The following is a 144,179-nucleotide window of genomic DNA, read 5'->3' as shown; positions in this document are numbered from 1 at the left end:
TTGAGATTATTTATAGAGAATTAGTTTTTATGGTGGGCGTTTTATTTTTTTTTCTCTTGAAAATTCCATCGGTTCCTTGTTATTCATTTCAGATGTTCCATATGAATGAAGCATAAGGTGTCCTTCGCAGGAAAAATCCAGCAGGAGCTCAGTAAACTCACTGTAAGTAAATTCAGAATTTAGAAAATTACAGAAATTTATCAATACTATTTTGTCTTTTCCTCACCAGTCACCCAAGGCATTGGAATGAATGGCGTAGGTTGCAGTGAATCCTCTGCAGCACAGAATGTATGTGTAGTATGTACGGTGTAATGAATTTATCTGCAACCAGATCAAACTCTTGAGAGCAGTCTGCAGATTTAAAAGATTTCCTTGTTGCATCTGCCAGGACGTTCTGCATGGGAAGCAGATTGCTACTGAGCTTTTATTGCATTTGCAGAATAGATTTTTGCAGCAGCTGATAAACATTATTATGTTTCACCAGATTATTGCACCACACTGTCTTCTACTCTTATTAACAACTCTATTATGTTCAGCATGATTATAATAACAGTTTAATTCTCTGAAGTTTTCTATGCTTTTATGTTTCTCGTTAGCGATTCTAAGGAAAATAACATTCTCCTTGTTTAATAAGACATCCTTTTTTTCATACTTTCTTGGACAGCAAAAGATGCTTTAAATCAACATTTAAAATAAGAAAGCCCGTATTTAAAAAAAAAATAAACTACTTTAGGATGATGACTTAAAATTCAGACACAAAAGGACACAACCACATACTAACAGCCCAGTGTGCCATTAAAACATCAGGGCATGGGCTTAGAGGGCAATACTGATAGATTATGTCCTTGTCCACCTTCCAAGCTGTTGCTCAGATCACACTGCATCTCGGACACTCTTCTCCCCAGAAAGACTGCAGGTAACTGGTCAGATGGTACACAACATGCTTTATGTTTCCAGTGTCGTGTTGTCCTACGTCCATTTTGTGCACCCAGAGGCTTCCACATGTAACACACCCAGGCTATTAGGATATACGGGCAATCTTTTTTGGATGCAGATCATCTGGATGCAAGTTCTGATACAGTGGTAGTTTCCTTCAATCTCTCCCTTCCCATGGGAAAAAGAAAGGAGGGAATTTAAAGGTAATTTTCATTTCCATTCTTCTTTTTTAATGAAAGACAATTTTCACTTTCCACCAAAATTCCCCCCAAAATTGCAGATGGAACTCTTTCTAGAGAAAATATAATTAGAGAGCAATTTCTTTCATGAGAGTTGATTCAATAAATGACATTCATCCATATGAAGGTATGGAATCTTTCAGCATAATTAGAATGGGATCGTTTTACAGCTGAGCACTCAATGCCTCTGCTCTCCTGCAGTATTGCCTTTCAGCACACTGTTCATCAGCTGCCTAGAAGATATGGAGGAAATGTTTGAGACAGTGCAGGTATCAGTACTTCCCTTTCTTGGTCTGTTCCATTGGAAAGTTAATGCTTTAGATAAGCAAAACTGACTTGTAAATCTAGTGAGCCAACCTTTGCCTCAGTAATGGAGAATTCCCACTTAACGCTCCCTTCACATTTGAATTGTTGAATAATTTCTCCCTTCGCCTTCTAAATAATAATGTATGTTGTTTCTTGCAGAAAATTACTTTTATAGTCTATTCCATGCACTGACTGCATTACAGGGGTATGTGTTTGATCTCTGTATATCACGTGTGAAGAACTTCTCTGATTTCTTTTATATTGGTCAGTACCAAACAAGTGCAAATTATTTTTGTGTAAATTCATTTGTTATCAGCCATGGCAGACTTTGCAATAAACGTTTGGAGGTGGAAGAAATCCTTTCTAGAAAGGAAAATTTATTGCAAATTTGCCCCAGAGGAAGTGGGTCTGCATGCTTAGCATTAAAGAAATGATTACAGTGATTATGGATCTCTTTGTTACAGAATTCACAGAAAAAAGAAATACTTAATGCCTCACCGTGAATTTATTCCTGTGTTTACCCATATGAAAAATAACAAAGCATATTTATCAAATTCAAACTTTATGGAAACAGAGGAAGCAGGGAACTGTATTAAAGTAGCACTTTTCTTACACGAGAAACTGAACACCCTTTTGGGTCTCGGTGGTGTTTTAGAGTGATATCCCTCCCTACTTCATGGCTTACTTTTTCTTCCTAAGCTGTACATGAAACACTACATGATTTCTGTGGCAGCAGTTCCAGTTCATGTTGTCCTTGTAAAACAATTAGGGAATTTCTTGTCACAATATTCATCAAGAACACAATTCTTGGCATCAAGGTGGGCTTATGGTCTGTACATTTATGAAAGTCTTTTTTCCTTCCTCTCCTTCCACTCAATGACAGTGCTCCATCCACAACAGGCAGAACCTCTTAGTTCAGTCCATCTCATTTTTCATTATGTTTTCATTGTTTTCTGTCCATCAAACTGGACAGAAATGGCTGCCAAGGGATTTTAACCTGTTCTGGTGAAGCTTACACTTTTCAAATAGAAGCTGCTAATGCTGTATGAGCAGGAGTTCAAGGAATCTACTTGCCCCATAAAAAGACTGTTATGTTTGCTTTTCTATTTTAAAAATGGGAATTCAGGCTATTTGGTGTCAAAAAGTCTGCTGCACTGAAAGATTCCCAGACTTCACTAAGGCTACAAACAGCTAATGTGGCTCTAGCTGCTAAGTTTAACAGCTAACATATGAGGGCACTACAGTTAAGGATATCAGACTTTCCAAACCTTTCTCCTGATGTCACTTCAGACAAATACTTTAAGATCTTGGTTCCTTGTCTGTGAAATGAAAATATTCGTTTCTTGTTTCCTGGAATGGGAGATGCTGTATGAGCCAGTAAGCTTATACTCTATTAAAACACTACCAGCACTAAATAACAGTTGTGCTGCAAGAAGAAAAGTTTGTCTGTGTCACAGGCAGCTGGGAAGCTGCTCACCTTGTCTTTGTTCATTGTTTTAGAAGTTTCAGAAGTTTTAGAAATAGATTCTGGTCTGCTCTCTGCCCCATGAAACATAAAGGTTAGGGCTGGCACAAACAAAAGGCTGAAGATACAATGCGCTGTGAGACTGCAGGAGCCCCACACGGTTGGACATTTATCAGAGTTCACCATGGAAAGGCTTTTTTTGTATGCAGTAAGTTTAAGTGAGTAGGAAAAACGAATTACTTTGACTTCAGGAGGCCAGAAAGTCTGCAGGCAAGCACTGTGCAGACCTTCAGGCCGGCCTGCAAAGGCTCCTCCGTTCTTGCCCTCAACACTCCTATCATTGCACTGCAATTGCTGCCAGTTGGCTTGGTAACCATGGGCATATTTGAACAGCTGAATTCTTCCCTCAGTTACACTTGGCACCACTACCAACTACAGGGGAGCTACAGGGTGTAATTAAGGGCAGAACCAGCATCCACTACAAACCAGGTCAAGGCCACCAGATGAATTTTTATCCTTATGTTTTAATCCATACCGTTAGCAGGAGGAACCCACAGCATTACCTGTACCACCTTGCTTGAGAAAGCCAGGCTCCCGCACAGGATTATGCTGAGCACCAAGCTCTGTCAGCACGCCTCCGGGTGGCAGCAGGGCATGTCTTGCAGCCGAAGCGCAGCCCTGCTGTCACTCCCACCGCCGCCCGCCCATCGCCCGAGCTAAGCCAGCTCTGCAGCTGCAGTTGAAGCAGTGCTTTGTTTTTACCACATATTTTCATTTCATAAAACAGAGCTAAGTACTCTGAAACTAAAGGAGTACTTTTTCATGCTGCTATAACTTGTGAAATAATGAGACGTTTTGGTCTGTTAACTCCTCTTAAGTCTCACCGCAACGTTATGATTTCTCTTCATTTGCGGTTGTGAAATATTTACTTTTCTATTTAGCAGGTTACATGAAGCTGTATATTTTGTCTTGGGAGATACATACATACATATCTATTTATGTACATATAAATATAAAATCTTGGTGGAAGCTGTTAGTGAAGCTATTTTTGTGCTTTCCATCTGATTCTGGATCCTCCTCAAAACAATTACCACAAATATTAACAGACTAATGTGAATTTATTTGCTGATGCCACCTTTCCTCAAAAACAGTAAGTTTTTATTTTCACTGTGCAGGTGATATGCCCACAATGCAGTCTTCGTTTGTATGTTGAATATATTCCTCAAACAAGTATTCAGTAAATTTAAACCATCCCTTGTTAGAGGTTATTGATACAAGGTAGTTTTCCTGGAACTGCCAGAAGGATTTAGAATCTCAACGTCCTAAGAAGCCAGGATGAGCAGACACTGGAGCACTAAAGGAAACAGGATTGCCTACTTATTATGTAAACAACAGGACACCAGGTCTATCTTTGCACGCTTTGTTCCCAGCACATGCAAGCTTGTATCACCAAAAATCAGTCTACCCAAGTAAATTTGGAGAGTAACGGTCCAATTCAAAACCAGATATCTTCTGCTCCTACATCTGAGCCATCTGCTTTACGGTGCTGCCTGCACAAAGTGATGATGAAGTAACTAACAATTTCATTTGGTGTTTATAAGAGATTATGAAAATAAATTGGTATCTATTCATAATTCTCTCCCCTCAGCCCTCCAGTGAGAATTCAAATATGATTCCCTTGTTGTCTGAGAATGCCCTTCTGTCGTTTTTTTCTCCTTTAATGATAGTCCCTCTTAACTAGCACCCTTCTCTCTTCATTCCCTCTCAGCTAAATACCTGATGTCTCCTCTGCTGTCAGTATCTTGGGGACCTCCCTGTTTTCCCCGAATCCAGTAGCTACTGAGACTTTTAGGGATAGGTTGGCTTCAAGGGACAAAGGCACATACAAAGGCATTCACTGCTCTTGAAGTCTCTACCACTGAATGATTCCCACAAGCTAAAGGAGCTTCCAGTAATCACTTTAACCATTCCTGTGGCAAAAATGTAAGTCTGAGCAGACTGTCAGCAATTTTTAAGATGTATGGCTCTTGAGCCTGGCTGAGATTTCCAGAGCTGTATCACAGGAGCCAAATACAAAGACAATATAATCCCTCTACATTTGTTAGTCATTTCCTTTTTCTTATCACAAGATTTGCATTCACTGTGTTGGCCAAGAGATTCTAGAAGAGAAAACTCATATTTAGTTGAGCTTCCTGCAGAATTAGATGTGTTGTACAGTCCCTAACAATATTTCTGAAGTTGGAAAATTTGGTTTTCAGTTGTGCAGTGTTTCCTATTATAGGAGCAGAGAAAGGACCAACAAATGAACATTAATTATAAATGCTTTAAAGGTTTCTTTGTATTCAGGAACAGGATGAAGGGGTGGTTTGTGGTACTTCACACTTGTGGGCATGTGCTATCTTTTTTCCATGCATCCAGCTATATGCAATCTGCATCTGGGAGTCTATGTAAAGTGTAAGATTAACAAATATGCATCGTAGTTACTCAAACTGGCCATAACTGCATTTTTTTCCCCCATTTCAAAACTTTAAGAGAACAAATTGCTAGCCATTGCTTTCATTCCTATATGGTATTGAAGAATTTGGTGAGGGAGATAGGAGGAAAAGGGAGCGAAGGGAATTTCTCATTTTTCTATTAGACAAATCCTGGTAAAAGATGAATTAATTTAAAAAACAACAGATGCATATGGCTTCCAAATATTTCAAGTCTTTCAGATTTTGTGAGGAAAAATGATGTGTGTTGTTGCTGTCTTTGATACCAGCACAGTCCTACTTCTCACAGTATAGTCCCAGGATTTCTGAGGCTTGGGTTACACAGGAGCCACAAAAGGCTGATTGATGGAGAGATGGATTGACATTGGCCTTGGAGCTCAAGATACAGTTTTCCCTAGAAATCTCAGGCTGCTGCTTCTAAAGCAAACACTAAAAGCTACACTAAAGAATTTCAAAACAAGCCCTGAGGCGGTATTACAATAATCACATATATCTCAATCTCAGAGGCACTTTTGTGTCTGGTCAGGGATGAAAGCCTTCACAGTAATACGCAGCTAGTGAGGACAGGAGACATCCCAAAAAAGCCCTGGGCTAAGTGAAGTGAAACACTGCACGCTCATTCTCCCTTTCAAAAAGCTCAGCCAAGGCCCTTCCTTGTCCAAAGCTGATTTTCCTGGATGCAAACGCTTATGAAACTCCTGTCGTGTGCATGTTTTGTCACTGCACTCCAGAGGGCAGTATGGCAATGCCTATGAGATCTGCCTGTCAACTCATGCAAGAATCCTCCAGATGTACATATTAAATATCTGCTAAATTATTTACAAAGTTTTTTTTGCAGAAGACACAGCATATATGGAATCAACATCTGAGGAAATACTAATCAACATGCCCGCGTAGACACCCATATTAAAGCAGTTTATAAGGAGATGAGATTTAAATTGAATATATCAATCTTTGTATACATTTTTATTAGTTTTATAAAATTATTTCACAGACCCAAGCTAAATTCAAACAACAGAAAACAAAAGCAACTTCCATTACTTAAAATAAAAATAATAAATTTCTCACGACTCTCCTGCTAAACTGCAGTTTTGGGTGAGAAAAGTGTTTACATACTAACTGCAAGTGCAACATATCCTGAATTAACTGCTTTTTCCAACATCAGTTCTATAGAAACGAGCTGCTTGGTACTCATTATTATAATTTTTAATGCAAAAGTGGTAGAGAGAAGGAAAAAAAATCAAACTTCTAAATCCTTCAGAAAACATTAGCTGCTTCTCTGTAACTTCCTCTTTGTGCAACCTAAGAACTTGTATACGTAACTTGTATTTGAGACAGATCTGCATGAAACTGTACACAACCAAAAACTTCTGGAACTAAAACACGCACCCATAAGTTCGAGTCAGCTTTCCCTATAGTTGTAAGCTCTTTCCTGGTTGTAAGGGCAGTGCAAAACTGAAGGGCAGAAAACCTAGTGGACAGATTAGGTTATCCAGGCTTCACAATAAGGAAAACATTTGCCACCATGTAATAAAAAAAATGTCTGCAAAATGAAAAATTGAATCTTTGGTTTGAGAAGCTAATTCTGCTGAACAAATGGAGAAAGGAAAGATTACATTTATTTACAAGTTTGAAATTAGAGAAATTAGCTAAAATGACAAGAATTTGCAACTCTGCAGCAGATATCGAAGTCTGAGCTCCCCTCTGCCTCTGGCACACACACAGAAGAAGTAATGGCAGCTCTCTGGGCACAGGGCTTTATGTGACTCCATACCCACACCAGCAGTCGTGGTATTTCACTGCCCTGAGAAATACTGGGCTGGACTTTGACAGAGGCTTCACGATTGCCTACTGCTGACATGAGCTTTGGCTTAAGGTGTTTCCCAAAGGCCTGAGGTCAGAGGGTTGATGATTATATTTGGTTAGATTACACCGTAGGAGTAAAATTTACTCCCATTATCAATATCTTAGTATGCTAAGCTGGCAAGTAGCCAAACCCAAATTAAAAGTGTGCGTATGTATATATGTGTGTATGCCTGAATGCCAAGCAACAGAGAATCAATAGCCACCCTCACAGTAAGAGCAGAACACTGTTCCTCAAGTTCATTATATAAAATTACAATGGGATCATATTCCAATTGTTTTAATACAATGACTACAATATGGAGCATTGTTTAGTCAGGGGAGGCCATAAAATTCAGAAATTAAGCCCCAACCTGTATGTAGCTGAAAGTTTCATATAAATAATGCCAGCAAGACAAATGGGAATCCCTATATACTGCAACAATAAAAAAGCTTATGGAGTGTTGCTTTGCTTATTATGGGTTTTATCAGGGTTTTGTTGAGTGAAGCAGCAATTAAACTAAATACGCTGTCCCAGAAAACATTTATGACTCTTCTGTCTACACAGAGCAAACTATACTGAAAGAGACTATGACTTACACTCAAAGCATGCTTGAGCTTTCTTTTCAGTGGTTGAAAAGAACCTTGTATGGGTCTCTTCACAAGGGATCTGATGAAATCGAAAATCCATGGGGTCAGATATTTTCAATCCTCATTCCTATAGCACTTGCTTAACCCAAAAGCCACCATTGCCAAATGAACCTTAGGTTATATATGATGAAATATCAAGGCCTGTACAGACCTAAACAATACTGGGACTGTGCTAATACTGTGTCCCTAAAGATGCTGAAAGCCCACCCTCCCAACTCAGAAGGATTTATATAAGAAGGGATCAGTATGGGAAAATCAGTAATTAGAATCTGTAAATAGTTAAGTTTCGAGAGAGGTTGGCTAAAAATAGTGTATTTCAAAGGAAAATGCATTTTCTCTGGTCTGAAAAGACATAGATGCTGCTACAGTATGATTTTGACAGTTCATTAACTTTATCTGACAGCACTGCCCAGAGAAACGGGGATTTTTGGCTGAGTTCTGCTTCACTGTTTATCTGTTTCTTGCAAGTCAGGCAAACCTGCTTTCATTTCCGTTTGTCCACTCGCTTTTTATGAAAATAGATTTTAATAGTTCAGCTAGGAATTTTAATATATGAAACTCAAACTGTGTACAACATTTGCAGTCCAGGTTCAAACGTGCCCCCGTTTAGTCAGCAACACCACTGTTTAGTTCTGTGACAACCAAGTGTAATTTTCCCATTGACATATATAATTATGGCAGTGGAGTCATAGAGAAAAATGGATAGAGACAAATTGTGAGAAAATAAAAAACAAACTACAGTAAATGTTTATTTAACTGAACTCTTCAGTGAAACTAAATTATTTGTATTACACTATAAAAGTAACAATACGGATTGTCACAAAAGTGATAAGGAAAAGTGCTCTTGTACCTGAAGTACACTCTTCAGCCTTGAAATTTCTATTCAGATCTTCTCCCATAGACACTTTGCTATACAAGGGAGAAATTGCTTTCTCTATGCTGTATTTCTCAATGTGTAGAACTCACCCTCTGTTGCACTAAAACAGCGAGATGTTTGGGAAAGAAGCTATGTAATTATGCTTTTTGTACAACCTTGTAGCAGTACTGGCTGATCTCAGCCAGGGCTGCTAAGTGCTGTTTTTAAAACAAACATTCTTGCATATAGCTTTATTTCACTGCCAACAATTTATGTCAGCCCCTAAGCTGCTCTAATATTTAATTAAAATACATCAATATTATGCTTTGAATGCCCATATCTTGTTGCTTCCAACCACTCACTAATTATGCTCATTCACACAGCATTTAATTGTCTGGTTGTTATCTGGAGATATTCCATAGTATTTTTCAGAGCTGTGGGTACGCTGGCTTTTTCCAAAACACCTGTGCTGCGTGTAGGAAGTCTTTATGAAGGAAAATCAGACTCTGTCACCTTCTTTGTCACCTCACGCCCCCCATGATTTCCACATGGCAAGACTATCATTGGCCTGTAATTATCTTCAGGTCACTAGCGCTTGCACAGATCTGGCTGCGTGAGGGACTGAAACTGGTACAATGAGAAGACTGAAGCAGATACCTGAATGCATGCATACTTAGCCACAGTACGATTGTAATTCTTGCTCTACAAATAGTATTATCCAAGGCCCTGACTCTGCAAGCCTTAAGAGCTTCAGTGACTCAAAACCAGATACTGACAATCTTAAAATGCATGACATCTGCCTAAAATCCCAATCCTGAAGTCATAAACCTGCAGGAGAATTCATTTTGGGGGAAAAAAAAAATGTTTCTAGTGCTGTCATTGCACAAAAAAAAAAAGACTGGAAAACATGACACAGATGTTTCCTCAAGGCTCGGTAAACAGAAAGCAAATTAAAAAATACCCTTTTTTAAAAAAGAAAACTTTCTCTGGTAAAGACCACATCTTTTAAGTTCTACAGGCCAGCCTGATGATGTTTTAATACCTCTGGCTGACAGAACGATCACTGCGACTATTCACAGAGCACAAAGATAAAAATGTGCAAAAGATCTTTGTCAGATCTGGGCCCGCAGCCAGCCCCACTCCCCAGGAGCATGTCATATGGCACTACTTCTAAATTTGGCTCAGACCTGTTTTGGTGAGTGCAAAACTTGCCTGGATCCAATGCTGGTTCTGCTTCTGCCATTTAAAGCTTTTCCATCACATGTATAAAGCTCTAAATAAAACTTACAAGGAAGCTTTTATCTGGATGTAGGTGTGTTTGTAAGAAAGTAAGAGGGGTGAAAGAAAACCACACCGGGGATGGAATCAGAGGCTGATTTCTGAGCCATAAATTATCGCTGATTACAGCATTTAGTAAATTCACTAGATACCTCTTCCTCAGTTTCCCTGCCTGCAGCCAATGTCCACCTGCCTCTCCTTGCCCAGTGCATTTATCCCTGTGAAGCCCCAGGAAACCACCTTAAAAACAACGCCAGAAAAAACCTAAACACGGTGATTTCCTTCATCTCCATCACTGTCCCACGTGATGTTGGCAAGCAAGTCTGCAAAGCAACAGTTCAGCAAAGGAAAACTTGGGTGACGACTGCATGTCTCCCACCACAGCCCCTTTCTCCCCACTTGCAGTGCCGTATGCCAAATCACTGCCTTGCTGTGTGAAGCCCCTGTACAAAACGAGGACACGCTGTGCGTGCAGCTTCCTCTGTAACTCCATCTGAACTACAGAAATGTCAGAAAGACGGGTAGAGTCTGCTCTTCTCCCATTAAAAGCATAAATGGAGCACAAAGCCTGCTGCAGCCGCAGCCCGCTCAGCCAGGCTGCTCGAGGTGCGGCTGCCCGAGCTGCTCTGAGAAGCGAAGGAGTCCATTACAACGGTCCCACCTCGCCTCAGCACAACAGCAGCAGGCGCGTCTGAGCCTGGCGCGCGCAGGGCTGCTCGCGTCTTGTCAGCCCAGCGAAGGCGCCTGTCCCGTTACCTGAGGGAAAGCTGCTGTCACCTGACGGAAAGCTCTTGTCCTGCCACCCGAGGGACAGCTTCTTTTTCCTCAGCTGAGGGAAGGCCTCCGTGCTGTCCAGCCCCGCGCCACAGCTGCATTCGCACTCGGGCACCCCGCTGGCCCTGAAGAACCTTCTGGAAGTTTCCCGCCCGTCCAGCTCTGCTCAGCACCGCAAGGCTGCTTTCCTGGAGCCGAGCCGAGCCGAGCCCTACAGGCGAGGCGGGGAAACAGCCGGCCCTCGTCCCGGCTTCTTCCCGACCTTAAAGCAGAGGATGTGCGGGCTCTCAGGCAGAGGGAATGGAGCGGGAAGGGCACAAGCGGTAAGGTTCTGCAGGGACATGGCGGAGTGGTGCCCCGCGATCTCCTCAGAGGGGGACAGGGGATGGAATCCCAGAAATGAAGCCGTGTTCTGAAGGCGTAAACCTGCAATGCAGGCCTGCAATTGTCATCCTGGTTATGAGGGGGTCTGGGCTTCACCTCAGATGCTTGGGACAGGATCTGGCTTCAAGTTGTAAAATGTCTGGTTTAGACTCAGTGTATGAAGTGACTTTCTGAGCTTACAGCATACATCCCATCCACTTAGGGCATTAAGTAACATTAAGGAATGAAGCTAAGTCTGTATTTAATCTCCGTCTGACGAATTTGACTTTACTGTGTCTTAGAACATCAAAAACCAGCATCCCTTGGTGAGGTATGTGGTAATTAAAGTGCTAGATGATGAGTAAAATGACAGACATCCAAACTTTGATCATCTGAGGTGATGCTCCACTTAAAACAAGCAAGCAGTGACTTTTAGAGCACTGTGGTAGCACACAGGTGAATTTGCAGAAGGCTTCTGGGCAACAGCAGTCTCATGAAAATTCACAACGACCTATGAAATGAAACACTCAAAGGGAAACTAAGAGCTAATTTGGGCTGTTTCAGAAGCTGCTTTTTGCAGCCCAGTATGATACAAAGCCAGCTCCTTTTCCTGACTTTTTCTGTTTGGCTCCTTGTATATGAAATGCTGAGCTGTTTATTGTTCATTCCTAATTTTGAATCTGTTTGAAACTACTCAATAAAACCTAAAATGACCTAGCTTTGCTTTGGCCACCAGGAGTTTCATATGGTTCTAGTAGTCGCTCATGTTGAAAAATGAACAAAAAAAAGTCATGCTGCATTTATTACCAATCTTTGCTTTCCTTTTTCATTCCTTTTCTCTCTTTCCTCATCCTCCAGTGTGGCTGTGGCATTGAATACAACTGAGACAGAGTGGGTTCCAAGTTCTGGTGCTTATTCTTGGCTCATTAATTTTTGGCAAAGAAGAGACATTTAAAAGGTCTGACATTCCTAGGCTAGGTGGTGATTGATCAAAAGTCAGCACAGTCAGTGTTTCTATTTTTTTCAGACTCATAGTAATGTTATCCCCTAAAAGCCCACAAAAACAAAGCAATTAGGCTGGCTTGATCGGAGGAACGGTGCTGGCTGAACCATCCTCAGCACTGAAGGTAGCAGATTTCCATGAGAATAACTTTTCTCTACTTATTTCTTAGGTCTGCCAAAGTCTGTTTTATAAAAAGGCAAGGTAATGCTGTTGTGCTTGAAGTGTGTTATCTGGATTATGCCAACTGTGCTCTTCAGGAATGTGACACTGTGAAATGAGATTTCCACACACCCACAGGAATGAGCAGACACTGTATTTATTAGCCTAGTAAAAATACAATCTTAAATCAATAACACCCAGACTCTCTCCGTTTCTTCCTGTTTGTATTGTGTGTCTGAGTTAGTCTTGTTCTAAGCCAGTGTTACCAGGTGTACTCACCAGAGTCTACTCACTGGAGCTGTAAATAGCAGCCAAAAATAGCTAGCCCTGTTTGGATGCTCCAGCAGAGGTAATAACCGAGAGCCAGTGAGAGCGTGTGTAAAGGATATGCACAGATATTGGCTACTGGAGCTTTGAGCGTGTCTGCTGAAGATGAAGATGCAACATCACGATGTGGAGGACTATTAGCTGTCTGAAAGGATGGTTAGGACGACACTGAGTGCTAACTTCAGGAATTTAAGTTCAGTTCATGCCTTGAGATCTGGCTGTTGGGTACGTTTGCTTAGCCAGTACCTTTCTTGTGACTTGGTTTTCCTGTCTCTGGAGCAGAACTGTTTTGTTAATGAAACTGAAAGCTTAGAAATTTTGAAAATGGATGACTTCATTTTGCTTAGGAATATAGCTGGATGACAAAGGCACAAAAGCCAGAAATGAAGAATTTCTGTGAGACTCTTCCTAGAAAATAGATTGCAGAAAAAGATTGCTTCCTTTGAATGTCAGTGTTTGATTCATTCTTGTCTGAAACCCAGTAAAACTGAATTGTTGGTACTTTAGGAGAGCCAGATAGATGCAAAGAGTCTGCTGAAGAGCCTGAAAGAAGTGAATGGCTGTCTGTGTTATTTGAACTTTAGGAAGGAATGAAGAAAATGTTATCTAACTACAGTGCTGAGTCATTTTAGCCTTAGAAGCTGCTTAGGTCAGCTGAAGGATTGGGAAAGAAAATACTGAGTCAAGTATTTTATTGTGTCAGCAGAGGGTCCCTGCTGCAGTGTGGGCTGAAACTTGGAAGTGGAGATCTAAAAGGAAACATTATCAACAGCAGCTGCTTGAAAAGTAGTGTAATTCCTTTGTTTCTGAGGATTGTCTAAAGTCCTAGGAAATCCTGCCTTATCTAAAACTTCTGATATTTCCATAAGGAATCCTTGTATTTTTGTTAATCACATTCTATCATAATTGCATTAGTGCTTGCTTAAGAAAAGCTTGGTTGTACAATCTTTCCACATATTGGATTCACCTTGAGCAAAATTCTCAGATGCATCCACATGAATTAGAAGCCTGGTCTTCTAGGGCACCAGTCACTCCTGAAAGTGACATTTGTTATGTATGAGAGTTACAGTGTTACCTGTGCCCTATTGCCAAAAGATATGATGGAATTTTTTCTTTAAACTCTTTCATCTGAAGGTCTCAATCTCCTTGTGAACATTTGAATGAAAATTTCATTCTATTTGCAAAATATTTATTGACCCTCTCCCCGTATGATGATGTCTGTATAATTTACCCTTGATAATTGGACCAGTTTGAGAGTTTTCTGGCAATGTGGTCTGTTGCTGTCAAACACTTCAGCTGGGGCTCTCAGCGTTTCTTCATAGGAATTTTACTGTAATTCCTATGAGCTCCAGTGATCAACGCCTTCACTCTGGGCTTTGACCACTTTCGTGTGTGCCTCAAAACCTTGTTTTGTTCTGCATTCTGAAAAGGTCTCAAAATATTAGTAATAATGTCTCCAACTTTTTCCTTACTTTTTGCTCTCCTCCTGAATTAGAATTCTATTCCAGTCCATTGTTTTTTTCCTGCTATACATGTTGCAGCATCTCTAGCTGTGAGATCTGTTCTGGTAGCAGTTGTAAATAGCTCAACTGTGGGAGGGGTTTCTTTACAGAAATTGTGAAGCTGTTTGTCTTCTATTAATTCTTTACAGTAAGTAAGAGAAACAAAGCTTTTACAGCTAAATAGGTTCTCTTAAGAGTGCACAAAGAGCTGCTTTAATCTGTTGTACTATAATGCATCCAATTAACATGTTTAGTCCCGAGCATCTGGAGAGATAGGTGAAGTGGAACAGTGCCTGCTTTTCAAATCAAACGTGCAGATGGATGGTACTCCTCGTGTGGATCTAATAATGTTGGTCCACTAGATGTCCTGACTAATTAGATTTTCTGATGTTTCTTCTTCACTAGTGCTACTTCACATGACTCTAGAGTTCCATTTTCTCCTGTGATCACTGAGTTGTTTTAGTATATTAACTCTTTATGCTGAAGTATATTCTGTTGAAATAGGTGCAAAATCTGACTGAAATGCAGACAGAAATTGAAGGAGGAGGTGATGACATGATTAAGATCCTCTTGCCTTCTGTGTGTGTTGGCAAAAAGGAACCTACAAGGCCATAGCATTCGTAGATCTTTCAGGAGATAAAGTACAAGGACACTTCCACCAGATTCCTTTCTCCTCACTTTTTCTTCAGCTTAATATCCACCCAAAAGGGTGAGAATGCCACCTCACTGGTAGGCTTGTTTGTAGAAGGTTGTGCTTAAAGCCATGTATTCATAATTATCTTCTTGCTCTCCAGCACAGCCACGTGGATGAGATCATAGTGAGAAGCGGTTGCAGACTGCTCCGTGATATCTCTGCTTGCAACCTTAAGGATTTCTAGTATCTGAACACAATTTTGACAGAAAGACTTTGAAAGAATTTTTTTCTTTAAAATGTAATGGTATTGTAGGATTCATATCCTGTGTTTTCATTCTTTAAATGATTATTTCATCCCTGTAATGAGTATGCTTCGAATATCAGGGTTCAGCTCCTGTGCATTCTGCAGAGGGGCGCAGATAGAAATTTCAGATTATCAATTGTAATTCAAAGCATCATTGCCTCCTTCTTAAAGCTGTGTTATCTGAAGTATTAGAATAACATTTGGATTTGGGAAAATGGATCAAAGCACTAAAACTTTTCTTCCACCACAGTCTAACCTAGTGTCAGGAAGCGGTGCTATGTTGGCAGCAGCATATACCATCCCTGAGGAGGCTGAATGTAAGCATTAAAAATGTGTGGGCCTGTATTAAAAGATGAATTTTACTGAACTCTAAAAAAAGTCAGTAATGGAGCTGCCTCTTTCAGCAGTTTTTTATAATAAAATGATGAGCAGTTTTTTATTTATTAATAGATGTTGGTGAGTTGATTATTTTCTAATGGATATTGAAATCCTTACCTGAATTAATAGATATAATATCATTTTAAAGGAACATATACCTTTTGAATACCATGATATTCATGTTACTGATTGATTAAAAATCCTTTTACAGTGCAGGCATGCCCTCACGAGCTTCTTAGCAATATGAGGTAGTTTTCTGGGGGTTCAAAATGCCACTGGAGGACAGATGACATGCAATAGGATATCATTACAGTCTAATGTGTTACTTCATGGTCTCAAGTTGCTTTTCTTTGAGTAGCTGGATACTATCAGCTGTCTGTTTCTCATCTATTGTTTCTTTTCCTCAGCAGCTGAGTAAGTGGGAGATGACAGAGCCAACGCACTGCCTGCGTTAGGGGAGCAACAAAACCCCGATAGCGATATAAATTATTGGAACAGTGCTCATCTGGGGAACTGCAGACAGACAAAGCAGCTCTGAGGAAATGCATCCCTGTCAACAAACGTTTGTTTCAGCTGAGGCTTGAATAACAGCAGAAGTGAAAAGCAGAGTAATCTGGTGAGGGGAAAATGGACTGCAGCAACTGTAAGTATTTTTGAATAATTTGTTACAAAGTTCATGGACCTGATGAGCAGATTACTATATGCATTTCTGGACGTAATTTTTTGTCTTTGAAGAATGAAAATTGTTTTTCCTTTAATGTGATGCATGGGCACATTATTTCTTTTCTGTTCTCTTAATATGTGGAATGGATATTTTATATGAAGATAAGAATTTCAAATATCTGTAGGGCAGAAAACTCTTTTATTTTGCCTTCCAAATATGTACTGACATTTTGATATAAGTGTATATTAATACTTTGGCTGTGTGGTCACTGTCTTTCAATGGAACGTTCTTATAAGCAGCTAATTGTAGTATTTAAGACAGACAATTTCATTTCAATTTATGAAATGAGTTACATTTCTACTGTTTTCTTCAAGAGTCAATCTCTGGGACTATGCTGATATTAGTTACATACCTGCATTCATGCATGAGCAAACTCGGTGCTAAAGCTGGCAGCCTGTAATGAGTATACATACATTTTTATGACAGTCTGAAACAAATTTGTTTATGAACAGTTTTTCTTTAGTTTGATTTTCAACAAAAAGGTGTTGGTGTGTGGTTCTGGTAGCTAAGAAGTAAATTTTGCCATTAATGTACACTTCATGGGACCAGTTTTGAAGGGGACAAATTAACTCCAGGCTGTGGAAGATTAAGAAGCTCTGAATTGTGCAACCAACCTCAGACTGCCATGACAAATAAGTTAAGAAAGGTTCATTTGGATTTTCTGAAATTAGCCTGCCATGATTTCTCACTATGTTTTCCAAACAATACACTTTAGCAATGAATTGGAAGCTCCCAGCCTGCTATAGCAACGGTTTTTAGAACTGTTTTCAGAATCTCTGTGGGGAACTGCAGCACTGCACCAGCCTGGAATGTTGCATGTTTCATTAACTTACTAAGAAACCTTTCTAAAGTGAAAAACGGTGGTGTAAGTTAGCATGGTTGTATCTCCTCTGAGAGACTTTGATTTGACTGTATCTTGTCAGAGGCTTTAGGTAAATTCTGTACATAAATGGTCTCATGGAGGCTGCGATTTCTAACAGAAAAAGCTTGCTCTGCTGGTGTGTTTCAATTTGATTGACATGGAAGTAGCATGATGTTCTGAAATGAATTCTACTGCTTCTGAGGCCTAAGGTACTCTACAGGTATATTTGCGCTGCCCTGGAGTAGGAACTTTCCTCGAGTGAGACAATTACACAAAACCATGGGCTGCACAGAGTAGATGTGGCATGTGACTCCTACAGCTGACTGCATGTTGGATGGGCTTAGTTAGCACTTTGTTTTCTCTGGCATTTTTTAAAATCTCACATTATTTTGACTTTACAAACTTACGATCGGCCTAAAATGGATGGCTAACATGAGTTGACTAAGTAATGTTATTTGAATAACAGAAGAACCAAGGGTCACTAGCCAGGATTATGACCCATGTTTCAGTTGCTGCTCATTCCAGCAACTTCTGTCAGGGAAGATTTACTGTGCTTCAACTTATCGGCTGTAAAGAGCGCAGTGCAGACTGCTTTGTTTTCTGGCTCAGTATTCAATTGCAGAACCCAGCTATACAAAACCATACTTTTCTGGATTCAGCTCACTAGAGGCTGCTGGTCACTGATTTCCCCAGCATCTTCACCCCCTCACCCATCACCTCGTCACTGCCATCTTACTGATAAGATCACAAAATACATGAACTGTGTATTTTGTATATTGTGGTACAGTGACAGCTAAGAACAAACTAAATATGTGTATATATGCATTGCTTCATTGCCTCAGATATTTCACACTTTTCATGTAAAGCTTCCAAAAACTTTAGTGGGATACTCCCAATTAGAGGAAGGACGCAGTCCTGCAACTGCATGCTGCTCAAATGTTTTCTAGTACAGATGTGAAAGTAGTTGGCTGTATTCCAGTGTCCTTCATTAAAGGTAAAGAGGTAAAATAAAAGCACAGAATTGATTGTTGAGATTCAGAGCACTGGTTCATGCCCTTCATATGTAAAGAAGTATGCCCTATAAAATTCAGATTGAAATTTTCTGAAAGGATGCATGAAATTTCTCCTGCTCTTAGCCATTTTCAGCGACTATAAAATAAAACCTGTGGTTATTAAATATAAAATGTATATTTTGCTGTGGTATTCCTCTTCCATATATAGTTATCAAGATAGCTACAGATTATTTAAAGACAACTTTTTGGTGCAATTAATGTGTCAGTAAAGCAAACCAAGTGTTTCTCTTTATAAAATGTCTTTCAAGCACCCCTGAGGACGCATTAAAGAAGTCATATTTAGTAAGCTAATTAGCATGATCAGAGTGTGCATTCCTTCCTTATGATTAACGCTGGCACTGAGAGGAAAATTCTAGGTAGAACTCGTATGGTGACACTAAATACATAGATTCTTATATTCTGTACTGGAATGCATGACACACTGGCTACAGTTTAAGTAACTGTTTAAAGCAGCAAGGACATAATTCACCTAAAAGTCTGACATTTTCTCAACAGAAATACACAAGGCATTAAACAGCTTGGACAAACAGTCTGGAAAGTTACATTATGGCTCATCTTGTTGCACTTTGTTCTATTTATGTAATGGCAAATTTTACTGAGTTCTGCTCTGAAATGCTGGGCCTTCAGCTTTCTAATGAAAACATAACGATTTATGGTATCTGTTTACCATAAAGATAATCCATGCATAGATTAGAATCACTTTCATCACTTTCTTTATGCTAGATATTTAAGAAAGAAAGAATCTTACAAAAATACTAATAATGCCTATTTTTGAGTATCAGTAAGAACTTTGCTCTGTAGCACTGTGCTCAAGGAATAAGATCAGTACTGATGCTCAAGAATGCTATTTCATATAAACTGGTGTTACTGTACAGTCTCCATTTAGCTGACTGAGCTATGCTTCATTTATGGGAGAAACAACAGTTTTTGGTGATATAATTGTGACTGTAGTAGGATGGAATACCAGATGCTTTCTTCCTTGGAGTCTGATCCTGAAACAGGTGAATGCATGGAGTTGTGCATACACAGCTGAAACGATGAGCTTCAGCAGAATTGTGTAACTTAAATTCTGATCTACATGTGCACTTAAGGTGGTCTACTGTCAGCTTTCCTTGTTTACTTATAGAAAGGTCTTGTTTCAGCCTTTCTGTGATATGTCATTGTAGCTTCAAGAAAAGCTCTAATTTCAATTTTATTGCTGTTTTATATCAGTCTATCAATTTCTCTCCATTTAGGGGTCTTCTCACACATTTGATTGTCAGAAGTCCATCCAATTGCTTGATAAGTTATTTCTATTGAAGGCATACTAATACAGATCTGTAGATGAAGCTCTTGGTTATTTTTAGCCAACAGTTTTGTTTTAAAATGAGTGGGATTTGAAACCTAACTAGCTTTGAAAGCACCAATCTTGGGAAATAATTATTGTTCTAAACTTTGTTGGCCTTGGGAATATGTTCTGTCATGAGCCTCATGACTGGATGCTCACACCTGGGAGATGAGTATGTGTAAGTTAACAGGCTGCAGTACGTTATTGTGGAAGTGCTGAAAAGTACCAGATCTTCAGAGCTGGGGAGTTCACACTGCTTTGCTTCAGGACAGAAGTTACAGTATGGATCTTAGGATTTCAGTCACATGTAGATAAGTAAGGAATGCTGATCTAGGGCCATGCTTCCAAAGTTATGTGAAACAAACTCTGAACTGAAACAAGTTCACATTATCTCTCAGTTTTGAAACAAGGTGGGAATGTGCCATGCAATGTAATTTGAAAATATTAACTTTCAAAAATTAGATGCCACAAGAAGATACTGCTCAAGGAACAGATTAATGATGTTTCATTATTAAAATATTTCTGATTAATAAGTGTTTATAAAGAACAAATTGCACCGCTTTCAGTAATAAATTCTAATTGATATATTTGGGACTCTGGCACTGTAAAAAAAAAAAAGGTCATGAAAATACAGATTTCAGTCCAGCCTCCTGATTACTGCATTTTTTGGTTTTCCAATACAATCATCCTACAGAAGAGAGAAAGGGAGAACTAAGTCATATGTTCCATCTTTACTACTACATTCCTTAGAGGGTTCCATATGTTTACCTTTAGCTGACTTTAGATTCTGTGTTTTTGTGGTTGCTGGCAAGAACTGTTGAATTCTTTCATGCCTATTGCTTTAATAAGGAATGTAAAGCCACATAAAGAATAACATTAGAACACAACAGTATGAAGCACAAATAATCTGCAATGAGATGCATATCTTGAGTGCAGATTAGGAATGCTTTGCACCCGACTCTTTATTCGGACTGCTAGATTTAAAAGTTCCAAAAGGGGGCAATCTTACCCTCTGCCTGAAAACATGTAAATATAGTTAAATTGAATTAAATTCAGGAAATCCAGTATAGCACTTTTAAGGTTCTCATTTACCTTATAAAGCTGAAGAGTAGTGTGTAAACGATAACAACAATTCTTAAGCTTTTTTATTTTTTGAATTAAATTTCAAAAGCATCAGTAGACTTTAAACTTTATTAACTGCAAGAACTGCAACAGTGTGAATGCGTGAGGTCATCCTCAAAGTTGAATGGTCAAAATTATCTGATGCATTTATGTGATACATTTAAATTTAACTGTAGAGATCAATCCTGCTGTTGAGTGAGAGAACCACAAAAAAAAAAAAAAGCACTTCAATTGTTCATGGACATAAAACAAATGTGAGATTGAGATGTAGGCAAAAAATAGAATCTCTAAAAACAGAAGCTCATCTCTTTCTCCAGCTGATTGCGCCTTATGAATTTAAGATAAGAAATGTGTTCTTTCTTGGAGAGATGACAATTAGCTTAGGAAAGCTAAATTGGTGCAAGTGGAATTCTACAATTTTTTATCATTCTAATGTTTAAGTGAGAGAAATAATTTTTTGAAAAAAACTTCCAGGAATTGTATTTGCCATTCATTTTTAGTAACTTTTTTATTGTATATTTATTTTTCAGTAAGACGTGTACAAATTTCCTTTCTATATGCTTTCTAAATAACATGCTGTAGACTCATCCTTTATAATTTGATGGCAACAATAATTCAACTATAAGAAAAGAAAATGTTTCAGGTATATGATATATATGCATATGCGAGCTGCCAAAAACATTACTTCTATAGGTATCTGAAAGCCAGGACCATGCAATGTGAAAATGTCTTAGGAGGAAAAACCATGAACACAAAGTGAGGGTTAGTTGCAGAAAGGCATCTGCAAGAGTTTGGGAAAAGTGCTGTGATAGTGGGAAGAAGTGGAAAGGAGCACACGTGAAATGGAGAGAGCAGACATGTCCTGGTCACTGGGGAAAAGTGGATAGTTTGCAGGCAAGGTGCCATCCACATTCCTTCCATTTCCAGTGTGTGCCCCTGATGTAATGCAATCAAGTCCATTGTGTAGCCAAGTCTGTATCCCTGCCTATCCCTACAGTGCCATGTCGTTTGAGGGAAAAGATGGGCTGTTTGATTAGACCAACAGGTACATTTTGAGCAGAAGAAATAAGACAAATTTTTAGTTACAAAACACATTTCTTACATCTGAAACTGAAATGGTGATATCAAGATGGAAAAGGATTGGCAGTGTTTATTCTGAATGAAACTTAACATTGCTGATTACATAAACAGCCCATGAGAGAAGGACTGGCAGTTGTGCGGTACAGGAAGGTAGAGGCACTGAGAAAACTGTTGGTGGTTCCTGTGGGGTTGGTCAAGAGAGACAGGTAACTGCAGCTTGTGTGAAGTTAACTTGCAGTTAACCCATGAGTTAAGGGGAAAGTTGTGAAGTGTTATAAAATCAGAGCTTCTGTGAAGTCCTTTATTTTTGGGTATTAGTGTTTTAATTTCCAGAATGAAATGCTAAAGATACTTTGAAGGTTATTTTGAAGATGAATACTAAGTCTGAGATAAGTCTGGGAGAGAGAGACATAATGCAAAGAACATTCCAGCTTCCTTTGATTGAATCAAACTGGCGTTGAAAAAGAAGTGGGCAAGGAACTAATGAGAAGCATTCTTGCTCTTGACTGCATCCCCCAGCGTGTTAGAATCATGCCCTTTCAGTTTTCTCCAGATAACACCTTTCTAAATATCCCGCCCTGCTTTAAGACTGAATGCCTGCTACACAGTGATAATTCTGGCATCTTGCAGATAACCCCCTGCCTCAGAAACCAATACCTCAACTGAAATAGTCCCAGCATGCTGGAATGAAATGCCTGGAACCTTACATGTGCTTATTCTGATAGGGCCAATGAGAGCTGTGCTGCTTGGAAAGAAACAGGGAGATGCAACTGAGAGGTCTGTTCTGATCTTGGCTCAGATTTAGTGAGAGAACACTTCTAATGTTTAAAAGATTTTAAAGTTTTCGGAGACTTTTGAATGCTGATAATTATGAATTAAAACATAATTGGTCATCAATTTCTCTTTTTCTTGCTGTTCATCCCAGTCATTGTGGGGCAGCATATTTTCCCATGATAAGGACAAGCCCTACAATCTGTCATTACTACATGGAATCTAGTTAAAGCTGATAGATTACTTGTAGTAAGAAGAGCTGCAGCTTGTGATGTTTGCAAGCTTGAGCTCCAGTCCATCCAGTATGAATAAGGAGGCACAGATTGCCCAATTGTATATGCTGAAGTTTGCTCTGACCCCTGATTCACAGCCAAGAATATGGCTGGTATAGTAACAGTTCAGTAAAGCATTATGGTTAAGGATGTATTCATAAAATGCAAATGAAACTAAAATAAATTATATTACCACTTTAATTTTATTGTGATAAGCAGTATACCTACGAAATTAATATGATTTTTTTTTCCCCTTGCTTTACATTCATATGATGCAGACTATTTTAAACCCAGCTGTACTTTTTCCCCTCTAGAGAAGATGACCATCCCCATTGCCTCACTATCTATTTACATTCTGGAAAGAGTCATTTGGGATTTTGTCTTTCTGAAATAAACATTTGCTTATGGATTTTTTTTATTGTCACTCCATGGCATTTTTAAAGTAAATAGGAGTACAAGGTTTATATTATTTTAAATGTATATTGTATTTGTCTTCCCAACACTGTGGTTTCTAGTACTGTGAATAACGTAGTATGGAGCCAGCCTATTAAACAGCCTGTTTTTGTAAGGAAACTGTTAGTCCACCTACAATATTCTATTGCTTACTGTGTTCTTCCAATATGCTTAGCATTCCACAACCTAAATGATCATTTGTTGAACAAATTCATGCTTTTATTAGTCAAAATACAGAGAAAACAGAGCCCCCCTGTTTCAAGATATTTGCTAATGCACGGTTAATTATCACATATAGCTTACTATAATTCATTTTACAGGGAGACCTCCTGCAGGTAACATACTAGCAGTTTATGAAGCAAAATAACCTCACTATAGATTAGAACTGTTTCACTACTGGTCAGACAGTTGCTGCTTCTAGGCCTTCTCACTTCACATTGCTAATTTGAACAAGGCTTTATTTTTATATTTGTCAGCAGCAAGACTGTAGCATGGTTGTTAAACCTCTCCCAGGCCTAATTAGAGTAGCAATGCTAGCATTCATAATGAATCTCGTGTCCTGGGTTGGAGGAGGTAGCCGTGGTGCTACAGTAGCTTCCTGGCAGACAGTTGCTGGCAGGTTTAAGGTAGCTTGTGGCTTGCAATATTAAGTGACTGTTGAAATTCATTGACTCCACTGCGGCTTATGTGTCTAGATGACAACAAGTTTACACGGTTCTTTTATAGTTACAGCAAATGGGTCCATTTAAATATTTATTAGGTGATTATGGTGATGTGAAATGGAAAAAAATTGCAAAGTACAGTATTGCATGTATAACTGTCTTAACCGTATTTTTAACAAAATATGCCTGTGGTATCATTTGAAATTACAGCATCTTTTTTTTTTCCTCATAAATATTTATAGTGTATCAGTAGCTAGGAATGCTAATTTATTTGCATTTTGTTTCTTATTTAATTTGACAGGCATTTGGGTAGCCATTAAAGGCACTCACTCTGATTTGAATGAAGGATATTTCACTCAGCAGCTGAGTGACATTTTGATGGGTGTGGATGAAGTTCAGGTTTAGGAGTTCTTGCCTTTGCGAGACACAGAGAGGAGGAGTATGCCCTGTGTGTTCTCAATGATGGGAGCACCCAAAGAAAGTTTCCTTCTCTAAAGCTTTCACATTTGAATGATCCCTCATAGTTTTTGGATGAAGTGCAGTCAACTTGTGTCATTTTATTCTTTACCTGGCTACATGAAATTGAAGAGAACACAAAAGCCAGGTGTAGATTTTTGTAAAAATGAACCAGGAGTTGTCAGAAATTATTAATATGAGTAGGATGCCAAAAAAGAGCTATCTCATAGACACAGATAAAAAGATTGTGTCTATGGAAGAAAATGAAATCCAATTCATTGACAGCTTTTAACTACTGTTAACTTTCTCATAGCAACAGAAAGGATTGGAGCAAGTCAGTCTCATCCAAGGGATTAGGAGAGCCTGACAATGACATCCAGAGGTGTCAGAGCAAATACGTACATTAATGGAAAATAGGCATAGTGAGGAGAAACCTTGCATAATGCAGCAAATCTTCTCTGAATATAAGTTTGAGTTTATATAAAAGTTAAAGATAGTAAAAGGAATAGTTAAATAATAGAACCATTTCACTCGCAGTGTTATCACTGACCTTTGTTGTTATTTATGCATGTTAGGCTGCTACAAGTGGCTGAAGTAATTCAAGTGTATTTTTGGACATTGCTCAACATCTGCAGGTATCCACAGGTCTGATCTGTGCCTTTGCAATTCAGTGTAAATACTTTTTTTGTAGTCTTTCATCAGTTTCAGCAGGCTTGTAATACATTTCTTTTTCTTGTATTAAAAACAAGTGAAAACTAATGTAGTTTAACTGGGCCTTCCCTATTTGGTGTTCCTTTTGTTCTGCATTTTATGCATCTCCTTCAGTTTTGCCATAGTGTCTCCCATAGCCACCTCTGCTCTCTAAGAAATTGCAAACTATTCTGCATTAAGTATTATATCAGAACACAGTCACAATTTCCATTTATTTTTCATTTGAGCTGTCACTATAGGTGGAAAAGTTACTTATCCCTTCACAGAGTTGCAAGAGTAAGTGAGATTATGGCAGACTGTATACTTATTTCAGAACACCTTCCAGCACCACAATACACAGCTCAGCACTGCTGTGGGTGTTGGTTTGTGCCATGTGAATGTTAACAGAGAGGTTAGACACTGTGTGAAGTTGAAGGCTGTCATTCTAGCTCATTCCTCTGGTGATTTCATGAAGTCTTTGTTAAATTTTTCCCATGTACACCTAACATGAATGCACTTGTAGCTAATATAGCCAAACTGCAAATCCAATTCAGAACCCTACAGAAGGTTGTTATCAAACATGATTTCCTTTAATTCATTGTTTTTTTCTTGGCTATCTATGTGCGGCTTTCTGTCGAGTCCAGGTTTTCTGGGTGATTTTTGTACGAGGAAATCAGACACCAGCCACAGGATCCTGAAGCACCCATCACTGCTTCAGACCCCCAGTCTATATGATAAGCGGTTCGTAATTTCTTACTGCAGGCTTCAGAAGTCCTATTGGTAAGTTTAACTTACCAACTACCAAGACAGTAAGTTAAACTTGCTACACAGGGTGAATATACATAAGTGTCAGGACACTGAAAAAGGCTGGGTTCTTGTGCATGCACAGTAACCCTCAGTCTTTAGGGTTGTCGATCTGATTCATAAGCACTAAATTCATTTAAAAGAAAACGAAGGGGAAAAAAAGAACATTCTTTAGTTTTTTGAGTCAGAAAGTTCTGTACTACTGTTTGCTCAGATTTTCCAGCGAGATCACTTCCTGAATGGGACTTAATATGAATAAATGTTCTGAGAAGCAGGTTCAAAAGCTAAGCATGCAGAGACTGTATAGTCTTGCAAAATCCAATCAGTGGCAAAGCTGACTTTGGTTCTAGTTTTCTAGTAAGCTCAGAAAATTTCACACTTGTGACTCAGAACAAGTTTTTTGATGTCTTACTTGATGTTTTTGACTAAATCTTTAATTCTCACATTTTTGTTCGGCTTTAAAAGGACCTTGTTGTATTTATCCACCTTGTGATTTCAGTAAAATAATTTGATTTGAAGAGAAAAGGTCAGAATTTCATTCTGAAAGAATCTGTCAGATTACATGGCTTTATCTGTTTGCAAAACATCTAAAGCAGTATGATTATCATCAGTTATTTTAATAGAAGAATTACCTTCTCATTAAAGACTAGATCTGTCCAAACAGTACAGAAGGGGTTCCCCATAAATACCTCAATGCAAACCTAACTGGGTAGAGAAAGGTCCGATAAAATATAAAGCTATGGACAACTGGTTGTTTATCCTGGGGCAAAACATTGCATCGCTTGTCTGGCCTTCCCCAGGTTGAAGAATCTTGGTCAATATCTGGCTGTGTTTAGGGGACTGCATAAAGGCATACGGGGATGGTGTGACTGATCAGCATTTGCTGATCTAAACAAATGGCTTTTACCATATCGGGACAAGCAATTGCAGACAGTCAGTAGCACAATAAACTATATTCTATCTCTATGCTTGTCACTGGAAAGTAGAAATACATATTTTTTTCAACTGAATAAAAAAATAGGAGGTCCAAGTGTCAAGACCTCAGTACTGTAACAAGTTGGATAGTTTCCAGTGGAACATTTTTCTCTCAGCTAATGCCAGTTCACCAAAACCTAACACGTTGCATGAAAATGTCTATTCCAATGAAATTTTTGATGGAAATGTGCTTGGTTTGCTGCCAGCTCACCCGTTTTCCCAGCTCTCGGCTCCCCGGCATCTCACCTGGAGTGGTGCCAGAAAGTCAAGTTTCTTCACGTTCCTGGCCTGCTGGCAGTCTGCCACAAAGGATGGGAGTCTGGGCTCCCGAAAGTGGACAAGAAACCTTATACATGCACATACAACCGTACACATACTCTCACAGGTCATTTAAATCCATGTCAGTTCATTCAAAGTAAAGATTTTTTTTCTTTTACATAGAGGTTCTTTTAAATGTGACTGTCCTATGGAAAATTTTTCATGTTGGAATTTTCACTCCAAGTTGTAAATGAAAAAATTGAGGAATATGAAAAATTTTCTTTACAAGGGAAATACTGGTTCCTGAGAATCTGTTATGCTATTGTCACTGAAGCTATCAGCAGCTTCATCTGCATCTCTTTTTCGCTGCATTACAAGATGCATATTTGTAACAGGTAAGGTGTCCACGTACTCGACAAAACAAGATGATACTTTTAGTGTTCTGTGAATATTTTTTTTAAACGTCCTCTTCAGCCACATTAAATGAGGAATCAATCTTCTCTTGGTCGCTAAGTTTAGTTTGTGCACTGTCTAGTTGAGGAATGAGTTTCCCAGTTGTTTGCTGAAGAATAAACAGAAAACAAGCATATATTCTGAAATTCCAGCTGAGTGGCTGCTGAAGCAGGAGCACTGCAGTGTACTTTTCCATGGCCTCATTTCATGCACTGCAAACTGTTCAGTTGCTTGTTATACATAAGTACATAAATAAACTTCAGTCACACTGTGTTAGCTAATTTTTGACTGGGGGGATGTGTTCATGTTTGAGACAAAACACAGTTGATTCAAATAGCCATTAATGAATTCCTTTTCTGATTGTTCTTAATGCCTTGGATTAGCATAACAAAGTCAGACTCTTTACAGGATCAGTACTTGAAGCAGCTAATTTTTCAATTGAGCTTTTGAGAATCTGGGATTTGTAGTAATGGATAAAGTTCTTACTACTTCATTAAAGAAAGGTCCCTGAGTGGAATTCTGCTTCTGCCTAAAGTGGCATTGTGGTTATCAAGTCTGAGATGCACTACCAGTCCATCAAAAACTGCTGCTTCTGTAATAAAAGAAAATGTTAATTATTCTTAAAAGCAAGAAAACATCTTTCCTGTATAACATACTAAAATTGCTATTAAAAAGGTAAAATCTATTTCTTTGCCAAAGGAAGGGGGTGTTGTGTAACAGAGCTGGACCGATACTGTCCTTCATAGCATTTCATTGTGATTTTTCTCCCAGTGCCATTTTATTCTGACAGTGGGAATGATCAGCAAAGTACTCAAGTATTAATAGTACTATTATGTACATAAATATTTGTAAATGGCTTAGATAAAATGTACTTTAGAATCACTAAGGATTAATTAGGAATATGGAAGATTTTTCTTATGCTTTGAGTTAACTTCAAATGTCCAAAATGTGCATATTTTTGCCCTTGTCATTTTAATAATGCTCGTAAAGGCTCTATGAGTTGCAACCAGCAGAAGAAAGTGGGCATGGCAGAAGCTTCAGGTCAGTCCTAAAAACTGTCATCTCCCAAACTGCAGCTGCACAGAATCCTGACACCCTTTGCTTGCATGAGCCTTGGCGTCAGCCTAGCGATAAGGAGGTGGGGAAACAGGAAATGTGTGTAAATATAGGACTGAGCAATTCAAATTAATACTCTGAAATTTTAAGATTAATAAAATTATAAACTTTTTCACTTGGTTTCACTTTAACTGTTAGAAATGATGTAACAGAAACCTGTGTACTCTTAGGTATTTTCCGATGTCCCTAAACTGAACTCTTAGTTGCCCTCTCTAACCTCCTAATCTTTTTGCAAAAGAGAGCAGAAAGGCCCCTCTACAAAGAAATCTTGACTGCTTTATTTGACTCGTTGGGGTGAAAGGAAAAAGGGAGGGGGAAGCGACACATATCATGCTGTAAATACAATTCAACATGTGCAATGAAGTGACAGCTGAATTCTTCTGGCCTTTATGTCAAAGAATCACTGCTGGAGTGCAATGTGTAAGCAAAGTCGTCTCATACTGTTATCTGACTAGTGTTCTGTAAGAGCAACAGTCTGGATGAGGGGAAAAAATCAGCTATGCCCTTCTGAAAATAGAAGAACACTGACACTGATATTCCTCAACTACCTTTCATAAAGTCAAGCTCAACTCTACAGTAAATCTGAGCTAGTTCTGACCTCTCTCACTGTCACAAGCACTCACAACTGCTCTCTGGTGGAAAAAGAAAAATTTGATTTCCATCCAGAAGTGCATTATTTATGATTTTGAACTTTAGTCTACTCATTCAGACACGATCTTACATTTTTTTCTGCTTGTTCTCTGAACACATTATGGGCTTAGTCTATGTTTGAAATTCTGGATCTGGATTCAGTTCTTTGACCATTTCTACACTGTAATATTAAGGTAGAATCAAGTAATTGTAGAGAAAAAAAGACAATCATGGAATTTTGGGATATTGTTTTTCATGTCACCTCAAACTGAGAGGGAGATATTGCTTTTTGCAGTGCATGTTTTACCATACATCTTCCTACAGAAGCTGATTTTCTTACTACGTACAGGAAGTTTGAAGTTAGATTCAAGGTGTTGCTGTTCCTGATGCAGTAACCTTCATAACCGTTTCTATTAGCTCTTAATGTTATATGACAACAAACTCACAGATAAATCACCCTTATCCAGAAGCACACATCCCAGTATATTTCTTAAAACCAGGGGTGGACACAGACATGAAGTAGGGGTTCCTAGCTCCACATGCTATATTGGACTGATACAAATGAGTCTGTACAGAATATAGCTTCTCAAATACTTGGGGTTGAGGAACAAAGCTGTTGCAGTGCTGGTGCTGGGGAAAGTGAGGCAGCAGAGAACAGTTGCCAAGAACAGCATTAGGGATTTTGGCTTGGGTTTTTATAGGAACCTATGGAAGTAATGGCTTAGCAGAGATGCTATAGCCTAGTCTGTACTGGTCGAGAGCTTATATTTGTTGCTATTGAACTCTCTCCGTTTGCAGTAATAAACTGGATCTGTTTTCTTGATATATCTTGCTGTTATCAGCTACTTTAATCCCTAGAGCTGCTTACAGTAACTAAATTAAACTGTGTGCAGTGGTGTATCATCCCATCAGATGGCACAGATGAGTTCTACAGCCTCCCTGGAGTCACCCAAATCAACTATTATTAGCTGTTTTTAATGTAAGAGTTCCTAAGTATCTTCTTTTTTTTCTTTGGTCTTAAGATACTCTGGAGGCTTTTTTTCTTCCTGAAATTGTTGCGCTGTTTTCGGTACTTAAGAGAAAGATTCCAAACGAAGCAGCCATTCTTAACCTATGCAGACAAAGGGAGTGGTTCCCTTAGCAACAGGAACCATGTGGAGGTTCTCAGAGAGCTCTCTTTTCCCCCTACTCGTGTTTTCTTTTAACTCAACATTTTGCACAGCATCTTGCATGGAGACTCCGACAGCTGGGCTGGAGGCAAAACAGTTCTTCCGGCTCTAGCTAACCAGTGCTCGAAAGGCAATTGTTCTACACTCATCAGACAGAAAAAATGATAATCATGGGTAAGTGAACTGGCACACAATCAGAGTTCATGCTGTGGAGGGGGAAAGTTTACTGGCTGGCTACCAGAAGTGTCCAGCACTTACCAGTAGGCACGTATATTTGAAACTGTGTTGCTAATGTGATGCTTAACTTGGTTACTGTTGAGATCGTATGTCTGCATTTAGCAAATCAGGGCTTTAAAACATTAGCACAACTGAGTTCTAGTCCTTGGTATGCTACCGACTTTCTTTGTAGCCCTGGACATGTCACCTAACCTATTTGTTTTCCTCCCCCATTGACTAAATGGAGAGTGTATACCATGAGCATGTTGAAAGGGCTGTAAATTACTGCAGAATTATACCCTATTGCTTGGCAAAATTATATCTGCTTCTGAAGTTAATGATAATATAAAGAATTTGGAATGAAAAATCAATCTTTCATTGAAGATGTAACTCAACTTTTCTGTACATGGATCAAGTTTCTTCATGGTACAATATTGCAGACTTGAAATATGTGCATATGCAGTTGAGTATGATGAGGAATAAATAGCAGAAATAGAGCAGTTGATTTCCCTCCAAATAGCTATAGCATTGGTAAAGTTGCAGCTGTGTTTCTGTGAAATTCAGCCTATTGTAACGTAATGGATTTTAATCTTTGTGTGTACTGAAGTAAACACTTGTTCGGCTGTACCTGAGGTGTTACATATTTCAATATATCTTGCCAACCTCAGCTGAAAACCTTAATGCGTAAGCTCTGTAAGTTTGTATCATTTTATCTACAAAGGAACATCCAAATTTATCCAATTTTAAGTCTGTTAATTTGTGGGGAAGTTGCATAAGGGATGAATTTATCTCTCCTTTCCTCCTAATTTAAGGTAAGGAGTTCCTTTAATCACAATTTTTTATCATATTTGCATAAAAATTCATGCACTAGAGTTCGTATCTGACAAATAGTACTGCATGCTGATCATTTGGATGCAGACTTCCTTTTTTTCCACAGCTACAGATGGGTTTCCTGATGTCGCAGTGGATGCAGTCAGCAGTACGGGCAACTTAGTTGCTCTTCTCTCAAATGTGATTACTGCAGAAAGAAACAATCACTGCAACTGTGTGTGCAGAGTAGCTGCAGAAGTGCCATACATCAGATATCCACAGTCCTGCCAATAACGTACTGCTAATCCTCTTCCTATTCCTTGGCAATGCTAATTATCAGTGTATCACTTTCTGTGTGCTCTTATGGCACCCAGTACAACGGAGCTTTTCCTACACGATCACAGGTTCAAACAGCCATAATGCTCCCTTTTGCATGGTCATTTACAATTTGTCTCTTAACTCCAATTTAAAGTAGGAAAGATTGCTGTATTTGCAGCCTTAATAATAGTGTTAGATTTTGTGATTGATGATGAAGGCAGTTATGTATTATAATTGAAACAAATTGTTCCTCTTTTCTCTCTGTGGTTTTATTTCCCCACTTTTATGCTCCACTTCAAGTAGTAGTTCTGCAGGAGTCATCTGTACCAGGTAAAGTACAAAATTAAAATATTTAGCATTTGGGAAACAGTGTCTGAATTCCAAATTGCAATTCATTATACATATTGCAAAACAGATGAAGAACCTCCTTTGTATCATTCTTCTTCTATTTTCTTTTTTAAGAAAAAAAATTAATTAATTGTGGATTAATGTTCTCAATTGTTTCTTGCCTCTCCTTTGGATGTCCAGTTCTATAATATTCCCTCCTTGGTCATTTACCCAATCTTTTTGAGCAGATGATTTTCATTCCAGTAAACAAAAATGTCAGTCCTTTTGCCAGGCCCACTATTAGTGATTTTGTATGAATAACCCACTGAGAGGCACTTTATGTTACTTAGAAGAAATGTTTGTACTGCTATTAGCAGTAGTTATACTGTGCCTTTCATCCAAGCATTTGAAGTGCACTGCAAACGTACATGAAGGCTCCCCAGAAAGCTGGAGACAAGGAAGTAATACTAAGGGATAACTTCGCCCAGAAACTAAGTAAATAACAAGAACTCTAATAATCTGCAGAAGTGCTGTATATCTTACAGCAGGAAGTAAGGATTTGATGTAGAAGTGGGTTACATTGCTACCAACACCTATGTCAATGTCTTGATGCTTCACACTTAGGATACATATATAAAGTAAGCTGAAACTGAAGAAAAAGTGGATGTTAGTTTAAAAGATTAAATGAATGAATGATGATTGGCCCATAGGAAGAGTTAAGAGAAGCTTATTTATGCAGCTGGCAGCCAAGAAGTTGGATAAGTTTCATGCTGTTAGTAAGATGGATAATCACACACAGATTCAGTTTCAGGATTTTACCAGTTTTATATGCTGTATGATTTTTCAACACCAAGTAAAAGGCAAGGCTTACAATATAAGTACTTCCCTTTTTCAGTCTGATTTATTCATTAAAAGAGCAACAGGCATAACTTCCTTGAAGGTACCTCTGGCTGAGAAGTAAATCATACATTAGTTCATGCGTGCATCAAGGCTTTTTGTATTCTAGTACCAAAACAAGTTGGTGTGATAGTCTGGTGTGATACAGCCCCTAGCAATTAATTAACATTCCTCCGATCCATTGCTGGGATACGTTGCTATTGCATGAAGGTAGACAGGGGGCATCCTGTTCTGTAAAAACTTATCAGCATCTTTTCTAGGGAAAGCTAGAAAAAGGTAGGAATTGTATTGTGTAAGTACTGATTCTGGGAACACCTACTTGGCAAACATTGCAGCACAGCTAGAGAGGTGCCTGTGAATCAAATGCAGATTAGTCTACGGAAGTAATGTACCAGCATATACTGATAGAGGTACCAAATCTTTCATTGCACTGCCATCCTGTTCAGTCATGTTGTATCACTGAGCCAAATACAATTATTGTGGTAGCATATGCTAACATGCTGCTATTGGCTTAGGTTATGGCTGTTGTGAGAACACTTAACCCACGGGTTTAGATTGGGTTGGTGAAGACCCACAAGAGCACTCTAGTTTTTAAGATGTGGTAAATTCAGCACCTTCGTGCCCTCAGATTTGTAACAAAGCCCTCCGTGTCTCAGGACTTTTCTCAAATTCACAAATACCGTGGGTATGAGAAGCCTTCAACAAATGTTTCTCCTCTCTACTTCGGTGTTATCAAAAGTGGCTTCACAGATGGCCCTATGGAGAACAAGTATTAATTCGTAATGCCCTCATTTCTGATCAATTGCTTCTATTAGTTTTCTAGTCCTTGGCTTGTGTAGTTGTTTTTTTCCCTTTCTATGAAAAGTTGATTTCACTTCTTTGTTTTTGTTTGTAGGTATTGCCTCTTCATACTTAACCTTCCCTTATTCTCGCACACAGTACATATATCTTTTTTTTCTTTTCCCTTCTCTCTCTAGTGTTCGAGCACCATTATGAAAAAGTACATAAAAGGGTGTTTATAGAGTCTGCTATATGGAAGCTGTTCTGAATTTTAATAGATGTGTTCATGGGCTCATCCTTGAGTCTCTAGTCTATTACTTGAGATGGTTGCAGAAAAAAATAAGTGGCATGGTCTTCAAAATAAATGTTTTATAGTTTCACTGTCCATTCTTTATCTGTAAAAAAAATTCTTTGATCTAAAATGATAAAGCCAAGATCTGAAAAAAGGCTTGGCTGATTCTGTATCTTTCTTTTGTGTCATCTTCAAGCCCATGTATCATCAGGTTTGATTCACACTGATCTCGTTCTGCAGTAGTAAACCCTGAATGTTTGGAGTGCATTTTGAAGAAATGTCTACAAGTTCTGTATGAGCTTAAAGGTGACATCTGAACTTGCTTTCCCCAGAAAATTATCAGAAATGCATATAAAATGGCTCTGAGTCAGAAATTAGATTCCTGCCAAAATGCAGGCGGTGAGCAGAGAAAGATCGAAAATTGTGGAGGGATTCTAAAACACCTTTATCTAAACCTTTTAAAGCTAATGTCTCCTTTTCCTTTTGTATCCTGGCAATATCGAAATTAATGATCTTTGGATTTAAATTTCACATGGTGTCAAGCAGAGAAAATGTACCTGAATCCAAGTTTCTTCTAAATACAAAGTTGCTACAGCTTTTGTTCAGAGCTAATCCTTCCCTGAATCATATGGCAACGCTCAGCATGCCTGCTCTCCTGAAGATGTTCCTTTGAGGTCAGCAATTGTCTCAAGCAAATATTTGCCACTTCATAAATCTCTACTTGTATAGGCTGGATTCTATAGCCTCTTCTTTGGGCAGTGCAAGATTATACTACAGCTATCAGCATCACCATGGAAGTAGCAAATTCTTTTGGAAGAGGAACCAGATATTCAGACTGAAACACAATGTTTTTTGTAGCCAAACTAAGTTTTAGATCAGATTGTCACATGAAATGGATGGGGATTTCAAGTCCTACACTTGGCCTAAAACAACATGTTGTGGAAGCTGACATATGTAGAGCACTTTTGAAAAGCAGAGGAAAAAGTTTGAAATGCTTCACTGAATGCATGATTATAGTGCTTAAAGAAGTTTCTGTAATAATATTTAAAATTGTAACTGTATTTCAAAAATTATTATAATGAAGCATATCAAATTTGTCCAGAAGTTGGTGTTGAGCTAGAATTGCCATTTAGCCATTTGTACCTCTTGGAAAGTATATATAACAGGAGGCATTTTATATATGGAAAATTTGATGTATGGTCATTGAAAAAAGGATGTGGAAAAGTGCTGGCCATTTTTATTGGATTCGGTCTTGTATGACAATACTTTTTGGCTCACAAGGGAAGGTAATCATTCAATTTTTATTTAATAAGTAGCCAGAAAGTTATTCTTTAAAAATAATCAACACAGCATTTTACTTTGTTTGTGCTGGAATTTAAACCAGATGATTGGTTGTCAGGAGCTTTTTCAAACCAAGCGGGCTAACATATTATAAAATCAAATATCCCATGTCTAATTAGGTAATGTCGATTAAATTAAATATGACCACAATTTTGTAATTCCTTTTGTATAATCCTGTTGCTCTTCACTGAGGTACTGGGTACAAAGAAGCTCTGTAAGCAGCATCTCTGCTGGGCAGCTGAATGTCTCTCTGCAGTGCCTTTAAAGGATTCTTGAGTTTTTAATACAGTGTTGTAAGGCTTAGACCAATGCTACCTGAACTTGACTGCTGTGGTCAATTCAGGATTGAAAACAAATGTTATAAGAGCTACATATTCACTGCTTTCAGGGATGTTCTCATGAAAGGTATGGTTTGTATCCCGTTATTTCTGTCTGTTTTGAGTATTGGTCACATTGGTCACATTTTGACAATGGTCACATTTTGAACAAAGTGTGCAGTTTTCATGTTTACGTGAGGAAGTGTGGAGCCTCACCTTGGACCTGCTTAAGTCCATTGAACTACTCCAGTTTTCAGTGGTTAAAGAAGTGTTCTTTGCAGCAGTACATTAAAAAATACCTTGGTTTCATTTAGATAATATAGAAGAGGCTGAGAGTTGCAACCTTTCACAGCTTACACTGAGCTGTAAATTTTTATATGATGTCAAACTGCAGGCATTGATGTTTTAGGTATTTCAAAAACTCTGTAAGATGATAGGGAAATGGTTTTGGAGAGCATACCAGATTCTGAGTAATGTAAGAGAAAAACAGGATGGAGGGAAAAATAGTTGTAGGAGCTGGAATTTCATTAATTTTGACACTGGTATTCCACAGTTTGGTGATAACTGTTCCAGACAGCTGCCATCATTATTATCATCTCCATTTAACAGCAGCAGTTCTTTTCTCTATTTAAGGGAACAAAACAGAATAGCAAAGAGTTTCTTTAAATGATTTCTGCTGTTGTGTTCATATGACTGTTTACACACAAGGTATGCAAAAGTAGAGCTGTGAAAATGCCCTCTGCAATGAGCACTGCCAATCCTGAAAACAAGTCTGGTAACTGTCTTAAAATTAAAGTTAAGATGGTGTTTAGGAATTTCAAGAAACAAAGAAAGAACTGAGTTAGAGAGAGAGAGAGCATCTACGGGATAATAGCAATGGCACAAGTAGAAATATTTTAGCCTGTTACCTCCTAGTCTACCTGGCTACTTGGCCACAGAAAACAGTCTACTTCTGCACTCAGAGATGGCTAAATGGGAGATAAATGTACTGGGTTCTCTCCTCCGTTTGTGTCTTGCAGCTAAATATTATTCACTGATATTGATTTGCAGTTTATTCCAGTTTGTAAGGACTGGCATTATGGGGACTGGATTAACACAGGGAATTACTGCAAAGTAATCAATATGCTGTAAATTCATTTCCCAGGGTAATTTGCACTTATTTCCTACATAGGCAAATGCAACTTTTATTAAAAGGAAACGCAAATAAACAAACGGACAGAAGCAGAGGAAACCCATTTGCAATCCTGCAATCCCATTTGCAATCCAGACTGCAAAATGAAAAAACCAAGTTTCCATCTGTCTATATATAAAGGATACTCAATCCATAAAAGGGGATGCTGAGGATCTCCTACAAGTTCAGATGAGGACAGCGATGCATCCTTAGAGAAGTCATGACCAAACTTGTGCGGGTAGGAATACAAAAATAGACTGTCACCAGCTTTGTGTTCTTTTGTTTTCAAGGTCTGAAAGAATCATTGGTGGCAGACAGACCACCCAGTTAGCATCTGACGGATCTGTCAGGAGGTTTAAAAAATGAGATTCTGTTTTTACCTATTTTTTCCTAGTCTAGAACATGGCTTTTATGTGGCACATCTGGTCAGACATTTCAGGAAGAAGCGATAAAATTAAAGTATTTGCTAACCACCATGAAAATTAAATGATTACTGTGTAGGAGGAGGGTGGGAAGACTTTTTATGTCATTCCATCTTAGTGTAATGAAATATTGTCCCTCAGCAAGGTGAAGTTGATACTTTCAGTGATTCGTAAAGGCTACAAGAAACACATGATCTCACCAACATGCCCTGGTCACAGACATACCAGGGGTTCCCAGTGCTGCTTGGGTTTATATGAATTCACTACTTCCAGTGAATGGAAGCAAAAGTCGTCTTATTCACCTGCATCTGCTTTTGCACCAGGCAACCTTGTTTCAAGCAAAAGATTATTCTAGCAGAGAGCAAAGGAAGGCTTTTCATTACAAAACTGGAAACATGGAGACAAATGTGAAGAAGGAAATAACAAAAGAAAGCCAGTTACCAGCATCCTTTCTAGACAGCATTCAAAGCTACACTAGACTGTATGCAGTGAATGCTTTATTTGCACTTTCCTTCTTAAATGCACTTTTTAAAAAACTTTTATTCACACTGTCATACTACTAATATTATAAATTGGGCCCCTTTCTATTCCTTGTACCATGTTTTAGCTAAATATGTCTATGCCCTAACTGGTTTTCATCTTGTATAGAACATTTTGGAGCCTATGGCAGTAAGGATCAGTTGTACTTTTGCAGCTCTTGACGTTTCTATCTAGCCTGTTCTTTAATATCTTCATACTGCAGTGCAACGTTCACACAAGTGCCTGGCTGACGTGCCTTTACAAATGTACAACCTGAACCTTTCTGAATGCTACTTAAAACTCTAGATCTTATTTGAATCACTATGAATAAGATCAGATTGCTGTCTTTCTGTCATGCCCTTAAGTATTTTTTCATCCTTCCCAATCTTTATGTATAGCTTAGATTTTCTAATGCTGGCCTAGATTGTTCTTGTCTGTGCAACTTCTCCTGTTATTCCAGAGTTTGACTGAAGTGCAGAGCCTGAATGGGGCTCAGTATTTCAAGAGAGTCTTCCAAGTGAGGGAAAGACAAGGTGTCCATAGTAACTTCTACACAGCATATCAACCTGAGCCTCCCTGCAGTCATCCCCAGCTCCAGCTCCTCGGAATTCACTATGCAGCACTTCATGTTGAAGAAGAGAAGCTAACTTGGAGTTAACTGCATTCACCAGTAGGGTAATGCCCCTTATTTAAGTCATGCAACAAGCTGCTGAATAAAAATAAATCTGATTTCATTCTTAGTTTATTCCAGACAATTTCTTCTGTATAAATTTCTTTTGTATAAATGAATATTGTGGCTCTTTTCTCAAAAATTATGTGGCTTGATGGGATGGAAGATGGTATCTTTTTAGTTTACATGGAAATTGCCAAGAAAAAGACAAAAAAAGAAATTAATATTCTTAATTTAGCTGTCACAGCAGGAGGGTGATTTCTCAAGTGCATAAACCTCTGCCACATCATTTTATTTTTGCTTTTCACAACTGAGTAGAGAAAATAATGTCAGAGAAATGAGAAAAGCTTAAAGTCGTGGGTTAGACTAAGAATGAAAACTTAACTGTCATCTGGAAATGACCTGTCTGAATAGGAGAGTGTTCCTACCAGCCTTTTGTCTTCCAGGGCAAGAAACAATTCCATCTATTTATTTTCCTACTTTTCTTCCCATGGAAAGTTGGGCTTTAAATCCAGCAATTACCACAAGAAAACTTAAAATGATATCTCTGCTGTTGTATTCAAAGCTCTTCTGTGTTTTTGGGTAACAGTTGCCCAAGATATTTCAGCCCGTGCTTAAATATAAGCAGAACAATGAAGAGTGCTGAAATGACAGCAGGAATTTCCACGTGGAAATACGCAAACTTTTAAGTTCCTTACTTAACTGCATCTAAAATCTTCAGATATTATCACGAAATCTGCATTTTATAAAATATATGGAAGGATGAAAAAATTGTAACTGGTTTGTTTTCAGATATGCCTATGAATTTATGGTTCCATCCTTTGGATTGTAATTGACTCTCAGGATGTATTCGCACCACTTAGCTTAGGTGGCAAAATGAGGGGCTCAGGCTCACCTTAGTGCAGGTGGGTGACCCCCACATTTAGCTCATCTCACTCTTTGGTGATGCTTGCTGGGCTCTCTGACAATAAACCAAGCATTTCCTACCAATTTGGGTACCAAAGATGAAGGCAGAGTGTCATCTTTTCCTCAGCACGTGTTCTAATGGTGCTGACAGCATGGCATTTCCATTACAGGGTTATCTGCCTCTCTGGTAAGTATTTGTTGCATTTTAAACTTTTTATGATATTTTCTTTCACTTTTCACAGTTTGCAAAAGGTGGAAATCTGTTGCTCTGAAACTTCTAGCTTGTTTCTCAGGTTGTCAAAGCTCAGAAGTTCAGAGAGATATTTGGCTGAGAATCCAAACTTTGAAACTTTCACCCAGTTGCCAAATTAGTTGAGTTTTACCATGTATCATACTGATGCTGATGTTTACAGCAGAAAGTACCCCTTTTTCCTAGCTAGAATTTCTATGAAAGCTTTGAAATAAGATTCTTTAGCTTTAATCTTGTGGTATCTCTGAACTTCTGACAATTTTAAATAGCAAAATCATTGGTTCTCTGTGAATAAATACTACAGGCGTCTTGATACAGCACTTTAGACTTAGAAATTTCCATCTTCCCAGTTACCATTAATGAGGAATTCTTCACTCCCACTAGATATATGCTTTTTTTACATTTTGTTCACATCAGTGGATGCTGCTTGTGAAACTGTACTGATATAGAGGAGACATGTACCGAAGAGCAAGGATAATTTTATGGTAACTGGGCTTGCAAATAGAGTAGTGGAGAATTTGCATGGTTACACATGCTGTAGAAGATTAAATATAAAGGCACTGTTACCTGCAGGAATGAAATCCATCTTGTCAGCTAGTTGGAAGACTCGTGAGAAGGAATTTCCTGTTGTGGCCAATTTCTTCTCTCCTTCCTCTGCCCCCATTACGTCTTTGCTGTGCTTGCTTCTTCAGCTCTACCCGAGCATATTTTCACTACGGCACATTTAGTTATCAATCAACGGGAATCTCAGCCGCTGTTGTGCTTGGTGCACAAACTGTTCTTTCTTTGCACTAACAAGGAATGCCTGAAATAGCCAGACACACAGTACTGATTGATGCAGCTACAGTTTACACACCTAGCTTCAGACAGTCTGAAACTGCCAGAATTAATAGCTTATTATTAGCAAAATACTTCTGCTAGACTTATAATTTAGAACCATTTAAATGTCTGAGGCATAATCACTGAAGTTAAAGTTCTAGCTTGTTGCTTGATGGTATGAATTAGATACGTCTTCCTGTCTCAGGTGCACTTTCTCTTAATTTTTTTGCTATTTTAAGGTTTTCCTGTGTGTGATGTGTCCCTAACACATAAGATTGTTGCACAACTATCTATGGATTACGTTATGACCATAAGTTTTTGCTTACACTCTTGAATCGGTTGTCTAGCCCAACCTGGTGAGTATCCACTGCTCAAATAAAACACCAAGATTCTGTCCCTGGAAAGGGAATCTGCTTTTGAAGGGGTACTGGCAAAAGAGGCAACTGCTTTTTGTCCTGGATTTATTCTATGGCATACGCCAGAGTTAAGGGCTTTGAAGTGAATATGTTCTAAAGGAAGAGAAGGTATAAAGTGAGATGTGAGAGGAGTAAAATTCTGCGCAAGTGGGGGCTATGGAACAAACTGCACCAACTTGCCACATGCATTCTTACTGCCTTTCAATGTGACTCCCAGCTTAATGGTTAGCCTCTCTATTTGTTTATGACGGTTTAATTTTGTGACTGACTTTCATCTTGAAAATGAATCTTGAGTTAAAAGCTCCAGCAGCAGAAAATGCAGAAAATTGAGCTATGGGAAACAGAGTGCTCAGTAATAAAGTATGTGCTGACCAGTTAGGTATAATCAGAAAACATGAGAGGAACTAAAAGAAGATTGAATTGCATCAGTGTATGCATCTGAAATTCAAAGCATAAAGGCTGGGTGTTGTCTAAGCAACAGTCTGCACTCAGAAAAATATATCAGATGGACCCGGATGCTTGCATGATTGAGTAGGCTTCGTAACATTCAGTACACCGCCCCAGGATGCCTGAGCAAGAACGTCCGCTTACATTTTGCTGAACTGTAAATGGCTACAGCTCTGCCACTAGTCTTAATATAATGCTCTCACTTTGTATTACTGTCCAAAATTGTACGTTTTTGCACTCAGAGGCTGCCCAGAGACACTGCGAATGCTGCATCCCTGGAGGCTCTCAAGGCCGTGATGGATGGGCCTTGAGCAACCTGATCTGTGCTGGGCAGCTCTGCCCGTGGGGGGTGGATGGAACTAGATGATCTTTAAGGTCTCTGCTAGTCTAAGCCACTCTGTGATCTATGATAAAAGTTATCTACGCACTTCAGGAAGGCTTTAACTGATGGAATCCTTCTGTAAATTAACCAAAAAATATTTTTTCTGGCAATAGTCAGCATTTCAAAATGTTTATGAATGTTAGTGCGAATGTTTTTTTTATATATCACTTAGTAGATGAGAACATCCAGTGCTTGAATCAGGCCAAGCTTTCTGTGAACTGATAAGCTGAAAGAGATGGTATACACTGAACAACATCAGGTTTTTATAGAAAGTTAATGCTTTAGAAATCATCAGTGCTGTTTTATCAGTTTATTTTTAAAGAAAATCTTTTTCCTGGGCCACCGTCCCATTCCTGAATCATCAGTAAAAAAAAGTTTTCGACGTTAATTTTTCCTTTCTGAACTCAAAATGTTGTATCTACTGAAGAGAAACGAATGTCTTGAGACACAGAAGCTACCAAGGGAGTCAGAAGGCTGCTGAGTAACCTGGGAGCACTTGGGGACGTATCCGGAGCTGCCTGTGTATTGAGGTCACACAGCATCAGTCTGCCAGACTGGTTGGAAAAGAATTTTTTTTCCTTGCTCTTGCAAAGAGGATCATTTCTTTTCCAAGCTAGAATCCTCAGAGCAGAACTCGATGTGTTCATCTGCAGGGCACGGCAGCAGTCTTTGAATGCTGCCTGTTATGCCAGACCATTGTTCCTTGGTTTGCTGAGCTCTGCTACCCCATGAATATCCATGGGTGTTAAGCATGTCCACGCTCTTTCTGTAAAAGCTGCTTCTGAAAAGGTTTTTTGGCTTAAGCAGGGGCAGCAGAAACGTGGTTAGTATTGATTTTGCACGTTATCTGAAGCAAAGTGTTGTTTTGCTTTCTCTGGGTAATTTGAGGCATCCTTTATAACTGTGACTTTCAGACATCCCTCAGAAAAGAAAGAATTTTAAAGCTTTTTTGTCCTTGTCTGTTTGTTTTTTAAACCAAACCAAGTAGAAGTCTCTTACGTTTATCCCTTCTTGGTCAATCTCAATACAACTGCTGTATGTACATAAAACATGTCTTTCTTTTCTATTTATTTTCATTTCATTTTTTTCAGGAATAGATTCATAATACGATCAGTTGCAATACACAGGTGTTTGTTTTTAACTGGCTCCGAATTCATCATATGGTTTTATACAGTCTAGGGCTAAATTCATGACGTGGTTGAGATTCTCACTGAGCTAGGAAGTTCATTCAAGGACACATTTCTTATTTTTATTTAATATCCCAAGTTTTATTGACGTGAAGTCTTAAGGTTAATAGGCGTATTTATAAATATATCCACATCAATCTATATTGTGGCTCTCAGTAAGTGCTAGAGAGGAGTTGTTTGCACAGGAAGTTAAGACAAATTAACCAAAGATATGATTTTAAAGTATATTAGTTAAAGTGCATTAAAGCTTGGTGTGAATGTTCTCATTGAGAAATAAAGTGACTGTAGTTCACTTTAGTTTAATGCACTTTAAATTCACACCTTTCAGCTAATTTAGCTTAACTTCCTGTGTGGACAAGCCTTAAGATTGTTCCCATTACATGGCTGTGCTGAGCTTTATTTTCTACTTCTTAAATGCAAACATGTAAAATAGCCTTATGTTCTAAAGAGGCCATGTTAGAAAGAGATTTTGTTATGGGTTTTCCAGGCATGACATTTGCTTGAATGAGGTCTTAAGTAGTAAATTTTAGGATCAATTATACAATATTTTTTTAAAATTTCAGGTATGAAATTAGTAGGTCCTATAAGGTAGTTATCCAAACAAAAACCATCCGACACAATGGGCACTAGTGTGAAACTATGCTGACATTTACCAGTGAGTTTGCATTATTTTCACTTTTCACTTTTTTGGAGGCGTATAAACAGAATTTGAACTCTTTTATTTTCAGGATTTCTGAACTTTCAAAGCCCCGGCAGAAAGGTGCTGTGCATTTACAGGTTGACTCAGCAGAATGTCCACAGTGCCACGGCTGCATTGAGGTTGTGCTGGACCCACTGAGGGGGGGACCTGCACACACACTGCTCTCCCCAGGACACTGCTGCAGACATGACAAAAACCCTCCATGTTGTCTCTTTATGTAGCAGTAATTTTAATACATTTATTCCATCTTGATGAAGAAGGTGGATGGTTGATGATTATTTATTACAGTCTGTGTACATAGAGACATTTAATATATAAAATCCCCTTATTACTCAGCACAGATCTGACATTCCTTGACATTTGTATCCTTTCATTCTCACATTTATCATCAGATAAAAGATAATTGTTCTTCTCAGTTCAGTTCAAAGCTGTACGTTTTAAGAAATAGAGCTCTTCACAAAAGTATTTATTTTATAAATTAATCTAACATGGCATATTAAAATTATATTAACATTGCATATTTATAACATCAGAGATAGGATCTAAAATTAACCTTGCTATTACCAACTCCAGTCTGTCAGGTGAGTTTATCCAGTCCTCCTGCAGTGCATTTACCCTCCCAGAACCAGTCCTTCTGCAGCTCCCTGTAGCATGCTGTAGCAGGCACTGTGCAGAGCTTGGTGATTCAGCTGAAAACAAGGATGTGAATTAGGGGCTGGATCTGCAAAGTGCGCTGCTCCCATCCCAGCAACCTACCTGAGTTTGCACTTAATTTTTAGTATTTAAGTAGTCTGGTTGTTTTAAATGGAACTACTTAGACTTCTGAGAGGTTAAGGAAAATCATGTGCTTAATGCTTTCCAGGGTTAAGACCAGAATGCTGAACACATTTTAGGGTTTAGCACTATGCATTTTACTCTGCCGATGACATGAACTTTAACCAGGGAGTGTGTGTTACATTTGCCAGCTGTTATCCGTGCCGTTCCACGGTTTGATCAGAGCTGGCATGTAGCTCAAAAAAGGCTGCGTGGCAGCTGATGCTTGTGTGTGTGTGTAATAAAAGTTGTATTTTTGGTCTTCAGATAATGGTGAAAAAGCTCTTTCATATTCTTTTCTCCGTCTTTCTTATTGTGCAGAATTCGTAGGAAGTGGTAATAAAAATTTTAAGTCAGTCTTTATTCGCTTTTCTTTGAGCATAACTTCTGTTCCCTTTTGGCATTGTTAATAAAAGTTACAAATTGTTTGAGAAAATTAAACACTCAATTCCTGATGGTCTTTTCAATAAAAATCAAAGCCTATGTGAAACAAACAAAAAAAAAAGCAGTAATACTTATGGTATAAGAAATTATGGGTTTCAAAATGTGTATAAAGAAGAGTACGGTTCACATTCTTTACTAAGTAAGTCAAGGTACAGTAATTAATGCTTGAAATTATCTTTGTATCACATATATCGTGGAAGCTTTAAAGAGTACAGAGGAAACAAAATGCCTTTGGAATCATTAATAGCTCACATATTTGTAAGAATGCTTTGCCTCTGGGAATGATGACTGTGTTTTGTAGGTTAGATGGTTATCCGTTGCCTTTTCTTGAATCATAAACATAGGCAAGAAGCCTCAATAAATATAGGCAAGTATTGTACAGATATGTTTCTGTGCTACAGGATCAGCTAAAGGCCCTATTTCATTAGATACAGCAAGTAAGAAAGAAAACTTGCCGTATGCTGTGCAGACAGATGATGGATGAGGGTGGAGGGGTCAGAGAAACAGGAAGCGACTTGGTCACGGTCATATAACAAGAATAGAAACGAAGTCTCCTCACTCCGAAACCCAGCATGTCATCCAGTGCTCCACACTGCTTCTCCATCTGCACACTTAGCTTTTTCTGAAGCACAACCACTGCTTGAAATCTGAGCCCACCTACCTGGTTATGGCAATATGCACCACCAGCATTTTAAGTAAGGACGTCAAAGGTGCAGATACAGCGAATCATGTAGCAAGCCCAGTGTCAGCTTCCTAATTGGATCTGCAGAGAGCATCTTTCCATTGTATTTTAATGTCAAAATAGTACATTAGACAAAAAGACTTTGGCACAAATAGTGAGTTTATCATCCCTTTGTTTCCTGTATACATATAACAGGTTGAAAGTTGCATTCCTAGTTGCTTCACAGAGAAAAGGGTAGTGCTCGGGAAGAGCTGTAGACTGACGGTCTCTGCAGCTGAGCTTTTAGATTTAGAAATAATTGTGAAAGGAAAACTCTTTTTGGGATGTTTCAGTTTAGAGATGAATAATTTACTTTTATCAGCTTTTAAGCTAAAGCTTAACAATTGTGCCCAATACAGGAGGTCTGACATAATGTTTTCAAGGTGCTGTGCTGGCTGTGTGGGTGTTGCATAGCACTAGAGCAAATACTCCAATCTGGACTTCTTGTAGGAATCCAGGAAGGCTATGTCTTAGTTTAGCTGATGCAGTTGCAATCACAAACAGTTGGTGTGGCAAAACACAGGGCACTGAATGGCAACTGTCATGGATCAGGTCCCTCCCAACCTAAGCCATTCGATGATTATGTTTGGATGTAGTTATTTTATATTCATTGCTTAAAACTTCATTTTCTGCTCTTCCGAGAATTCATGTGCATTAAAAATAACACTTTTGTGCAAGCAGTTGGCAGATAGTAATTACAGATTAAACTATCAGCCAAAATATGCCAGGACTATGGTTCCTATATTTGCATTCTGTATTCCTTCACTGTCCACCAAAGCAAATTAATTATACCATTATCTTTTGCAAGTCAGCAGGAGGTAAATCGGAATGGTAGAAATGAAAGGGAAGAATCTACAAGAAAATTGTCAACCAATCTGTTAAGCTTACATTTCTCTTTGCTGCATTGTTTTGCAGCATCAAAACGGGAAATGGAATGGCTGTCATTGCTTTGGGCACTGCCCTGGCCCTGCTGGCACAGGAACCGGTAGCAGTAAGTGAAAATATCAGGGTGCAATTCAGTATTTGAATTGTAGCTAAAGGGCACAGTGATGAGGACTTTAAAAATCTGTTACCATTCATTTCCAAAGGGCTTTTGCATTCATTATTAAGAGGTGTTGAATAATAGTTCACTTTCTGAGGCTTCTGGTATGTTGGCATTGCATATGGGGAAGACTCATCTTACTTTCTCCTAGAAAATGAAATCCTTTCTTGTGGTCTGTACTCCATAGAAGTAATATAGGACATCTTCCATTATATTCAATGGACTTGGCTGCAAAAAGAGCAGTGTTTGTGTATTACTTCTACCTTTTACATCTGTGTTCACATTAAAGAAGCTGAAGAACCTCATTAATGGAAGGTGAGGAAGAAGTATGTTATCCATATATTTAGTGTGATCCAGTCCCCCAGTTCATTATTTATTACAGCCCTCTTTATTTACTCAGTGATGATTTACCAGGGTGCACAAATGTGTGGTCACTGGTCATTCGTGTTATCTGTAGTGCAATTCCTGTCCCAGCTGTATTTCCTTTAAGATCCTACCAGTGCTTCTATTTCTAGAAGTTAACTTGGACATCAAGTTTTGTGCACAGTAACCAGTCTGATTGGGAGCTCTTGTTAATAAAATCCAAGTGAGCACATTTTTTTGTATTTTGAGTTACACAGTCATTGGACTCAGTGGGAAAATAACGGCATCTCCTGTTATTAGTTATACAGCAATTGCACTTGCTTCAGAATTCTTGGAGTAACACAAGCAACAGCTCATCTTGAATGCTATAAACTTCTTAGAGCTCAGTAATGGATCTTCAATTGAATCTTGTTGTCTAATGTAGAATAAAAATGTTCCAAACTGGAAGATCTCAGAGAATTTCAGGAACATATTGGTCCAAAATTTCTAATTTCGAAAGTTAGGTGGAAAAATCTTTCTTTTTTTTTTTCCCAACTCATTGAGTAACAAATAAAACAGTAAATAAATTTTATAAGAACTGTCATTGAAATTTGTGATGTCAAGGAGAAAAAAGATTAAAATCATGAGTGCAACTAAACATTTTTCTATGCTTTGAAGTATCTTCTAAAAGTAACACTGAAAACCAACTATTTGAATCTCTGCAATGCTGATTTTCAATTATGTGATTTCAGTTTGCTCAGCAGATGGTGCACAGCAAAACAGAGAAGTGACAGAGTTGAAAGGAGCTGCAAGTATTAGAAAAGCTTTTTTTTTTTTTAGGGGTAAGTCTGGAGAGTTCACAAATGTCAAGTATGTTGGTTCCCCTGTATGCAATAATTCCAGCTCCTTCATTGAAGGGGTTAAAGATCTGACTCTGATCTGAACCTTCAATACAAGTGCAAATTGAGAGATGTAAATCTGGTCTCACAAGTCTAGACGTAACTGTCAGCTACTTTTAGCCATTGTTCTGTGCTGGTTTTTATGCTGTTAGCTTTATTTAATGAAAGGGTTATTTTTCCTTTCCTCTGTAATTCCAATCTTATTTGGTAGAATCTCACTTGGCAACTCCACTTTAGCTTTCAAAAAATATCTTCTGTAACAGGTTCAGAAAGCAGTTTCCTGTGAATTTTTATGAGGATGTTATGAAAATTAGGGTTGCATTTTTGACCCCATTTAATCTCCAAGCATCTGGCTTGCACTGCTCTGTTTGGTGATGTTTCTTTCCTCCAATCTGACTTTGATAAATACTTTTGGTAGGCTGCTTACCCTTTGCAATTCAAAGCATTAGAATTATTTACTACACTCCTGCAAACTTTCCTATTGTCTCCACTGTCCTTTGTATCAAATGAGTTGGAGACCAGCACCAGCTTTGCAGCAGATTGATTATGTGGCTGCTGATGGCTGCTTCTTTTGGTAGTTTTGAATTTCAGTTCAGAGTAAGAAGAACTGTGCGAGTACTATAAAATTATATCTTTCTTGCTTTTATTTTCCCTTTGCACATGATGCTTTTATTAAGATGATATACTATTTTTATTTGCCATGAAATTTTAGTTCTACAAAACTAATTTAGTTCAGATGGCAATACTTGACATATGCATTTTTAAGAACTTTGATGTCGTACAGGACAAAATTCTTTTCATGCACCTTTAGTCGATGAGCTGTATTTCTGCTGTCAGTACCATTTACCCTTTTGTGTAGCAGTATTAGCAGCAGTGGTGTAGTAGTACCCCAAGAGCAGGTACCCACAGTTGTAGGCACTAAACCAACATTTATTAACACAGTTCTTACCCTAAGGAATTTACAGTCTGAACACAGACTAAGAGAAAAGGAAGAACTGTTTGTTCTTCTTTTACAAAGGCAAAAACCTAAATGTAGGAACCTGAAGGCTCAGATCCACAAAGACATTTAAATGCTGTTGAAATCATCTAAAAACTCATCCAAAGTCTCAGACTCTCTGTATAAGTATCAAGAGGGAAGAACCAAAGTTGGAGCTTCCAAATAAAAATATTGGAACAAAATAAAAAAAAAATTAACAAGCCACAAATAAATGCATATGGTAAATCAGGATGTTTCCAACTATCAGCTAGAAAGGAATTTTCCAGTAAGAGTATTGGCAGCAAGAAGCCCAGGTTATGTTCTTAGAAATGCATTGCAGGTTGCTGTGATGATCAGAGAAGATGAAGAGTGGTCTCAGATATCTGGTCAAGACAGTCTTGGAGTTCTGACTTTGACCTTGGAAAGAAACATTGGAGGCCTCAAAATCCATTGATCTGGACACAGGATTGCGTGGAGGTTTTGTTTGTTCTGCAGTCAGAGTTAAATACTGACTTGTATCTGTGCCCATATATCCTACAGTCATATATATGTAAGTGTGCACAGCAAATGATCGCGCTGCACTTTTGATCTATTCAGTGGATGCTCCAAAAGTGCAAGATAACCCACAGGCATATAAAAAAATCAATTTCTGAAGTTAATGCAGGGACTTGTATGAAAAGCCCCTCTGGCTAATCTTAGAAGGCTGAAAATAGAAATAGATAGAAAATGTAAATGTTTCATAATTTCATTATTCTCTTGATATGAATTATGGCATAAAAATAATTTGATAATTTGAAGATTAGTTGATTTTTTCTGAACAGCAGTCTATTTAAGATGTATCTCTACAGTTACCTTTCAGATTGTGCTGTATCCAAGTTGGGAGGGGAAATGCTTTTACACCATCTCACTGGATAGCAGAAAATCCCCAATAATGAATGCCAGACTTCTAGCTTTTAGCTTCGTTGAAACCATCAGATCTACGCCAGTTTACATCAGTTGAAGATCTGAACCAGCAGGAATAAAAATGAGAATGGCAAGGTAAAAAAATATGAGCAATTTGATATCAATAGAAGCGTGCATGAGCTCAGTCAGGACAGAGTTTTTCAAGTTTCCCTTTGACTTTTTACCCTTGAGAAGGACTGGTTTTGGTCATTGAGCAAGGTAAGACACAGCAAATGATACATCACAAAAGAAACCAATCTGTTGTAATAAAACCTGGGCAGAGCCCCAAGCATTTGTTCCTAAAATATTTATTTTTTCCCCAGCTGTATTTATGCCTGAATATACTGATGTTGTTTAAGAAAGTATTTGAAAATGTAACACATTTTGAGTAAGAAGGCAGTTTAAGTTACTCACAGGTAAAAAAAAAAAATGTTTTTCCTTTTTCAAATTTCAAACTTCAGTCCTCACATTCACCATTGAGAAATCCCAGCTGCTTTATTTGAAAATATTTTCAGAAAAAGAAATTTCCTTTCACAATTCTGACTCTTAGCAGATTTCTGACACAGAAAGCTACTCGGCTGTCAAGAAAAGAAACTGCAGTAGATCAGAGGATGATTTGGTCTCTCAATTTGAATAGCAAACAAAAACTTTAAGTATTTTTTATTTAAATAGTGAAGTTACCAGCAAAAAGCAAGCTAAGATTTAACACCCTAATGTAGAAAACAAAAAGTTTTAATGTTATTGAGCTACAGGGAGAGAAAATATTGTATTTTAGGAGCTGGGGTGTGTAGCACCAGATGTGATTAATTAGCTGCACCCAGGTGGTGAGATAAAAGAACAACAAGCAGCTTAGTTGGAGAGAGTGATGGGGAATAGGAGCTACTGGAGGAGTGCTGGGTCAGGGAAAGGGGCCTGCTCTACCAGCAAGATGAAAGGCCATGCTGGGTACACCTGCTGTGTAGACAGCAGAAGACCTTGGAAACAGAGGTCTTAAGAGAGGCCGGGCAGTGGGGTTTGGTTTGTCTGTTTGGGGTTTGGTTTTTTTTTTATTGATGACTTTTATTTAAACAGAAAATATAGAGGAGGACATAGTGATGTTAAAGAAGATTCATTAAGAATCACAGAATGGCCAGAGTTGGAAGGGACCTCAAGAATCTCCAAGCCCCTGCCACATGCAGGGCCACCAACCTCCCCATTTAATACCAGCCCAGGCTGCCCAGGGCCCCATTCAACCCAGCCTTGAACACCTCCAGGGATGCACACGGCATCCACAGCCTCTCTGGGCAGCTGTTCCAGCACCTCACCACTCTCATAGTGAAGAACTTCCCCCTGACATCCAACCTCAGTCTTCCCTCCCTCAACTTCAAACCATTTCCCCTCATCCTGCTGTTATCTCCCCTTTCCAAGAGCCGACTCCCCTCCTGTTTGCAGGCTCCCTTTAGGTACTGCAGGCTGCAATGAGGTCACCCTGCAGCCTTCTCTTCTCCAGGCTGAGCAAACTCAGCTCCCTGGCTGTGTCTCTGTAGGGGAGGTGCTCCAGCCTCCTCCTCATCTTTGTGGCTCCTCTGGACCCTCTCCAACAGCCCTCTGTCAAAGAAATGTGACTGGTTTGTATCGGACTGGAGCAGCTGGGGAGTAGATATTGAAGGTGGTGTGCTTGTGTTGCAGTGAAGTACTGTTCTCTTATGCCTTTATTGAGTGTTCTCTCCAACTGTGCTCTGCTTTTGGCCTGTGTTGGGGGCACGGGAGCAGCCTGGAACGTTCTTTGGGTATCTCCGAATGTGACCATAACAATAATGTTGTTCAGCAGAGAGCACTGCACAGAGCATCTGGGAGTGAAGAGTGAAATGAGTGGATCCTATGGAAGAGAAGCAGCTTGTCTGGAGCTGTTTGTGTGCTGGGGCTGAGCCTCATTATAAGGAATGGAATAATATGGAATCAAAGTGAAATTCTATATGGGACAAGAAATGGGGTGGTCTTTATAGCAGGGTGGTCTTAAACTAAGGTTTAATGTATGTACAATATACAAACATTTTTGACAGACCATTAACACCTATAATCTTGTAAATATTTGCAATTTTCTAGATCATAAATATAGCTGCATAAGCAGTTCTTTCAGGACATCATTTATACTCCATTAAAGGTTAATTTACAAGTTAGTACCTTATAGAAAGAAGATATGTGTACTTTTATGTTAACTTTCTGTAAAGGGAGACTGGTGTCTCCAGCAGCAATTTGTAATTCTCCTGTGACACTCCCAGTGGCACTATTCAAAGCACTATTTGAATTCTTTTCATCAGCTCATGTTCACAGCAAACTTAATCTTCTGTTTTGAAGGCGGAGGGAGAAAGCAAAAGAAAAAAGAGCGAGATCTTGGGTCTTCTGTCTGTGTCTCCGAGCATCCAACTGTTTGTTTAAACAGCCTCCCCTGACGCAGATTCTCGTTTGTCACAGCACTGATGATACCTGCTGCTGTATCTGAGCCTGCCTGAGCTGGTTTGGTTGTGCTCGAGCCTTGGCTGTGCAGGGGGGCAGGGAGGAAGGAGGTAAATAGCAGGGGATTGACTCTTGGGCTATGACTTTATTCACTGTAATGGCATTTGGGCTTTCTAAAGATCAAAGGCCAGAAAAGGGAAGGGGGCAGGGGGGGAGGAAGAAAAGTGTTCGCTGCAGACCTAGGCAGGAGCTTTCAGAAGTGCCTGTGAGAAATTAGGTGCCTCTCCACGCATTTGGTCATCTAACTTTGAAATCCTGATGAGAGGCCTTAGAGAATGATCTGAAGAGAGGCGAGAATAACCACTCCTAAGTTAGGGCTGTTGTGGGAGAATGAACGAGGAAAGTGACAAATTTAACTGATCTGTATTTATTTTATTCTTCCAAATGACAGCTTTCCCTGCTGAACCTGATAGATAAACAACTGAGTGGCTTAAAATGCCACAGTTAGCTGCAGGAAAACCTTTTCTAAAGAGTAAAGGAAAGCTTTCTCAAATGATATGGGATGAGTTGCTCTGTCTTACAAATTTATTCCCCTTCCATAGGATTGCCCAGGAAGAGAAATGAAAGGTTTATGCTTCTGGATCGCAATGTAGTACATGTAGATCTTTGTTCCTCACATCTGAATAGTGGCAACATTTCAGCAGTGCTTTTCTGTATTTCAGACTTCTGTAAATGCTGCAGAATGCTCCTCGCTTCTTTTTCATTCCAGATGCTGTCAGTGGTCGGATGGCCGTGCTCAGTGCTCTCAGCACTAAGAGCTGACCAGGGACAGTCGCTGTACCTTTCTCACTTCTTATAAACATGGAAGCCTTTTTCTCACAGTGATCTACCAATGCTGTTTAGTTTTCTCAGCCTGAATAGTTCTACTTTGGCTTTAGGAAAAGCAGATTCCTATTTATTTGTCAAAAGAATATGACAACAGTGAGGGTGTCGATTTTCTTCAGCTGTTTACAACATACTGTATGATTAGAATTATTAGAAGTTCTGTGCATCCTTTTTTCTTTTTCAGACAGCATCACAAAGATGTGTTGATTTGCTGACTTCTTTTTAAAGTCTTTGCACTGAATGATTCAGACACACACATACTGGGAGTCTCAAAAAAACACGAGCAAATTCTGGATAGTTTTCTTATACTTACTGAAGTTGTATCAGTTTAAGCTGGTAGAGTTATCTGAAGTAGAGAAGCCTGTATGACGTGGGATTATTCCATCACTGAAATGACTTTTTCAGCTATTTTAGTCTTGCTCTAATCCGTCCTTTGATGAATTATCGTCCTTCAGTGCTAAGTTGCCTGACAACATGTCTTTCTGCCTTGGTCTTTGAACAATGCTACAGATTCAGTATAAATTTCCTACTTGATTTCTGCAATTTTTAAACCAAAAGCACTTCAAAGCTTAAAATTAAAATAACACCTTTTCCAAAACAGTAATGAGTGGATGCTGCACATCTTGTTTGCCTGACAGCTGCTTACTGTTGCTAGGATGGTTCCTGTGGAAGAAAAAGAACCTTCCAGTTTTGGTGTTAGGATTCCATGAAAGATGGCAATAAGAGGTGGATGAGCTGTGGATAATAGGAACAATTTGCAGAATATTCAGTGTGTGGTTAAGAAAAGACTTCCATGTCTGTGCAGTCCAGCAAAAGAATTAAACCAATCACAACAGACCCTTGAAGCAATTGATCGGCTCAGATGTTATTGCACTTCATAATGATCAGCAGCTTTGGATTAAGATTTCTGATTGTGATTGGTCATCTCCATTTGTCATTAGTTGAGGTTTCTAGATGATTCATTTTTTGCATCATTCTACCTTAACATAGCATTTATTTCTGAAACTACACAGAGGATGGAAATGCTTTTTATATTTTTCCTTACCTTTTAATCATGGCCTGCCAATTGTAGGATTTCTTTGTTTTGGATTCTTTTCTGTTTCCAATTCCTTCTGTATTAATGACAGTGTAAAATCCTGTGCTCTTTGAAATGCAAGCTGTGTTGTTTTCTTAAAGCCTGAGATGAAAACTAGAGAATAGCTTTTTATATAGATCTGATGGAATGGAGTTGATTTGTGAAGTTGATTGAGATTTTGAAACTTTGCTAACTTTCATATTTCACTCATAAGTTTCATTTTTGTACTCATCTGCTTATTGTGTTGATTATTCCATGTTGAAAAACATTATTTGGTAGTTAGTTGGCTGAATAACTTCAAGTTATTCAAATTCTTTCTTGAACTTGTTTTTTTTTTTTCCTTGAGGAGGCAATTATTAATGGCACTGATGTAGTAACTTTCCCTATGGTAATTTCTTCAGTTAGAACAGGAGAGCAATGTATGGATGTAAAGATCAACTCTTTTCTGCATTGCATCTTGAAGAAAGGAAAAGTGCATTCATTATCTACAAGAAGTTGTTTTTCTTCTGTTTGCCTGGAAGTACAGCTCAGATTGGTCTTTGGATGAAAGAAATCGATCAAGTCATAGAATGCCTGGGTTGCAGAGGAGCACAGCGCTCATCCAGCTCCAACCCCTGCTGTGTGCAGGTCACCAACCAGCAGCCCAGGCTGCCCAGAGCCACATCCAGCCTGGCCTCGAATGCCTGCAGGGATGGGGCATCCACAGCCTCCTTGGGCAACCTGTGCCAGTGCCTCACCACCCTCTGGGTGAAGTTCTTACTCCGAAGAGCGCACTCTCAAATCCTTGCCTTTCAGGCTGACACGTTTCTTTGTGCAAGTTGGAAATGTACCACCATTATTTTTTTGGAACCGCCATTGGAAACTTACCATTATTGTTTATCTGTGTTTCAAGTGTATTTCTGGCATGCGAGAGGCATTTAATTCATACTGTTGTCTAATATAGGCACCATATTATCAGAACTTAGAAGCAGCTTTCTACATTTGAACAGCTGACTGACAATACAAAGCAGCAGCTCCGTACTGCTCAAGTAGGTTAGCAGCAGTGTGTCTGTTGTCACTGAGCTGTTTTAGCCGATGAATCGAAAATGGACAGCTTGCACCTCCAATATGGAGCGAGGGGAATATTGCTTAGAGCTGGGGAACTCAGAGAAGACTCATCTCACTTTAAAGTTTCAGCTCACTTTTCAGGAGGGCTGTATAAATGATTCCAAGTAGAAGTAACCAGTTGGAAAAATTATCAGAAGTTCTGGTTTTAATGCTGCATAACTACATGACTACGTTATTTTTTGAGAACATATTAGAACTATTTGGAAGTCTATAAAAACATAAGGCTTTTTTTTCTATTACTTTCTTGTATTAGAATTTCTCTTCTTAAATACAAATAGAGGCAAAATGAGGCAGTCTTTCTGTGGGCTGGTCTGTGAAGTTTATACCTGTTTTTCCCCCACTGCTAGAACTAGAACTACCACAGTAATTCCATCCACGACAGAAGACTGTGCTGGTACTAAAGTGAGTGTGCAAGCGTGTGCAAATTCTCCATTGCCTATTGTGGAAGGGGTTATTTCAATCTGGAATGCTGCTTTTAAAAATAAATAATAGTGATTTCCTTTCCATGATTGCCTATTACCTATGATTCAAAATTGAAGTAGTTCTTATCAGCCCGAGTTTTGTTCTCTGTAGTTCAATATTTCTTTCAAGAAATAGAAAACCCACTTTAATTGCACTGAACAGTGCGCAGTAACACAACCCATGCTAGCAATTCTAAGGCAGAATCTTACATGATTCGCATTTAATGCTGCCAAAATAATCAGTTCTACCTTTTGTTTTTCAGCAAAGTTCTTTTCAGAAGAGACAAATTCATCCTTCATACCAATAGTGGATATTTTTCAGTCTGTTTTGAATTGATCCTTAATGTAAAAACTTACGCATGTAGTTTTACTATAGAGGCACTCAAATCGATGATATTCATCCAGCGTATCAGAGCACAAGATTTTCTGTTAGGGGACTGAATAAAACTCTTCCCACAAAGAATCTACTAGCACGCAAATGGCGATGCTCTGTGTCCCAGTTACCTTTGGGTTAGATGTACTGCAGATCCTTAGCTGAGAGAAGGACGCTGGGAGGTTCCTAGCGGCGAGGCGGCTGTAGTCATTTGAAACTGGTGCTGCTGTTTGGGTTTCTTGAACCTTCTGTTTGCTCTTGACTTCCTCCTATGCAACAGCCCTAGCTGCTGTACAGAGTCGTTTTAATCAGAGCCTATCTGTAAATGTGAATACAGATTCAGTGCAGGCACTGGGCCAGAATCCTGCCTTCAGAGATACCGACTGTATTCTCAGCTGCAGTTGTTCTAAACATCTACATTGTATGGACTGCAGAATTCTCTTGTCTGCTATTTAATGTTTCATTTGACCTGGGCATGTGCCTGTAGGAGAGGCTGAGTACACTGCTATATGAGAGATCACCTCTGTGCAGGTTTGTGTGTCTCTTGTGCACATGTTCAGTGTGTGTGCATTTCACAGATAACATGTTCCTGGTTTTATAAAAATAATGCAGAGAAAAGGTACTCACTGAGTGTTCACATTGTGTGCATTCAGTTAATTTCTCCTCGTAACACCTCATAATTTTTCTGAACAGAGGTTCATTAATCATTCCAAATTGTATAGAAGTTTGTGTGATAGCTGTAAGACCACCAAACTCTGACCCTGGAGGAAATGAATTCCTAAAGGTGAAAAGCAAGTGTTTTCATTATTAAGCCAGCTAAGCTGCCTGCTTTTGCAAATATTTATTAACTCTATTCAGATGAAGTCAGATTAGCACTGCTGGCTGCAGAGAATGTTGTTTCATTGGATCACAAGTGCTTGTTTTCAAATCAATATTCAGTCCTTTAACACAACGATGAATTATTCTCTCCATCTGTCTCCTGTGACAACGCTAACTAATGTAATATCTGGATGGTGATGTACTTTTGTAAGTGAAGTACTTCACTTATAATAAAAGAGCTGTTATTTATAGCAGCCTGTTTATTCTACACTTTCTGAAGTCAATTTCTAATGTTCCTTTCTGCTTGCTCCATGTACCTGGGATGTTAGTGAACACATAGCTGACAAAATTTTCCTGGTACTGTAAATTTGTACGATAAGTGAGGTTGGTATCACAAAGGCTTTCCAAAACTGCATCCCTGTAGTCTGGGGCATCATATTTTAATACGAGTTGAAGAATGAAAGTACTTTGAAGTGAGATCCAGCGGGGGACTGTACCAACTCAAAGTGGGACTTGGAGCAGGCTCTGTTTGTAGAGTGTATCCCGGCACTTGTGAGAGTCAGCAGAGCAGAGTGCTTTTCTGCCCCCACACTAGGCAGCATTGTTCTTTCTCATGGGAGGATGAAGGAGAATGTGGATAATAAACCCAAGAATCTTGTGGGCTGAATCAGATTTTTTGTTTGAACCACTAGAAATAGAGTAATGGCTTGCTGCAACCTGCCACAGAGGGTGAAAAGTAGGATTTTATTTCAGATTCATTTCTCCCATTTGTTGCTGGTGGATGCACACACTGGGATGTGAGGAAGATGGAGGAATGGAAGGGGAAGCTGTGAACCAAATGCATCCTAGTAGTATGTGGTCACTGGAAAGCGATGATCGCTTCTGTTCTGGTTTGTGATAGTAGAGGTTTGATTCATGTGGGAATGCAGTGAGGACCAGTAATAATACGTATTGCTTACTGAGAGGCTGACATAAATAACTGAAAGGAAACAGATCGGTCGGTTTTAGGTCTTAAGAAGAGCGATGAGAGGATATTTTCATGAACTGCTGTGCTAACTGCTACATATTCCAAAAGCCACCACTGCAATAAAAAAGTAATGATATTTGGCAGAATATGTTACAGATCTCCTAAATTCTATACAGAAAAGATTTGGTTGTGTTTCCTGTATTTTTATTTTACTTTTACTGAACTGCTGGACTTCAGGAAGGAGCAGTCACGTATTCTGAGCTCCGTCACTTATTTTGCTGTGCCTTGTTCCCCACGTGAAGTAAACATAATAGCATGTCCTTGTCTCTGTAAATTCTAGCAAATGTTTAACAAGTACTCTTTTATGTGCATGTAAATTGCCTCTGTAGTAAACCTTAAATCTTCATGATTTGAAAGCTAGCATAAATGCTCAGCAAAAAATGAATGTTTTAAATGTTCATTTCAACTCAATGTGAAATAGAATTGTGCTGGGAAGCTTGGAGTTACTTCACAGCAATCATTTCTATTCTGTTTAGGTTTTTGTATTGCTCCTGTGAGACGCTGGTTTGGAACTCCAGAGTTATTTTCATTTTAGCTAAAATGTAAATGAACAGTCACTTCAGACCGAATGATTGCGGTATGAATTCTGGCCTGTGCAAAACTATCACAGCCAGTGAGTGCAAAGTTTCTGTTGCAGAGATGACCCAGGGGGGTATTCACAAAAGCTGGCCCAGTGAGGCAGATCTGCTTTGTGGTCCTTTGTCTGATAGTGCAGAGAAATAGGCTCTTATTTTGGATTGTTATCTAGAATAGTCTGTCTCTGTCACAACCCTGAAAGACTGTTCTCCCTAGGTAAATGTTCAGCTTTGAGAACAGTCCTGCTGTGCCTTCTCCTCATCCTCTGTGTCAAAGGCTTTTCTGAAATGGTACCTTATTGTTGTTTTGAAATGTCCAATTCTGTTGCAATAAAATACTAGTTAGAGATCGTTGCCCCTAAACAGATTTGTGCTTTCATCAGGACAAAAAAGCTGCTCTTCGTCTGTTTGGGGTAATAAACAGAGTTCGGGGTTCACAGAGTAGTAGGAGGTTATTCTGTTATCAAAGTTGCTTCTTTGCTCAGTGTGAAAAATAATGACACTTCTGTAAGTGTGTGTCAGACACCACGTTCAGCTTCATAATGAATGCTCTTATACATCAAGATTTGGAGAACGAGGACTAGAGCTTATTCTGAAGATGCATGTTAATTATTAGATTGTTAATCATTGTAATCACATGAAAGTTAAAAGGAAACCTGTCTGTATATTTTAAGTACCTTTTGGTCTCTCCAGAGGCAGTATCTAAACTTGTTCTAGTCTTTGGAAGGAGTGCCTTTTCATATTGGGGAAAAAAATTCTCAGGAATTGTGTGTGTCTGCCTCTGTTCAGCTTTGCTCTATGCTCAATTTTGGTGAATCCTACTCTTTCTTTATCCATTCCTAATCTAGAAATTGCTGGCTATGAAAAGCTTGTTAATTTCTGTGTGTGAAGTGCTCTGCTTTAACTTGAATTAAATGCAGTGCAGCTGGGAGTAGTCATGGCCAAACAATACATGGCATAAATTATCTCTATATGGAGTGATAGCATAATCAACTGGAGACTGACAAAGCATCAGTTGTGCTGTTGTTGCTGACATCTTCATTATTTCTGTGATATTCAGCTGGGTAATTTCCAAAGAACAGCAGTATCTTCAAAGAACAGTATCTTCAGCTACGCCTAATGGCCTGTGTGTACTTTTATAAGCTTTATGAAGACTGAATTTTAGTTCTTTTCCTAATATGGAGAACAATTGCAGGAACCGTCAGCAAAAGGCGCTGTGATCTATGCTGGTTTTGCAATAGGACAGCAGCTCCCTTAAGCCATGTTAGAGAGCAGCTCTTGGATGTGTGCGGATCCTTCAGGCAACAGCAGCTGCTCTTTGAGTCCTGGTCTCAAAGTACGTACATCTCTGAGGATCTGATGGACTCTTTATGCTAAAGTATCTTTGTTTATCTTAACTTAGACTCAAATGATTGTGGTTGACTTAAATGCTTTGTAGCTCAAAAACCTCAAGCCTCGTTCTTTGCCACTGCAGCCAGGATGGAAGTGTTTCAGAAATTTTCCAGTTAAAGAGACCAGAGAAAAAACCAACACCATGGCATCTTTAAAGAATCCTGACCAACTGGTTCTGGTTTCTTTCTAGTTCATCTGAAAAACAAGCAATCCTGGTCCTTGTTTCCAAGGTGCTGCTGCCATGTTGGCTGCCCCAAAGCTGGAGCACTCCTCTCCTCCACAGCCCTTCCTGTAGAAGCCGGAGTCTGCAGGGCTCGGCCTGTGGGATCTGCCAGGAGCAGCCCTGCAACAGAGCTCAGCTGTGCTGAAATCCAGGTTGGGTTGCAAGGGCTCTAGATCAGGAACCACGGCTGAGGCAGGAAGCCTGGAGGAGCTGGGGCTGCCAAGCTCCGCTGCTTTCAGTCGCTTACATCATGGGTGTCTCAAATATTTCAAAACGCTGGGGGAAAATTATTTCATTGGGAAATTTTCTAAGGTTAGTCCAAACACAATTATTTTTTCTTCACTCACAATTTCAGAATTTCTTGAGTTTGATCACATCTGTGACTGATGAACTGGGAAATATTTGTCTTTTTTATGAATATACTGAATACTTCTGTGTCTCTGAGGATGATGGGTTATTTGCTATGGATTTGGATCAAGAACGTTGGCTAAAGAAACTAGTGAAAAAGTAAGACTCAGATCAATGTCCTTGAGGAAACACAAGAAACCAGGGAATAGGACAGAGAATTAACAAATTGGCAAAAGAGTAAGTGTGAAAGATGATAGGTAAACATGGAGCCAGGGAGGCAGAAATTGCCAAAACCAGAGCTGGAATTTACTACAGTAGTTTATATATGAAAGATTGAAGGAAAGAATACGTGAAGAAGCAGAGCAAGATGCGTTTATTGGCCTATTTGGAGGATGGGAGGTTATCCTTCCCACTGTATTCCTTCGGTTGCATGGAGGAGGGATGCAGATATCCTCAGTATTTGATTTCCAAGAGCACTTCAGCCACCTTCCTTGTCACAGATCTCTGACAGGAGAGGACAGACAGATGCCAGGCAGAGCAGGCCTGGCTGTGTTGCATGTGGAGGGAGGAGGTGATGATCCCCGTGCCAGGCAGCCGGCCTGCCCGGCTCTAATGCATGACCCCACATGGAGATTGTGGCAACCAGAACTGATGACGGAGGTTTATTAACAGCCTAAAACACAGCGTTGTTGTTAAAGATGATAACAGTTTTTCCATTGAGTGACTGGAAGTAAAATCAAGCTTCATGCGAAGCTTAAAGAGTCCAAATGTTTGAGTGCGTTTCTCAACTCTTCCCGCACGGCTGCTGGATCTGCTGGGTGTCTCTCAGCAGCTCCTTGGAGCAGAAGCACAGGGTGACAAGGAGAGAGAGACGTTGCATGCTGTGCAGGGAGATGTGTTCCGACTGAAATACCGCCTGCAGCAAACAGGGCAGCATTTGCTTGGGACAATGTGAAACCGTGCGTGGCTGCTGTGGACACATCAGGCGTCGGAAGAACTGGGTGAATGCTGCCACCTATTGATTGACGCCATGCAAAGGAGCGCCGCCCAGCCGCCCCGAGCCTTTGTACACAACTGGCTGCGGTTTTATCATCTTCCACGGGAAAACATCCTCCCTCATTCCAGAAGTGTCACCTGGACCCAGAAGAAACAAACAACTCGCTAAATGGAATTATTGGCCAATAAAACGTACTGCTGCTAAAAATATCTATTGTGCGTAAAGCTGAGATTAATCCAGAGTAAATATTTTGGTAAACGTGTCAGGTAAGAGGCCACCCAAACTGGCTGATTTACATGAAACGTATTTCTAAACTCGCATCTTTGTAATAATATACAGACTTTGTGATGTAATAATAATAATAACTTCTGCAGTCGGCTCCTGCTGTGTGCTACAGGTAGGTGAGCTTCTGGAGATCAAACATGGAATGCAAGTTGGTCACAACAGGTTGTTCAAAGAAGTAGTTTCAGTACAACAAAGAAAACTTTCTGCTCAGCTGTAAATATTCAGTATTTACATATGAAATATAGATAAGTGGAATAATAGATGGCTGACATCTGAGTCGTCTCACGGACTCACTGAAGGCCGTGCTCACGTGGGTTTCTGTGCAGGATCAGACGAACAGGTCTGCTTGCGTGTGTTTTATCACAAGCACAGCGTTTTGTTGTCTGTGAGTCTTTGAGGCTTTTCCATTTCCAGAATGAAGTGTAGGTGTGCACTGGACTTGCACACCATCATCGCTTTTGGTAATTAGTTTCATGTTTCATCATTTGGTAGACTTATGTTTACCTCCCTTACCTTACTGAGTGTTTTTTGCCTTTTGTCTTTTGAACAGTTTAAGAGTGAACTTAAATCTCTATGACAAGAAGATTAGTGGTAATGTTTTCTTGGTATATACAAACTAATTATCTTTTAAAGAACTAGCTGGGGCAAGAAAATGTGGGGTTTTTTTGTTAAAAAAAATTCAGTTCTATTAAACAGTATTTGAGTAGCAATAGAGAAGTACTAAGAGCCTTAAAAATAGAAAAGGCAATTGCAAAAGGTCTGCTTTCCATGAAGCTGGAAGTAGCACAGGAGAGAAAGGGAGGAGTGTTGGTATACAATGAGAAACTGCTATAAAGACTTCAAGAATATATTAGTTCTAGTAAAATAACTTTAGCTTTTTGTACTGAAAACAGCTGGAAAGTGAGAATTCCCTCATGAGAATATTCCATAAATGGGTCTATGGGGACCTAAAAACTTTATCACAGATTTTGCCACAGAAGAAGCATCCCTGTTCGGGACAGCATTGAAAACAGAATTTTTATGCTTGTGTGTAAGTAATTTTACTTAGTGCTCATAAATTTCGGATTTTCAGCATGGTTTTTTCCTTATAGAATCCCAGTGTTAAAGAGGTATTTGGTGGTTTTCGAAAGATTTCCAATCTTTCTCCTGTTGGCAAGGAGCAGTGAGCTCAGTCAGCTGTCTGCAGCCTGCTGAGTAACGATCCTCCAGCACTGCAGGGTGGGAGGGAATCCTGCACACGTACAGCTTGGGATTTCCACAGCACAGAAAGGAAATGCTGCGTGATGTGTATTTTCAGAGGGCTCTATAAGTCTCAGTTGCAACAAAACATTCAGGTATTTGAATTTGATATCCACGTCAGAAGTCTTTGAAGTGCACCTATGCATGTTTGCATATACGTACAAAGAGGGACAAAATACACACTGAGAAAATATATCCCTCAAAAAAAAAAAAAAGAAGGTTGGAGCATATCCACACTAACTTTTAAAGTATAGGATAGAAAGTATATCATAGAGTAGCATAGAATAGAAAGTGTATCATAGAGTAGCATAGAATAGAAAGTGTATCATAGAATAGCATAGAATAGAAAGTATATCATAGAGTAGCATAGAATAGAAAGTGTATCATAGAATAGCATAGAATAGAAAGTATATCATAGAGTAGCATAGAACAGAAAGTGTATCATAGAGTAGCATAGAATAGAAAGTGTATCATAGAGTAGCATAGAACAGAAAGTGTATCATAGAGTAGCATAGAACAGAAAGTGTATCATAGAGTAGCATAGAACAGAAAGTGTATCATAGAGTAGCATAGAATAGAAAGTGTATCATAGAGTAGCATAGAACAGAAAGTGTATCATAGAATAGCATAGAATAGAAAGTATGTCATAGAATAGCATAGAATAGAAAGTATGTCATAGAATAGCATAGAATAGAAAGTATGTCATAGAATAGCATAGAATAGAAAGTATGTCATAGAATAGCATAGCACAGAAAGTATATAAGTTCAAGTCTTGTGACAGACGAGTGCCAGGCCTAGGGCTAGGTTTTATCTTCAGCTGTTTCTGCAAACGGGTGCTATTTGGAATGAAGTTCAGAACCTTTATCTGAGGCTTTCAAGTGTGGGAGAACGCTTCCAACATTTTCCAAAATCAAGCACCACATCTGAATAAAATCAGTGATTTTTTATTTTTATTTTTTTAATGTAACAGTGGCTCCCCTTTAAAAGCAATTTGAAAAAGTAACTAACAGTAACAAAAAAACCCACTGACTGCTCCCCCTACCTTTCCTGTAGATACAAACAGTTCTTTGCTATGACAGACCCAGAAATGAGTGTCTCATTTTTTCTCATGCCAGATGTTCAGCAGGATCGTTCCTATTAATGAGCCCACTGCACTGTTCAGGAAGACTAACGATTTCATAAACTGCTGCTTAGTTTTGTTTGTCACTTCCATTATTATTAGATTTCTATGGCTGTTCTATGGTTATTCCTTACTCTGCATTGTGGATTTCTATGGGATCCAGTGTTAATCCCATTTGCCCTTTAGTAAAAAAACCAATAATAACACACGCATAGTTTGAAATATCACTGTTTTCCTATTTTGGAAGCTAGTAGAGCAGATATGAACACTACAGGATCTCTTTTAGCTGAAATGAAGGCATCAGTAAAATATGTTTTTTCTTATTCACCTAGACATCATTTTTAAACATAATCTTCTTCGGCTGGGGGCTTTCAAATGATCTTGCAGATGTCCCATAGCTATGGATGTGGCTGCTGCTTTTGTTGCTATGATTGCAGACAGCTGTAGTGGCTGCCTACCTGAAGATAGAAGAAACAATACATCACGTGCAACATGCATTACTGGACAGAGTGTAGGACTGGGGTTCTTTTTTTCTCCTTTTATTGATTGAACATAAAACTAACTGCTTCCCAATGGCTGTTAATGCCTTTTTGGTCATATTTTATGGCAACTTAATGACAACTGCAGTTTTGTTTACTCTGGCAGTAATTATTTGTTGTCCTTTCATGCTGTGCTGCTGATCAATTTTAAGGAATTCAACAAGCTAAAAGCAGAGAGAGGTCGTGGCATCTTTGGAAGCAAAAGCTTTAGGTGTTCATCATAGAGTCAAGGCACCAAATGTGATATGACCTGTGATACAACACTATTTGCTTTAAATCCTGTTTTAGTCTGAGATCTTATCAGTCAATTTGGATTTTAGTAATAGCTATTAATAATCTTTTCATTTCTGATCATTCATGCAGTGTAAGGAAGAGGTTTATCATGCTGCCCAGAGGCTGAACCAGCAAAGACAGCAAAGCCAATGTGATTCATACAGTGAAGATAGTGGCAATTACCACCAACTTGGTCACGTTTTGCCTTGAACAGCTGGTAAGTCAAGTTTAATTTTCATCATATATATTCTTAATTATTAGTTCAAGTATAAAATTGTTTAATGAACATATTTAAGAGCATGTAAAGTGCAGAATGGTATCTTAGCTTTGGTTTTCCTAAGATCTGAAGTTAATTCTTTTACAGCTATGCTGTGTCCTAGCTTACCTGCAGATACAGTGCAGCAGTTTGTGCCACATAGAACATAATGCATAATTTAGGTTTGTTTGTTTTTTTTTCTCTGAAATATGATTTTGAAAGGACATGGATGTCCTAAGAGGACATTATGTCAGTATTTACCAATCCCCCCCAAATGCTTTTACAAGGATAACATTTTTATTTGACCTTTGAAGCACCCTGCTGTTAGGGAATAAAAGGTTACTTCAGTGCTTTGATGTGAAAGCAGAAATCAGATCACAAAGAACAAGCTACAGTATGTGCAGTGAGAATGTGTGTATGAAGACTTCTGCCACTGGTCTGGTTAATGCTGTACCAGAGTTGTAGTCACAAAGATGAGGTGTGTGTTAGTGGTTAATTCCAGGGTAGTTTCCCCAGAGATTCAGGTTATTTATTATTGGAACCATTGCCATAAGCTTTTTTTTTTAATTCTTGGAAATGCAAAAATCACACTGAAGGGCTGCTGCTGTTTTTACCCTGGTCAGTTCTGCCCTTTTCCAAGAAACAGTGCAGTGTGCTTGTTGTAGTTTGTGACTTGCTATAAGAATGCTAGTAAGATCACTCAGGGCTGCTCTGAACTGTGCTGAGATCTCCTTACTTGTTTGATTTTGACCTGTGCTGGGTATGTGCAGAGGTGTCCGTATGTAAAAATCTCCACTGGGTCCATTCTGGACATCACCTGTTTCTAAACTTTTAGTCTGGGATATGCTGTGACAATATTAGTTGTCCCAGTGATGTATCAGGTCTAGCATCTTTCAATGAGAGTTGTTACTTCAGACTGCACAGTGTAAAATCCAAACCCACGCCTGATGGGTGATGTGAGGACAGTGTCCTCATACTGGAGCAGGGGGCACAAATGACCTGAATTTGGAGCCTTAACTTACTCTTACAAAATGGCTTACATCTATAAACATGAAATGCTGGTGTTCAGTGAAAAAGCAACAGAATTGTGTAAGTTGATCTTTGTTTTTGTTATTACTTATTTTTGCCTGATCCTATTTCCATTGGTCCCTTAGGAGTCATTTTAACAGCTTACTGAGATCCCCTTACAGAGGTTTTCTAGACTATGCAGCTTGCATTTACCTTTCATTTTTTTCATTTCATGCCTTGTATGTGATTTGAAAACATGTGAAGTATGATGATCTTCAGTACTGTTTTGCATCTCACTGGTCAAAAATGCAGATAATTTGCTTTAGATAATTCCAGCAGTTGCTTTGTTTCCCTGCATTTGTTCCACACATTGTTACAGTGTTCTGATAGTGTCAGCATACAGAAAACAAACACACATTTGTATTTTTTGAGTCATTTCTGATGCACTGATTCTGTGTGGATAGCAAAGATGCCATCTGTTGTATTGTTGGATAGCTGCATTTTCTACAGAATTTAGTTTCTCCTTAGATTTGCTGGTTCCTAATGGAAGAAAAACTTGAGATTTTAGAGAGGACCGATAAAGGCATAAGTTATGTTGACTTTAATAACAGGTATTTTTTGTTTGGTTTTAGTAATACCACAGTAGGTTTGAGAAGTCCTATTAAGTGGACAAAGCTAATTTATTTAATGTAAACTTATTAAAGGTCTACACAGCTTCTCAGTAAGTTTCCCATTTGGCCTACAGGCTTAATGAAGCTTGGAACCTCTCCATAATGCAATATCATGACAGTTGGATGTACTGAATCTGCTGCTTTTGGTATAAAAACAAAATCCCAAAGCAAACACAGTGGAATATGCTAAGCTAGGATTGAATTGAGTGTTGGTTGGATCTACTTGTGTTTTTCTTGTCCTCTTCTTTATGATATTAGGGTTTGTACAGTGAATGCAAATTGTTCTCTCTCATGAGTTTGCTATTACCTGAGTGGTATTTGGAATCAAATGGCTTTGGAATACTGAAAATTTCTTTATAAACATACTTAAAACTGTGCATGAAAGGGATTTTTGCCATAGAAGTCTTGCAATATATTCCAATGATACAGTTCTGATCAATGTTAGTGTAAGAAAACCTTGTTGAGCAGCTGTTGTTTTTCTTCTAGAAACCACTAGGTGAAAATGACACAGCAAATGCAGAATTTAAGCCTCCTCCAGAGTAAAAAGAACAGTATGCCATCTTCTCCAAATGCTGCAAAGCGATTGTATCGGAACCTGTCAGAGAAGCTGAAGGGGAGCCATACGTCCTTTGATGAAGCGTATTTCCGAGCGCGCTCGGACCGGCTCAGCCTCCGTAAGACCTCGATGGTAAATACCTGACATTTTTCAGCTTGTCAGTTCCCTTCCTTTAAATCTGTGTGCTTTTCATCATCACAATTCATCTGTTCCCTGACCAATATTCCCTGCTGTATATTCTTTTCAAGCTTAAATCTGTTTTTGATTCTATGTCAAAATACAGTCTGACCTTCTTGAAGGCCAAAGCAACGTACAGTGATGTTGCTTTATCTTAGGAGTAAGATCTTAACTTAGCATTAAGGTTGGTCAGAGACTGTGATGAAGGTCTCTAGATAAGACTGTAAAAAGATTACATAGGAAGCAGCGTAGCCTGGGTGCTCTACACCAGTACAGAACAGAGCCAGGCATTCTAGGGAAACAGGAAAGCATGTTTGTCTCCACTGGGCTTAGTACTCACAAGTGCTCCTACTTGTGCCAGAGCTGGTGAAGCTGAACAACCTACAGCATATGCATTTTGAAGAATGGGATGTCTGTGAAGTAATAACAGCGTAAGCTCAGTGCATAACAGAATCTTTTATATTTGCTGGATGAAAATAAATCTGCTGTTGATATTGCCATTAAAAAAAAAAATTCTCTTTTCCATAAGTAGGAACACATCTGTCATCTTCTCTTCTAAAAGATTTTGAGGGAGATCCTCTCCACTTGTGAATAGTAGTGACATAGGACATGTGTGCAAATGTGCCAGAAGTCACATCTTGGAGCCATTACTCTGATGTACTAAAGCAGATGCTTTATCTTCTGACCAGTGCATCTCTAAATATACATTTCTAATTACATGTTCCTTCAAATATGTATTCCTCTGTCATGTTTAAGTGATGAGAAATGGCAAATGAAGATAGCCCAAAGTCTGAGGAGCAATGCACTGTTGAGGCTTCAATCCTCTGCTATCCACAGAGCTATTTACTTGTGGTCCCACTTACCTCCCTTTTCAGTGCAGATCTATCAGGCTGTGATTGAATAGTGCCTATTCAGTCAATTTAATGAGGAGAATCAATTTTACACTGTCATATTGATGGTTTAATGCAATAGAGACTTCAGCTAACTTTTTCACCACAACCACTACACTACTGTGTGAGTGATGCAGCTTTTGTCACTGCAGACCTACCGTGAGTGTAAGCATCTCTGGATATTACCAGCTGGTGTCCACAAGAGTCAGTGAATAAATTCCCACTGGACTTAAAAGGCTTTGGGACCCTTTCTGTCTATTATGCCTGTTTTTTTTCACAGTTTTCCCTAGAAATAAATGGCAAGCAAACCACCAGTTAAGGGCTGGAAATATTCCAGGTAGCTAGCTGATGTATTTTCTAATCATTGAATTTCTGTGGTACAGAGGTAAGTCAGTGACTAAAAGCATGTCTCCAGACAAGTGAATAACATTTGTTAGAATTTGATGATTCTTTTTTTCCCCAGTTTTGGCTGGTGAAGAGTTTTCTTTCCATTCTCTCTTACTGTGCAACACTTTCCATTCAGTAAATTGTTGTCTTGCTGCAGACATAGCAGTGTCCCAAAATAGCTTTATTCTTGAACTCATGTTTATCAAAACAAGTCTTTGCAGAAACTACTTTAATGTTTTTTTCCAACTCCAGTAGCACATAGTAGACTTTTTCAGGCTAACCTAGAGCAAATATCTTGAAAGGGGTACTTCATTTTAATTAAGCTACGTAAGATTGCATTTCTAAACACTAACAGCCCTGAATCACTTACTGGAACATGGTTATTACTTACTGCAAAGCAATACTGTAGTTCTTTTCAGTATATATATTTGTGCACTGGTGTAACACCTAAATAAATTAATCACATAGCACAGCTGCCTAACTAACGATTAGAGGCTGCAAGTCCGCATCAAGGAAAAAGACATGTCTCTAAACCTTACCTGATCATTGTAAATGGGATTGAGTTTCTCTTTGAATTCAGTGACTTTGTCTAATCAGAGAGGAATAGAAATATCTAGCAAATGTAAATGAAGGCAGAAATCAGAAGGGTCTTGTTAATATTAGTGACAATTTGATTGAAACTGAACACGTGCTTCTAACAACAGTACATCTTACCCCCATCTGAGGTTCTTAGCCCTGAACTGCAAACATCTGAACAATGCTGCGATTCTAGAGTCACTTATATAAGAATACAATCAGCTTTACTGCAGCAGAGAACAATATATTATTCAAGTATATTCCTATTTTCTATGTGAAAGCAAATAGTTGTGGAAAAGTTGGTCAGGAGCACAGAACATTTTCTGGGCTTGGAAAGCCGGGCTCAGTGCAGGCTTTCAAATGGGACAATTATTAGCATGGCTGAAAATGGGGTAGTTATTTCACTGTCTCACCAGGGTGTTTTTTTGAGTGAAATAAGTCTATTATGGTTAGATGCACACTACTGTGTGGATGAGGGATACATACATGCCTATTTGGAAATGTCATATCATAATTCCATGTTTTTACAATCTCTGAAGTTACAAGAAACGCCAAGATATTTCAGACTAATGGTTGTGTCTGAATTGTTCATTTGGAAGACCTGATATTTACAATTTGGTCTGAAAATTATTTGGATTGGAAGAAGTAGGTTATAAACTTAATGCTGTTTAAACGAGTGCAACTTTTTCAATTTGATTTCTAATGAAATGAAGAAATAGCAATTTGGTTGTATTTTTTTTCATTTTTGGTGGAATGTTTGTGCCAGTAGATTCCCTGGCCAGAGTATTTATAAGGAACTAACTTAAGCATGTGCTTATATTTTGTACGGCAAATGACTTCAGGAGAAAACTTCAGAAATGCTTTAGGTATTTGGGTTGGCAAGTGAAAATCTGATGATGCGTTTTTAAAGACATCTATGCAGGTTTAAGTCTTGACAATGAATCCAACAATAACAAGTCAAATCAAAGTTTGGAAAATAATTCCACAGGAATTGTTCAGGTAGGTAAAATCTTTTGTCAGAGTACGTATCTGTGCTTGGAAAAGGGCCAAATGCTTCTGTCAGCCACACCACAGTTAATTTCAGCTGCAATACTGAATGCAGGCATCTTCCTTATTATGTAACAGGTCTTTTTGTTCGTTCTTATGTAATGCAAGAAATTTCTGCAATGCAGTACAGATTGATGGAGTTTCATGCAGAATTGGAATTAAAGCTCAATAATGGTCTGCAGCCCTTTCGGTGGCGTTCTACAGATGATAATTCACTGAACCTTTCTGCACAATCACGAGGCCAATGAAAAGAGGGGACTATTTTGGTTTAAGAAAGAAATGGAAACAGTGCACGTACCCAGAGCCACAGAAGTGAAAATCTGAATGGAGAAATACCTTGTTTCCTGTTCTGAATCCATACCACAAGTCTGTCACTGATTAATACAACCAGCTCTGCCTTTCTTTTCTGCTCCCCAAGTGATTGCCAGTGTTTCTTCAAATGAACTTAAGGAATAGAAATGAGGTCTAATGTAGTCATTCTGTTTAGTTCAACTAATCACCTTTGTAATGAGCTCTTTATGAATCAACTGTTAAGTAAGTTCATTTTCTGTGATCACTTACAAGAGCAATTTGTTCTTGCTTATTTTCTGATTGCATGAGCATGGAGATGCTTCTGAAGCATAATTCCATTTATTTCTTTAAATAACAGCACAGGGGAAGTTCCAAAGTAAGTAGGAAAAGAATTTGAAATGAGTTTAAGCTGAGATGAAATTAATGTCTTTTATAAAGTAGATAAAATATATTAACCATTTCACCAAAAATACCTACTTTTCCAATCAGTCATATGAAAAACAATCTTCCATTTCACAGTTACTTGACTGAAATAATGACATTTCAAAAATCTAAAGAGCATGGCCTTTTTACTTCAATCACTGCACTATTTATGGTAATTCTGAGTCCATAGTACAGTGATGTGCAGCTATTACATGTAGAGAATTGACTTGAGTGGGAGTCAATGCCATTTAGCACGTGTAGAATAGCACAATTAATTAAAATATTTTGTAATTAAATTAAACTAAGCCTCTTCTGGTTTCTAGCTAGTGCACCTCATCTCTTTGGACTGGGGGGAAAACACCAGAATATGGCTAAGATCTGTCATCTTGGAGCAGATTTGTGGACTACTGGAATAAAAGAAAACATTTCTGCATTGCAGTAACAATTTGTCATTTTTAACTTAAAATAATAGATATCTGACCTCCATTCCAACCTTCACTGGGGATGTACCCTCTCTAATGATGGTATACATCCTGAAGGACAATTTTTTTTTTCCCTTGAACAGAGGCATAAATAGAGAATGATAAATTTAGCTGCTCACCATTTAGTTTATTGTCAGATTTTTCTCTTCCACCTAACACTGAAGTAGGATCCTGAGTATTTGACAGTAAAGTGACATATGAGTCCCAGAATCTAGAGAAGAATCTGAAAACAAGAACTTGATAGACACCCATTTTTTATGAAACACTTGTGTAAGTATTGTCTTTTATTCTGCTTGGAAATCTACATACAAACTATTTCTCCACAGTGAGTTATCTTTTCTATTCAATAGTCTGAAAGGTTTATTTGCAAGTCAGCACTACTGTCCTGGATTTACTTTCTTGTTGCTCAGTTCATGTCATCCACATACAATCATCAAACTCAAGTATCTCATTTCTCTGTATTGGAAATCTGGGGTAACCTTTTGGTTCTGCTGATTCCTAATACTCAGCATATTAAAACTTCAAAGGCCACATAATCTTTGCAGTTTCTTAGTGTGATATGAATACTTTACATCCAAAGCAGCAGACGGAAAGATCTCTGTCAGGTCATACAATATTTGAAGAGATTTCTAAGTTTAAGCATAACTGAAAAGGCCAGATCAAGTTCCAGCTTGTAGCTGTGTACTCATGTTTTCAGAACCACTTGTAAACCATTACTCTGTATATTCTGGGAGGAAATGAAAGATGTTCCAGCAGATCAGTGCTGTCAGGAGGTGGTGTTTCACTGAAGGCTTAGGCAAGGGTATTCCAAATTAAAAATGCATCTGTGGGTGAAATGTTGATGTCTAATCACAATAGAAGACAGCTTCAATTCACTGTTTAATTCATACAGTAACAAAAAGTTGCTGTTTAACAGTCACTGTGTTTCTTCTGTTGTGGGTTCTGGGATGCAGGAAACCAGTTTACATCCATCTGCATCACTTGATCTCTTACGTAAGCGTTTTTCTGTACGTCCGTTGGCGCAGTATTTCTACATAGACCTCAGTTCCATTATGAGACCACAAGCTGAGCCCTCCTTGCTTAGCTGGGCCTCTTGCTTCTACTGATTCGTTCTTAAGAGGAAAAAAATAAATAATTATGGCAAGAGGACACTGGGAAAGAATTTAAAGAATCCTGGCAAATAACATAATTACTGTAGGCTCTGGAAGGATGTTCTCATAACAGAAACCTTCAGACCATGCTATCCTGCACCTCCTTCTCCCCCGCTCTATTAGGAAGTGAAAGCTGTTTGGGTTGTTGCTTTTTGTTTTGTATTACACAGTTCTTTTACCTCCTTGACTTTGGTGAATAGAAAGTTTAGTGGCTCCTCCTGCTTGAGAGTTGGCATCAAGTGTGCCCCTGATTTTTCTTACTTTTGAGCTCATGTTCTCTGCTGTTCAGACATGTCTTTTTCTAATCAAGCCCAGTGGAGGATCAGTGCATTCAGTCTCATTTCTACATCTTTATTTAAGGGCTATATATTTCAAAGCTTCTTCTAGCTACAAGCTAAATACAAAAATATGAGCAGTGAGAAATGACTGAAATGTTGGAGTGAGCACGAGATCACACCACACCTGTGGTTTCTCCCAGAATTGTTTTATTTGACTTCTGGTTAGTTGAGTTTGTACACCTGAGGTTTTTACTTCAAATTTTGAGAATGAAAAAGTAAGTAGTACAAGAACCTTTCAAAATCATAGTCTTTCATCCAGCCTCACATCAAAAACATACCGTGTTGCCCATATGGTCAATTTCAGGTCCAAAAAAGAATGATGGGTTTGAATCTCACCTGAAAGAGGCTCAAGCACGCAGGTCTAGAAGTAGAGCAAGCTCAGTTTTCCTGCAAACATCTTCCATGTTTCTAGCTGAACTTAGGATGATAAGGTTCAATATTTTATAGTAATGTCACAAGAGTCATTTCTGTAATTTATTTCCTAAAGTTCAAACATTTTCAAGTTCTACTGAATTTCTGTTTTTGCTGGTACACAGAATTTCCAATGCAATGAAGCCATGTTTGAGGCCGTAGAACAGCAAGATCTGGATGCTGTTCAGATTCTTCTCTATCAATACACACCAGAGGAACTGGACCTGAATACTCCAAACAGTGAAGGACTTACTCCTTTGGATATTGCTGTTTTAACTAACAACATCCCTATTGCTAGGACTCTTCTACATGTTGGGGCAAAAGAAAGCCCACACTGTAAGTATTCAGTTTGAATGTTTTTAGATAATTCTGTAATAATTAGGTTTGCTTTTGTTTGGGAAAATTAATTGTGTTACAAAATCGGACTTTTTTTTATCATGAAGTTGATTATACCTGAAATAGCTGCACAGTGCTGGAAGGATATTTGCAGAATTATCTCCTTGTTGAACGTGTGCTCAGCAGATAGTTTTTGTTCCCTATGTAAGGTAGAGTAAGTATGAATCCGATTGAACTTCTAACCTAATAAACAGTGAGGCAGCTGAGTTAATATCAATACTGAAAAAATATGGAATGGAGTGATCATGGTCTGAAACAGAGGTTGTCATTAAAAATGAAAAGAGTATGGGTATCTGGGCTGTGGTGCGTTTTGGTTATTTTGATCTTGGTTGTGCTGCCTTCAGAAGGCTGGTTGTGTTGAAATCTATCATTTCCATTACTTCAGACTCCTGCTCCTATCTCCTCAGCCCTTCTCTTCAAATAGCCTCAACGAGAGTTTCCAAGCTGTAGAGAAGCAGAGGATATCTGAGCACAAAGCAGACCTTCACACTTCACTGGAATGCTATCACTGCTTATAACTGCGTATTGTAGTTATAGAGCTATCCTTTGTATTCCTTCACGGGCATTTAAATGCACAATTTGTGGGCTGCAGGGTGACTTACCAAACCAATTAATCAACCGTAAACCATGACACAAACTCTGACGCCTTACTTATGTCTAAAAATACACCAATGTATGTGAATTTGTTTTAAACTGTCAATGCCTATATTTAGGACATTCCCAGCAAGGCTATAATGAGACTGTGTTTGAGGGGTTCGGCCACTGCAGACTCTGCCATTAATTTGAAGTTAGTTAAATTAACAACATTTAGTGCTGGCATGTCAATCTCAGTGCTCCAGGAAATTGCACCTTGAGGCTACTAACATTGCCAGTTTTTTCACTGGAGAGCGTGTGTGCATGTGTGTGTGTGCATGTTGAGTTTTTTTTGCCAGACCCTCAGTGTTGGTACACCTTTATTGCTTTTCTATGTCCACAGCACTTATATTATCATTTATTCTGGCCTCCTTTAACCTTCCCTGGAGATTTTTGCATAGTGTAGCTGCTCAGTGAAAAGATTTTTTTAGCTTTATATTTATTTGTTTATTTTTCTGTCATGGTTCATGACTGAGGCTTTAAAAAAAAGTGTGACAGCATTTAGAGTACATGATTGACTGCTGAAGCAACATTCATTAACCATGACAAATCTAGAGGAAAACACAGTCTTGAGTGTTCTAAACAGCAGTAAAAAAGACTAAACTAATTTTTCATTGACCTCATCTGTAAATAAATGCAGTCTGATGGCGAGCAGGGGCAATCATAAATTAGTATTCATTTCCTGTAATTAATGCAAACATGCCTATGAACACAGAGAATATGAATATATAACCACCTCATTTCCATTTCAAAATATACCCACCAAATTTCCACTTCACTTATCTTGATTTTTAGCTTTTCTGATTGAAATAATGGTCAAAATGTCCTCAGTAAAAAGCAGAGGGCTGTTTTGGTGTGTTTTATTTTTTAATTTCAGCTTAATGGTTTACAATTGCTACTTAGGAACAAAATGCAAAAAAAAAGTTATTTTCAGCACTTGAAACAAAAGTCTGCAGCAGTTTCCTGTGAGGCTTTAATCTCGGGGAACAGACAGCAGTCACTTTTTTTCCCCTCCCTTAGCGTTTCTGCTTTCTTTTCTGTACCTAACCAAGCCTTCTAGAATTAAACCCATTCTGTATGATATTAGGCCTGCAAGGATGTGATTAGAACCCAGCAGGAGCATTTTCATTTCACTGTGGTGATCAATTGAGCAAGACTTTGCTGGGCTAAGTGGGAGGGCTGGGATTTCAAGGTAAGATTCTGACTCGTACCGATTTTGGGACAGGACACAAACATCTTTTAATCTGATTGTAAGCGGGTGCATGGCACAAACACATACACTTGAGAAGCTGAGGTAAATGATTTCCCCACCGCAAGTGCACACAGGGAGCTTCTCACAGAGAGAACTCTTGTTCTTCTACTATATTAGACATAGAGATCAAGTTGAAATTTCACTGCAGCATAAGTGCTGTAGGAGAGAGGATCTGAAGGACAGATAGCTTGCAGCTGCCTGGAATTGGCAGAACAGCAGATAAAAGAACAGAAAGTAAAACTCTGATCTCCTTTTCCACATGGACCTCGGGCTGTATAAATCTTAACAGGAGCCCAGCATTTCTTAAACATGAAGCAGGATCAGAAATTGCAGCATTTAGAATATTAATTTAGTGGGGAGGAAGCGAGACATTTGCTCTTGTCAAAGCCCACTGCATTATTAATCTTTTCAGTTGCTTTTGTTCGCATACTTGTGGTCTGGCTAGGTTTGTTCATGTGAACCTAAATATAAATAAGATTAAAATTTCCAACGACTGATTTGATGCATTTCCAAGACCAGACAACTGTGGATCTGAATCGTGATGAAAGAGAGAGAGCCAGATCCTCAGTGAAATCTTGAACCAATGCCAACCTACAATCACCTGAAGTTCTGGCACATAAAATCTTCTTTCTCAGTCCTGTTTTGCTATCAGATGTGTTGCACGCTTATTGTAGGCATGAAGCCAGGAAACTGTCACCTTTGGCCTCTCAGTAAACAGCCAGTTGTGAGGACCAGCAGATTCCAGTAAGCCTGGCCTCTTGATGTCCATACAAAGAATGATCAAACTTCAAGAGGGATGGCTACAGGCCAGCTTCTGAAAGCGAGGTCTTAGAAACAGCCATTCTTCAAAAGCAACCTTTGGATGTCAGAGGTGCTGGGTAATTCTTCACTCTCCTCCTGTGGTTTTAAAGATTCCTTGTCAGTTTTCACATTATTGTGCAGCATTATACTTAGACTCTGATAGATTTCAATGGTGATACAGTTACACGAGACAAATGGCAAAATTAAAATGAGGTTCAAACTGAATAAAGCAAACACCTTTTTCAATCACAGGTCAGTAAAGCAGTTGTACATATTGCTCAGAGAGCTTGTAAAGCTCTATCTCAAGAAGTTTTCCAGGCCAGATGGGTAATTCCTCAGAAACTTGGCCTGAACTTGCATCTTGTTTTCAACAAGAAGCTTGAACATTAAATTTTGAACAAGATAATTAGAAAGGCCCTTCCAACCCAATTTATCCTGTAATCCTATGATTCCAGTTTAGGAACTATACATTCATATGTGCATATATGATCACTCATTATGATGTCAAAAGCCAGTCAGCCTTGGTCCCTTACGTCAGCTTCATGTTGTCAGAACCATATACTGCTCCTGGTTTATGCAAGTAAATGGTGGTGAAGCCTGTGCAACACTGCTGCTGTTCGTATTAAAAACACAGGCAGACTAGCAGGCTGGCTGTCCCTACACAGCAACACTCCATTATTGTTAAGAGGAGCATCTTGTGCCAATTCTAAATAAATGTGAATCCTTGTGAAGTGTTTTAAATAAATAAGGGGTTTTGTTTAGAACTGTCTCAAAGCTCGTCTGCAAAATCACCAGGCACCACAGAAAAGCTGCTTTCTGTGACTTCGGAATTTTTTTTCTTGTATGTTATTTCCTGTGGATTGAACATCAGATAAATTCTTGCACTGCTCAGATTAAACAGCTTTACAAATCCTATTTTCTAAACTGTTAATAGTTTGAACAATTTCAGGCTAAAAGCAGTTCTGAAAAATAGCATTTAATTCACTACATTTCTCTGTATCATCAAGGGCTGGTGTAGGGCAGTCTTGTGGACCTGGGCTAAGAATTTTAGTTTATATCCAATGTGACTGTCATTTTTCACACTTATACAGCACACAGTATTTCATACAGGCAATTCATACTAATTAATGTTGAATTAAAATCATTCTGAGCACTTGAGACTAACAAAATCTCCATGCGTCAAACAGCTCACGATCCATCAGGTCTGTCAGAACTGATTACAGGCCATAGTAAAGGGCAACACTGAGGCACAGAGATAACTGGAAAGAGAATCACAGTACTTCAGCTGTGGCCCTTAAACACAAAACTCTCACTCTTAACTTTGCCAGTTAGGTCTCTCTTCACTTGTAGAGATTTATATGTTGTGTATTGTTTTTACCTATAACCAACACCAGTTTCTTTCTTCCTGAGAAAACATATGATACTATGGCAAAGTAAGAGTTAGAGACCAATTTCTTTATTATTTTACTTCTTTTATAGTATTCTATCAACCTAAAACATGTAAGCAATTTCAGGCTCATTAAGACATTGTTAAGCTTTTGAGAAACACCAGAAGATAAAATCTACTGTTTATTCATGTCATTATCCCATTTAAGTGGCCAGATCCTTAAGTGTGGTACAAATTGGTGTGGCTCTAATCAAGTTGATGACAAGGTATCTGTTGGAAGGCACAGCGTTCAAGGATTTGGCCTTATGTGGGTTATGTTGGAATGCATAAGGCCAGAATTTTGTCACATGAGACCATGAAGCAATTATTTACTTTTCCCTTTTCTTGGTAGTTGTTAACATGGAAATCAGGTCAGTGCATCTGTGTACATTGGTCCAGGAAGCACAGCAGCGAGTTACTGAATTGTCTGCACAAGTGATGAATGAAGGCCTTGGTACAGACAACACAGAAAAAGAGAAGCAACTAAAAGCATGGGAATGGAGATACAGGCTATACAAGCGCATGAAGGCAGGCTACGAGCATGCTAGTAAGTAGAAGAAAGTAGCTGCAAAGTTTAAGACAAGAACTCGTATGGTGGCGAAAACTGCCTTTGTTGAGCAAAGATGATCCTCACAGCACTGCTGTGAAGCAGATGAATGTTAGGGTGGGAAAAATAAGGCGCTCAGTTAAATGGTCTTCCCAAAAGTGAGAAGGAAATCCGATACCAGTTCCAGAAAGGACCGAGCATCTGAGAGCAGCAAGTGTAAAACTGATCAGATGAGATTACAGATCCTTAGTTCAGGACCTAATGATTCTGTCTTGTCTCTTCACATTTACTTCTGGATGTTATTTCATATGATCAGAGTTTAAAATAAGACAATTAGAATATATGAATACGGAGGAAGTAATAGAGGAACAGTGGTCTTTTTCTCTTGTTGTACTCTATTTTATTAAATAGTTCTGACTTAAAGTAGTTGAGTTTTTCTTAATATTTGGTTAAAAATGAACTTAGATTTTTCGTATAAAAATTATCAATACTTATTTCTATTGTTGACATCTACATGTGACATTTCATCAGCATAGTTACAAATTGGGCTACTTGGGGTGCAGAACTGTTTAAAGAAAATGGGAATAAAAAAAGAAATAAGCAGGACTGAACTCTTTCATATTTGGATCTTTTAGCTGTACCCTTCCTCTTCAATAAAATACAATCATTGCCATTAACATTTTTACAGCCACCTTTATATATGTATACACTTGGAAAAATTTTCTCAATTTTATTGTATTTTCTCAATTTTATTGTATTTTCTCAATTTTATTGTATTCTAAGACTGTTTCTTCAAGACAGAGGTAATGCCCCTTGTATTGGATATTAAATACAGCCCAATACAGCAGTGAGTTAATAAAACGATTTTTTTAATCAGTTCCAGCAGTAAGTCATGACATTTTATGTTTGATTTCTGAATTGAGTCTGATTGATATTCTGTGAACTCAGCTTTTTTAAAACAAACAAACAAAAAAAAACAAAAAACAACGACAAAACAAAATAATAATAGTAAAAAAAAATTAGACCTCAACTGACAAATGTGTTTTGGAACTACTGCACTGAAACATTTGTGGAATCTGCAATTTCTGAATCACAATAACGTAAAAAGGTTTTCTGTCATTTAATAAATTTGAATTTGTTAGTGAAACTATAAAAGTTTAATTAGCTCTTTGTGGTTTTGTCCTTTCTCTCTCTTCCTACCCACCCCAAGAGATTTATAGGGGCTTTTCATTGACATAATTAGCATGAATCTGTTTTATTAGGTTACATATATGCAGGAAGATATTTTTAACTGAAAGGAGCCAAAAACCATGATAGAAACAAATGGTGTCTGCAGGATATTGTTAGCAGGGCACTAATTAAAATTCTCAAAAGGCAGAGAACACAAACACCTACAACCCAAAGCTCACAATTGCAGGGTGATTTTCAGTGGGTTCTTTGAAGACTCAGAAACATTGTTTGAATAGGATTTGTTGTGCTGAAGAGCTGATGTTTTCTCTTCTCTCCCAGGAGCCCCTGAGGCGCCAACCAATGTCTGTCTCATGGTAACAAGCAGTACATCACTCACTGTCACCTTCCAAGAACCTCTGAGTGTCAACTCAGCTGTGGTGACCAAGTATAAAGGTACTGGATTTAGATATCTTTCATTTGCCTTAACAATCTGTAAACCTTTGATGGCCAAGTGAAAAAGGTGTTTTCGCTAGAAATGTCTGACTTTAATTATTTTCATAAGAAATAGCTGTACAAATTGAATGTTCTTTGAAGATTCCTTAAAGACAAAGTTTTATTTAAAAAGAAAAAAACAACAAACAGAAGCTTTCTTCTTGAGTGCTTTGAAGGAGTTTGCTTGATGTTCTGTAGTTAAGCTCAGTGACTGGGTTGACATGAGTCAGCTATGCAATGCAGACTAACTTTTGGTGCCTGTGGGCTTCTGAAACTGTATGTATCCTTGTAAATGCCAAACCCACACCACAGTTCCTTGAAGGAATGCCTCTGGAAGTTGAAACTTCTGGCAGAGGTATCGTACAGCCCAACTAATTAGGTATTCCAGGGCTGCCACATCATTCTTGGAAGAGCTATACATATGGAGTGGCACCAGTTAGTTGCAAAGTGGAATGAATAGGAAAATGCTTCCATGTGAATAGCTCTGTTGAGTAGAAAATAATCTCTATTCCATAGGAAATTCCAATCAAAAACAAACAAAAAAAGTTTTATCAAAGATTGAAATCGAAGTGTTCTGATTTAAGGGACTTGCTGGTTCTCTGAAATGATTGGAACAGTGAGTTCCTCAGTGTTTAATGGAGCAATATGCAACCTCCAGTTTTAACTTGGAATGTGGGCCCTTCCACAGGTAAAGGGACTTAAAAGCACTTCCTGAAGATCTGAGGCCGCCTTTGACTGCTCCAGGGAATAGCTGAGAGTGGAGACCCAGAAAGTCCTCTTAGAGTGGGTTTTGATACGTGTAGGAGGAGCTATGATAGCTGGGTCTGGGGCAGTGTCCTATTTCTGGGTATAGGTGCCAGAGCGATTGCTTCGACAGGAAATATGCAGAGAGCTGCAGTAGAGCAAGTGCCCAACAGTTCATGAAGTTCCTCTAGAGTGGGACACGCCAGTGCACAGCCTTCAGTGGCATCACAAGCACCCAAAGGACTAAATGAGATTATTTTGGAAAAGGCATGTTTTCTTACCTCTCTACTTCTGATTTGAGATGCCAGTCATCGTTGGCTATGCTCAGTACACTTTTTTTCATAGTGCAAGGAAAAAAACCTCCCAGACATCACTAAAACAATCAAAGTGATTCCATTCCTGATAGCCTCAGTAGAAGGGTAAATGACTGTATTACACCTAGTCAGCCTTGCAGTGCTGCAGGAAGTGTTATTTGCAAAAACATCAAAGACCTTTAGGAGACTAAATCGAATTTTAAACAATGGGTTGGGTTGCCAGGAAACTAAATTTCATTTAAGGGCTTCCTACTGTCTGATTTACTTGTGAATATGATACTTGGGCTCCTAAAAGACTTAACTCTCTTGAAAATATTAGCCTGCTCTTTGTAATATGCGGATTTTAAACAAATCTGAAATGTTGTCCAGATTCTCATTATAACAAATGTTGATATTTTCACAGTAAAGACAATTCCTAGATAGAGCTGATTTTTAAATCAGAATATTATTCCTAGTTTTAAAGATTGCAGTATTTTTATCTTGCTAACTTAGCTGTGTTGAGCACGGTTTGCACCTTTCAGTTCTGTCCCATTATGGTAAGTACACCATAAAGAGAATTTGATCCAACTTGACCCAACTTTCCAATCAGACGAGGTGGCATTGCTGTCATATTTTGAATTACTCTCGTTGGTCTTTGTTTTATGCTACATCAAGTTGACAGTTCTGGCAGAAAGTTCTTTTTAAATCCTCTGTCCCATGAGAATTGAATATTTATGGTTAGATAAAAAGAAAGATAATTAATAGCTTCTTTTGGTGACTTTTGGGAATTAATTAAGCACTGGTTGTAGAACTGCTTATTACATTATGGAGTGAGATTCTTCGAGCTAGTTTTAGAGGCTGTAAAAAAGAAACAACCATTGAAATGATCACTTGTACGAATGATTGGAACCAGCTAGCAATTAGCCTGAAAGGAGATCTTGATAACATTGTCTGAGCATCTTTTCAGTCAAAGTATTAAGCACTTATGCAGAAAGCCATCTAAGTATTTTACTGACTCAGAGAAGAAAGTGAGCTGTTAGGCTTTATTTCCCTCTTTACCATTTCTTTTTTTAATAAAAGATCAGGAGCATTTGTAGCAGTGTATAGGGAATACCTGCTCATTTACAGAAGCTAATAATGTTCTTTTATATGGGTCTGAATTACAGAGGATAAAGCTGACATAAAACTAGACTTTTGTTCAGTCTAGTTTTGTTCCCTAAAAACACCGAGAAGCTGCCAATTCCTTTTCTTCTGTGTCATCCTTTTTTTTCTTTTTTTTTTTTTAACATATTTTTCCAAAGCTTTACTTGCTCAAATGTCATTTAGAAACTAGGCTTGGAACGTTATCTAGCTGTCTGCTATTTTCCTGTGTATGACTTTTCCCTTGTTAGCTGTATAACTTACAAATAATAATACAGGAGAATAATACTTTGCACTCACTCTCTAACCACTAAAACCATCTCACTTCATTAGGAGATTTAATTTTAACCACACACGGTGAATGAGTATTGACTTTGGTGTCCCAGCTGGATGGCAGTTCAGCGACTGCATTCTGTTGAGCCATTGCTTTAAGGAGCCAGAGTATTCTCTACTTCCTCTCCTGGATTGTTGTTTAATGTTGCAGGCACCATCCTAATGGCTTCCTTCAGTTTCCCTCCAGAGAAGGCTACAACGTGGTGGTGGCTGATGTGAAATGATTCCTATGTATATTGTAACTTAGTAAAGTGTTTTGAGGCTGGAAGCAGACAGGCATGCCATAAATCAATAATAATAGTAATAATCTGCTCTGTGCTAGAGGAAGATTCAAAGCCAGAGACACCTCACCCCAGCCAGTTCTAGGAAGGATGTGAAGCATCACCATAATTTGGGAAGAAAAACCCATACCCTTGGCTAATCACGCCCTAAAGCCAAACTTCACATCCCATCATGGAAGCACTTACGACCTACTTTTGTTTTACATCTCTGTAAACGCAATCAAAATGTTCTGTGCTATTAAACAAAATAACACCACAGTTTGAAGCTAGAGTGAACCTTTCTATATGTTTTAGAGCTACTCTGCAGTCCTCATCTTGTTGAAGAAAGTCACAGCAACAAGGAATCCACGTGGGCACTACTTGACTCCTGGGAACAGCACAGGTGGAGCCCTGGGTCTTATAAGACCTGTTGTCTTTAGCTAATTAGCATTTCTAGGTTTCACAAATTCCACACAATGCATGTACATGGAGAAGTCTGTTTGTTTAAAAGAAGAAAGAGTGTTGACAAGCAATTTTATTGTACTTATTTTCTATGCACTTGAATCCTGATACTTATTTTGCTTTTGCAGTGAATAAGTACACATTAACTCTGTCTTTTTGCATATCGTTTTTTAATGAATTTTCCATCAGAAGTTGACATAATTGTGCACTTATACCCAGGTGTAGAAAAGGGAAGAAAAATGGGCACAGTGCTGGACATCACGTACTTGGAAGGACCACTGTGCAATGGAAGATCTCCATTTATATTTTACTTACAATTTTTCAACAAACATCTATATCCCTCTTTGGAGGAAAAAAAGAAGAAGAAAAAGAAAGAGCTTGCATAACCAAAGCTGAGCTAATTTATTTAAGAGATAGGAACTGTTTATATTTGAAAAGAGATGAAGGAAGAAAAAATCTGATCCATGTTTGATGTGGCAAACAGAGCTGATCTTCTCCCTGGATGTAGCTGGGGACTTGGATGCCAAGTTATTTTCCAGATAGGGATGCTAAGCCTGTCTGGTGCACTTCAGCCTTTTGTTACCTTTTTTAGTTACTTTAACAGAATATTTCATTGTAGTCAGGATTTCCCAGCTGCCTTCTAGGATTTCTGTTGGATGGAAAGGTTTTATTTTCTATGTCAGTGTAGCTCTTTAAAAAAAGCAAGAGGTGGGCAACTAAATCAGGAAAGAAGAACTTATGCCTTACTTGAATTTTGACAAGAAATATCTCCCTGCCTCCTTTCCTCCAAGGCAATTCAGATTTATTTTTTTTTACTGGAGCAATTCGTGTAAACTGCCTTTGAATCACTGGTTCAGTCCTAGTGAGATATGCAGCAGCCTCAGGGTTTTGCTTTGGGATGGCCACATGAAGCGTGTTGGTTATAGACAAGCACCTTTATCCAGGAGAAGCTGTTGCAATTTACTGTTCTCATTGCAAGTCTCAACTAACAGATTTACTGAGCCACCTTTCATTACAGGTCAGCATCTGAGATCATGAGATGAAGCATTTTCCAAGTCAGGCCCATAGGATGTGTGTTGTGTATTTAAAAAAAAACCACAGCATTAGAGATTCTCTGATATCTCGCTGTGTCAGTGGAAGTCTTTCACCACAAACTTTTGTGTGAAAAGCCTCAAAGTCTGTACAGAAAGGCAGCTGTGATTTTTGTGTGATCCCGTTTGTTTTTCTTTTGAGAGTAATGCCTTCACAACCAAACGATCTGATCAGTTTGTGTGGGCCTCTGTCCCTGTAAACATTTACAAACACACAGACATTGCATGTTTTGTGGTTTGTCCATCTGGGTGAACTGCAGTGTTTGATCAAGTTTGGTATTGTTCCATGCAGGCTTCCTGCTTGGTGCATTTGGCTCCAGATAGGATTGACTGCTCTAATCGATAGAGCTTATATGAAGACTGAAGTGCATACATACATACAAAATCTCCTACTTTTTTCCCTCTTTGGTGGCAACTGACCATTGACATAGCAGTATGAGAGCAGAAAGCAGCAAGCTTGTGCTTTGATTTCTAGAAGAATCCTGGTTATGGAAAAGAATACTTGTAGCAGTGAATCTTAGGTATGAAAATGGTGCCTTAACATTAGTGCCTATCGATCTTTGTACAGTAGATGGTGCATCACTGCTTGATTCTGTTCCAGTTTAAAGCGGAATTATGTAGTATTCTGCATTTGATTTGCTCTTGAAACCCTTTTCACTTATTATTCAAAGTTTCTTTGTATGTTTTGAAACTCCTTGTTTCTTTCCCTGGAATGGTTCTTGCTCCATAAAATGGAAAGAGAGAATACTTTCCTTTGTAAGATATTTGAATTTATCCTGCTGAATAGGTGTGGTCTGATATTTTTTACAGTACTTCATTTATGGCATTTTATTAGGTCTCCTGGGCACTTTATTTGCACATTACATTTTGGTAGCTAACAGAACTGTGCAATTCAACTTCTATTTTTATGCCTTGAATGTATAGAAATGTATAAATGTTGGAACAAACCTTTCTATTTCTAGCTCCTGTTAAGGTCTGTAGTATGTGTTGGACTGGGAAAAAAAATCTTTTATGTTAAGTTTGCTAGGCATTTAAAAGCACCTTTGAACATGAATTACATATTAAGTGATGATGTATTTAACTGATGTAGCTGATCAGACATCAATTACTCAATTTAAGCATTCTTTCTGCTTTCTGTTTCATAAAGATTTTGAGCAACAGCCCAAGGTGAAACGCTATGAGAAAACCCAGACACATAGGCTTTGGTTTTGTCCATCTTTGGTGTCCAAGAAACAGGCTCATATCACGATGTTGCTGACTTTTAGACATTGCTTTAGTTTTTATACTTGCTTTGGTTTACTAGCATTAATAAGTAATTTCACCAATGATTTGCTCATGGCTGAGTGCTGGAGCTTCCAGTTTATATGTTGGGCAAAGAAGAGGTGAATTTCCTGTAGTGTGACAGGACTGGAACTCAAGAGCTTCAGTTTCTTTCTTCAGGGAGGCTCCCACATCTTTTGATCCAGAGGTTTGGAAATACTCCTTGCTAGAGACTTGATGGCATCAACTACTAATAAGATAGATAATTAAAAATAATGTTTTCACAAGGTTGTGACTTTGTGCCTTTGCTCAGTATTTGTCTGAAATCTTCTCTGGTCCTTCATGGACTTTTCTGATTCATTTACAAGGACTGAAAACAAGAACAAGAATTTGATAATACTCTAGTGCTTAAATTGGACCCACAGATCTGATAAACAAATACATATTTGTGATAGGGTCTTTGGATTGCTGCAAGCTCTTACCTTGTGTGCTGAACATGAATTACAGGGCATGTAGTTTTCATGCATGGGCGCTCAGTTAGTTCACACATGAACACACCATCAGTTTATGCTTGAGCACTCTATTATCTCACATCTCAGCACCCAATCAGTTCACACACGAGCGCTCGCTTAGCTCCTGCCTGAGCACTGTGCTGGGCATATTTGGGCAGGTTACTTAGCCAAGGCCCGCAGGTGGAGGAGGCCTGAGGCTCAGACAGCTCCAAAACCAACAGAGAACCTCAATGCTGAGAGTAACCCCCTGGTAGAAACAAAGGAAGCTGAGACTGGGAAAGGAGGATGGTATGTGTTAAGTGTTTAATTGCTTATGTTTTCTCCCTTCTCAATCTGGATTGGTGATTAGATTAATTGGCAATAAATTAAATTAAGTAAAAACAAGACTGTTTTGCCAGTGACACCTGGCTTTAATGCTAGGGAGAGGTGAATGATCTTTAAATTAATGTACAGATTTGTTTATAAAGAAACAAAAGCCATAAATATGAGTAATTAACATCTATTCAACAATGTCCCCCTTTAAAAATATGTTACAGGAGGACCAGAAGAAAAGCAGTGCAATCCCATTAAGCAGATTAATTGAATTAGGGTTTGTGTATTTACCTTCTTTGTTAACAGTGCTATGCAGTGTTCCAGTATGTCTTGTACATTTTGATAGATTACTTTTTTGTTTGCATTTGCCCAACCAGTCATTATTAATTAGATTTTAATGTATTACGGTTTGGGAAGAAGCTGAGCCTAAGCCATGCATGCTTCACACAAATGAGTTGTCCTTACTTTCATAAACCTCCCCACTGGCTTTGGTTACACAGATTACATGAGTGGAACGAATCCACTGGGAGTGGAAATTCATAAGATCAGAGCCAAGCCTGCTATACCTTCCTAGGACATGAAGCCTTTGCATAAGAACCCCATTTATTCTCCCTTTTCACAGCTCTAGTGTGTATTTTTTCTCACTTTCCTTTCCACAGCCAGAGTGGGCTGTGTTGTCATAGGAAGGCTGAGGCACAAATCTTGGTTGTTATCACAGTGCCAGTTTGCATTGTAGCTTTCTAACCAATGTTGTCCCTGCCTACATTCTAACCAAACAGAATTCTTCTTATTTCAGATGGTGTAATTGAATGTGCATAAATGGATGGCTTACATCCTTCATGCAGAAAACCAGATCCATGGGAACACAAAGTGACTCCTCAGTGCCAAACTTTTTTTTCCTAATGGAAGCACCCTTATACAGTTGGTATAACTTGTCTTTCTGCTCTCATTCTTTGCAGAATTTCAAAACACAAGAGACATAAAGAAAACCTGAAGCCAAGTCTGCAAAAATTGGGTTCTTTTTGAAATTAAACCTGGAAAGGCTAGCTCAGTGCAGCTAGGAGGTACTGACTAAACAGACAAAATGTGAACAAAATCAAGAATATTCGTGTCTATCTGAGCTGTGTGCACCAATAAGCTGGTTCCTCCTGACTGCCTCGTTAGCTCAAGTTGCTAAGACACTGCAAGTGTCAATTGTTACAATTATTTCATAAAGATAGCAGGCAGCAAAAGATGGCATGAAGGGATTTCTGGCATTAGGGCTCTCCTTCAGTTTTACATTTCAAAGGGAGCTGTTAAACAATGCAATTATTTGTTTGGAGGCCCTTGGGAACACAAGCTAGGATCACAGTGTCCTTCAGCCTGGGCCCTGGACACGGGGAGGAAGGGAAGGAGAAAGAATCCTTGCTGCGTTAAGAGTCTGGGTTAAAAGTCATAGTGACACAATGCTTTCTCCAAAATCACAACAAGTTAGTAGCAAATGCAAGAGTAAAACCCAGAATTGCAGCTCAGCACACTATTCAGTAGATGCTATCAACTTAACAGCCTAAGTCATGTCCCTGCGTCTAATTAATCTACTCAGCAATTCAGTGAATAATTTAAGTGCAAGCAAAATAAATGCCAAGAGAAGTGACAAATTCTACAGTGGCTTGAGCTATTTACTTTAGCAGGGAGAAGGTGTTTTCCTGAATGACTCCGCAAAAGAGCTGGGAGGTGTTTTGCACCTTCACTTTTTCCCTTATCTGTCTGTCAGTCTTTCTGGTGAGCTGTTTAAGGCGTACTCAGTCTGAATAGAAAAGAAACAGGTGAAAACAAGCTTGCTTCTTTATTTTAAAGTGTATGAATTGAGTATTAAAAAGGAAAAAAAAGCGCACACAACTTGGCCACAAGTAGGTTACATAACTTAAGCCAGTCTAAAATTATGTGCCAGCAATTTACATGAGTTTTATGTAACTGTTTATACTGCTGTTTATTTAAAAATTACTACTTATCTTGGCGACCGCAGCAACACATCGTGCATTCGCGAGCTCTGGAATACAGGGCACCTTCATTAAAACACATAGTCACCAATATATTAAACACACAAAAAACCCTGCTCTGACATAACGTGAAGTGTCAGATGGAAAGCCGCAACAGCGAAGACATTCAGCGTTCACGACAAAGCAGGCCTGTGGGGTGTTCAGAACAGGACTGGAACATGCGCCATCCTTAATTCACCCAACAGCTTTCAGGTCCTTTGCAGCACGGTTGGTACAGCCTACAAGACCAGCTCTTGTTCCTGGGCTCTTATGAAGGACCCTCTTCATCTTCAGGTTTTCCTACTTGCCTGTTTTTATATTGAACTTTTAAAGCGCTGAGCCTTTTGTTCTTTCTTAAAGTACCAAGCACTTCAGTTACACAGAGAGCTGTTATTTTTTGTTTGCTTCCAGAACAGCCTCTTCCAGCACTTTCTCTCTTGGAAAGTAGGCAAGGCTTTAGCAGTGTTTCCATGCTGGGTTGCTCTTGCACAAAGTTGCAGTTTTTAGATCCTGGTCCATCGCGAGGGTGAGTAGCTCTGCATTCTGCATAACCAGAAAATGCAAGGAGCAGTAGCCTATATCATGGCATCATGAGTCAGAGAACGATGTGCTGTCAAAAATGACAGTGCTTCAGATGTGTCCAAGGAACCAGTTGATGTCTGGATACTCTTCAGTCCATAGAACAGCTAAAAATTTGAGAAACTCCAAGGGAATTTAAAGCTGATTACTTCACCCTTGGCTGTTGTTTTGTGCTAAAGCGCAACCTCAGCCCTGCCCCTCATGCTGAGAAACACACTGTGATGCTTAGGATTTCAGTGAAGACAGGATATGCTGGCAGCATCTGTCTGGAGTGACACCGTTTGATCTACACAACCCTTCCAAGAGAAGAATGGCATCTGAAATGACTGCACGTCTGTTAGTAGCATGTTCAGCACTTCAGGAGGGGTTTCTCTCATTTATCCTTCTGGAAAATAGAGAATGTCTTAGTCTGCAGCATGTACACAATGTCCTCAATGATTTAATAGAGCAGAGTTATAAACCCTGAAAAATCATGGTTTATAATGGAAACTCTGACAGGCCATCAAGTTTAATGGCACTTATAAGCACTGCTATAATTACATCGTCAACAAAAACCTACAACATGGTACAGTAACAGTCTCTACATTTTCATACTAATGTACAGAGATAGCTTCCATTAAGGTTGGCAGTAATTAGATATTTAAAACCCAAGGAGAGTAAGAAAAATATACACTGTAAAGTTCAGGTACAGTAGACAAAATCAATATCCTTTTCATTTCAGCAAATACAAAAACGTTGCTGAACATGCTCTGCATTCACAAATGGCAGTCGAAGGAAAGGACTGGCTTGGAAGAGAAAGGAAAAGTTGGTTGTGCTATTGATACTTGGCTAATCTAGGAAAAACCTGTTGGCAGTTAAATGTATGTGCTGAGCAAAAATATCGCTTCTTTTAACGTGAAAATGCCGGTATGGCGCAATGGGAAGATAAAAGGCTGAAATTGAAGTACCTGTACTTTCTGGTCATTCAACTGTGGAATCCAACTCTGATAAATGTGCAAATGAAGTATCTATAAGCTAGTTTTTGAATCTACCCATTTTGAATTGGTTGATTTTCTGCTTAGTTGTGAATCCAGAAAATTGGTGGGCTTTCCCCCTGTTATTATGTGTAATGAATTTCACTGTTTTTGGTAAGTTTTCCTGAAAGTTTGAGTCTGGAAATACTGCAGGTACGACTGAGATGAACCTGAACTCTCACCGCAGTACTTGTCATTACTGACATATAATTCAAAAGGTGGTTTTCTTATCTTCAGCCATCAGTTCCCCTTTTTCTAAAACCACGTGGTAGTTTTTCATGGTCAGCATCCATTTTCATTTCTTGCGTTAATTTTTGCAAAGAATAAGGAAGAATACAAGATTGCTGAGTTCAAACCCCTTAAGTGGGAACATGAGCAGTTGGTACAAACTGATGGGAATGCTTTGGTGCTTTGGTGAAGGTACTCTTTGTGATTGAGGCTGTAGGACAGGTTGGGAGGGATGTGCCAGCCCAGCACCACTTAATTCACTGCAAAAATGGATAAAATTTAATAGGTCCTTGTGGAGCTCTGTGATTTCAATGACCACAGCAGAACCAGGCTCGGACAAGGGAGCCAGAGCCCACTGAAATCAATAAAGAGACTCTTGTGAGTGCTGGATCTGGTCCAAGGAGGATGTTTCTATACAGAGCTAAGTGATTGGAGTTTTGTGGTCCTGTGGAGCCCAAAAGACTCCCTTCCTATGCCTACATATGCAGACACAATTGCAAAACAGTGCTTTTGTTGGTTTGGATATATAAACTGCCTAATGGAATTAGCAGGTCCAAATCTTTTGCCTACTCTTTTCCAACTGCTTCCCTTTCTTTAAAAGGAAATTGTTTAACTAAGAGCAAATGTTGATTGAATGTAATTTGTATTGCAGGGTACTTTTAAGCATTCTTTCCTGAAAAGCTTTTGAGCAATATTTTGCTTTTCTCTCTCATACACAGAGTTATAATTTAATTACTGCGTAAAGTTTTCCTAAACATTATTGCTAAACATGACTTTTAGTATCCACGTGGAATGGTAAACTGCTAGGAGAGAAGTTAACCTGTGAAGTTCTTTTATTCCTTTTGTGGGACTGTTATCTGATTCAGTTTGCTTCTGCTGTTTGTTTCCTAGTGGAATGGAGTTGTTCAGAAGACTTTTCTCCTTTGGTTGGTGAAATAATCCTGGATAATCTTCAGTCTTTGAGATGCACCATCACAGGTCTCAGAACAGTAAGTGCCAAATGATTCATTTAGATCTTGATGCCCCCTGCTGCCCCACTGATAAAAAGACACTGATAATTTGCATCCTTGGCTGTTGGTAACAACTGCAGAGTGCCTTTCTTCTAACAAGTTCCAGTCATTAAGCATAATATGTCTGGTATCCGTGATCAGAAATTCACAAAGGAGCAGACAGACAGCATGAACTGTTTTATAAGTTGGCATGCTTAGGATGGAGCCAAAAAGACTGGAATGAAAGCCGCTGTTTTCTGGATCGCAGGGTAATCTTAGTGCAGATCAAAGGCTCGTGAAAGTTCTAGTCCTGACTGATGACAGATAGCTAAAATAACTGCTCTTTCTCTTCTACTTATTTCAGGAACACATAGTTAATGGCAGTCATTTTCATTTTTGTTTTATTTTCATATACATGTTTTACAATGCTAAGAACTGGGTCAGCAATTGAGAAAATTGATAAACATTCACATGTATTCTTAAGCAGAATAGTTTTGAGCATGTGTCTGAGCACCTTCTTCCCACTGGCAGTTCTGCACTGTTTGTGCAAGCAAATTTGGATTCACAGAGAGCCACGGTATGCATTTCCTCTGTTCTTCATTTTCCAGCAACGAAACAAAGTAACTGATCTTAAGTTAAAATCAAGCAAGCTCGCACAGTCCATTTCTTAGGCACACATGAGGAGCAGTGATTAGGGGTCGTTTGTCCGTAATCTCTAAAGTATGTAACATCTGTAAACAAAAAGCTAAACTTTCAGAAGCACTTTTCATTGGCCTAGATTTACGCATCAAAATGCTTGCTGAAGGTCTGACTGATGTCAGTGATGGCCAAGCAGAGCTTCTTCAGTTACTGTGCTCATAGCAAGACTACAGCAGAAATGGGACTTTATTCTTAAAGTTGATTCTAAGAGCACTGTTTAATAGGAGAGATCACAATTTGTCAATCACAGTTGATGTCTTCTGTTGACCTTCTCCAAATCTCCTGCCCTGTAATCATTGTGCAGCTTTTCAGTAGTTCATCGGGCGTCATTTGACATCCCTGAAAGCTACGTAAGAGATTTTAAAGAAAGCAGTTTTGAAAGGGCTACTCTCCAGTTATTACAGCTGTGATTTCAAGTGAAGTGCAAGTTTTGATTCCAGTTGTTTCCTTTTGTAGGGCCAGAGGTATTACATTCATGTTTCAGCATACAATATGAGAGGATGGGGACCTCCACGAAGATCTACTCCTGCATATGCTTCTCCTTCAAGTAGGTCGAGCTTGTTTGCACTCCCAGTTTGATTATTCATGTTGCTTTTTCAGAGTTTCTCTCTCTTCAAAGAACAGAAGAAGACAAGTATGCTGGAGTTCATGATTTAATTACTGTGTCACTAAGAAGGGAAATAAATAAAACTTAACTTCTCCTCCCCAACAAAAAAAGATACATAATATCACATTTGTGTATTTATTTTTCTTATCCTTTGATCTTCATTTCCTTTAATAGAGTTCTGCTATATGGAGCTTCATTTTTCAGCACATGAATGGATCAAAACTGATCTGCTAAAACCAAAATACTTACACCTATCATATGCAATTTTCTATTGTGACTGTAGTGTCCTACATTCCATTCTCTGAACCATTCTTGTAGTTTTCAGTTCTGAAGTTGGTGGAGTTATGGGACGCATGCAGTATGTAGAATACTGTATTGTGGCACAGATGTTGGTCGGATCTGGCCCGCGAGCACTAAAATGTTGCAGACATGTCCAAAAGCCTTTCTTCTGTTTCAGACTTACAGGTTTTCTCAGGCTCAGTGCAAATTTGCACTTGTGGTTATTAATCTACTGTAGCCACATTCTATTGTTAGTCACTTTTCCAGACTTAGTATTTGTTGCTGAACTGGCTCAGTATATTACAGCTTCTCTTGTATTGATTAGTGCAGTAAAGTGGGATTTTTCATTTTATTGCATTAGCACTTGTTTTTATTAGGCTAATGTAACAATTTAATAACCTTGAATGCTAATGTGAGAAAATTAAGCAATGGTGGTAATAGAGAGTGTGGAATAATCAAAGCTGTTGCAGTGTCACTATCCTATTTTGCTACAGTTTTGCTCTTGTTTACCATAGAATTAAGCCAGCATCTAGGCTAAAGAAATATTCTGTTTGCAAACAAAAATGTGCTACAGTAATGGCAGAAAATTCTACTCTTGGCTCTGTGGATAACTCACTACTGTGGAGTTGCATTGAATAATTTAGTGACATGCAATTACCTTGACTGTACTCAGGGGTAAGTACACAGGATTTGGCCCCACAAATCCAGAACTTATGTAAGCTGAGAAACAAGACTATTCTGCAGTAGCTGGCAGTTATTCAGCTAAATATCCCCTAAGAGTTGAGCACTCCTGGCAAACTGGTTGTATCTCAAGCTGTAGCTGTGTGTGATACAACATTTGCTTTGAGTGCATTGCATTGTCTTTCCTGTCTATTTCTTGTCCATTGTTATTAACCTTCTGACAGTACATGACAGCTCCAAAGGTTTGAGCTGCGAGGAAAGTTTTGCTTCAGATTTCAGTGGATGTAGCTATGTACGTATGTTTTCCTTGCTGGTGAACATGGAAACATTGGACAGGCTCAGCTCACTGCACATAGATAGCCAGCAACAAGTATGGCATTTCCATCGAAATGCCCTTAGTGACATATGCTCAAGCTTTCCAACAAGTGAGATGCTCACTAAGTATAAAATCTTCTTGCTAAGCAATATCAGAATTTTAGCTTGAGAAACAAGATACTGATGCAGGTACCAAGGGCAGAACCTTGTCCATGCAGATACCTACACCATTAGTTTTGAAAGCTAGCAGACTTGTGCTTGGCAAGACAGCAGCGATGTGAAATTACAGCGGTGTTATATTAAGGAACATGGCCCTAAGGTAAAAATTCAATGTGAATACATTAAGTACAAAGTTGTTTGTGATGGCAGCTAGAATATGCTAGGTAAATGAAAGCTCCAGGGCTAATCTGGATCCAGTCCAATCCCAGAGCATCAAAATGTGATGTCCTCAGAGAATCATGCTTGCAGCATGAGTGAGTGCTTGCCACTGTCCTGTTTCCCTCTCACAAACAGTAACTACCTGGAAAGCTGTGGCTGGCATTCTGCAGCTGCTCTGTAAAGCCACAGTGGATAGTAAAATTTCTAGGCTTATTGACAGACACGTGATTCATGGACAGTGTGGGAAGCTGGTCTGATTTCCATGTCGTTTTGAAGGCAGTCGGCAGACTGGAGAGTCTAAAAGTTTGGGAACCACCTAGACAGAGAAACCACGAGGTTGTTCTAAACCTCCCTGGTCTGATGACCCAGAGCTTTTTGGTATTGCTGAATTCCATTTGGTTCCTCTTGGCTGCCAAAGGAGATCTGAGAACTGACCTCCCAACGTGAGTTATAAATGCAGTTGGCTCTTGATCTCTGCAAAAGCATACATCATGCAGGATAGCCAGCCTGCAGCTGTTACAACTGCCCACAGGCTATCAGGATAGCAATTGTCTTCTCACCCTTTATAGGGCTTACCACCACTCTAGCTGCTATACTAAATGATAGCAAACATATATTTATATTCCTGGCATAGTGAGTCCTTTGGAAGGAATGCTTAACAGAACTTGCACTAGAAAGTAGAACTGTATATTCAGTGAGTGAGCAAACTGTTTGCTGGTGGCTCTGAATATGTATTGGCTGCTGTGCCTGTAAGATGGAAGCGTGTCTCCCTTGGAGGCAGATCTCTTAATATCCTGATCCATCATTACTTTCTTTCAGGAAACTGTGGTGTAATAATTTTTTCTTATAACGATGTGAGGAAGGGTCAAATCCGGAATCAAAGAGCTCCTCTCTGACAGTTTCATCCTCTTGTTTGCGAAGGGGCTGTCTGCTTTTTAAAATCAAGACTGAGATTTTAGCTAATGGCAAATAAGGTTCAGAGGATGTGGGACAGAAATCACAGCTTCTTGCCTCATGAGTGCAGTGCTGAGCAGACTGATGATGCCGGGGCAGGAATTGCCAGCCTTCCTTCAGGCCTCGGTGCTGGGAGGTTTTCAGAAGTGCTTTTACTCACAGCGTTTCTGAGGCCACTGACAAAACCCCTGCTTCTTGGAAAACATTCACCCTCTGCTTTGCCATCAGTTTCCTACGTAACTGTAGGAAGGTCATTTAGCCTCATGGTGCCTCAATAAAACACGGGAGGAGCAGGGCTGTGATCTTAGCGAGGTACAGAGGGTCAGCACGGAACAGGCTGAGTGCAGCGCTGATGCTACAGCAGCAGGAGCTATTTATGTGCCAAAGAGAAAAAGCCATTGTCTCGTCAGTCACTACAGGAGCTTCTGGGAGCTGATTGTGAGCTCTTTGTTAATCATCATTATGATTAATTATGCAGCTGGCACAAAGCAAAGGAAGCTTATTGTACAAGCAACAGCAGCAGCCTTGAATCAACTGCCATTTTTCCTGCGTGCCCTGATGTAAGCCTCCGCTGCAGCCAAGAAACATCAGAGACAAGAAAATATTTTAAAACCTTCTCCTACTACTTTGTGTTTCATTTCTGTTTATTTCCTTTGTTCAATAGACTGGAAAGACTGCAGTGGAAGAGAGCCTCGGCACAGGGGACATAGTGAGGCCCTGGAACGTCTCCTTCAGCAGGTTCGAGCAGCTCATCAGCATTATAATTGCAGAGGTAAGGATAAATATCTATGTGGTAGGTCACCAGCTGAAGCCTCTGTGGCGCCTGTAATTTTAGCAGTTTTCTAACTAGGTCATACCTTCTCATTCATCAGGAAAAGAAAGATATTAATATTGGCCCATCTGGAATCACTTTAGCTTACTATCTTGCTCTTAACCCTTGAAATTAGTTGGATGGAAACATCTGAAAGCTTGAATGTACACAAGCACAGACACACCCTTTCTCCCTCTGTGCCCTGTGCAGTTACTGATGTGCTTTTTCCTACAAGTAAGTTTTAAGCAGGATTCTGCTAAAATGTTTCAAGGGTCTCTCTTTTATTTTTTTAATATAAAGAAATACTTTAGAGAGTTAACAACTGTTTTGGATCAAAAAAGAGACTTGGCTGCCTCCAAATGGAAGACACTAAGTACTCTACTGGATGTGATGCCAATCTATAATGAAAAATAGTTGCACAATGCAGTGGGAAGATAAGATTGCTACATTTTCAAATAGAATGGATCAAAACTGGGAGAGAGTTCGAATCTCAGCCAGCTCTTTGCTCTTCATTCATGAGAAACAGACTGTGCCTTTAATAGCTCAAGAGCCAAGGCAACAGCTTGGCATTCGTTTTAAAGAATATATAAAAACTCGTGCTCTATACGGGTTGTTGAAAAGTGCTATTTATTTTCTTAAAATAAACTTCTAACTGGAATAATGCTTCATTGCAAAGGAGCTTATTTTAAACTGAAAAGTCGAACTACCATGAAGTTTTCATTTTTCATCACTTAGTATGACAGTTATTTCAAACTGCATCAACTGATTGAAAATCACAGAAATACTTAGGGCTCAAATCATCTGGAAAAAATGGAAAGATGCAACCTTTGTTCTTTATGTGCAAATACATCACAATCATGATGATCCACAGTCTGCCACAAGCCATTGTAACCATAGCAACTAGAGCTATTCCATTATGTTTCTTGGAAAGGAAAAGGAGAAATTGCAAGAAAATGTTGTTTCCCTAATTAAAATTCATGCAAACATTATCATTTGCAGGTGGCCACGGTAGTAAAAATACAAACAATGTATTCCATCTCTTACATAGCTTTTCGTGATTCAAGTCATTATCCATGGTACGGTTTTTCTCTTCCAAAGTTGGTACATTTCTGAGGTTTTTCAGGCCACCTTCCTAGTGAACAGGGAGTAAGTGATGGAACATCTGAGAATATGCTTAGAATCAATTGTTTTACTGACATACCAGCCCAGAGAAGAAGCAGTTACAAACATGCAGAAAATCCCTTCTTTTAAGAATTTGACACCAGTACCTGGTTCTCATAAAATTCTGCTGCTTCAGAAATTAACTCCAGTCTCAAAGCAAAGCACAGACAACTCTGTTACTGATTTCCAAGCTCCTTATGCTCAAATAATACACGACAACAATATAGGGAATCTGTTTAGCTCAGAACATTTTCTTGTATGTCGGAAAGAGGATGTGGGAACTTCCATAGGGCAGTACTACTCTGTGGAATCAGCAAGAGCAACGCCCTTGATCTGGTTAAATCAGAATCTCAGAACTGCTTGTAATGTTAACATTACACAGAACTGTATTTTGGATAAATCAGGTCTGTGACATAAGAGAAGACTCTTTGGAACTTACATTAAATATATGACACTGTCAATCCCTCGTATTTCAGGAATTTGATTATAAAAATCAAGACAAAGTAATAGCAGAAAAATTAAGAATTATGACGGCAATTTGACTGTTATTTGTCAATCTCAGCAACATCTGAGAAGTTTCATCAAGGACCTGAGATAACTATCAGTAATGACTGAAAAGCCCCAGTAAACTTTTCCACTTGGTGCACGTAAGACAGAAGCCTGCTTCAACTGTCATGAATAGAAATCAGAGTGGACGTGCTTTTATGTCTAAGCAGAGGACCTGGCCTGACACTGGAGCAATCTTTATCATGTTTCTCTTTTCCAGATTCCTTTCATTCTAAGCGCACATTGTAGCTTCTGTTTTCCTCATTTGTTTTAGAGGTGTCAGTAAATTTGAAACTGCTTGAAGAACACCACTGAATCTGCTTGCAGCCACTAATTCACAGTGAATTAAAGTGAAGTGAAATTCAAACCTGAAGCCTTGTCCCCTTGGCTTTCCTGGAAGTGATCCCTCTGCAGGACTGCCCAGGTGTGCTGCTGAGGCTGGCTGAAGGAGAGCAGAGGAAGAGTGCAAAGGAGGTGAAAAAAGTGGAAAGGGCAGTCAGTCTAAAATGGCTGAGATTATTTGGCTGAGATGAGTAAAAGCTTCAGAATATAAAGGAGATGTAAGAACAAGGTCCAATGCTAGTGATGTGGGAGGGTTAAATTGCCCAGATTCCACACATCTCTTGCTCACGTCTGTTCATTCAGGCTTTGCACCAAAGCCTGCATTTTGCCCCATGCTTTGTATTTCAGGGCCTGAAAAAAAACAAGCTTACAAAAATACCAGGAAGAATACATTGGAACGTACAGTGAGTTTAAGAGCTTTTGGAATTAGATCAGCTGTTGCTTTTGAACCTGCTCTGTGATATGTTGAAATCTCTTAGGGAATTACTTAGGAAGCTTTGCTTTCATATGTTTAATCTTCTGGAAAATCCTGATGATTACAAACAACAGTCATCCATTTGTCTTCATAATACCGTGCTACAGACTATCATAACCCAATTACTACAATTGTGTGTTCTGGCAACACTTCAAATGTATTTTTTAAGTATTTTTTTTCCTGAAGATCATTCTTCCTAAGCAGTTCTGAGTGGATTAAGCAATTGTGTGTTGCTTCATTAAGAAAGAAACCCAACTCTTCAGTAAAATGCTTACTAGATATTTTCTTTCTGAAATTTGGTTGAAATGTATTTTACTAGAGATTGACTGAAATAAAACTGTTCTAATGATAATTTGATTCACAACCTGGGATCACGTTTTCATTGCTTTTAACAAAGACAACGATCTCTTATTCCATGGGACATTTTAAAAGTTTAGATTTTACTGCAATGAGGATACACAAACACTGAGGTACTGAGTATACACAAAGTACTGAGGATACACAGAACAGGCTGGAGAACTTGGCCACGGACTGGGAGGTTCGGGTAGGAAAATTAAGAAGTTCCAATCTCAACTGTTGAGCCTGACTTTGTACTCCAAAATACACCACCTGGTAACGTGACTGACAGGGCTATAGCTTCCTCAGGAGAGTTTTTTCTTTTGGATGACATCCCATCCTGAGTTGAGGTAATAGCAGTCTGTAATGGCCTTAAGCTACTGAAGTGTCTGCTGGCTATGCGTGCCTTTAACTTCTGCATGGTATTCTGCCTCTGTGCATGTTATTCAGAGTCAGTTGTTCGCACTGCTAAAATTATGGTGATTGAAAGCGAGTATGATTTGCTTCTGGAAGTTTCCAGTTATTTGATGTATTTTCATCCACTGTTAGTAAAAACTCTAAACCCCATTTTATGCCCTCTGCTAGGATTTCAATAGGATTTAGCTCCACTTCTAGTAATTTGCTTCATTATTCAGTGTTACCATTAGTGATATTTAGTTGTTCCACAGACCGTCTGATCTGTGGGGCTAAGATTTCTCCTCAGATAATTTTGCACTGAGGTAATTCCATTTACTTCACATCTGCCCCACTTGAGGAGAGGCACCCGCTTGTCTAGTGATAGGACAAAGAATTCCAGATGATCTTCCTCCTCAGAGAAATGGCATGGCATAGCAGACATTCCTCTAGAGCAGAAACCCCAGATGCATGCTAGCAGTGGGAGCATGCAACTTTCTTATTTCTCACAACCAACTTACGCTGCTTTCATGTATCTGTTGAATTTAAGTGAACTGCAAAGGCACACATATATATCCTCCCTAAGAAGAGAAAAACTAATGTGGTAAGTAGAGTTAATTGCCTAGTTCAGTCCAAGCGTGAATGCTCTGATCTAAATCCATCTACTGGAAATTCTCTGATCTTGGCCAATATACGTTTGCTCCTGAGCTATTAACAGAGCTCACAGCTCTATTGTATTGTTCCTTAGGATCCACTTTTGTTCTTACTGCCATTGTTGTAAAAAGGTTGCTCTGTTATTTATTAGTTAATTAAATAACAGATTGTTAAAGTTCCATTTCCTGTAGGTCCAAAGTGTCCTCTAATCTCAGTTCCATGTTTTTTGGCTTCTAGACATACTGTAACGTCAAACAAAAGCAGACAGCAACATTGGAGAATTTACAGTTTCCATCTAGTTTTACATTATGTCTTTTTCTTTGGGCTTTGAAAAATTGTGGACCAAACCCAAACCACTGAATAGCCCAATAATGTAGGTTTCATTTGTAACGTGCCCTCTGATTGTAATGCTGCAGTCTTTGGGTGTTCTATATAGAATTATGTTGCTTCACTTTCAGCAATTTCTGCTTCTATTCCTTCCATTGCAATTATAGAAGAAAATAGGAATTTCATAATTAGGATTAAGTTTATATTTCTAAGACAAGAGTTTTCCTGTCACATTTGGTTTACGTTACTATGATAAACTGAAAAAAAAGGCACAGAGTAAAATAAAAGTGAGGAGATGTGGGCAGGAAAACAAATGAGTTTTTCCAAATGGAAAAGAAATCAAAGATCAGTGGCATCAAAGGAGCAGCCGTGAACTAAGATGAGTCTATTTAAACTGAACTGAGCACTGCAGTGCAGAATATGCCATGCAGAGTAAGTTAGCACTGGGAGGACAATGTATTTGGTGATCTAATAAGTCTCATACTTCTAAATTGCATGATTTCAGCCCTAGTAGAACCTTGCTCTCTTTGTACTTGCTGTTCAGCAAAGTGGTAATTATGCTAACAATGTGTCTTTTCTTTGTAGTTTTCTATGTGCAAATTACAGTGCAAATTTATTCATCATTTAAAAATATGTTGAGTGCTTCCACAGATGGGGTTTTGACAGGAGCAAATTTAGATGTTCTTTAAATGTTCAAACTTAGAACTTGCTAGGGAGACACAGATAGACACCTTCTATTTTGCACTGGAGGTAAGTAGGAAATATGTTGCTCCAAAAACACAGCCAGGCAGATTAGCAGCAAATACTTTTAAAATCCTTCAAAATCTTTCATGAGTCACATTTTTCCCCACTGGAGAGGGTTGTTCCTCAAAATGTTTGGTAATTGAGTCTGGATGGGGATCCGTAGTTCTTTTAAATAACGAGAAAACAGTCAGATCCTGGAAGGCTGAGATGTAATTTCATGGACCACGTGTAAAATTCATATCCTCCCTCGACACGTGCTTCAAGCTATACTGGTCCGAGGTGCAAAACAGCAGTTCCACCAAGTCTGAGTTTGATGCACTTAAAGAAATCATTTGATGAAGAGTATTGTTAAGAGAAAGAAAATACAAGCAAGCGTAAATCAGCATGGTTCTGAATGTTGTCTGTTGGAAGGAATAAGGTGGGCACTGAATTATCAGTATGGTTCAACAAACAAAGGCTTTTTATGATTTATGATCTCAAATTGAAGTGCTGCATTTGGTTTTGTTTCTATTTTCCATTTTAGAAAGTTCCAAATTACAGAACACTGGCCGCAAGCAGTCCGTCTCTAGAAGCCTGAAGCACCTTTTTCATTCATCAAACAAGTTTGTGAAGACTCTGAAGCGGTCTGTCCTTCATTTCATCTCCCAAACATTCCAAGTTATTGCTTTTATGTAATAGTGAACAGCACCTTAAAAATAGATGTACGCAAATTCTACTTCCAGTGAAACAGCAACGTCTGAATGAACCTGATGCAGTTACATACGTGTGAGACTGATGCATCTGATAGGAAAATAATGCTGCAGTTCCTACTGAAATCGTTGGCAATCTTTGATTGTTACTACTTGGAAAACGGTTTGAGTTGTAATGGGAAAATATTGTGTGCAAACACAACAGTACAGTCACTGAGGAATTGCTAAGTGAAGCCTCCATTGCTGCTCAATAAGGAAACTGGGATTTATTTCATTCATAATGAAAAATGCAGAGCTCAGATGACGTGTTCTGCAGATACTAATACCTCATTGGCATCAAGCAGCACGTCAAAAACTTTCTAATGTTTTTAGCTAGGTTTGCAGCCCAGCACGACCCAAGCAACCCTTTGCCTTGATAGTTTATTTTAGCAAATGAAAGTTTCTTAGGCTGGATTATTTCTTCTTTCATTGCCAGGCGCATTCAGTTTGCTTTTTCTTCTTTGTATTTTGATAAGAGTTTGATTCTTTCAGAAGAGTTCTCCAGAGTCTTTAAATTCCCTAAGGCAACTACTTAATGTATGCAACTAATTGCAAGGGTAAATATTGAAAGGAATGATCTCTATAAACAGTTTTGCAGATATGCTGGCCAAATTACACTCAATTACACTAATGTAAATCCATAATAACCCTACTGATTTCAATTGAGTTATTTCAGATTTGCTCTGAAGTAAATGAGAGCAAAACTAAGCCCATTAATGATAAAAAGTTTTGGTAGAATTTTTGATTTCTAGAGAGCATAAACCCTCCATTGTATACTATTTACTCTGGCAAAACTCTTGCTAAAGTTGATGTCAGTGACTTGCACAGATTCATAATTCCTTAAATTCTTGTAGTCTCACATCATCTGAAGAAAAAGCCTTCCCACGTATTTTTCAGAATTCTCTACCTGGAGTTGCATGAACTATAAAACACAAAAGTTAAGATCAGTTGATTTGTTCTGCCTCCTCAGAACTTAAAATCTATGATTCAGCAGCAAAAATTTGGCTTAGATGTTAATAGACATGAAAGCTGTTTGACACGGATTCTTTTTTTCTCTAGGGGACTCTACTTGTCTGTCATATTTTTTTACAAAGACAATCTGTTGGTAACCAATGAAGATCAGATCCCAATTGTGGAAATTGATGACTCTCACAGTAGTTCAATTATGCAGGATTTCCTGTGGTTCACAAAGGTAATGGGAACCTAATTTCATATATTGCTTCTAAAAATGCATTGCTAGCCATGCAGAAACCTTAGCTGATCATTCTGAGAGCATTAAAATGCTAAGTGATGAAGTGCTTCATCTTTTACTCATGTTAAAATGTAATTTCCAAACAGCATCTGCATGGGTGAAATTCTGGTTGAGTCGCTGACCACAGCACAATGAACTCTTCTAAATGTCTGATCCTACATCTGTTGGCTGCTCACTAGGAACAGAAAGGTTTTATGAACATTTAGAGGAAGAGCCTAAAAAAAGCCATTAGATGTTTTGAAGTTGGTGTAATGGTTATGCCACCCTTAAAGGTATCTTCACACTATTTTTTATTCCCTAGGAAACAGTAAATCATTTTTACTCAGTAGTCTAAAAAATGATTTAATAGGTGCACGGTGTTTACAGAATTATTTCTGTGTGATTTGATATCTGTTTTATGCTTATCTAGGCAACTATTGCCACCCACAGAAACTCAAGATGAACATCTACTGATTTTTCAAAGTCCATAATGCTTTTAATTTCTGCTTTCGTAAAAGCTGAGAACAAAAACTGACTGAATAGACATATTTTTGCAGTTGTCTTGTATGTGGGATGATATCAGATGGCTGAGGCAGAATATGTCTGTATCCATCTCCTCATCAACAACACTTCAAGCCAGGCAAAAGATGCTTTCTGCAGCAGCACAGCTCCAGGTTGGTTGCATTGCCTGTTTCTAGCTATTAGCTCCATGACCTTCCAACCTCCAATAGTGATTGTTCTTTGTTACAGCATTTCTCTAGGAGAATGTTTGGACACTGTAAAACTTGTGAGGAACGTGCTGGCAGTAATGTGACATTTCTAGCAGGACGGCAACTGCTGTCATTAAATATTTACTTTTGTGGAAAAGAAAGAAATTCACAAAGGTGTGGACATGATCCTTACAGAAAAAGTATATGCAGACCTCACTTGTTTGAATGACGTCACCAAAAATGCCCAGAAAACTGTGGTACAGTCACAGCATTAATGGAGATCTTCATAGTGCTTGGCTCACGCGTTAGCAATACGGCCATCCCTCTCTTATTGCCAGTCCACGCAATAAGCTCGCTTTTATAGCAGCTGTGAGAGCCAGATACTTCGTGGCCATTATTAAGAATATCTGTGTGGGGTTTGTTTTACATCTTTTGGCAAAGCAAGCTGTACAGAAGAATAGCCTTCCTGGGCAACCACCTGTCTTCACTGATTTCCCCAAAGTATCCCGAAATATATGGAATGCCAGCCTGCTGCACCTTTATTGGAGGACCACCTGTGCTAAGCAGCAGCTGCTTGCCAGTCCTTTGAGTTCTCACTGGAGACAGTTTTAACTGTATCTGCTGAAGGGTCCCCCTGGTGTGGTTAGCTCAGCCTGGGTAGCGCGTACTCCTTTGGTTAGCTCAGTTTCATTCCTTCCCTAAGAGAGCATTGTTAGTGTGCACAGACTGCAGTTTGAGATGAGCAAGATTCCGTTGTGTTGATTGCTACCAGAGAGGGTAAGAACAGAACTTGAGGCACAGAGATATGGCACATATGCCCAGAAGGTACATTGCTCTGTTGGATTTTTGGCAGCTTTACTGTCCTCATCGTTTGTTCTGTTAGTTTGGTCCCCTGATGAGCACAGGAATTGTCACAGGTCTGCCAGCCTTTAACAGTGTGTGGCCTAATGGGATCCACCAATAGAAGGATCTCAGTAAAGTTTATACGGTTGAATACATTTTAGTGAGGCAGTTAACAGTCTGACTCCACAGGAATTTAGGACAGAATGGAAAAGATCAGTGATAACACAGCTGCTGAGGGACAGGACCAGGATTCAGAGGCAACGGAGACTGTAATTTTGCCTGCTGTTACCACTAGACAACTAAGCAAACAAATCTCAAGAGATGGGATGCCATGCAAAGCAGACACAAAACTTTTTTCAGTGCATGAATTAGCCATAATTCCCATTAGTGGGTGCCCCCATTCTCTCTGCTGGAATGTCATTCACAGCATACAGCCATCAGTGACAATAACGATCTATCTGTTTCCATTTAGGCACATTCTTATACTCAGTTTAACATCACAACAGATAGCTAAACATCTCCCTGTAATAATCTGCCCCATCTGTGGACACACAGATTCAAACAAAATGCATAGCAAAACCACCCAGTGTAATCAGTGATGGAGGCTCACCTCAACAGGTAGAACAGTGAGGAAAAAGGATGTGGGACAGGCGCCAGCAGCATGCTTTGGAGAGGGATGCTTAAAGCAAAAACTGCTGAGTTTTGTCACCAAGAGGTCAGCCTATCTAGAGTTTACAAACGATTCAATGATAAAGTTTATAAGTAAATATTGTCAGCTACATACAGATTAAAAAAAAATGTCAGGGCAGTCTATCACCTTACAATGCCATTATGTTACAGCACTTCCTTAAGCGTACGGTGTGCTAGATTGTGAATTTGAATTGTCATTTTAAACAACCCCCATCCCTACCCTGCTTACTGTAGAACTCTTGAAAAGTCCTGAAGTAATGAGCATATTTTAAATGTTAGGCATTTTTCTTTAAGACATCTGGGAATCTCTTCAGTGGCTGGTGACTGGACTGAGTATGTTTGCACCTATGAGCAGATGCCTTTCTGTGTGAGGAAAGGGATTTTGACCAAAATATGTATTTTATGTGGAGTCTTTTAAAATTACTTTTCTTTAATCCTCACATATTTTCCTGGAGAGCTTTGCTTTGGTAGTTTGCTTCTGCTGGTTTGTCTAGCACATTCTTGGTATCTGAAGTAAAAGAAAAAGGGTCCGTGTCTTTTCAAATTCCTTTGTGGTCCTTCATAAACACAGCCCGCAGTTCAACTCCAGAACTGTTTACATTCAGTGCAGATATGAGGGCCTCCTGCTTTTGTTGCTGAAAATAATCAGCATCATTTTGAAACGGAGAACAATACATTGAGGTTATAGTTAATGATCTTAACAGAAAACATTTGAAGTCTCCAGTATGAATTCGGTATCACTGATATGTGCTGCATCTCTCATTTAGGTATGCATCTAGCTCTTTGGTAAGTTCTAAGCAGAAGGACTTCATTGATACCAAAGGAATCACCTCTAGACCGACACTGAGTGCTTTTGAAGGCAGTATCCTTTACCTTTACATAACTGGGTGCGATCCGGGGGTAGAAGTGAATTTGCAGCCAGCCCTTTTACAAAGGCATTGGTTTGTGACAGTCTGATATTCTCTGGTAAACACTAGACTGAACACTGCTGGACCAGATGCTAAAGTAACTCCTCCTTTTGCCACTGCATGATGTGACTGCAGGGCAAGGACGTAAGAAAGGCTGTGTGACTGGTTTTTACTGAAGTCAATAGGTCAGACGTCAGGGAGCGTAAAGTTAACTTTCAGAAAATGCACCTTCCTGATATGCAGTAAATAACTGCCATGTTATAATTTTCTTCTTTTCTAGAACTTGCTGGGAACTCACAACCTCGGCAGAGTTTTTTATGAGCCAATCAAGGATCGGCATGGCAATATATTGATTGTTACTATAAGAGAGGTGGAGAGTCTTTATTCATTTTTTAATGGCAAATGGATGCAGGTATCCAAACTACAAAGCCAGAGGAAATCCCTTTCAACGCCAGAGGAGCCAACAGCATTAGACATTTTGCTTATAACAATCCAGGTAGTGCTTTGCCTCTCTTAACTGTATGTTATTTGCTTTTGTAAAGCCTGTGCCAGAGCCCTGATTTTGGAAGATTCTTGTAGAATTTTAGGCCTTAGTCCAGTGCCCAATAAAACTAGTGGCAAGGCTCCCATTGAAAGAAAAGACTTATATTACTTCCAGTGGGGCTGGGATCAGATCCCTAATATGTAAAATATCTGTGAGATTAGAAAGAAATTACTTCAAAGTCCTAGCAGAGAATGGTGCTGTTTCTATCAGTTTTGGGAAGCCATGCTATAGCATTCCTTAGCAAGGGCTATAAACATTTAAAACTCTCTAGGATGTTCTTAAGCACCCATACAGACACTTACAATTTCTGTGCACCATAAGATTTTTCCACATAACCCTGAACAATCATTTAAGTATAATATCTACTGTTCTACTTAATAAAGTTGTTCTTTGGGGTTCAGAGTTCCTTAGTGCCTGGTATAGTTGCTACAGAATTCTTTATTGACCATAATCCTTCCTTAATTCTGCATAACACACTCCTAGGCTTCATATTTAGAGCAATACTAAGGTAAGGATTGATCCCAGAAGGTGCTGGAGTTGTCAGCTCAGTTGACATCATTGACAGCCAGGGGTTTCCAGCCCTTCAGGACTCAGTGAATTCCTGTTGAATCTGTGTAGTTAAAAGATGAATGCATGTTTTCTGTAGGTAACAACTTATTGCTCAGAAAATGTCTGTAGCCAGTCTCTCTCTTCAAATGAGTGGCAAAGTTACCTGAAATACTACTTGACAAATATTGTCCCAGTCCCTTCTTTTGTCACTTCAGCTAGACAATGACTGCCATTGTTCATTTTCACATTTGAGGAACTTTCTTGGGCAGAGACTGTGCTTTTGGTACCAGAAACTGACAGGGAATCAAAATATACGTTACCAGCTTTTAGGAACATTAAAAAATTTCCAAAAGACAATAAAACCTACCTGATCTATGTTAGATTTACTGTATTAAAATGTGTTAAAGGTGTAGAAAAATGTCAATCTGGGCAAAAGTTTTATATTAGGAAACCCAAAATACAGGCCATGATCAAATTTCCACAAAGATCCTAGTGGAAAAAATGTTCCCCTAATGGTTTACACATTCCTATCTAATGCCCACCCTTTCTTGTATTACTTGTTTAATCATCGAATGGGTATTTTGTTCATGAAGTGCTTGTGAAAATGAGGGTCTAATTGCATTGGTCAGAGCCAAGCAAAGCACTGGAAGATAATTTGATGGTTCCAAGAGTAAAGGCGTAAGGCCAGGTGTCTTAATCCTCACCCACTGCAGAGGCACACATTTCTCAGGATGGCAGCAGATATCCTTTTTAGAATAGTTCCTGGGGACAGCTATATGTAGCCTTAAAAACTTCTCCTGGCTTCAGTAAATATGCCATCAGTTTTCATTCTTTCTGAGCTCTATTTGTTGATAAAGATATTTGCTCAGAAAGCACAGTCATTAATTAATCTTTGTAAGCCCCCAACTCCCATACTTACAGAGATCTTCTTGTTGATAGCAGGGGAAAACAGAAAGAGGTTTTCGAGAGATCTACATGCATTTCTCTGGTGCCAGTACTGGTTTGTGCAGCCTCTCTGTCCTACCTTCCCCAGCTGATAGCTTTTTCCTCATGCCACCCTTCTCTGTGTATCCACACACCAGAAATGAAGCAGGGAATTTACCTGGCTAAAAAACAGCTGCTTTTTTGCTGAGTTGCTTTGCAGCTGACACAGTTCTCTGCCCCAGCTTGCTACTGAAGACATCAGATGAGTGCAGGGTGCGTGCTATTGAAGTTAAATACAACAGTAGAAGGTTGAAATCACAGTTTTTTAGTGCCAGTACATGCATGATGTGGAGAGCTTTGTGAACCTGTATATGACTTTAAGTAGGAAGTTGTCCAAGGGAATCCAAACTACCAGAGATTATTTGCATGCTTTAGCATGTGCTTAAATACTGGGAATTGGGAATACTGGTGACACAAAAAGACAGCTATAAAAGCATGTGTTGCTTTTTGATAAGGCTTTTAATGTAGGACTGTTTCTCTCAAAACAGGACATACTCTCCTATCACAGAAGAAGTCAGCAACGCCTCCCTCCTGGATTGTATCTGGGTTACCTTAAACTCTGCAGTTCTGTGGATCAAATCAAAGTCCTTGTGTTGCAGAAGTTGCCTAATGTCCTCTGTCATGTCAAAATCCGAGACAACAGCAATGTCTCCAGGTAAGTCAATACACATGAGTTTACACACACACATATGGAGAGAGAACTTTTAAGTCTAATGCGATTTTGTCGTTGAAGAATTGTAGCTGCCTGCAAAGTCTGCCTCAGGTGTGTACCAGAGAGATCAGGGCTGCACTAAACAAGTGCACCGGTGCGATTCCAGCAGCTCTGAAGTTCTGTCCAAAACAAATACATGTGAGCACATGGGTTTCTAAGGATAGTATTCTGTGGTCGCTCACATTCGCCGTGGTGGGAACAGTCTTCCATACATCTTTTATAAAGATGACAGTCTGCAGCCCATGATTCAGCTGCCAGTAAATTCAGTGTTCTCCTTTCTATTGACTACAGGGTGTTTGTCATTTTTCAGTGTATTCTCTTGTGCATTATCTATTTTTTCACTCTAATCCATAGCAAACATACAGCATATTCAGACATGCTATCAGCTGTTGAACTCCTGAGTACTGGAAAAGATGTTTCTCCATTTGTAAGGATTTATAATAGTTTCTGACTCTTGAGGTTTAAGATCAGACCTTTGTTTGGCCTGAAATAAAGGCAAAAAAGCTGCCTACCATCAGGTACACAGGGCTCTCCAGGTGAGATGCTCTTGCCTCCACTGCCAACCCTTAAATGAGGTCTGGGAAGGGGAAGATCCTGGATCCACTCCTTCTGGTCACTCATAGAATCATAGAATCATAGAATGGCTTGGGTTGGAAGGGACCTCCATATGGAATTAGATATCCTAGAATCACAGAATCCTTAGAGTTGGAAGGGACGTTTACAGGTCATCTTGTCCAACTCCCCTGCAAAGAACAGAGACATGCACAACTAGATCAGGTTACCCAGAGCCTGATCCAGCCTGGCCTTGAAAGTCTCCAGGGGTGAGGCATCAACCACATCTCGGGACAAACTGTTCCAGAGCCTCACCACCCTCACTGTAGAAGATTTTTTCCTTATATCCTACCCAAATCTATACTTTTAAAGCTTGAAGCCATTTCCCCTTGTTCCACAGTCCCTACTAAAGAGTCTGTCCCCTTCTTTCTGTAGCTCTCTAGTTCTGTAGCTTTGGATACTGACAGGCTGCTCTCAGGTTACCTCGCAGCCTTCTCTTCTCCAGGCTGCACAGCCCCAGCTCTCTCAGACTGTCCTCATAGAAGTGTTTCCCCCCTTGGATCATTTTTATGGCCCTCCTCTGGACGCACTTCAGCAGGTCCACGTCCTTCCTGTGCTGAGGACTCCACCTGTGAACACAGCGCTCCAGGTGAGGCCTCAGCAGCGCAGAGCAGAGGGACAGGATCACCTCCCTCACCCTGCTGGCCACACTGCTTTTGATGCAGCCCAGGACATGGTTGGCTGTCTGGGCTGCCAGGGCACATTAATACATGGAAAATAAATAAATGTGAAAAAGCAAACCTGGAGTGAGGAGCCTTAGCCACATATTTCAAAGGCCGTCGGACTTTAAGACGTTCGCAAGGAACGTTCAGCCTGCTGTACACGTGCTAGAAAAATTAAGTTTCTCTATGCTAGATTTTCAACCACAAACAATCAGAATTGCACAATTTTAGAATGTTTTGCTATATGAGGATTAAACTATCAACAGATCCTGAATGCACATACACTGAATTCCTTCTTGTGCACTGAACTTTTGTTATATTTCTAATTTTAACTCAACTCAACATACAGAGATGAGTGGGAATGGATCCAAACACTTTCTGGCTCAGAATCTGTGGAAAGTATGGATCATACTTCAGACTGCCCTACTCAATTGTTCTTGTATGAGCTCCAGATGGCAGTGAAAGCTCTCCTTAAACAGATCAATCTACCTCTGCATCAGGTATTTTCCTTTGTGGTATTTATCACCCTTTTTAAAACTAATTCTTAAGAACACAGCTAAAGCTAAAATGTAACTTCAGAGTAGGAATTAAATGTAAATGTTCTAAGAAAAGAGAAGCAAAGAACCTTTCTATTCAATACTTCTAGCTGAGGGGGGAGACACCTTCAAGTTGTTAGTTATTTTCCTGGATATTTGAACGCAGAAGGTTTTAGAGACTAATATTCGAAGGCTCCTATTTCTGTATCTGTTAGCATACAACTTTGGGCAGGTGCAAATAAGCACTCCTGCATGAAACTCAAGTAGCTGTGAGCACCTTTACCCAGCTGGCAAAGGAAGACAGGTCTTTTAGCAGGGAAGAGGGGCAAATGATGGTTGTTTTGGAGGTAACACTGAGGGTGTACAAAAGGCTACTGAAGGCTCAGCACTGTGCAGTTCTTTCACACAAATAAAGACTCCTAAAACACATAGGCTCAGACCTCTAGATTGCTGTGGGTGAGGAGAGGTATCTGGCTTCTGGCTTTACGTTTACGAACAGATGCATATTTGAATAAATAAAGAAGGCAGAGGGGATAATCTATGATGTGAAAGATCCATGGAAAAACAAGCTAAGGAGTTTGTTTCTTGTTTACACAAATTCCACTTTATTTTGGTCTACAAGGGTAAAGAGGGCTTACGGTAGAAGTAAATCATCTTTATATTCACTTCAAAATCTGTGCAGCTAAAAAGCTGTGGCCTTAAAATGAATTAATCTGGCTCAACAATTCTTGTTTTTGAAAGGCTTTGGCTTTATTTTAAAGAGGAATCCATCAATGCTGCACATTCTAGCCTAGGAAGAGCTACGTAAGGCTCAAGTAAATCCAAAATGAAGACAGGTGGTGTGCTGCCTTGTGGTCAGCCACTAATCCGGTAGGGCTTTGTACAGGTCCCTGCACCAGTGTATTTTCTTGAAGGTTGTAGCTTTTGTACCTTTGTTAGGGTTTTTTTTGAGCTAGGGAATAAAATATTGAAAGCAATGTGCAATTTGTTCTATAGGCTGCAGCCCAGCAAAGCGTTTAAGCTCATCTGCTGTGCACAAGGGATAGACGTAAACCTGCCCTTGCAGTTAAGCGCAGTTATAAAAGTTTTGATGACTCAGGATGGAACTTCTGTGCTACCAAATTGGGTTTTTTGTTCAACAGGTGCAGTTGTGCAGTTTTGTTGTCTTTGTGGTGGGCAGAATCGTGGACAGTGATGCTGTTGCACTCCCTGAGAGAAGTGCAGCTGTGCAGCAGCCTCAGGCAAGCGCTGCGTGTGCCATTCGCTGCTGCTGCAGCACTTGTTAAACCTTTTCAGTGCTGTGTTGAGGGAGAGCTGCATATTTCTCTTAACCAACCCTAAATTGAATCTTAAAGGTTTTTAATTGAATCCATTTTCATGTTTTCACATAATTATGCAATCATAATCTTGAAAAGCACATGGCATGTGATCATTTTCTGCCTAATAAGAAACATAAATGTTGTTTTCAGGGGGGCTGTGCCTGTGTGTGTTGTTTTAGCGTGGAACATTGCAGCTTTAAATCTTTATTTTATGTAGTGACATGAACCCACATTTAGAGCCCCCCCCCAAATATTTATGTTTTATAAAAATTCCAAGCTTGATGTTGTGCAAATTTTCTTTAATGTTTTATATCATTTGGGGTGTTGTTTATATAAGTGCCATGTTGTAATTCTCTCCTATTTCTTCCCCCGCGCGTGTCCCTCTACAGGCTAAGCACTTCCGTCTGTATACACAGGAGGTGTTGGAACTGGGTCACAATGTCTCCTTTCTTCTCCTGCTCCCCGCCTCAGACGACGTCTGCACTGCCCCAGGACAGAATAATCCTTACACCCCACACTCAGGATTTCTTAACCTCCCTCTTCAGATGTTTGAACTCGGTATAGTAGCTTGCTTCACCTAGAAATATTAACCCAGTCTCCTTATAATAAAATCACAAAGTTGTATCTGTTTTCCCCCTTGTCCCAGTGGAGAGTCAATAAATCACATGATGGCTTTGGCAACAACACTACCTATAACTGTGTACAAGTTACAGAGGGAGCAGAGCGGTTAAAGCATATACTGTAGCAATCGTTATTGAAATGCAAAGCATAGAGCAAAGCCCACAGTATCCAGAATGTATCTTCAAACTTGCTTGGAAGTTGATGCTCTTTAAAAATCAGAATTAAAAAAGAAAAATGGCATGGCAATGTTGGAGTGTCAAAGCAGACGCAATAAAAAGCATGCCTCTAAATTGCCACAGGAATAACCAGGTTTGAAGAGGATGATTTTTGCAGCTCCTGCCTTTACATATAGATACCTTTGTTAAGGGTCTAAGTGGAGTTTCCCAGATCACAGTCATCCTTTTCTTTCTGATTCTTGAAAGAATGTGGGATGCTCAGTTCTACTGCTGCAGCAGGAAAAGTCTGCTATCATGAGATATGCTAGAGTCCTTTGTAGAAGGAAAATGATGAGTAAGGGGACTGCTGAGCCTTACACATTAGGCTCTTCTGTTTCCTTCTGGCCTGTAAAATTGCTTGTTATTATTTCTTGCCTCTGTCTTAGAGAGAGAAAGATAAGAGCCACAACTGATGGAGGCAGTACACAGGGAGCCACTTTGTAATATGACAGCAGGTCCTCGGTGCTGCGTGTCTCTCAAGTGTTGGTGAGACGCCACCACTGTCACCATCTTGTGTCCTGTACGCCATCACTGGGTGTTGGCAGTCACTGGTGGAGGAGAACAGTGACTGGATTTAATGGAAGGTCTTTTAGCTGAGGTTGGGGGTCTGCAGGCACAATAGATTGGTGACTTCCCATCATCCAGCAGCACAAATCTTACTTGAATCAGGCAGGAGCATACGATTGTGTTTATGTCACATCTGCCAGGGCGCAGAGATTGGTGCCCGTGACAACTCTGGGTTTTTTGCTGGCTGTGGGAGGACAGATGACAGCGGAGCTGCCATAGAATTATGGAGTGCTACAAACAGACAATACGTGAGCTGCTCTCTATTCTGCCAAGGCAGAGTTACCCCTTCAACAGAGAACTAACGTAATTGAACTAGAAGTGATAGTTCAGAGCTTTGGGTCACATGGCTGTGGCATTTGATGTGACAGTAGTGCCCTAAAGCCAGATTTACAGTCTTCTTGACATGCAGCCTGAGGTCGACAGTTAGACTCTGTGTATTCAGCATATTATTTCTCCCTATGAACGGTGACTACTGCATTCACTGTGCAAATTAATGCATGAAGTATATTCACCTCTGCTGAAATTCGTCTCTGTACTACAGGTCTTGCAAACTATTTAACTCTCATCGTGTGGTACACAGACCATGGGTGAGAGCTATGCTCGCTTCTGGAATGCAGTTTGCCTTGAGCTGAGAAATCGATGGACAGAGTGGAATGATGTGGTGCAGATAAACATGCAAAGAGTCATCTCTTAAATAGCAGTCTGTGTGCAAACCTCAGCGTAGCAATGTTGCTTCAGTGGGGAAGAAGCTCATGTCAGAATGGAAAGCTGAATTTTACTTTTTTTTTTTTTTAAATTAAAGTAAGCAATCATCTAGCCATGGGCAGATGACATTTTCTACATGACTTGTTACATATGTATCCCTGATGTTCTGTGAAGTGACTGTGATTCACATCTCAAATATTAGAAGCTTCCATTCCCCATTAGCTGGTGGCTACCAACTATATAATTGCATAACCACAAAAGACTACGTTGAAGTAACATTTGTTAAAGTAACATTAAAAGGTCTGACTTAAAACCACAAAGGCCAGAAACTTCAGCACTGAAGCTGAAACCGCGGCTGTAATTCACTCAAGAGTCCATCACATATGGCATATATGCTGTGAGACCACACACTATTCAGACGAGATCCCTGCAGTATCTAGGCATCATTGGGAAACCAGAAGGCAGAATTCTTTTTCACTCACCTTTTTTGGTGGGATTTCTGTTTCAGATTCTGCGTTCATTGATGTTTCTGGGATCGGATTTCTCATGTTGAGAAATTATTACTTTTCCTCATCGTGCTGGTTGTAAGGGATACATAGATCTATGACAGTTTTTGTTTTTCTATTTATGATAAGAAGAAATTATGCACTTTGCACTCGAAATACCCTACAAAACATCATGCCCCCTCCCGAAATGCAGCAGTATTAAGCCAGCTGCCATTCACTGCATAACAAGATCACACTGTTTGCTTGCAGTGATGGCGAGCTATGTTGAAAACTTGCTCTCCCTCAGCAACTTTCATATGTCTGTACTGCAGCTTGCAGAGATCACTGGCAAGTTCTGCCTGAGCACATGAGGTTCTGGAAGAACATGGCGTTAAGAGGCCAGGCAAATTAATGTCTGTGAAGCTCCATGTAGCTGTTCCATCTCTTGGCTCTTTCAGTGGCAGCTCACCCAGCTCTGTGCTACTGCATCCGACTGCACAGAGATGTCAGTTTGAGCTGTCTGCACTGCCCTGCTGCACAACAGTTCAGAGGGCAGCACATGATAACAACTAACAATGTTTTAATTGTTTCACCTGAACTGTGATGTCATTGAAATGCTTTTAATGCTGTCATTTACATCTGAGTTACTGATTTATGTTAGCCTAGGCCGAAAGAAAGTTATCATCCTCCAAAATGGTACTTTTTTCTGAAACACCCAATTAAAAAGAAAAAAGAGAGTTCAGTTTTCCAGTCATGTCACTGCTTGCTTGATAAAAGAAATGATGAGCCTCAGAAAAGAGCCCTCTGATTAAAGCTATCGAGGGCAAAACAGCCTCAGGAGTTGCATACTGAGGGCCTGATTATCCCTTCACATAGATATAAATTAGAAATGACTCTTTTGAAATTGATGAAGTAACAGAGTAAATCCAGTGTAAATGAGAGGAGAACTAGAGCCTGTATTATTTATTTCCAGCTTTAAGTAACCCATCCAGAGAGTTAATAATTACATTTAATAAAATTTGTGTTCTGAGAGCTAAGGATTTCATATTTCATAACCAGAGTATAACAGTGTTTCCTTTGCACTTGGTCTTTTCACAGTTCATTTTTGCTGTTACAAGGAAAAATTTATAAGCCTGTATTGCCGCCTTTCTGCTGTCATGGAGCTGGACTCTCTGAAAACCCAGCAGTCCCTGAGGGAAGCAATTTCAGACAGTGAAGTCGCTGCAGCCAAACAAAGACACCAGCAAGTTATGGACTACATACAGGTAATCGTCTGTTTCTGACTATTCCAAGGAGATTTTAAGGTGGCTTTCTTAAAAACTGCATCGGGTGTAATTTGAAATCTAAATGGAGAATTATTCACAGACGTCATAAAAAGAGTAGCTGTATCAAAAGCGCAATTCTGCTTTTATGAAATTCTAACCCAGAACATGATTTCCTTAGTTGTTGCTTTTATACAAGGATTTTTATGGGTAAAATCAAATGACGGTCGTGCTAGGCTGTTACACAGAAATGTGTCAGCCTGCTTGTAAAACTCGCTGCCATCGAATGTGAGGTAAGCTATTGCCATGCATGGGCATTCTGTTCAGTAATAGTTTTTCTCTGCACTTCTGCAAACCATTTTGGTAATTGATTACTCATAGGTAAAACCCTTGCCCTGTCCAGAGGACATCTGTGCACCTGGTTGATCTGTGTTTCTACTAGTGAAGTGCAGATCGGTTTACAGCTCCATGTTTTTATATTGTAGACACCTTGTTGGAGCAGGGGCCAATGCAATCACTATCTCATTAATAACATATTTGGCCTTCATAATTATGAATAAGATGATAATATTTCTGTTTTTCCTTGCTCTGAATTCAGATCCCCTTTGCATAGTCTACTTCGGAGCTGTGAGAAACCTGCAGAGGAGCAGAGAGGAGCATAGCATTGTGCTTTCACATCTCCATTATCTCCTTCCTCCTCATCTCCCCATTCTCACACTCAGAAAATCTGGTTTTCCACTGTGCTGGAGCATCTGGGAAACTTTTACCTTTCACATCAAAAATGAATATACGTATATTAATACATACACACTTTATAGACAGTTCTATGTTCCTTCTCTCCAGAGTCTTTAAGTCACGTGTAAATCATAGAATCATGCTAGGAAAATACAGGAGAATATTTTAAACTTCCGCGTTTTGTGCTGAGTTATTGTGACAGTGTATTAGCCTTGTCAGGTTTCCTCTTAAATGAAAACCAGCTGTATTCCACCTATTGGCAAAAATATCTCAGCCCACCACATACCACAATCTTCAGCGGTGACCACAAAACCACGAGAGCAGTTGTGTGATCCTAGATCTAAGACAGTGTTGAAGTTACTACACAAACCAAACATTGTAAAGAGCAAGGGAGTCTACGTGAATGCAGTTCTGAAAAGGAGTCGGGGCAGCTAAAATGTAAAAATATTTTTCAACAACAACAACACAACAGCAGATAAGGTACTCAGCATCTTTCCCAGAATGTTAGACAGCAAGACAAAATGTCTAGTCACTGTAATTTATACAGCACAGTGCTTCAAGCATTCCTAAATAATTTAAGAACTACAGTTCATTAAAATGACTGATTCGCTGTCCTGTGAGATGCTGTAGAATGGCATCACAGAGAAAATTCAGGGGATTTGCATTTCCACAAACTGGAAGCAGTGTGATTTTTGTTCAGGGCTGAAGGAGGATGGCAGAAAGAAAATATAAGATCTCCACAGTCAAACAGATGAGAAGTTCACTAACTGGTCAAGCAATTGTATTCCTTTTGTGGAGCTACACTTAAGTCTTGAAATGAAGTTGGACTGTGAACCAACACCTGAACCATCTGTGGTTACTATTGGAATTAGCTCACTGGCAAGACACTGACGGTGTTCTTTTATCGAAAGACTCGCAAGACCCAAATTAAATTGTATCTTTTCTATGCTTAAATGCTTGAAGCCTTATTCTGCAATTGATTTTCGTACTTGTCTCTTATTGCCATCAACAGGCATGAATTAGAACTGTCCTGTGTGGATTTATACTGTTAAAATGCATACAGACCAGAATAGCAAGGGAGAAAAACTGCAGTTTGTCTCACAGATTTGCTGTGATGCCCCATGTGCAGACACGTGCACACATATTCTTCTACTGCTCGAAAACTGGGTTTGATCTGAGCATTTTGCTTTTCAGTGGAATTGTGGGTTCACAGGAATCCTTGAAACATCCTGATTTCATCCCAACGCAGAATGAAACCAACTTTCAAGCACACTACAAAACTGATTAAGCTTCATCCTCCATCGAAAGACAGTTTTCATTTATTTCCATGTCAGAACTTAGGCCTAGATTTATCCCTCCTACCTACAGATTCTCCATTCAGATAGCTTATTTAAAATCTAGGCCTTAAGCAGACTCTGCAGTAGTGGGAAACAAAAAGCGCCTAACCAAAGGCAGTTCAGACTAAAACCTGCTTCTCTCCGATGACAGCGACTGCTCACCTGGTTAGGAACTCACAAGTACACGCTGAGGTAGAATTACTATGCAGACATAACTGTAGTTTTTCACTAATTTTTTCCTCAAAAGCAAGTTGATGAGATCTGGAGGGAAATGAGATGGATCACAGAAGCACTGCAGTACGCAAGGTACAAGCAGCCTGCAGCTGGGCTACCAATAAAGAAACTTGTGAATCTTTCAGAAGAACACTCTCAAAAGAAAGTCAGTTCAACGTCTTCACATCTAGATTGTCTTCCCTCACCTCCTTCCTCACCTGAGGCTAGAAGTCAGAGGAGAAAAGCAGTAAGCGGTAAGAGAACTTCTGTTTGTTCATCATGCAAAATCTTTCAATTCACTTTTAATTAAAACAGCTCTTGAATTTCATTTTATAACAGGACTAAATGTTTCCCATTCCTGCCAAGATACTTCAACAATCATTTTCCCAATCCTTTACCACTCGGTATCTCAAGATCCTTCTACAATCTTTGCAATAATGTTTTTGCTTTGAATTACTCAGAATACTTGCTCATCAGCAGCCAACTTTGTCACCTCACCACTCCTGATCATTTAGTGAACAGGTTCAAAGGGACAAGTCAAACCACTGACTTCTTTATGTCCTCCAGAATTACTACGTATAGTGGTTCTTTCTCAGCTCTTCTCCCTGTGCTAAAATTTCCCTGCTCTACAGAGCATGCATGCAGAACAATCCTTAGCTGTGACACCATGTAACCCCAAGCATTACCTTGCCCTGCATGGGCTCACTTCATTGTTATTGCACTATACTGTAATTTACACTAGGCTGAAGTGAATAGCCAGCACGGTATAAAATCTCCACTTTTTTTCCTTGTTTCTAATATAAACAGTGCACAGTCATGGAGCATCGATCCATTCTATTGTTATAGATCCTTCAAATGCCAAAAGACAGCAGTGATTTCAGTGCCACTGTGCATTTTGGTCAACAAATTTGAATCTGAATTAAGTATATTAAGTATATCTGTTTTGGATTTGAACACAGTAATGCAGCCAATAAGGAAAAGGGTTGTTTTGCTCATCTACTTCCATGCCTCACCTCACACACAGTTGCACCCTGCTCACAGTTACAGGGGTATTTGTCTGTAGTAACTCAGCTAACATCTTTAATAAAAACAGAACGTGGATTAGATTTTCTCTTTCTCCCAAATCATCTCTATGAAATCTGGTGAAAGCAAAGTAAAAGAAAACAGGTACTTTCAGAACTTAATCCCAATTCCAATTCAAATTCTTCCCTGTATTTAACTGAATAATGAATCCTCTTTGCTTTTCCTAATTCTGCCATCACCTCTTTAACACATCTGTAAATCTTCTCTGACTACTGTCTTTGCTGTCACCTAGGCCCATGGAAAATTCCACAGAGGAAACAAATGTATATTTTTAGAATTGCAGATATTATTCTAATTAAGACAAAAAGAAAAAAGAAAAAAGGCAGTAACTGTTAAGCAGTTTCTGTGTTGTGCTTGTCTTCTTGCTATTAATCAGTTCTCTTTGCAGATTCCCAGCCCTGCTCAGATGAAGAAGGCTGTTCAGAAGTATTCCTTCCGACTGACAGTGACTATGATTCCAGTGATGCATTAAGCCCCCGAGAATTAGACTTGATTTACTCCTCCCCACACGACATATCCCAGCAGGCAGGCAGTGGCCTGGGCGGTAGTGCCCCTGATGTTCTCCAAGTCCACGACGTGAAGCCTTGCCTAACACTGAAAGAAGGCCTGACAGAGTGTAGTGCCTTTGATTCTAATGCTGAATATTGCACAGAGGATATGAGCAATCTGACGATGTCAGGGATCACATCAAAAAGCATAGACAAGTCCTCTAGCTCCAGGCAGCCATTGAGCTTTTTAGGGAAAAAGAGACTAGGGAAACATCAGCATTACAACTACTTCAGCAAGCATCATCGTTGGCTGCGTGTGCACAGCGAGACACAGTCTGCCTGTCTGTCTGAAGGTGTGTATACTCAGCATCTCATGAGATCTTCAGATTTATCCCAAGAACCTACCTCCAGTGAGCAGTTACAGCTTCCCATCGAAGAGTCACGGAGCACTTTCTTACCTCATGCATCCAGCCTTCCAGAAGATGGAAAAGGCAAGTATGAGGAATCGAGGCAAAATGTCCATAGGATACACGTGGAACCTTATAAAACAACATTTCTGAGTGAAGAGGGCAAATCCTGGGCAGTGAGCATGCAGTCTGTAGAAAATGAGGATGTGCACAGTGCTATGCAACAGAAAATGGGTTCAGATGATGCTGTGGGTTCTGCTGTCTCAGAAGTATTCAGCAGCACACTGTAACTCCAGACTTCTGCTTTGCTTCCCATTGCTCCACAAGGAGGTAGTGAGCATTATGCATATGGGGCCATACTTTCAAAACTACTTTTGGAAGTCCAGCTCCTGAAATGACAACTTGTGTCACTCAGAAGAATCCTCATCGTTTGACTCCATCGCCACATTCCCAGTCTTACAGCAGTACCTGCCATGATGCAAGCAGTATTACTTGTACCAGCAGTTTCGCCAGGAGGGTCGCACATAACGGATGCTTTGTGGCTGCAAATCCAGTGATCAGTCTTTGCAGTTGTCTTAATTTCCAGATATCTCTAAGCATGCAAAATTTTAAGCATGAGTGGTTCTGACTGCAATGTAGCAGAAATTGTAACATCCTTGGTGTCCTCACGTTAGGACTGTGTCCTAAGCCTCTATGAACCTGTTCTCCAGCATCTCCAATGCATTTTTCTTCTTCTCAGCCCTTTTGAATGGATTAAGGTTGCATGTCACTGAAGTGCTAACTGATTTAGTAACAGTTATCCACAGTGTCTAGCCACTATAGAGAACTGAGCATTCTTTCAGTATCTAAAAAATCCAGTCATCATTAACACTGCATGCACAATCTGTGAATGTTGCCAGAGCCTGACAAAATTATCACAGCGTTTGAGGGTTTTTTCAGAAGCTCAGATTTCAAATGACATGAGTAGCAGGTTATTGTAAAGGCTTAAACAGGAGTCAACCTTTGAGGTCACAAGCAGACAGAATGAGTCTAGTCTCTCCAGAATGAATATATACAGGGTCTGAATAGGAGTGAAGAGAAGCTTGGTCCTCTACCCACACACAAGTGTGCATTTCTTTATGCAGAGACTCTCAAACATCCACTGGAAAAAAATGCACCTACTTTTGTTCCTGACTTTTCAGTGTATATTCAGGGGTATCTGATCGCTATGTCTGAAATTGGGATATTCTGGCAATTGCCATTAGGGAAATTTGGGGGTGCATTTTAAAGTTGCAGTGTTTTGTTTGTGTCACCAATAAACAGTGGCATCCTTAGAAGAGTGCAAAGCAGTGTTAGCTAACAAAAGAGTGTTAGCATGCTGTCTTTGTCTAAAGGCAGATCACAATTTTGTCATTTGCAACCAGAATAAGACTTAGAGTACTCCAGAAGATGATCTCAACAAAGAAATCTGTATTAATGAGAACCATAACATCTGAGTCACTGAGAAATGAACTAATGTGAAGAGAAACCCCAGCTGTTGCACAAGCTTTAATTTTTCTTATACAGTTCTTGAAGTTTAATTTTATGGGCCACATTCCTGCTGGTTAAATTCCCTCACTCCATGTTTGCGCAGCCTTCTACCCTTCAATTTTTCAGCCTCCAGGTGGATACATTCTAAGGCCTCCAATAAAGAGATTTGAGTTAAATAGTTGAGTTTACAAGTCCTTGAGGTGAAGGTAAGGATTTGGGCCCATGATCTGTGGTCCTTATTAAAATAGCACTTCCATAACCCCAGTGCTATTAAAATCCCTGTGAACTCAATCCATAAATTCAAAAATAAATGTTATTCACTATTTCATGCTTGGTCAGTATGCAGAAGCCAAAAAGAGCTTAAGCAGTGATATAAACGCAGAAACTTTCTATAAGGCATTTACATTTGTAATTTCTCTTTCTTGGGGGGAGAGGAAAGTTACCTTTTTGCACCAATGATATTCATAATGTGATCCAATCCTCAGTGAGGATGGAAACATTTCCATTCACTTCCAAAGGCTCCAAACAAGACCCATACTGAAAATTCCTGTGGGTGAGAAGATGGGGGAGCAAAAGTCTCAGTGCCAATTTGCAGCTAGAAGGACATGCATTGTATGTTGTATGCCACATGAAATTGCATGGGGAAAACCTGACTCACACACCATAGAACCAAACAGTGATGTTTTACCATTGCTGAAGGCAGCAACAGCTTGTTACATTAGATTATGTTTGTTAGCAGAAGGCAGTTTGTCAGGGAGAGACAATTTTCTAGAATAAAGCATCTAGCCCAGGCTCCCCTGACCTTTTCAGCCTCTGAGCAAAGCTGCTGTGTAACTGCTTACTGAAGTACAAAAACAACAGTATGCTGAGGCTGTTTTTGTAAAATGTGATGATACAAAACACGATGATATTCCTAAAATGAAACCCACCTTGCTTTGCTTTGGCTTTTCAGGACAAACAGAGCAGTGAGGGCACGAAGTAGCAAAACCTTCAGCAGAAGAACAGGTACACACTGCTGGACAGATAAGGATGTAAAATCTCTTTTATCCACTCCTTCTGCTGGGCTTTTCCAGAAGTAGTCATGTGTCTAATAAAGAACTGAGAAGAAGGTTGACTGTTCCCTAATTTTGCCTTCCTGTGTGTGCTAAGGCAGAATTTGACTCTGGGAGTACAAATGCCAGCCAGAATCTACTGCACCTTGCTGTTAAGTTTGCTATATGGAAGTGGTGCTTATCTGACATCCTGCAGGGCATCCCTCCTTGATCCCATTGCCTCTAGACTGAGGTTCTTTCCCAACTGTAAAAGTCAAAATAGTTCTGACTTTAAATACTTCTGCTTAGAAAGCACTTAGTTATCTTTTGAAAGAAATATCTGTTCTTTGTTCTCAATTGATATCCCAGAGATAGATAAATAGTAGAAAGAGATGCCTTTCAAGCATAGTGGTAACACTAATCATAACACCTCTGTGGTTCCCGTAGGAAGATCACTCACGTTTCCCAAGCAACAACTGCGATTCGAAGAATCCTGAGAAACACAGCACTGTTACCTCACCTCAAAAAAGCACAGAAGCATTGAGTGACTGTTCCGAGTAGGCCTTAGAGAAAAGGCTCAGTAAGAAATCAAATGAAAATTAAGAACACAGACTGTTGCTTTAATCACTGGGAACCCTTTCTCCGGCTGGAGCGAGGGTCCTTTCAGAGGATTCACGCACAGACACAGGAAGTATTGAGTTTCATAGCCCAGCACATTCTAGAATCTCTTGAGTCTGTACCCACGTACATCAGCTGAAGCTCAGATCTGAAGTGGGTACTTAGGCTCTGCAAACTTCTGGATAGCGTCTTTCTTAGCTAACAGCTTGGCACAGAACTTCTGTCCTGTGTTTTTCAGGGAGTTTATTTTCTCCTAGGCTGAACCCAGCTCCTTCTAATTTCCAGGCATTACTTGGACTGGCCAGAAAAAAACCATACCTCTCTAACATTATGACCCCACAAGAAACCAGTGGACCCTGTGGTCTAAAACATTCCTGTTTCTGCTAATAGAATGCTAGATATAGGTGAACTGCGAGCTCTACACTAATAATTCTTTGCATCTGCAAGATGGACATTTTGCTTGAAGAAACCTGTGGCTCAAAAGCATTTATCTCCTATGCTTGTACATGTTTTGCTTTGCCTAGATATTAATAAATAAGTAGATTTTCTACACAGTAAGGGCACATACAGAGAAATATATAATTAATAATTCACTGGTGAAGCATAAATACTTTTAAATACAAACATTAAAGGGAGAGGAGGAGGACGTAATATTACGTCCTGAACATTTTATAGTGTATTGGAGAGACATGATGTATCTTTACATTTCTTACAGAACAAAGAAGTGCATTAAGTTGCTGGTCAACTCTTTTAAGGTGTTTAAACTCATGGCTCATGACTGTTACGTAAAACTTCAATGGAGCCTTACTAACAACAAAGGTATAGTGTATCTGAAAATACGGTACACAGCTTGGAAACTTACTCTGAATTTCTCTGAGGTGTTGAACTTTGCCATCAGCAAGAAGTATTTTTAGAAAGGAGACTGAATTTTCAGGCAACAGAGACTTCATCAAGGTGGGTGTCTAATTTTTCCACCGCAGCTGAACATAAAATAGCTAGAATACTTTATTTGTAAGTATAATTTATCTTTTGATTCCGTCAAGGAGAATTCATAAGGCTAAATCATGTCAGAGAAGTATGAAGCGGAGCTGTTGGCCAGAGAATTCTGTGCAAAAAAGGGCACCACTCCCCAAGGTGAGCTGAGGGCTGTACTCTGGAAACGTGCTTTGGGCAGTAGTCTGGCCCCCTTTGTGCAGGCACAAACTACAGTTGTCTCTGCTGCTAAGTGTTCGCAAAGGCAATAGGAGCTTTTCTGTTGATTTGACGAGGCTTTGGAGCAGGCCCCACATGCTGCTGAAAGCTGTATAGATCCTACTAGCACAGAGATCATCTCTCCATATTGATGTTGATGAGCTCTTACCCAGCTGGCTGTCTCTCACACTGTGTTTTTGGGATGAAATAAGAGCTATGCTAGAATATCTTCCTCAGCCTTTTTGTAACAAATCTTGGGCAAGATTTAGCCTTTAAAACAGTCATCCCATAGTAGGGTAAAGTGTCATTAAGCTTGTCTGTCACTAGGCTACAGAAAGCCTTCTATTTTGCTAGTCAAATAATAGGAAGAGATTTCTTAGGGTTTTTTGTTTGTTTCTTTTGTGTTTTTTTTTTTGTTTTGTTTTTTTTTTTAAGGTTGTATGAAATTGATATTAAAAAAAGGAAGTTACTGGTGTAGCACTAATTACCTTCCAACTGTGAACTATGGTAATTTATATTTTAAGCTAAACGCACAGCCTTTTTGCGTTTTACTTTATATAAAGGTCAGTCTGGGCCCAATCCTGCTTTCCTCGGCCCTCATTCCTGGGCCTTTTGCACCAGTGCAGATCACAGCAGTTCCACTCCGCTCAGCCAGCCGTGAGGTGGGCAGCGCCACGCGCCTGCAGGCGGCTCAGTGCCGGCCGAGGGCCTGGATGCGTGCGGACACCGACAGCAGCACAGCTGGCTGGCGTAAAACCAATGCGTGTAAGGAAGACAAAGGTTTTCCTCTCATGGAACGTTGCCCTGGATGCCAACGGGGCTGCTGTCCAAGCAGGGGTCAGAGGTGGAGCCCACCCTGCTGCTGTGTGCTGCTGGGAGGGCAGCGTGCGGCAGAACGCGTTGCTGCGCTCAGAGAGGGACCTCGTTTCTCTCGCGCATTATGCAAATGAAGTCATGTTCGCCGAGTGCCAGTTGCAGTTGTTTCACTAAGAAATGAAGGCTGTTCAGGGTTACGGGGAGCTGAGGGAGGCAGGGAGGGCTGTTTGCTTTTTTCCCCTCAGAGAAAAAGTAATTTAAGTGAAATGTGCAAGGCGGTGTTTAATTGCTTCCTGCCTCGTTTGTACATAGCAATTTGGCTGTTTATTGGTTGTCTTTGTTCAGATTTTTATTGTAACTTGTTGCTCTATATGCGACCAAGCGTATGTTAAAGTTTAAACTTCGGTGTATAATAATGCACAATTTTATGTGCTTTAAAACTTTGTAAATATGTGGAGGAACAATGTGTGCTGCGCTAACTGTGATCTTGGGACTTGACGCAACAATATTTTCATGCATATGCACCTACAAATGGTTTGAAAATAGCAAAATATATATTGAGGATGGCAATGAGCCAAGAGTAAATGAGTGCCGTATGACTCATGCTTCTTTAATAATTCCTGAAAGAGGCATGTATAGTACATAAAATAGACAATAAAAATAATTTTCAAGACTACAAATATTTTTTATAACTTCAGATATTAAATACTATTTTAGAAAAGAAGATCGGTCGGTAAAAGAAGTCTTAGGTTTATTCAAGTGAATCATAGTCATAAAAATGTTCTTAACAGAATTTTTTGTTTGATCTGCCATCATAGAAACCTGGCTCTTTTAAACTTCACAAGACCTGGAGTGCTCTTGTGTTCTTACCGCTCCTACGATCTTCTGCAATCATGTCCTTCAAGTCTGCTCCCTCAATAGCCAAAAAAGATGCTTCCTGTGCATTCACACCACCCTACGCGCCGTGTGTGCTTGAGTCCCTTTTGAAATAGGCTCTGTGTGATCATCAGCAGGTATCCACGTATGCCAGCGTTACAGTCAGCGCAGATCCCCTGCAGTTTGTGTTCTTCTCTGAATTCTTTTATTTTTATTGGAAAGGGAATTTTTCTAAGGCCAATCTTTCAAATACGGTCTCCAGATTTTTATTGTGGTCTATATAGTCAGAAATCTGCCAGACAGGGGCATGGCTTCCAGAGTCTGTGTGTGAGAGTCATCTCCCAGCAAAAACAGCAGCAATTGAAAATCACGTTGCATAAATGTGCATGCCTTAATGCAGGCGTGATATGTGGGCAGTCGGATTTGTAGGGCGTCTTTCCCATGACACCTGCAGAAGTTGCCGTCATCCAGGCACACCTCTGTGCGTCAGAGCAGTGACAGCACAGCCATCCCAGGGCTGCACACTGGGCACGTTTACAGGGACAGCCAGGCAGAATCCGCTGTGCATTCCTGGTGTGAATCTGTGCTTTCAAGCCAGGTTGTAAACACACTGCATTGAGAGTACATATAATCTGGTTGTAGTCGAGAAACACCCCAGATATTACCTACTGCAGGAATTACCTTATAAAGAGAAACACACTCTTCTGTTATTATTCTGTTTTTCACATATCCTTATGTGAGGAAAAGAAAAGCACCACAAAATTTCTCATTTAGTATAAATCTGGGTTAGTGTATTTAAGCAGGAGAAATAAGAACAAGCCTGTTTCGAATGCTGAAGGGAAATTGGAGGGATTCTGCTTTGGGTTTGCCTTGTTTCAGACATGCACAGGTTGCTGAATTTATTTAGCTGCCATTCTGAGCTTCCTGACACCTCCTGCACTCTCTCCCTTCTGTACAGATTATGGCAGAATTGGAATAAGTGACATGGCCAAGGTCACAGAGAGCTTGTGACAGAGCAGGGACACCATGTTCTGGCTAGCATCCTTACCACATCATCCGTGCACAGGTATATATGGGAATGTAAGTGATGATGGATGTTTGCATTTCAGCCATGACATGCCAAGTCAGTGCCTCCAACTGGAATATCTGTGGGTACTTTCACACATGGAAAATATTTTAACCAAAATGCAGCCCAAGTGGAGTTCAATAACGGAGCAAAGTAACTCTTACGATGGTCACTTCTGCTTCCTTGATTTTTCATTTCAAAACATCGTTACCACATTTGCTAAGTTAGTGAAAAACAACCAACATGCAGGTGTTTAGTGTGCAGTAACACTGAGAAATTGAATAGGAGAAACAGCACAAGGTAAAGAAGGGTTTCTTGTGTGCATGTACTCACTTTGATGCACTTTGCATGTACCATGCATTTTTCCGGCCTGGTTGTTGAAATGTTTTGCTTGCCCAGAGCTAAGAGATGTTCTTTGCATAAGATAAGTAGGTGAACAGCTAATTCCTACAGAGCTTTATAACAAGTTTGCCATGGGTTCCTAAAGGACAGTGCTGTTTTATAACTGCCTCTGCTTTATACGCTGCTTTACTGAAATGCTTATAAGCCAACTGGAAAGAAGGCAGCAAACTCTTACAGGCATGTTTTTCACTTGTTCTTCTGACAGCAAAAGATCACCATCTTGTTCCATTCCAGTGTATTAACTTATATGAACTGTCATCTCTCTGAACAAACTATTAATGTATTTTTTAATTCTGCCTTTAAATAAATATTTGGGGTTTGATTTGTGTTTGTTTGTTTGTTTGGCAAATACACAAAAAACCGTTATAAATAACCTCCTCCAATCTCTCTCCCAAAGAGTTTTCAAACTCTCCTTTCAAACCATCACATGCTCATTTCAAAAGGAGTTGCTTGAAATACTTATTTTTTCTTAGTTTCTCTTTTATTTATAAATATTAATTAATTAGCTCTAATTAACCAGTAGGACTTCTGCTTCTTATCTGTGCAAATGCATGTAATTATTGTGATTTTCAAGTATGTTTTTATTATAGCAAACGTGCAGGACAAAAATCAAGTTGAATTCTCCCCTCTGCTACTCACCTGCTACTGCTTACAGGGAAAAAAGCACTGAACTGAACAGCAACTTCTGAGCTTTATAAGCTGATATTAAAGTACATTTAGAGACAAGACAGCCTTTTTCTACTGGTACATGTTAATGCTTTCTCTTGGAAACATCCAAAGAAAACCTTTGAATTTGGTGAGGCGGGCGTTCTTGTGACTGAAACAGTGTGATATTTCCAACAAGATTTATTTCAGCCAACCAAATTTGACTTCTTGAAAAAAAAAAAAAAGGCAATGCAAGCATGGTTGTCAGCACTGTTTGTAATCACTGTGAAAATACAAGAGCAAAACCTCTCCAGTGTGGGTGCCTTCATTAACAGACCACAAGAGGCGGCTGGCCCGAATCCCACCCGTCAGCCATGCTGACTTCTGCCGCTGCTGCTGCTTCGCGGGTGCCTGGAGCACCGCTCGCTGCCGGCCGTCAGTGCTTACACCGGCCAGTCACACGCGCACAGCAACGTGGCTCTGCCTCCCCTCAGCTGTGACATTTCTGGTGATTTTGCCACTTAGATGGAGTTTCTTCATGAGAACCTGCGTGGCCTTTACCTTTTCCCATACTGCTTTAAAAATGCTTGAGAAATGAAAATGTCGCCTTTTTGCTTGTCAATTTTTTCCCCCTGAAGTGGTGACAGAACGGAGCTAAACCAGGACCCGGGCTCCAACAGCTGCATGTGTATTCTCGAGGCGACGCAGGCTGTGGACCCAGCCCCAGAACAAGGCCGTTCCCGTCCTCCTTCGGGGCACACTCGCTCCTTCCCGCCGTGTGCCCTGTGGGCTCGCTCTCATCCCCCTCTCTCTCGCGGCTCCATCCTGATCCCTCTCTTCCTCCGCTCTGAGTCACAGGAGCAGCAGCCCTGCCTGCTCCGACCAGTCAGTGCCTCAGCTGTTCGGGTAAAGCCCGCGCTCCCGCGGGACTCACGTTTGAGTACAACCCCAGGATTGTCAGGGCTCTGGCTGGCAGTGCTGCCGAGGGGACAGTCTAAGGCTCTATTTTAATCTTCTGGAGCCCAGCCAAGCACTGGAACGGAGCTGCCGGCACGAGGGGGGCCCTCCTGCTCACTGCGCCTGACCTCCCATCAGGAGAGGTGCTGCTGTGTTCCTTCTCAAACTGCTAGGGCCCTTTCATTGCGCTGACCTCCCATCACGAGTGCTACCAAGGATCCAGCTTTGACTACTGGGGCTCAACCCTGGCTCCGCTCCAGCCCACGAGCCGCACGCTGCTCGTCTCCAGACGTACGATCACTGCGGGGTTCTGCTGCGGCACCGTCCGCTGGCTGCGTCTCACTGAGCTGGACGTTCCCCCGCACAGTTCTCAGCTGTGACATGTCATTTTATTTGGTTGGAAGCGTGCGACGAGCGCTCCTGTACGGGTTTGGTCCCAGCCTGAACGCACAGCGCCGGCATCAGCTTGACGAGCACTGCACGCTCGCTGCTTTGCGCCCACGGGCAGCAATAAGGCAAAGATGGCACTGCGGTGCTCTGGGCGTGGAGGAGGTCCGAGCGCACCTCGCCCTGCCCGGCTGCTCAGCGCCGCACAGCGCTCTGCGTTCGGGCCGCCTCTGCAGCTCAGGCAGCGCGCAGCGGCACCTCGCGTCGAGAGCAGCCGCCCGCCTTGCGGCTGACACGTGCAGCGCGTGCACGACTCCGGCAGCGCGTGCCCGCCGCTTCGCTTCCCGCCGTCTGCTTCCCGCCTCTGAGCCTCGCGCGCGCAACATGGCCGCCCTCTGGAGCCTCGCCGCGCCCCCTGCTGGGCAGCGTGAGGCGACGGCGGTGCCGGGCCGGGCCCGAGACGCCCCGCGGTTGCCTTGAGGCACCGACGTGCTCCACGGGCTTCACGGGATTGCCGACACGCGAGTGTCCGTAAATGAGTGGGATGGACGGAACCCCGAGGTGCTTTCCCAGTCCCGGGGCCTCACCCCAGAGGGCCGCGCTGTGTGTGGGGCCGCACCGCAGGAGCTCGGCTGTGCGACCGCTGCCGCCAGGTAAGCGCTGCGGGCCGGCGGTGGCTGTGAGGTGCAGCGGGTGGTGTGACCGCGGACAGCAGGCCGGGCAGGCGCAGCTCCCAGCCTTTCACGCACCGTGCCGGCAGCCCGGCCTTCCTGAGAGAAGGGATGCGGGTTTCCGAGTCCAAAGAGTTGAAAAACACCGCTTTGCAGCCCCACACGCTCCAGGCGCTGTGCGATGCGGGCACGAGGCTTCGCAGCAGCGCCTGGCCTGCAGCGCTCGCAGCGCCCCCCAGGTGCTGTGTGCTGGCGGGATGTGGCTGAGTGCACACGGGCTGGCTGTGTGCTGGCGGGGTGGCTGTGTTTGATGGATCGCGTCACTGTGGGCTTCTGAGCGGCTCCAAACTCAAGATGCGTATTTTAAATCTCCCCTGCTGTTGCCGATAATTTGTTCCGTATTTACCGTGTTACTTAGTACTTGCAAATGGGTTGGGCTTTTTTAGAATGTAAATGTTAATTAAATTACGGAGCTGTGGCTGCAGCAGGTCAGACTCACGGCTGACCCTTCGTGCCACTGCAGTCTGTGCCTTCAGCGTTGGTTGCTGTTGACTTCCCTCCACATCCAGCCGTTGCACCTCAGAAAAGCCAGCGCTCTCTTTGCTGTGTCAGTTCAGACAGAACTGGTGCTGCGCTGTGCTTCGTGCCGCCATCAACTCCTGGAGGCTTTCAAAGGATGGGGCTATGAAACTGCATTGTTTGTTAAAATACAAATAGCTGACATGGAGAATGTGCTGTTCTGGATCTGTTCTTAATCGACGAGCACAGTTCTTATGATATCTGCATCTGTGAGGAGAGGATTGGGTAAGAGTTTAGGTAAAATAGTGTAAGATAAAAGGCTTAATACCACAGGCTTTTAAAACCACATTTACTCAGCAGGAGTTTGAACGGTAATATTTTTCCTTAAGTAAATCTTAGCAAACTCCCACAGTATCAGAAAAAGGAGCGTTTCAGAGGAAAGCTGTCTCACGCACACATCTCCAGTGTTCTGTAGCACTTTCATCCAGTGTCCAGTATTGTATTTTTAAAATCAACTGAAGAAAGCAATAGTAGAACTAGAATAGACTGTCCTTTATACACACCGTGATAACTTTCACTTTGGAGCAAGTATGAAACCAGTGCATTTCATGCTCGTGGGCCTGCTAATGAGCAAGCTGGTGAGAGCTCCATAGCTTTTATGGCAGACAGATTTATTATTTTACTTTCAACATGTTATATATTATTTGTTAAATCTGTTTACAGAAAATCAGTTGAACCAATGCTGAGAAAAAATATTTTCCTTTTGGCAACTAATTTTAAAAACAAACTGAGGCTTCACTTCAGCGTCCACTGAAGCCACAAAAGTAGAGGCAGGTCAGCTGTCTCAAGCGTCAGCTCCCTGATTGCTTTCCACGTTGGCAATAATCTGGTTTTCAGCTTAACAATCTCATTTGAAGTAGCAAATTTTCCTGTAGAAGATGTTTTTTGCATTGGGGCGGTTTTTAAATTTAAAAGTACCTTTAGAATGCTTTTTCACACTGGATGATACTGTGTAGGTGTTCCCTACTTCAATATGAAATCTGTGGGGAAAGAACCAGTTGTCCCCATTCCCCTGTAAGTTCGCCATATCTACATTCGGTATGTTCAGCATGGGTTGTTCAAGTCTGGATGATGTAACAGGTGTCTCCCATGCTTTAATGCATTTAGAAAGTATTTCAGCAGACACCGTTACCTGGTCTCAATAGCCTGCCTGTTGGCAGCCACTGAAACGAAGCATAATTCACCCTTAATGGTTACGGACTCCCCAAATTCTGCCACGTGATGCTCATCAGTGTACTGCCAACACTGTGTTTTCTGAACTTTCGTAACACATAGTAACTGCCCTCCTGTGATAAAAATCAACAGCTGTGGGAAGACTGGTGTAGCTGGGCTGTATGTGTTCTGTCCTTTCTGTCCCTGTCTCAGTCTGCTGAGTTCTGCTGGAAGAGGCTGCAAAAATCCAGAGCCTGAGTGCTGTGTGCAGGAGCAGGAGCTCTGCTGGGTTGGGTTCCTCCAGACTGAGCACTGTGACCTCACCACCACACGCTCACCTGCTGTGCGTGGAGCAAACCTCCAACCCTGGTGCTGTGCACTGCAGCCAGAGGACACCTGTGGGAAGGAGTGAGAAAGCTATCGGCAGCCTGAGTGATCGTGACTTAAATGGTGCAGCTTGAGCAAATACACAGCTCCGGCTCTGGCTGTACTCTAACTGGTGAGAAGGCACAGGCTGAAAGTGCAAATAAGCAGAGTTTGATGATACTTTGGTGTGAAATGATGGGGGACAGGCAAAAACACTGACAGGAGCTCTAGGGCTACAGAATAAACGGAACCTCCTGTTTGGAAATGAAGTTGAGACAACACATCACTTCTGAAAGAAGTGAAGGGTGCTGGAGTTTGGATGGCCCCAGTAAGAGTACTGCACAGATAAGAGCTCTTTTGGGATTGCGTTTGGCTGGGCCAGATGTTGGCAGAACTCAGCTGGAGTCGAGTGCTTTAAAAATCCCACCCTGGCCCTTTTAGTTCTCTGAGAGGCGCATCGCCCCAGGTGCGTGACTTCACACAGCAGCACACCTTTAAGCACTTTCATGCTGGTTTGCAATATTGGCTGATGCTCTCCTCACATGCTCTTCCTTATTTGTCTGTAGGCAGGTTCATAAATTATCTGCTCAGATTTGTTTTGCTTACGTGATTTCTTTAAACGTGCATGGACGTAGGTATTCAGTCAGTGTCTTTGGCTCTTTAAAGACATTTGCTCTTGCATACTCTCACTATTAGCCTGTGACTAATGGTATGGCATTACTTGCCATAAAGACTGCCTGCTTGCTATACTTGCTGGCCACGTAGGTGCCTCTTCTTCCCCATTTCAGGTTCTCCTACAGAACTTCGTTGGCCACAGTGAACAGTTAAGTAGCTAAATGTCTATTCAATGAGTGCCTTGCCAAGTTAGCAGTGCAAGCATATTTTTGTAAAGAAATATGCAGCTCGACTTGTGGTGGCCATTGAGAAGCTGACTGCAAAAACATCAACACCACAAGGACACAATATTTTTCTCCTGATTACAACACGCTCATTTATTTTGGAATTCTTATGCCAGCTGAGGACTACAGGGCAGTGACAGTACAAGAGTTGTCCAGAAGCCAAGGAAAAGAGAGAGCTGTATATGTACTCCTGTTCTGAAATGGTGCAGGGAAGGGAGAAAGGCTGCGTGAGGATTTGAAAGAATACATTTCCATAAACGTTTTCAAGGGATCCCACAGACTGCTCCTGCAGCAGATACCTGCTGTGCTTGGAAGCTGTGCATGAGAACTGACTGATGCTGAATTCTTAACTCTTGTTCACTTGAAGAGAATGCAGAGATCTGCAGGTTCAGAACAACTGTTCTTTTTTTTTCCTCCGTTCTTTTAAAATTAAGAGAAGTGCTTACATTTCAAATGAGCTGTGAAAGCCATCGCAGAAGGTTCTTGTGGGAGCAGTCCACAGCCAGGGAGACAGCAGCTCTACTGCCTGACTGGGTTGTTTGGGAGCAGTGCAAAGAATAAACAAACGGCTGGAGGCTTGGCTTTGTTTCATGTGGAAAACGCAAATCCCTCCTGTCTGTGGTACGGGTAAGACAGTGGTTTTGCCCCTTAATATATGATCCTCTCTGCTTGAAGGCCTCTCCGTCGTTCAGCATCCTTTGAAGCCTTTCGATTTCCTGGCAGCTCTCAGCAGTGACTTTTTGAAAGAGACTGCGTCCATCGGAGCGCACAGCATCTTTCTCTGCAAAGCACTTGAGCCCAGCACAGGTGTGCTGCAGCAATCCAGCACAGTGTGTCTTCTGTTGTGCTCCCTCTTGGTTTTGGATCAGACTGTGCACTTTTGTAGGGTCAGGGACTGCCTTTTTCTTACGCATTGGTACAATTACCAAACATGGCTGCTCCGTGTCTGAGCTCTAAGATAGGACAACAGATCTTTGAGAAGATATATATATGTTATCTTAATGGTATCATCATGGGTGTGATGTCACTGTTATGGTTGGAGAAGTAAAACATAGATGGTCTAGAGAAAATTACTGAGTGTACCCTGATTGTGGGTGTGTTTATCCAAGCCACCTAAGAGCTGACATTTCATATCAGTACTTTTTATGTTCAAAGCACGGTTCCAGCTGGCTTGAATTGCAGCTGTTGTGAGCACACTCCCTGCTATGAACAGGGGCTCAACTGAGGCTGCATAGCTTAAGCATTGTAGAAAATGAGGCATATCCATCAAGTGGCCACCTGTGAAAAGCTTTCAGTGCCATGCATGCTGCCACACTGGGATTCTTTGGCAGAACATGGGGAGAGAATTTGTTTTGCTGGGATGATGTTCAGTTCCTGCACTGCTTTGCTCACAGTCTCCCTTTGCACTGTACTACTGTCAGGTGTGTGAGCTGCAAGCTCTGGGGCACAAAGCAAGTCCACCCAAGTGACAAAGGCATCCACAGCCTTGGCTCAGGTGTGAGAGCAGTCCAGGGGGTGTTTCTCAGACACTAAGAGGCCTGGTACAGCGTGGTTCATTGCCACGGATGTGTTTGTTCCATGCTCACATACAGGCCCTTCAGGCTCGCTGCTCTGCAAAGCACCCCATGCCCTGCTCAGGGGGCGGCGCAGGGGCAGCTCCCCAGTGCCGGTGTGGAGGAGCAGCAGCAATTCGGATGCAAAGTAGGAAATTCTACCAAGGTTACGGTAAATTTAGAAGGCTGCTTCTAAACTAGTTTTTGTCTGTGTGGTGTTTCCTTTCTGTGAGGATTACTTTGAGAACTTGTGCAGAGAGTAACCGGTATTCCTTGCTGCACAACTGTTCCCTGTAGCTGCATTCTTAGTCCTTCACACTCACCACCAGTCAGCAGGGCCGCTACTGGCAGCAGCATGTCTGCCACTGCCTTCTGTGTGGCTGGGATCAGCCCTTCTCACTGACTGATAACTTGCACTGCAATGAAATCAGGAGATGCCGTGAGGCAGTGCAGCCTCTCTGCCCTTATTTCACTGTGATAAAAGATGTGAACTGTCCTAAGCGAGGGCTGCTTGGTTTGCTGTTTTTTGACCTTGTGGTGGCCAGTTCTGTACTCTATGTGCCTGTGTGCTTTCATCTGTCTTCTCCCTCTTTTTTATCTCTGTTGTCCATTGAGATGTCCAGAATGTGGGGCCTGAAGTGCCTTCAGCACATGTGCAGTGCCTGCTGCAAAGCAATCCTGCTTACAGGGCGCCAGTGTTCACCGATACCTTTAGCTGAGAAAGCAGAGTGAGTGACTGAGAGAAGCTGAACTCAACAACAGTCACTGAGCACGTGTCAAGGGCACATACTGCAATGCAGAAAATGTGCGCCAGTTTGTATGAAATCTGTTGGATTGTTTTCCTGCAGTCTGTGATAAATCTCCATATGAAATCACAGCTATCCTTGCCTACCTCTCCACATGTTCACACAAGGAGAGCAGCCTTTCAACAAGGAGCTGCTATTTTCCTGTGTTCTTAGTCCATAACACAAGCTCTTACCTCCTTTTACAGATGTTTGTTGGCCCACTGAACGGTGTTGTTTGAGCCAATCAGACCAAAGTCAGCTTCCATTATGAGCACTCTCTGGCAGTGCTTTGGGTTCTTCCTGGGATCTCAGAACCATGAATTCAGTTTTGAGCAAACACACACAACTGCATCTGGCTCCTGCTGGTACGTGACTGTGCCAGGGCGGTGATTTGGTGACAGGGACCTGGACAGAAGCTGCTCCCCAAGCTGTTCCCCAGGGCACTGGCAGCACTCAGCAGCAGTGCTGCTGCTCTGGGCATCCACTGCCTTTGGGTGTGCATTCTTAGCAATCGAACATGCATGGGCGTGAGGGAATCGAGGCCTGCCTGCTCTTTGCCACTGTCCTTTGGGAGGCTCTCCTGACCACTGCAGTCCACATGAACTTTTTCTGTCCCTTCACAGGCGTCTGGAATGAAGCCCTCTCCAGCGTCAGGATCTGAGCTGTGGGATCAGGCTCTTACCTTGATGATCTGTGCACCGAGTGCCTCCTGTCTTGTCTGTGTAGCTGCTGACCTAATCAATAGACACTTGGCTCATTACATTTATCCTCCCAAGCTGAGGGATCACGCACCAGTGGCATTGAAAAGGCTGAATGATTTGCCCTGGTTCATGCTTTTGAATAAAATTGACAGCTATGAGATGGAAATGTTCAGCTCTTTTTTTTTTTTTTTTTTTTTTTTTAATTTGCTGCAGGAAAGATTTATCAGGCAGAGGTGACATCTTTGACCCAGTTTTGTCCTGCTGGGGTATCTCTGAGCCTCCGCGAGCTGCAGAGGGAGAGGAGTTGTCGTGGGCACCGGTGTGTTCAGGTATCTCTTTCTCTCCCCGCCGCAGCCACACTGCCCTTCTGGCTCTGGGATGCTCACTGACTCAGTGCTGCCAGCTGGGCCTGGGGCAGCCGGGCACCCCGAGGTGCTGCATCCCCCTGCAGAGAACCGGAGGGCACAGGAGCCCTGGGGAGCTGGGGGCTGGCCGGGGGCTGTGTGCCTCGCAGGGTGCTGGCGGCCCGCGGGCCTGGGGGCAGGGCGGCTGTCTATTTTTAGTGAGGGTTTTATAGAGTGGATCCCTGCGGTCTGGCTCCACACTGAAATATTGTCCTAGTCTCAATGACATAAACACAGGGCCAGCCTGTGATCCTGGCGCCAGCTTCAGCTTAGGGAATGTGAATGAAAGTACCAGTGGGGTCCAGGCAAGAAGGAGAAGAAAAAAAATCCCGACTGTAATTACAAATAAATCCCAAACCCTTTCGCTCTCATGGCTCACTTAGTACAGCAAATAGCCTCTGATTCTCTACAAATAAGACCCAGCTTAGTCACTGACAGGTCTACCAAGAGGCAGTTAATGGAATAATGACTAAGGGAAGCTTAGGGTAATTTACAAACGGTTCCTGGTGTCGGAGGGCGATCCCCCCACCTCACCCCCACCCTGCTCCTGCAGCCCTAAGCTGCTGGGCAAGACCAAAGCCTCAGCACACAAGGGCTGCAGGAAGGCTGTGTATTTATTTGCTTATTTAAGAGATCTAACATGGGGGGATGACAGGCAAACTCCACTGTCAGGAGCTGAATTGTGCCCCTGGAGTGAAGGACTGAGGTGAGGGTCTGCAGAGCAAGGTTATTCTTGCCTTCTGTTCTGATGAGAAAAGTGAGGAAATCTTAAGTGAAGGTAGCGCAGAAAGGCAGCTCTGCCATGAGAATCTACCAAAGCAGCAGTGTGGCTTGTTCTGTCACAAAGGTAGGTCTCTTTGAACCACTTGTGCAAACTGATAGCTAATAATTGAGGTGAAGTGCTCGGTGTACTTAGAAAGTTGTGCTGAAGCTGACCTTCATGTTCAGAGTATGGGGAACTCTTGTGAAGCTCCTACTGTGGTCATGGCAGTTATGGTTTTTGTTTGGTTTTGATCTTTTTGTGAATAAAAACACAGGAGTACTCCAAAAACTGTTTATCAAGAATGGGAACAACAGCAATGCTGTTCCTGCATGGAAAGCAATTGCACACATGTACACACACTCGTGCAGATGTGTGCAGAGAATGAATCAAGTAATGGTTAAATGATACTCCTTTGTGTCTGGCACCTTAGTGATGTGTTTATTATGAAAACAAGTACTTTAAAAGTTGATGTGACTTGAGAAGGCACGCTAAACAGCAAGGCATTCCGTTCAGTGCCATTATTTCAGTCTTGCTTGAAAGAAAATGATCTTAAGACCATGGGATAGGTGTGAAAATCTGGCTGATTGTTAGTTCTGGGATGGGTGCTTTTCTCATATGTCCCATCTTAGACTTTACAAGTGTCTGTGCTAGGAGGAGGAACGTATTAGTCACTTGTGAATGTTTTTGAATGAAAAGAAAGCGAAACTGCTAACTGATGGTTTCTGAAGGAAGTTGGCTGTGTGTAAGAGATGCTTTGCTCTGAGCTGAGCACATGAGTGATTTGTGACCCTGCTTTCTTTGCTGCAGAGGTGTTTGTCTCATGTTCCTACTGCAGCCTCCCTTAGAGATGGTGGTGCTGTGGGATGTTGCACTATGCCCAAAAATGGCTCTAACAGTTTTAACTCTATCCTGTAATTGATGTGTTGTGTAAACTGCAATAAAGGAAGGATATTAAAAAGGATGGTGGGGGACACATATTTAATGAGGATGAGTAAACACACCCAAGATGTAACTGTAGATATAAGAAAAATAAAAGCAGCTGGGGGGCTTCTGAGACATTGTTTGTCTTGAAAGTGATGAGAAGAGGCACCATCAAAAGACTTGTTTTACTACAGTCATGCTTCATTATGGGGAAGGAGAGCATGGGGAAGGGGAGGGGTGGGGGTTCCCTACGTGACCAGGTTGCCAGAAGAGAGAACCTAACTCGTTTGCATGGCCTAATTAATCCCTGAACCCAGTCAAAGCCTGAGTCAGAGGGAGAGAGCAAATGTCAGATCTGTGTCTGGGAAGCCTAGATTCATTACTTGACTCGCCTGGGTCCCTTTGCCCTCACAAGCAAAGGCTTGAAACTCCCAAGCCAAATGAACATGTCCCAGAGGTTCATACTGAACATTGGCACATTTGGAACATGTCTCTTTTGTGTCTGTTTCTGATTCTGAATTAATCTGATAGCCCCATGCGTATGTCTGTCTCGTCATTTGGGAGGGAAAATGGAAAGCTTTCTGTTTGCCACTGAAGGTACAAGTTTCCTTGAAAATGACTCAGTGCAACATAGAGCTTTTCACAGCCAACCCTGTCGCCGTGCATTTGGATTTCATGGCACTTTGTAGAGGCTGTGAAGGTAATGTTATGCACACGACTCTGGCTGATCATGCTGATCTTTTTGAAGAGATCAGATTCCCTAAAGGGAAGAAGCGTAAGAAGCAGGAAAGGAGTGATAAATACAGATGCTGAGGAAAAACACACAGTTTATTCTTTTTCAAGTTATTAAATCTCCTTCATCCTTGCAGATCTTCCAGCCAGTGCAGATTTAAAGAATAGCTAATAGTGCAGAGATTCCCAGGTGGAGGGACTTTCCCCTCTTGCCTTTGCTCTGGAGGCAGGGCTGTAGTCAGAGGTTGGTTTGTGTAAGGTTAAAGCCTGCTCTTTGGTTACTCTGTAGCCAAAATATTTCTTGTGATCACAAATGCAGCATCTAGATTTGGTCGGAGGCTGTTTCCCCTGATAGCTCAGTGCTCCGCTCTCCTGACCAGACGCTGCCTTTGGAACATTTTGCCCCGGTGTCTGAGGCAGCATTTACTGAGTGCAAGGGACCGTGGGCTCAGGACGTCGTTGACAGAAGTATTTTTAAATTAAGTTTAATCTTCCTTCATTCATAACCAAGAGGCTAAATATGATGTAATCGGATTTATTTTTTCCTCTTCACCCCCACTGGAGCCAGGAAAATGAAGTAGTTGAGAGAAAAGGGGTTGTCATTTTCAGTCAAGCAGCCATTCATCACGGAGCATTAGACAATTAGCAATAAAACATTTCGAGGGCTCCATTGGTGCTAAAAGGGTGAGAGGGTCTTTCTAAATATCAGAGGTGGGAAATGTTATGTGTCGGGGTTGTTCGGTAGCTGGCATCAATGAATCACTCACACATGCAGGTCTCCACTGGGGGGTTGCTGTATTTCTTGCTTTGTTGAATCTCTGTCATTCAGTTGTCTGTGGTGTTCTATAAAGGAGGGAATGGGAAAAAATTGGTTTATCTCAGTAGATGTTTATCTTAATGAGCTGGCAAAAAAAAAAAAAAAAAAAAAAAAGGATAAATACATTCCTGCTTGTCATGTGTGTATATATATAATATATGCTGCTACAGGGAGTTTGTTTGGATAAACAGTGTTGCCTGTGTGGAAAATGAAATCCCCTTCAGGAGCCGTTGCTTGTAAATATAAGTGTCATTTTTTAACATAAAAAATGCCCCGGTTTCTGTTTCATCTTTGCCAGTTCTCCCACTGGCCTCTCTGTAATGAATTGGTCTGCAAACTGCAAGGCACTCTGCCTGCTCTGCTCTCTTTTCTTGACTGCAGAGATGTTAATATTTGGCACAGAAAGCAGGATGGTTAGGTGGGGCGGGGGGGAGGTGGGGGGGTATTAGAAAAGCTCTGGCTTTCCTCTGTCGCAGAGCTTTTGCAGCAATGAATAAATAAGTAAATAAAATGTTTAATTCCTGCAAGCGGGGTTGCAGCCAAGAAAACTGTTCTGAGAGATTCAGATTTATGGCACAAAACACTGCTGAGAGAAAAAGCAAGAGACAGAGACAGAGGAGTTCCACCTCCCGTGATATATAGAGCCAAGGGGAGGTATAAATACCCGCCACTTCCCGGACCCTCTTTTAAAAAAAAGACAAACACCCAGGATCCTGTCTCTGGCTGCCTTGCAGCGAGGCGCCCTCATAAAAGCTAAGATAAACAGTTTATCAGCAGATGAATGCACAAGCCCTGTTCTAAAGACAAGAGTCTATACCGTAGGAAAAAGCAGGAGCGAGAGGAGAGCGGGCTGAGAATCAGGGAGGTGCAGTATTTGAAGAGCAAGAACGACGTGAAAGGAGAAAAATAGAGCAGTTCTTTAAGGACCTTGCAAGACTTTCTTCTCTTCTTTGGCAGCCTTTGCTCTCTTTTTTTAAGGATACATTTGGCAAGTGTCAAGTCTGCTCTTTCCATATAGCTGTACTTATTGAGAACTAAAACCTTACATTTTTATTGGGGGGGGGGGGCTGTCTTTTTTCTTTTTTCTTCTTTTTATTGCTTTAACACATCGGTCATCCTAGGATTTACTCCACCGTAAAACATTCATCCCAGAGCTTAGTTTCAAAATACATTATTTATATATCATTTGTCACTGCAGATGCAGCTTCTTGGCCAAATGCATCCATCCCTGTTTCCATTCTCTTGGGATTTCAAGGCAGAACTTTGCTCTCTCAAAAAACTGTTTACCTTCCAAAGTATGTGATTCATAACTGTTTTCTTTCAGAGTAGCTGATCACCTACTAACATTGTGTAGTCCATTAAAACACTCTTCATTCTGTGTTTGAATTGGGAAAGGGAAATGGATGAGGTACCATGAGATGCAGCACTGTTTCTGAGGTCTGGCTGGAGCTTCCCAAGCCTTGCCAGCCTAAAGGACAGCTTGTTTGCAAGCTGTGGAACAGTTAAGGTCACCTGCAGTGCCTGGAGTCCCAGGTGAGCTCACACGTGGCCTATGAGAGCTAGAAGGTCAGTTGGGAAGTTTGCCGCGGGGCGTATAAGAACTATGTAAAATGTGCATCTCCTTTACAAATCTTTTAGGGATTCACAGTTTAAAAGAAAACAAGTTGAAAATGAGTTCTTGAGTTTCTTACAAAGTGCATGGGATTGTGATCAAAGAACAGGGGTTTGGTCCAGGAGCTAACTAGGAGATAAGACTGCACCTGAAGTGACTTCAGTTCACTTTTCTGCTCTGTCAGTCAGAAATTTTCTCTGTAATTTTAGCAAGACTTTGGACTTTTTCCTTTGTATTGATACAGGAGGAAACTCTAGTTGTGCTTTGCAGCATCACTGTGAAAGAGGCAAGAACCAGCATTGCTGCTGTATAGATAGGGAAGCACAGAGCTCTGAAACATACTGCCTGAAGCCTGATGGGCACAGCACTTCTCTGGCTGTGCTGTCGGTTTTGCTTCATTTAACAAACAGTCATTGTCTGATCTGCAGGCAGGTTCTTGAAAATAAGAAGCGAGAGGCAATGAGTTCCTGATCTACATTAAAATAATCTGTAAGGGAAACAAGAACAGTTGTGAGGAAGCTTTATCTGCTAAGGAGGACACAGCTTTTCTGAGCACACCTGGCACGGTTTCTCCTCTCCCAGCTTTGGGTGGTTTATTCCTTTCTGTGAGGTTTGCTCTGCTTTAGAGGTGCAGACTCACTTAGAGCTCACAGTGGCTCAGCCCTTGCACTGCGTTCAGCACGAAGGCCCTGAGCCCTGGGGTGGCTCAGCAAACACGGTCAGTTTCTCTGGGCAGATTTAACGGGAAGCAAATCGCTCTGGAATTCTCTCTGTGAATCCTTGTGGGCTGCGATCAGATCCTTAACATAATGTGTTTTCAGAGCTGTGCCTCCAGAGTCCCAGCAGGGCAGCTGCATGTTTCTTCTCTCCTCATCAGCACTGTGACCCTGCAGGAGCAGCATCTCCAGCAAGCCCACATTGGCTTCCTGTGTGCCTTGAAAGTTGTATTTGCTTTGTCTACTGAAAAAACACATTTTTACTACTGTCAGCACTCCAGAACCAATAAATTTGAGGCAAAGGGAGTTGTTTCCTCCTCTGCTCCATGCACCATTGCCAGTAGAGTGACCAGCTCAGTGCTGCCTGAGCTGCTGGCCTCTGGCCCTATCCCAGGCAGGGCTGGCATCATGCACCAACTCTGGATCAGGCCCTTTACCTCTGGGTTTCATTTATTGCTGTTTTCAGCAAACCCCGAACTAAACCAATTTGATGGGGATCCAAATCTCTTTTCCCTCTGACCCAGAGGCTTCTGGCAGAGCTGTTACTGGCAGCTCTCCCCGTCCTGCTATCAGCCATTCCGCCGAGAAATTCTTGGGCCGTGAGTGACTTCTGTCACTTCTGCTTTCCTCGAGCTCGTGCGGCCTCGCCAGCAGCGCGCTGCTCCTTGCAGACACCTGGCCTGGCGCAGGCACAGCCCGGAGCAGCCTGCTCTTCCTGCAGCCCCACAGCTGCAGTGCGGCACGGCAGGGTCAGGGCTCCATGGTTTTGAGTGCAGAACTTGAAGCACACAGCTGGCGTGAACAGGCAGGACACAGGCTTCGTAGGCTTTATTTTTAGACTCTGAGACTGGTCGTTAAAAAAATTGTTTTCAAGTACCAACAGAGTAAAACTGAATTTGTTATGAAAGCAGAAATACAGGATGTCAGGAAGTAACTTCAGAATTTTTGCTTTCTCTTCAAAGCAGTTATTTTAACCTGTTGTTTTTGTGTCTTTGTGTTTAAACAAGGTGGCTTGAAAGCTAATTCAGAAATATTTGCAGTGAGTTACAGGTTGCTTTCCCTGTCTGCTCCTTGGCAGCGCTGCTGTACACAATGAGGAGGAACTGGCCCACACCAGTGGCCACTTTCCCAGTAGTTTCATTGGGGAAAAATCTGATCTAACCTAATATTTGACTTCTTTCACAAAAGTCCTTTACGAAGAAGTATGGCAACAAAGACTCCCTGAAAAGAAGGAGAAGGGAGGATGGGATCCAAGGAGGAGCGGTTTCTCTCTTCCTCATCCACTTAACACCGCACATTTCCAACTTGTAGAACTCACAGCCTGAATGAAATCCTTCCCAAAAGAGCTCCACGGTGGAATGAGGCCGGCTGCAGGTGGGAAGGCAGTGAGGGCGGAGAGCACAGCACCCAGTGTCACTGTCAGCCTCCTTTTCTGGAGCACGGCTTGTGTCAGTTTTCCACCTTCTTTGTGTCACTCTGTTGAATTCAGCCTAGGGAGTGAAAATAGATGATAAAATACAGTTAATTTTTAGAAAAGCAGCTGAACGTGGGAAATACAATTAACATATTACATTCATTAAGATCCTAAATGTGAAGAGTAG

The 144,179-nt window shown here is 40.3% G+C and overlaps 1 protein-coding gene across 1 annotated transcript; it reads left to right on the top strand.

The window, feature by feature from the left end:
• The first annotated feature begins 30,412 nt into the window (after positions 1–30,412).
• On the top strand, positions 30,413–125,688 carry ANKFN1 (ankyrin repeat and fibronectin type III domain containing 1). The gene is made up of 19 exons (XM_052688360.1): positions 30,413–30,580; positions 65,037–65,163; positions 67,368–67,569; positions 73,736–73,946; positions 78,471–78,665; positions 80,175–80,288; positions 91,464–91,561; positions 92,717–92,807; positions 96,139–96,246; positions 101,787–101,886; positions 103,051–103,183; positions 103,780–103,896; positions 106,654–106,869; positions 108,939–109,105; positions 110,786–110,936; positions 112,681–112,849; positions 115,983–116,149; positions 118,466–118,685; positions 119,903–125,688. The coding sequence occupies exons 3-19, from the start codon at positions 67,384–67,386 to the stop codon at positions 120,697–120,699; spliced, it is 3,240 nt and encodes a 1,079-aa protein (XP_052544320.1). The 5' UTR covers positions 30,413–30,580; positions 65,037–65,163; positions 67,368–67,383; the 3' UTR covers positions 120,700–125,688.
• The last annotated feature ends 18,491 nt before the right edge of the window (positions 125,689–144,179 follow it).

The sequence above is a fragment of the Tympanuchus pallidicinctus genome, unplaced genomic scaffold (assembly GCF_026119805.1).
Source record: "Tympanuchus pallidicinctus isolate F22 unplaced genomic scaffold, pur_lepc_1.0 scaffold23, whole genome shotgun sequence".
Taxonomy (NCBI): domain Eukaryota; kingdom Metazoa; phylum Chordata; class Aves; order Galliformes; family Phasianidae; genus Tympanuchus; species Tympanuchus pallidicinctus.
Note: the sequence above shows the minus strand (reverse complement) of the source record. Positions and strands in the feature narration are given on the sequence as shown.

What these genes read in the sequence shown, in the direction of transcription:
- ANKFN1 (XM_052688360.1), top strand. Translation starts at nt 67,384, where the DNA reads ATGACACAGCAAATGCAGAATTTAAGCCTCCTCCAGAGTAAAAAGAAC. An exon ending in CTGCAGCAGCACAGCTCCAG is followed by an intron (nt 103,897 to 106,653) that starts GTTGGTTGCATT and finishes CTTCTTTTCTAG; the next exon opens with AACTTGCTGGGAACTCACAA. An exon ending in GAGGAGAAAAGCAGTAAGCG is followed by an intron (nt 118,686 to 119,902) that starts GTAAGAGAACTT and finishes TTCTCTTTGCAG; the next exon opens with ATTCCCAGCCCTGCTCAGAT.